Raw genomic sequence first — 144,179 nt, 5'->3', positions numbered from 1 at the left:
CCTACAAGTCCCAGTACAATCTGGCCTCAGCCTACTTCCCCAAACTCAAGTCCTGCCATTTCTCATTCACTTACTATGTTCCAACTCTTGTTTTAATTCCTTAAGTATGCCAAACCCTTTCTTAACTCGGGGCCTTTGCATATGCTGTTTCCTCTGCTAGAATGCTAGTTTCAGCATGGCTGGATTCTTCTCACCCTCAAGTTCTCATTTAACACCTCCCCAGAGAAACTTCCCGTGATCTCTCTATCTCACACACTTCTCCCATTCTCCTTCCAGAGGACAGAGCTTGTGATGGTTGGGGTGTATATCCAGAATGGCCCCAGTCTCTTCTGCTTGGCAAACAAAAGCAGCATAAGAAGATTTTTTCTTTATTTGTGTTAGCATCTCTGCACATATACAATTTATGGAGGTATTTGAATTAGTTAAATGCGGTAAAAAGGCAGTTGGAGGAATTAGAAAAAGAATATCAGAGATGGCAGATTCTGAAAAAAAAAAAAAAAAAAAAACCCACTCTTCTGGCTTCCAGGAGAGTAAGGAGGGCATATGGACCACCTTTATCACCTGTTTTAGATTCACTGGCCTCTTCTTTTAAAATGCAAATATTAAGCCCGTCAGTATGTGGGTCCCTGTAGTTATGCTGGAGTGGAGAGTACTGGGAACCTGGCAGGCAGAGAAGTGTGTGGGAGAGAAGCAGACTCCTTCTGCATATTTGGCCACTCTCCCTAGGACCCAGGTGGCAGATTCCTGGCAGAAACCATGTTCTGTATAAGTTGAAACACTCACCACCTTACATTAAGTGTGTATATCTCGATTTGTGTGACTTGAGCTTGGATTTCTTGGAATTCCACTTTATCATATTCCTTCGAGCATCCTCCTGCTGTGTTCAAATAGTTTCACACTGTAGATGGTTGCCTACATGCTGTTGAAACAGACGTTTGGGAGGAAGGGAAGTGGAGAGGAGAACAGGAATGGGTAGGGGGGCCCAAGGACACTGTCCACTGTCCAGTGAAAAACAACACCCATCCTTGAGGAAATGGTTACAAAATTGTCCTCCATGGGATGCCCAGTCTCACGCTGTCTTGAATGCCGTTAGGCAAGGCCCCAGTCTGCCCTCCCATGACACCAACAACTTGCTTATGAAGTAAATAGTTTTGGTTTCACAGAATGCTCCACTTCGAATATAATTTTTTGAAAGATTTTTTTTTTTTTAAGATTTCATTTATTTAGTTAACAGAGAGAGACACAGCAAGAAAGGGAACACAGGCAGGGGGAGTGGGAGAGGGAGAAGCAGGCTTCCCGCCAAGCAGGGAGCCAGATCATGACCTGAGCCAAGGCAGATGCTTAACCCACTGTCACCCAGGCGCCCCTTGAATAGAATTTTTGAGTGAAGTTCTTCATGTAGGGTTTTGGGCTCATCCCAGAGAAAAAATGTCTAGGATTATTCATATGAAAGTATTCCATGTTCCCAAAATGTTTGGGGAGAACACAAAAGTGTTAACTATTTGCTTCCAACAATTATATTATTATACTCATTTTTAAGAATAATTTAGGGTATAAAAGATATTAGACTTCATTACTGTTTGGGTTTTGGTTGGGCTATTTTCATTTAAAAAAACAGAGATTATCTGAAGTTCCCTCAACTAATTGAGGTATGGGTCAGGCAAGAGAGAGACTATGTGGAAAGCAGGTCTGCTCCGGTGTCACGTAGGTGAATTTGCTCCCTTCCTGGGTGTGTCTGGTATTAACTCTTGAGGCCTGTCTCACCACTGCTACATCTGGGCTTCCTCCTCCTGCCTCCAAATGGTGTGCAGGGGAAGAGTGGGGTGAGAGAAGGGCCCATCATCAGGGACAACAGCCTGGCTCTCTCTATGCTCAAGTCAGTAAGTTGACACTTGATTTTCCTCTCAGAACCTACCTGGCTATTCTCAGGGTATTTCTCTATCTCATAATTTCAAAGTTTTACCATCCACAGCAAGACTGCTTCATTCACTTAAAGTTTTTCATTTCAAATTCCTGAAAGAGACAGAAAGAGGGAGGGAAGAAAAAGAGAGAGAGAAAGACTGAGAGAGAGAATCTGAATGGCTCATTCACTCTTACAAGCCTAATCAGGCCATGGGTCTCTGGCCAGCCTATGAATTTACTGTCTTTTCAGCTGGGGCTGGGACAGGGGATGAAGCGGTACACGTACCTAAAGTCCGCCATTTCAAGAAGGTTCAGAGGAGTGGGGGTGGGGGCCAGAGGGAATGATCCCTCTTTCTTAGAAGCAACTGTGGTTATACTAGGCCATGTATTTGACATTCCTAATATACCTCATTAACAAAAGAAAAGCCTTAGCAATGCAAATAATAGGTACAAAACATACAAGGTAATCTTTCTTTTTTTACTTAATGTTAAAATATATGTATATAATGACAGTAGATGTGTTTAAAGAATACATTCTTAAAAAAAAAAAAAAAAGAGCTCTGGTTTGGAATGTTTATTTGACCCAGCTGTGGAGCATTATTCTACTGACTCAAGAAATTAATATATTCTTCAGAAGTATTAGTATTATAATAGTCTATTCCTGTAAGCAATAAAAAACAGAACCTAAGGGTTGAAATAAGGGTTTACTTTTGTACACCTGGACTTTGATGGAAAAGAAGGCTTTGATGATAAGAAGGCTTTGGAGAGGCTGTTGTATGTTCTAGTTACAGTATTCATAATAAATGTTAGGTATTTCCAATCTTTTCCTGCATTATTTAACATGAGTTTAACCCAATTTTTCCTTAGGCTCAATGGAAAACAGGTGTTAAGGGAGAAAGACGAAGATGTTTTTATCTTCTACAGCTATTTCTGCAGAGGTGGGAGAAGGAATTTTCCCACATTCTGAATAAGAAAAGATCACACATTTCCATCAGCCATAGTTAGCCAAAAACCTAGAAGCCATCCTTCATTCTTTCCATCCTTTACCCCCTCTTCCCAACCAACCCTTCATCCAGTCCTGGTGGTTCTCCTTCCAAAATATATCCTGAATCCGACTGCTTCTCACCATCCTCACAGCTACTTGTCCTGCCCCAGCCTGGACTGCTATAATAGACTCCGTATCAGGAATGCATTTAGCAGCAAACAGCAGAAAACTCAACTATGGTAGCTTTGACAATGAGGTGTATTTGTCTCTCATAAAATTAGTCCAAGGGTAGGCAACCCAGGTCTGGTACGAGAGCTTAACAATGCCACCGGGGACCCAAACTCCGCCTTTCTTTTCTATCATCTTTCATGTATTGGGTTTCATTCTCATGCTTGTTACCTCATGGTCTCCAGATGGCTACTACACTGCCAGGCATTGCATCTGTGTTCCAGACAGGAAGAAGGATATGGGTGGAGAATGATTTCCTTCAGAAGTTTTGTCTTTTTATTTAGGAAGGGAAATCCTTGCCAGAAAACTAGTCCTCACATTTCATCAGCCAGAACTGGATTCTGTACCTATTCTTAGACCAATGAATATCCGAAAGACTAAGTTGCTGAGGTAGCTATTGTAGACTTGTTAACACAGTATTTCTCCTAACCTCCTTCTACTGTGCCTTCCTATAGCTGAGACTGGAAAGCTAAAAACTACATTTCCCAGACTCCCTTGCAGCTAGGGAATGCAGGGAAGCAATAGCGACAGGTGCTGGCTGTCCATTTTACTGGTATCCCTTAGCAGAGGTAAGGTCATTCTGGAGTGATTAAATAGGGACTTCTTTGATTGCCCCTTCTTTCGGAAAATGATTTAAATCATTATTAACTCCACTTGGTGTTGGCTTTTCTCTTTTTGGCTAGTTCAGTAAAGAATATTACAATGTTAGATAACTCACAATAAAGCAATTTAAATCATATACTTTCTCACAGTTGATAAACTTAGCTTAGAACAAGATAAATTTCTTTGGTCTCAGAACCACAAATTCCTGGCTTCTCCAAAGATACTGACTGCTGCTGGTGGTGATCTTGATGATGGTGTGATGATCCAGACACTGGTAATTCTAACTCCTGGTGGGTCTCCCCCCCCCACCCCGCCCGCGCCGAATATAAACATGCTTTAAGGCAAATGAGTGCTTTTCTTCCTGAAAGTATAATTTTCATTCTATATATTTTGTGTGCTTCCCTGACTTCTGATCCTACCTTTTCTCTTTCTTCCCTTTTTTCTTAATTCCTTTACTTATATTTGTTATTCCAATCTGTTGCTTCTTTTTTCCACATGGCAAAAATCCTTTATGAAAATAGATAAGATTATAAGAATGCATCTGCTAAACAAGAAAAACTATTAAGTAAAGACATCTTAGGGGTGCCTGGGTGACTCAGTTGTTAAGTGTCTGCCTTCAGCTTAAGTCAGGATCCCAGGGTCCTGGGATAGGGCCCAGCATGGGGCTCCTGCTCAGCGGGAGGCCTGCTTCTCCCTCTGCCACTCCCCTGCTTGTGTTCCCTCTCTCTCTGTGTCTCTCTCTGCCAAATAGATAAAATCTTAAAAAAAAAAAAAGACATTTTATCTCCCACATTATAAAAACTGTCAATGCATTAGGTACCAAAAGTAAAAACTGGAGTTAAACATTTCATAACTATAAAATAACTTTAGAAAAAATATTTTAAATTGGTCCTAACATAAGCCTCTACTTTGTTCCCTGGAAAAATACAGACTTTCCTCCATATGCTTGCGGTAAACTTGAGACTAGGGTGAATGCAAAAGATGGATGCTCGTATTGGCCTTAAATCATCTCACTGTGGTGATAAGAATCACACACATCATAGAATTGAACTGGAAGTATTTGTCACTGGTACTTTAGGGAAGATAAATGCATATTAAAATGTTTTAAACACCGATAGGGGGTATAGCAAGGTGAGATACTTGTACCCAAATGCCAGCGATGTTATCGGAGATTATTTAAGATGGGACCACACCCCAGGAGGTGGAGGGAAGTGTGGACAGTGGGAAGAGTTTGCTCTGCAGCCCCCAGTCCACCTGCAGAGTCTTGCCCCAGACCAGAAGCTTCACAGGAGCCATTTTCCAAGCTGACAGATAATAGTCCTTCAGACCATCCGGGTACTTCCCTTGCTGCCAAGTCAGTTAAAACCATGAGTAGCCATCTAATTAGCAAATTCTCAAGTGTCTATAAATGTGTGCTTTATTATCAGCAGATTTTTGACCCCAAATAGTATTAACCTGCTTCATCATCCTCTTTGTTTACAGAGCACAATTCTCCTAAATGGTTTCTGTTTCCCATCCCCCACCCCATCTCTCACCCCCAAATCAAACCTGCTATCAAAAGCATTATTAGCATTGAGCTAATTCAAAAGAGGGAGCAGAAGGCAAGTTAAAGGAGTCCTGCAAGGTTTTGAGTAAAGAAGCATTATCGAATAAGTGCGTAACCCGTGGGAGCCCTCCCTCCTTAAGATCCTCCCTTGGCCCGGGGCGCCTGGGTGGCTCAGTGGGTTAAAGCCTCTGCCTTCGGCTCGGGTCATGGTCCCAGGGTCCTGGGATCGAGTCCTGCATCGAGCCCCGCATCGGGCCCTCTGCTCCGCGGGGAGCCTGTTTTCTCCTCTCTCTCTCTGCCTGCCTCTCTGCCTACTTGTGATCTCTGTCAAATAAATAATAAATAAAATCTTAAAAAAAAAAAAAAATCCTTCCTTGGCCCATCAGTGCATCCACAATCAAGGCTACAATCCTTAGAAGGGTATACAAGACTTTCCATGATAGGAGCCTTGCTTCCCTCACCAGCTTCATCTCTGGTCACTCCCTATCCTGTAGCCAGACAAGCTCCAGCCATACTGAATTACATGTTGCTTCCTGAATGTGCCACGTGGCCCCAGCACAGCCTGGAACACTAACCCACCGCCTTTGTTCATTCTCCCTGCCTGATGACTCTGGCTAACCTTCCAGGACTTACCTCAATCTTTACCTCAAGCAGGAACTTTCTTTCACTCCCATTTTCTCATGGCACCCAGTGCTTACCCCATTGTACCCCTTAAACTGTCCTGAAGTTGCCTGCATACTCTTCAGTCTCCAACTGCAAATTTTTTTAAAGATTTTATTTATTTATTTGACAGATAGAGATCACAAGTAGGCAGAGAGGCAGGCAGAGAAAGAGGAGGAAGCAGGTCCCTGCTGAACAGAGAACCCGGTGTGGGGATCAATCCCAGGACCCTGGGATCATGACCTGAGCTGAAGGTGGAGGCTTAACCCACTGAGCCACCCAGGCACCCCTCCAACTATAAATTTTTGAAGGCATGGACTCTGTTACATTTTTCATCACATCCCTAGAACCTGGAATAGTGCCTTCAACATAGGAGGGGCTAGATACATCTCTTGTTGAATTAATGAAAGTTATCCTTCTGAAGGAAACAATTCATTTGAATGAATAGTTTTACTGTGTTTGAAAAAAAAATCACTCTATCTTATGGACATAACTCATATTGTATCAATATTTATGTTTTTTACATTAAAAAACACAAAAAGTATCATCACCCTATTTGATAACCCTACTACTTTGTATTTTTATCCCATCTTAAATTTATGAAAACTTCATTGTAGCTTAAACAAGAAATATAAAATTCAAAATATTCATTTTAAGAATGGAAATACCCTCTAAATAGGGCTGGCAGTTAAATTACAACATGAAACAAATATTAACAAGAGTTCCCTGTAGAATAGGAACCTAGTCATTCTGCAAAGAGCTAGTGGCTCTTTTTCAGGCTGTGAGGAAAAAATATTCTTCATAAATGCTGCCTGATGGTCTTTACTCTGACCTGATGGTGATAATAACAGCAATTTACATTGTTAAGTGTGTATGAGGTGCCAGGCCCTTCAAGTGAATTCTCTCACTGAATTCTCACAGCAGTACTATCATAATATATATTTAAAAATGAAGAAATGGGTCTTAGGCAAGCTTGTCCAAACTGACTTGCCCAAATTTACACACTTAAAAACCAGTAGAGTGGAGACTGACGTCCAGACAAGGTGACCCCAGAGTTTAGGCTCTTTCCTGACTTCTGGAAAGTGAAATCTCACATTGAGGAATATAAGACGCTGTCTCTGAGTTTTGGTGAATTCCCACTTTATATTCTGTAATGCTACTAGTTACGGAGTAGAATCTAGTTTAAAACTGGTCCTTCTGGGTCTCCCTCCAATGGGTTTTATTAAAGTGTCAGAATTACATTTTGTGTTACCTTTCTATTGCTATATAACAAATTATCCCCAAACTGGGCAGCCTAAAACAACAAACATTTATTATCTCACAGTTTCTGAGAGTCAGAAATCTGTGGGCTGCTTAGCTGAAATCATGTGGTTTCATGAGGCTGTGGTCAAGCCGTTGGCCAGGAGTGCAGCCGTTTCAGTGGGATGAAAGGCCCCTCTTCCAAGCTTGCCTGTGTGGGTATTAGCTGGCTTCCACTCCTTGCGAGACATTGGACTGAGGGCCCCAGTCTTTCCCTGGCTGTTGACCAAGGCCTCCCTCAGTTCACTTCATGGGCCTCTCCATGATGCAGCTCACAACATGGAAGCTGGCTTTCCTCAGAACAAGGAATTTAAGAAAGAGCAAAAACAGGTAACCTAAAAGGAAAGCAACAGGCTCTCATAACCTAATCTTGGAAGTGACACACCGTCACTTAGTGTACTCTAGTCATTAGAAATGAGTCACAAAGTTCTGCCAAAATCAAGGGGCTACCCACAAGCATGTGGACGAGAAGATTACTCACCGGGTGCCATCCCGAGGCCATCCTCTACCCCTGATCTAATACGCTACAAAGATATGGGTATCCTGGTTTCAGTCTTGACTTCCAACTTTCCATGTGTTAAGGCTGGTTTTCTCTCTTTATTCAAATGAATTAGGTTATTAGATTCAAATGACAAATAATCAGCTCACAAAACAACGACCAACAACTTTCATTAGAAGACAAGGTCGGAAAGATGAAGTGAAATTTAAAATGTCCTTTTTTTTAAAAAAAGATGTTATTTATTTATTTGACAGAGATCACAAATAAGCAAAGAGGCAGGCAGAGAGAGAGGAGGAAGCAGGCTCCCTTGCTGAGCAGAGAGCCTAATGTGGGGCTCAATCGCAGGACCCTGGGATCATGACCTGAGCCGAAGGCAGAGGCTTTAACCCACTGAGCCACCCAGGTGCCCCCCCTTTTTAAAAATTGTTGGGTGTCTGGGTTGAGGCACCCCAACATTTGGTGGAACATCCTACTCTTTTTTTTTTTAAGATTTTATTTATTTATTTATTTGTTTATTTGTTTATTTGTTTGTTTGACAGAGAGAGATCACAAGTAGGCAGAGAGGCAGGCAGAGAGAGAGGGGGAAGCAGGCTCCCTGCCAAGCAGAGAGCCCAATGCGGAACTCAATCCCATGACCCTGAGATCATGACCTGAGCCGAAGGCAGAGGCTCAACCCACTGAGCCACCCAGGTACCCCAATTTAAAATATCCTTAAATAACAATAACATTAAACTGCTAATAAATTTCTTAGCAAATAACACGTTCTTGCCAAAATACAGTCAAGCACAGGTCCAAGCTATAATTGGTTCCAAATTTAAAAGGCTCCCAAATAAACAAAGAACACTTAAAAATACCGGGAAGTATCAATCCTGAAAACAATTGTGTGTCTTCAATATTTCCTTTTATCCTGACTAATTTCAGAAATCACTGTAGTATCATGCCAGAGACTCCTCAGGGATAAGCTAAGAAATACATACTTAAGATCAATTTGAGAAAAGGTGTGTCATTACCTTCTACAACACAATTCATCATTTTTAGAGTCTTTTAAATCAGTTGCTTTAAGAGAAATATACACTTTGCTTTAAAAGAAATATACATGTTAGACCTACTGATTGAAATTAAGTGGTGGTATTTCCAATTTTTAAATCAATTTGGCTCCTGAAACAAATAGTACATTATATGTTAATTAAATCAATTTGGAATATTACATATTTTCAAGCTTGGAAACTTAGTCTGCCTCTATATTGTTTTAAATTAATACCTAACAATGCATTATCAGACTAACTAATCATTTGTTATGCAAATTTGTTAATGACCATGCCAAAACCCTTAAAATTCTGATCTGAGATGGCATGAATCTTATTCATAAATGTGGTTGTGTGGTCTTACAAAGGACTGTAAGATGGTTGCCCTTGACTTATTATAAGGTGAAAATTATACATGCTTCTGAATTTTTTCCAATTAATCAGGTCTCTGATTCATCCAGTCTCTACAAATGCTAACTGACAGATAAGTATGACCCATGAACACTACAATCAAAGAACAGTTCTTTTCTTCTTCCTATTGCTGAAAATTTGTCATATGTTAGCATAATTTTTTTCCAACAGTGAAATTCTCAACCGCATTGTAAATGTTACATACAATTTACAACTCTAGAACAGCTACTTAAAACACAGTAAGCTGTGTTGATGGCTTTCCCCGCTTGATCAATGACCTCCAGAGGCCAAACTTGAACTAAGACTTTTCTAGGCTGCCACTTTTCTAATAATTTTCTTTTACAGTGATAATATGAATTTAGACCTAGACTACTCTATCAGAAAATATTATTTTCTTTTTGTCACTTAATCAGATATATTGTATAGAAGCTATGGAAGTTTCATAATCATATTTTGAAAAACAAAATGAATTATGTGCGGAACACTTTGTCTAGTAGCCAGTAAAATCTGATTAATTTATATCTTGTGACTTTCGAGTTTGTTGTTACTCTTCCTGTGACTACAAATATATTTTCACCTTCGATGTTCTATTTAAAGTGTTTAGGGCACCTGGGTGGTACAGTCAGTTAAGTCTCCAACTCTTGGTTTCTGCTCAGGTCATGATCTCACTGTCCTGGGATCCAAACCTGCGTCAGGCTCTGACCTCAGTGTGGAGTCTGCTTCTGGTTCTTTCTTTCTCCTCCACTCCCCCTCCCCATTCACGGGCTCTCTCCTCTCTCAAATAAATAAACAAAAATTCTTTTAAAAAAGTGTTTATAAATATATCTGAAATGTAAATTAGATCCCACAAGATAATATTTTCATACTTAAGATAATAAACTTTCTGAGCCTTTAGAAGTATTTTATTGAGGGACACCTGGGTGGTTCAGTGAGTTAAAGCCTCTGCCTTCAGCTCAGGTAATGATCTCAGGGTCCTGGAATCGAGCCCCGCATCAGGCTCTCTGCTCAGCAGGGAGCCGCTTCCCCCTCTCTCTCTGCCTGCCTCTCTGCCTACTTGTGATCTCTGTCTGTCAAATAAATAAATAAAATCTTAAAAAAAAAGAATTATTTTTTTGAGGAATATTTATTTATTTATTTATTTTTTAAATTTATTTGACAGAGAATACAAGTAGATAGAGAGGCAGGCAGAGAGAGGAAGGAAAGCAGGCTCCCTGCTAAGCAGAGAGCCCGATGCGGGGCTCGATCCCAGGACTCTGGGATCATGACCTGAGCCAAAAGCAGAGGCTTTAACCCACTGAGCCACCCAGCTGCCCCTTGAGGAATATTTATTAATCAGTATCATTATAGCAGCATCTGAAGGATTGCTTTCCGTCAATAGTCTGTACTTGCCAACATGGCCCTGACAGAAACTTATCTCAGTAAAGATACATTTCTCTACATTGTAGTTTTTTATTTTTGTATTTAAGTATAGTTGACACACGGTGTTACATTAGTTTCAGGCAAACAACATGAACAGCAGTTCAACAAGGTTATGCTCTGTTCACCAGAGGTGTGCGACCATCTGCCCCCATACTATTTCTACATTATAATTTGTACTCACATAGTTTTTCTCACAGTTTCACTTCTTTGGTTTTATATTTTCAAAAATGTGAGGGTACCAAAACATTTGAGGGTACATTATTATTCAATATAATATGCTGACAGTAAAATCAGGAATTTGAAAAAGGCTTCATTTCAGACACAAGTGGATTGCGAGTCTTTTCTAGTGTAAAACTAAAAGTTTCACCAGTTGTCTCCAATTTCTAACTCCAAGCTAATTTTTTATGTTAACTGAATTCTCAAGAGAGAATTGTCAATGTATATTTTTAATTTTCATTGTGAAGCTAACATACCCCTGGTACTCACTTGAAAATGGAGTGATATAAGTAAATAAACATTCAGTTTATTTCAAAGTGATATGAAAAATAAAATTACATGTATAGCTGGAAACATTAGGCAAATACATTTTCTAGAAAAGAATAAAAATTACTGTGTATTCAACTGAAAGTTATAGAATATATTTCTCCAATCAATCCATCAATCAATATGTACTTATTGAATATCTATTATGGACTGAAACCTGGGCTAGGCTGTTTGGTGATTATACGACTAACTATTATTAAATATAAATATATCTATTCCTGCATTTAGAGAGCTTATAGTTTAACTGAGGATACAAGATTTAAACAGTAGAGATCATTTTAGATGGAATTATATTTAAAAAGAATAACGGCACATTCTGAACACGAAAGAAGTTCAGAAAAGAAAGTCATCAATAGGTGGTGTTAGATTAAGTAAAAATAAGAGGAGTCAGTGAGCATTAAGGAAGACCATAAAGACATGAATAGAATTTCAACAAGAGATTAGAACAATGAGTGGTCTCAGCTGGAGGAAGAGAATGAACAACGCAGGCAGGAGCTCACCAGGTTTGTTTTATGGGTGGTAAGGAGTTGAACCTGATAGGAGCAAAGTTTCCCTTTGGAAGTGGTTGCAAGTCATTTGGCTAATCAGGGCAGGTTATCCAAACGAAGGAAGGAACCAACTGAAAAACAAATCAGGGGAATTCAGAGTAGATGCAGAAAGGAACGGGGACCTACTGCAGGTTCCTGAACAAAAGAGTCGTGATGAGACTACAAGTTGAGGAAACCTTTTTCGACCAATGACTTAAATCAAGATATTAGTAGTTAACAATGATTTTGAGCTTTTGCTTGGCAAAGATGATGTTTAAAATGACAAAGAAAGCAAGAACCTCCTAAGTTCCATTTGCTCAAGTTCAGTTATAATTGTCTTTATTCCACCACAAAGAATAAAGTTTAGAAAAAAGCACACAAGAAGAATGAGGACCAAAGCCCATGGGAAGGGAATAAGAAAGGAGCTACTTCCACAATTTAATAAAAAAACATATTGACAGTGTGCCTCCTACTTGCAAAATACTTGATGCGAAGCAAACACAAAATCCAATTCATGTGTCCAAAGAGTTGACAAGACAGAGGCCGTGTTAGAGAATGTACATCTGACATTTTTATCCATGTCACAACAGCGGTGCAGATGAAATCCCATGAGCATTCACAGAAGGGCAAAGTCATCTGTCAAGTGCGTGAATCTGAGTGGGCTTCATGAAAGAGGCCCCATTTTTTGTCAATCTCAAAATGAGTATATTGTCAGAAGAAAAGGGAAGGGAGCCTCAGAAAAGTAATGTTTACTCTGAGTGGTCTTGTGTCTGCTAAAAATCACCAGTTATTATGGGGAGAGTGGGGGAGAATGGATTCGGGAGCCTATAGCAGTATCTGGCTTACCGGGGTTGTGGAGACACAGCAGCGGGAAGATGGTATCTGGCTAGTATGCGGCATACATGTGTGTCCTGCTGCCCAGACTGGTTTGGAATCCTTCCTTAGCAAGGAATGTTCTGGCCAATGAAATAAAGGAGTTGCTCAAGCCGGGTAGTATGATGAGTGAGTTATGAGGTTAGCAAGATGGGGAGATAGGAGAAGAACAATATATCTAGCAGAGCGGGAAACCTGAAGAAGTCAGCAGAGTACTTGGTGAGCTCACACCAACCTTTTCCATTCTTGGCTTTGCCCTTTTGTTCACCAGCCCTCTTCCTAATTCAGCCCTGAATGCTAAAACCCTCATTTCCTCATTCCTCCACTGTCTTTCTCTCCTGCTCCCTAGAAGTTAAAATTCAGACTTCAGGGTTGGCCATACTTTGGGTCCACACTTTCTATTATTCAGCTACAGCGTTGACATACGTAATCTCCTTTACATGACAAGTAATGAACTCTACTAGCTAGAAAGCCTCAACGCAAAGAGGACAGACAACTCTTGTGATATAATTCAGACATTTCCCTCGATTCACATTATTCCTGCTCTAAAGACCTTCTGTGTCTCCAGATACCAGCTGATTCCTCACTGAAACTGACCATCGAACCATCTCACCTTATGTGTACTTACTTAACAAGACGCAAACTTTAATTAATTGGGCTGGAAATTTAGTTTGCCTACTCTCAAGCGATGGTTTATTGTTAAAAAAAAAAAAAGTAAATAAAGCACTTGACCTTCTAGAGTGGGCTACAAAGAGATCCCTAAGGGACAATTAGTTCTGCGACTGATTTTCTAAATACTTAGTAGTCCTCAAACATAGCACTAAACAGGCTTTTTTTTTTTTTTTTTTTTTTTTTTTTTTTTTTTGGTAAAAAAGAATGCCACTTTAGACACTGCTGTCAAGTTTTTGATAAACAAGTACAATATGCTCTTGGGAAGCTGGTGAATCTAATTCAAAACAAAATGAGATCTTGTGCCTTTTCCAAATGATGCCAGTGATTTTCCACTATACGTCATCCTGCTGCTCTTTGAGGTCTTCTTTGTCGCCTCCTCCTGGCCTCCTGCGACTTGAATGTTGGTGCATCCCAGGGCTCAGCTGTCATGTCTCTCTCTTTCCTGGGCTGATACTGAGCAGTCTCTCAGCTTTAAGAACCACCTCCACGCCGACAACTCTGTTTTCTGTCTCTGGCTCAGACTTCTCCCCTGGACGCCAGGCTTATATATCCCCTCACCTATAGATCCTCACATAGATGTCCAAAAGCCATGTCAGACAAAACAGAATTTCTGATTTTCCCCCTAAAGATAGACTCAATCCCACAGTCTCCCCCCCCTCCATAAATATTAACTCCATCCTTCCAAATTGCTAAGGTCAAAAACCTTGGTGTCATTCTTAACTTCTTAACTTCTCGATCTTTTTCCATGTACCGCCCACATCTAATCTGGGAGGAAAACCCTAGGGGTTCTACCTTCCTAATCTCTCCACACTTTGACCACTCTCACTACCTCTGTCACAGTGCAAGCTGCCATTATCTCTCACCTAAATTCTTGCAATAGTCTCCTAACTGGTTTCCCCGCTTCAATCTTCTTCTCCAACCCCCATACCTAGGTCTGCTTTGGCTATAGCTGCCCAGATAATCCTTTTTAAAATCTCCTCTGCTCACAACCCTCCGATGTCTTCCCCTCTCAGGCAGAATCAAGGTCAAAGTCTTCATAGCTGCCTTAGGTGCCCCACCTCTGCCCTAACAACATCGCTTCCTTGCCATCCCTCCAGGCACACTCTCTCCTCAAGATCTTTGCAATGGTTGGTCCTCTACCAGTGGTCTTTCTCCAGATAGCTTCATAGATACTTTCAGGTCTAGATTCTAAGTCATCTTGTCAGTGAGTCTCTAGTTGGCCTGCCCATTTAAAAGTGAACTTTGGGGGGACGCCTGGGTGGCTCAGTTGGTTAAGCAGCTGCCTTCGGCTCAGGTCATGATCCCAGCGTCCTGGGATCGAGTCCCACATCGGGCTCCTTGCTTGGCGGGGAGCCTGCTTCTCCCTCTGCCTCTGCCTGCCATTCTGTCTGCCTGTGCTTGCTCTCTCTCTCTAAAAAAAAAAGAAGAAAAAAGTGAACTTTGGGGCACCTGGGTGGCTCAGTGGGTTAAGCCTCTGTCTTCAGCTCGGGTCATGATCTCAGGGTCCTGGGATTGAGCCCCACATCAGGCTCTCTGCTCGGCGGGGATCCTGTTTCTCCCCCTCTCTCTGCCTGCCTCTCTGCTTACCTGTGATCTCTCTCTGTCAAAAAAACCCCAAAAAAACAAAAAACAAAAATAAACAAACAAAAAAACCACAACTTTAAAAGTGCAACTTCTACCTTCCCCCCAGCCCTCTATCTCTTGTCTCTTCTTTCTTTATCTTTCGTTCTTTTTTTTTTTTTTAGGATTTTATTTATTTATTTGACAGACAGAGATCACAAGTAGGCAGAGGCAGGCAGAGAGAGAGGGGGAAGCAGGCTTGCCGCTGAGCAGAGAGCCTGATGTGGGGCTTGATCCCAGGACCCTGGGATCATGACCTGAGCTGAAGGCAGAGGTTTTAACCCACTGAGCCACCCAGGCACCCCTCTTCTTTATTTTTCTTCATAGCACTTATTATCTTCTGATGCATATTTTACTCATTAGTTTATTTTCTATCTCCCCTTCACTAGAAAGCCAGTTCTATCGTGGCAGGGAATTTTGTTTCTTCATCTAAAGCCATGCCTATCCCATGGTAAGTGATCAATAGATATAAGTTGAATGAATAAATAAGTAAATAGAGAGTATTTATGACTAAGGCAAAAGCATAATTAACAAGTATGCTTTCATGAAGGATAGACCCCTTAAAAGAAGCCATCATACTTTTCCTTCTTTGTGACCATGACTATCTAACAGTGTCTGTCATATTGCAGGCATGCAATAGATACTTGTTGAATATTTGTTGGAGAGCACAGACTGAAGCTATATTGCCTGTGTTCAAATCCCAGTACCTTTATTTATCAGCTGTGTAACCTGGGAAAAGCACTTAACTTCTCTGTGCCTACTATCCTCATAAAATAGGAATAATACTCATAATAGTAATTATATATGGGGTTGTTGGGATGATTAAATGAGTAAATATATGTACAGCATAGTTAGATGACAATGATGATGATATTCCTGCAAAACTCACAATGAAATAAGAATATTCTGAATCAGCTAAAACCACCTGAGTTTTTTAAGTGTGGAAAGCAATATGAATATGATCATATAGGCAAGTTATAGCATGTCAGTCTCCAACTGAAAATCCAAGGATAACTACTACGACTTCCACGATAAAATCCAAACTTCTAATCTAGTGTTCAAGATCTTCTAAATTTAAGTTTAAATGTTAAACCCAACACTTAACTGAAAAGTTAACGAAACATTGTTTTTGTCAAATAACAAAGTAACGAATTTTCTAGAAATGGGTGATGATGATTTTTCTAGGGATCAATAATGCCTCCTCTTTTTACCATGTTTTGTGATTTTCAAAGAGCTTTTACATAGCTTGCTTGTTTATAATCATGACCACATTAAAAAGAAACAGGGCAGGAAAAAAAAGAGGGAAACACACTATAAGAGACTCTTAAGAATAGAGAACAAACCGAGGATTGATGGAGGGAGGAGGGTGGGGAATGGGCCAGACGGGGGATGGGAATTAAAGAGGGCACTTGTGATGAGCACTGGGTGTTGTATGTAAGCGATGAATCACTGAATTCTACTCCAGAAACCAATATTGCACTGTATACTAACTACTAAAATTGAAATTTAAAAAATAATAAAAGAAAAACAAAGAAACCAAGGCAAACATCCTTATTTTCATTTTACAAATAAAGAAAGTGAAATTCAAAGAGAAAAAGTGAATTGTTTGAGGTTTCATAGCTGGCAATTGGTGTATCCAGGACTAGAAAACTGATTCTTCCGATACTGAATTCAGGGATTTTTTTTTTTTTTTTACCACAATCTTCTATTGATAAACACTGAATTTAAAGAGTGGATTTTGTATTCCTTGTATATTCAGCACATATGTGGTATAAAATAGGTGTTTAATACATGTTTACTAATCACTTAAGGTAAAAGTATATATATATTTATTTTTTTGCTCTCACTACAGACTTGCCATAGAAAAGATAATTCACAGGGGTGCCTGGGTAGCACAGTTGGTTAAGCATCCAACTCTTGGCTTCAGCTCAGGTCCTTATCTCAGGGTCACAGGATTGAGCCCCACGTGGGGCTCTGCACTCAACATAGTCTGTTTGAGGTTCTCACTCCCTCTCACTCTCCCTCTGCACTTCCCACTCATGCTCGTCCCACTCATGCTCTCTCTCTCTCTAAAATAAATAAATAAACGGGCGCCTGGGAGGCTCAGTGGGTTAAGCCTCTGCCTTCAGCTCGGGTCATGATCTCAGGGTCCTGGGATCAAGCCCCGCATTGGGCTCTCTGCTCAGCAGGGAGCCTGCTTCTGCCTCTCTCTCTCTGCCTGCCTCTCTGCCTACTTGTGATCTCTGTCTGTCAAATAAATAAATAAAATTTTTAAAAATAAATTAATTAATTAAATAAATCTTTTAAAAAAAGATAATTCACATCTTCTAGCAGCAAACAAACAAGCCCCCAAATCTTGCTAACTTTCATACAAACTGAGTACTTTTCTAAGGCACAAAAACTATTGTAATGGGCCCATGATTTCTTTCAGTATTCATATTTACTATTCATTTCTCAGGATTTCTGCAAGATTAATGCCTGGGTTTCATGACTTAAGTCACTTTCTTTTGAACTAAAGAAGAAATCATCAGATCTTATAAGATCCTGTGTTCCCTTCTGTGTATGTGATTCGAGCTCCCTTTTTCCTGTATTTGAAGAGTCAGAGAGATTTAACTTCAAATTGTGTTACACAGGGTTTTAAAACCTTATGCTTTAACATTTCACTGCATACTCCTAACATTTTCTAGGAATAATTAAATATAGGAAATAGTATGATTTTTTTAAAGATTATTTATTTATTTATTTGACAGACAGAGACCACAATCAGGCAGAGAGGCAGGCAGAGAGAGAAGAAGGGAAGCAGGCTCCTCGCTGAGGAGAGAGCCCAATGCGGGGCTCGATCTCATGACCATGGGATCATGACCTGAGCCGAAGGCAGAGGCTTTAACCCACTGAGCCACCCAGGCACCCCTGATATTTATATTTAAGACTTGAAAGTAACCATGTTGGTTTTTTTTTTTTTTAAGATTTTATTTATTTATTTATTTGACAGAGAGACATAGCGACAGAGAGAACACAAGCAGGGGGAGTGGGAGAAGGAGAAAAAAGTTTTCCTGCCAAGCAGAGAGCCTGATGTGGGGCTTGATCCCAGGACCCTGGGATCATGACCCGAGCCGAAGGCAGACGCTTAACAACTAAGCCAACCAGGTACCCCTGAAAATAACCATGTTTCTAACTGAGCTGTGAACAACAGCTTTCTTGAACAACAAGAATTTAGCAAATACTATATAATAAACTTTTATCTTTTCTATTTCAACCACACTAATAGTAGTTTCTCTAAAGCCTGGAAACACCTAGAAAAAAACTCTTTTTTTCTTGCCTGATATGAACAGGCATCACAAACAAAAACTTTCAGGGAAAAAAGAGAGCAAAAGAAACCTAGCTTTTTGACCCTTTGGGTAATTTGAAGAAACAAGCATAGGGGCACCTGGGTGGCTCAGTCAGTCAGTCAGCCCCTGATTGGGTTTAGCTTAGGTCCTAATCTCAGGTTGTGATCTCAGGGTTGTGGGATTGAGCCCCGCATCAGGCTGGGCACTCAACACAGAGTCAGCTTAAGATTCTCTTTCCCTCTCCCTTTGCACCCACTTCCCTGCTCGTGCATGGTTTTATGCTCTCTCTGTCAAATAAACAAATACATCTTAAAAAAAAAAAAAAAAAAAGGAAAGAAACAAATATATAGTGTTTTGTGGGTCAGTTGTCTGCTGTAGCTGATCTCACCAAAGGAGTGGAGATGTTTTCTCCTATTGGCTACCACTTAGGTGACACTTCCGTGATTTTCATGGCTTGCCAAGGTAGCTGCCACAGTAAAATTAACCTGCAAGTTTTAAAACCTTAAAAACCAGGAAGCTCACTTCCCTCAGCCTCTTCTCTTCCACTTCCACTGTTGTGTTCCCCATCTCATCTGTCAGAAACGGATGATGAAAATGTAGTCTAACAAAGGGAGAGGCACTCAGCCGCCGAGTCTAGTGGACACCGCGTCTAGACGTTGGGCAGACAATACATTTACAGTGTTGTACAGGCTGCTCATGTAAACTGTTATCCCCTGGCACCTACCAACTAGGGCGGGAGTCCAAACTTGTGATGGGCAGCACGCCATGCCAACAGATGGGCAGGGGGATGACAGCCAAGGGACTCTGTATGTGCATCAAGTATAGGTGTTGAGAACAGGAATTCCAACTGAGAAGATCAAAATGACTGTCTGTCTCAAGCTTATGGTTAAGAGCTTGTCAGTTCATGCCTTGTTTAATATAAATGGACTGGAATTCAAGAGAATGGACAGATTTTGACAAAATCTCAGGTTTATTACCTTAAATAGAAATATAAAAATAACTTGGACATTTGCAGAAAATGGTTTGGTGGTATTTTGTGAGCAGAAAATGTTTCAACTTCTCCAGAAAATTTAATGATTATTAAAACTTCTCTTAAAGAGATGTGGTATTGGAGTATTTTACAGAATTAGCTCATTAGCTTCTCATCTGTTATTACAATCCTGTAGTGCATTTAGTTCTATTATTTCAATGTCATGTATAATTCTCAAGGAAATACATCATAACAAATCAATGAAATCAAATTTCCTAATTTAATCATTTGTTAAATCTCAAAAATGCCTGAGATTCACTCTACTTTGTTTTAAAGACCACTCAGAGGCTATTGGTGTTTTAAATTTTTCTTTTAAAAAAATGATTTCAAAGCTTCAAATCCGAAAATTACGTGATTTGAATCAGAAGTGGGAGGAGGGGAAATTCAGAATCCCTTAAGATCACTCATGTGAACAGAGAAGAAAACATGTGGCTTATATTACATAACTTCTCTGTGCTTTTCCCCCCTACCTAATAAAACTAGGGAATTGGACTAGACTATCTCAAAGGTCCTTTCCTGCCACAATTCCCTATTCCTAATGTAAACAAATGAAATGGCGCTTTTCTTGCAAAATACGAATCCAAATTCTGAGTAGAAGTCTCACGGCTGTCACAACTCCAAAAGAAGGTAGAGCACAAGGATTCCTGCTACACGATTCAAATTGCCCTGGATTCCTAAGTTTTTTGGAGGTAAGAAGTCTCGATTCCTCTGCCCTCTCTCCAAGGCCTTAGAGACAATTCTCCCCGATCATTCAAAACTCCTCCATAAAAATATTTTTTAATTTTTTGTTGAGGAATAATAACATAAACAGGAAAGAATACATACGATAATAGAATAGTTCATGAACTCTCATAAGCTGAACACACCAATGAAAACAGCAGCAGAAGAAGAAACAGAATATCCTCAGCACGTCCAGAAGGCACCACTGTTTCCAGTCACTCCCTCATCAACAGCAACCGCTACTGGGACAAATTTGAACTTTGTATAAATGGAATCATACAACGTTTGCTCTTTTGTGTTGACTTCTTTTACTCGATATAATGTTCATGATATTCACTCACATTGTTGCATGTAGTTTTAGGCTGTTCTTTCTCATTGCTATATAGTAACTCATTTATCTATACTACTGTCGACAGGCATTTGGCTAGTTTCTAGATTGAGGCTATGACAAATAGTATCCCAGTGAATATTTGAGTACACCTCTTTTTTGATAAATATGTAGGAATGCATTTCTTTGGGGCATATGCTGAGGAGAAGATTTGCTAGGTCATAGGGTATGTGTATGCTGCTCTAGGAGACATTGACAGTTTTCTCAAGTTTTCTCAATTTACGCACCCACCCATCCGTTTATGAGAATTCCTGTTGCTCCACATCCCTGCCAAAATTTAGAATTTGTCTTTTTTGTTTTTCCAGTTTTGCTTTTCTGGTGGATATTCCAAAGTGTACTTTTTTAACATTTGTTTTATTGAGGTGAAATTCACATAACATGAAATTAACATTTTAAAAGTAAATAATTCAGTAACAGGTAGTATGTTCACAATGTTGTGCGCCCACGTCTGTCTAGCTCTCGAACATTTTATGGCCCCAAAAGGAAACTGTACCCACTAAGTATTCCCTCCCTATTCCCTGAGTCTTCCCCACCTATCCACCGCAACCACCAGTCTGCATTCTCTTTCTATGGATTCACTTACTCAGGATATTTCATATAAATGGAATCATATGTTTTCAAGGTTCATTCACATTGTATCAGTACTTCAATCTTTTCATAGTTGAATAATTCACCGTACAAATATACTACAATTGTTTATTGCTGCATCCATTGATGAACATTTGGTTTGTTCCACCTTTTGGGTATGGTGAACGGTACTGCTATACATATGTGTGTACATGTATCTGGTTGAATCCCTCTTTTTGGCTCTTTTGGATATATGTATGTATATGTATGTGTGTGTGTGTGTGTGTGTGTGTGTGTGTATATATATATATATATATATATATATATATATATATATATCTCAATCTGAGGAGTGGAATTCCTGGGTCACATGGTAATTCTATTTAACTTATCAGGAAATTGCCAGAGTTTCCCAACAGCAGCCCAACCATTTTAGATTCCTACCTGCAGTGTATAAGGGCTCCAGTTTCTCCACATCCTCAGCAGAAAAAAAAAATGCTTAATATTTTCCAGATTTTATTTTTTACAGATTTCATTTATTTATGTATCAAAGAGAGAGAGAGAGAGAGAGAGAGAGCACAGAGAGGGGGAGTGGCAGGCAGAGGGAGAAGCAGCAGGCAAGGAGCCTGATGCAGGACTCCATTCTAGGACTCTAGGGTCAGGACCTGAGCCAAAGGTCAGGCAGATGCTTAACTGGCTGAGCCACCCAGGAGTCCCTATTTTCCAGATTTTAAAAAGAATTATGACTAGAGCCACAGCCATCCTAATGGGTATGAAGTGGTACCTTATTCTGGTTTTGATTTACATTTCCCTAATGACTAGGGACGTTGCGCATCTTCTCATGTGGTCCTTGGCCATTTACATATCTTCTTTGGAGATAAATCTGTTTAAGTCATTTGCCCATATTAATATTAATTGACTGTTTGTCTTTTTCCTGTTGAGTTGTGAGTGTTCTTAATATATTCTGGATACTAGACCCTTATCAGATATAATATTTGTGAATAGTTTCTCACGTTCTATAGGTAATCTTTTCACTTTCTTGATAATGTCCTCAAACATTAACACAAAATTTTTGGTTTTCATCCAGTCCAATTCATTTATTTTTGTTGTTGTTGCTGTGCTTTTCATGTCATATCTAAGAATCCATTGTTAAATCTAAGGCTATTAAGATATACTTTTATGTTTTCTAAGACCTGTGTGATTTTAGCTCTTATATGTAGATTATGGATCCATTTTAAATTAATTTTATATATAATGTGAAGTAGAGAACAACTTCATTTTTTGGTATCTGGTTATGCCAGCACTATCTGTTGAAGAGAATGTCCTTTCTCTCATTGAATGGTCTTTCTATCCTTGTTGAAAACCAACTGACCATAGATGTATGGATTTATTTCTGGAATCTCAATTCTATTACATTGGTCTATGTATCTGTTCTTCCACACTGTTTTGATTACTGTAGGTTTGTAGTTGAGTTATGAAACTGGGATGTCTGAGTCCTTCAACTTTGTTCTTTTTCAGTGTTTTCTGGCTGTTAATGGTCCCTTGTAATTCCATATGAATTTGAGAATTGATTTCTCCATTTCCACAAAAATTGTCATTAGGATGTTGACAGATTTCACTGAATCTGTAGATCACTGAGTAGCACTACCATCTTAACAGTATTAACATTTTCCTTCAATGAGCACAGGATGTCTTTCCATTTATTCAGATCTTCTTTAACATTTTAATGCAATATTTCCAGTGTATGATTCTTCCACCAACTTGATTAAATTTATTCCAGACACTTTATTTTTTAGGATGATCTTGAAAATGGAATTATTTTCTTAATCTCCTCATCAAATTGCTCGTTGCTGGTATATAGAAATGCAACTGTGTGTGTGTGTGTGTGAGAGAGAGAGAGAGAGAGAGAGAGAAAGAGGAAGAGAGAATATGTGTGTTATCTTGCACTTTGAAAATTTCCTGAAATTTATTTGCTCTAGCAGGTTGTTTTTTTTTTTTTTTTCTCTCTCTTTTTGGAAGAGTCTTGGAGATTTTTCACATGTAGGTGAATAGAGATAGTTTCACTTCTTCCTTTCCAATTTGGATGCCTATAATTTTTTTTTTCTTCTCCTCTCACTCTGGATGGAACTTTTAGCACATTATTGAATATAGTGGTTAAAATAGACATTCTCGTCTGTTAGCTCTTAGGGGGAAAGTTTTCAGTCTTTCAGCACTGAGTATGTTAGTAGTGGTTCTTCACAGATGCCCTTTACCATGTTGAAGACATTCCCTTTTATTCCTAGTTTTCTGAGTATTTCTTATCTTGAAGGTATTTTAGATTTTGTCAAATGACTTTTCCATATCAATTGAGATGATCATGTAGTTTTTACCTTCATGCTATTAATATGGCATGTGATATTGAATTTCTTATATTCAATCAGCCTTGTATTTCTGGGATATTTCCCACATTGTTATTGTATATAATTATTTTAACATATTGTTGGATTTGATTTCCTAGTATTTTGTTGAGGATTTTTGAACTTATATTTATAAGGAATATTGGCCTCTAGTTTTCTTTTTTTATGGTATCTCTGCCTGGCTTGAGTATCAGAACAATGCTGACCTAATTGTATGAGCTGGTGTTTCCTTTTCTTCCATTTGTCAGAAGAGTTTGAAAATAATTGTTATTAATTCTTCTTTAAATGTTTGGTTTTAATTTGCATTTCCCTATTGTTTAAAGAAGTTGAACATCTTTTCATAGGCTTATTGGTGATTTTACTTCATCTTTTGTAAAAGTTTGTTCAAATGTTTTGTCCATTTTCCTATTGATATTCTGTCCTTTTCTTGATTTGGAGAAGTTTTTATATATTTGGGTAAGTCTTTTGTCCATATATGTATTGTTATACTTTTTCCTTCTATAGTTTGCTTTTTCATTCTCTTAAGGATGAACTTTTTCTCCTTTTGATGAACAGGCTTCTTAATTTTAATATAGTGCTATTTATCATTTTTTTCTTTTGTGGAAAGCTTTATTTGTATTGTGCTTAAACCATCTTTGCCTACTCTGATGTCATAAATATTTCTCCTGTACTTTCTTCTAAAAGCTCTATAATTTTACCATTCCCAACTACTTGAGTCTACCTGAAACTTATTTTTGTGTAAGATGTGAGGTAAGGTTCAAGATTTTTTTCTTCCATATAGAAGAACCAGTCCTTTCTCTACTGGCTTGCAGTATCACTTTTATCTTAAATCAAGTAACTTGTATGTGTATGAATCTTTTCTCAGATTCTTTGTTATGTTCCAAATAATGGTTTATCCATGCACTAATACCACATTGGCCTAATTATTATAGCTTTATAATATACATCCTAGTATCTGGGAGTGAAAGTTCTCCAACCTTGTTTTCCAAGATTGCCTTGGGTATTCTTCACACTTTGCATTTCCATATTAATTTCAGAACCAGCTTCTCAGTTTCTATAAAGGAAAAGAAAAGAATCTTCCAAGAATTTGGGGATAAGATTAGAAGAAACACTGTAATTATTCAATGAATATTTGCTGTGTGCCAGATCTTGGCCACGCTCTCTAGGATGTGTGGTGGTGTGTAGGGATACAGTAGTCCATGAGACACTGTACTTGCATTCAAGGAGCAGCCTCACTAGTTTCCAAATTCCACACTGAGACTCTCCATAGAATTGATGCAGTATTTGTGTTGCTTTTTAATTGTGACAGTTTTATAATGGGTGAGATTAGACACACGCTGAGGCATTTTATGATCATTTGTAAATGTCTTCCTGATGAAATGAGGTGATTTCCAAAGCCTCATGAGGTTTCACTTAAGAAATAGGAGCTCAGAGCTTTCTGAGTTCTTTACAGATGATTTTATTTAATTCTCACAACACCATCACCCAACAATTAGGTAAACAGTATTATGCCCATTTTTACAGATAAGGAAACTGAGGCTTAAAGAGTAATTTACCCAAGATTTTATCACAAGTATATTATGGATCTAGGGTTGGAACCCAAGTCTTCCTAATTCCAGAGCATCAAAATAGAAATATCAAGAATAGAAATTATATAAAATGACTTATCCCTATAATTTAATTTCTTGCAACATGTCTGCATGTGCAATGTCATAACAGAAGAGTCATGATATGAATGTGGTCTTAAACACAGAGATAGACATATTTGAATTATTGGGGTTTCTGCAGCGCTCCATGGGTAGGTACAAAATATCTAGAGTCATAGGGAAGATGGAATTAGTTATCTGGCCAGGTTGGGGCTGAATGGAGTAAAAAATCAAGCAGTATTGAAGGATGGGACTTTGGTATTACATGGCGCAGTTAACTATGGTCACCCGGCATGAAGTGCTAATTCATATAAAGCATTGAAAGACCCAAGGCCCAGTCCCAAGAAACAGTATGAAAGGTATGAAAAATTTAAAGACTGGAGGGTAGTGTAGGTGCTTCTAAAGGTATTGAAGAACTTAAAGGAAAAAAAAAAATGGCACAACTCAAAATCCTAAGCAATTGGCATATATCAAGGTGTAAAACTAGGAACTTCCTATAATTATTCTTGGAGAATCTCTTATCTATTGTATCAAAGCTGATAGACCCCAAAATAAAAGCTGAGATTATTGAAAACCAAACATGAACTTAGATCTTGTGAGTTATCTAATTTCAGTATCAATGGAAGTAACAGCCTTATAGATTTCTCATGTTCAAGTTAAGGGACTGAATGAAAAAGTGTAGGACCCTGAGGATTGGAATATGGATATAAATGAGGATTAGAACAACTCAGAATATACTGACTCTCCAATTCCCATTGAGTATCCCTTGCCAACTAACGCTGCTAAGACTGTTCTTGCTTTGCCTCAAGATTCTATAAAGACCTGGCCTGATGAGAAATATTTCCTTCATATTTTACCTTCTAAACACCTCATTGTATCTGTCTATTTATCTATCTCTATAGTTATATATATATGTTTGTGTGGTTATATATGTAACTATCATTATATATACATATATAACTACATACACACATATACATATGTAACTGTATATAGTTATATATGTATATAGTGATATTAACATATATATCACTAGTAATATTAACATCTTGTTAATATGATGTACAAACCATTAATTATATAATTAACAGTTATAAAATAATAACTAATTTATTAATATGGTATTAACATAATATCCCTATATATTAACATATCACTATATATACATATATAACTGCTATATATACACAGAAAACTACTATATATACATATATAGATGCTAATGCTCTATATAGTTACATATATACACATATACATAAATAACTAATACACATATATTCATAACTACATAATATATGGAATTCATGTATTAGCATACAGAACACATATAATTATATATATTATATTATATACATCCTAGTATGTCTTGAAGGTGATAGGCTATAATAACCAAATCCAATAACAGAGATACCAACTATACATCAAAAGAGTTGTAAGATTATGCTAATTGATATTGTTAAACTTTGGAAAGAGATCCTGAGGATGTTCGACCAAAGGCAATGGGATGGAATTTTTGGTCAGACTGAATTTATTGGGTGCACTGCCTCAACCAGCTGGGAATGTTTCTAATGGTTTGCCCAATTGTTTGCCTGAAACCTGACTAAATAAAGTAAAGATACATGAAATTCCTTGAAATAATGTCAAGAAAGAAATCCAAATTAGTAGGGAAATAAAACTGTTGGAGTGGATTGGTCATGCAGAGGCTGTTCTCCCAACTTCTGTGTCCCTCGAGGGGCTCCAGAGGATAACCCTTGGTGAGAGTAGCGCCAATGTTGCAAAACAAATTAATAACCATTGTACTGGCTGTTCTGTGTAGCTGGGGGATATATTGATTGAAATGTGCTTTTGATTTAATTCCCCAATGGACTCATAAAGGCAGTACCAAGGCCCCAGTGTAGTACCACCTGGGAAGTTATACGGGGCAGCAGAATAGGAGCAATAAACAGAACGAGCCCTACAGGAACCTTTGTTAGCAGCTATTTGAGTTTTGGGTCCCTAGAACCAAAGTATACAGTCGGCCCATCAAATTAAAGGCCTCCTTGGGGATCTAAACAACCAAAAGTTTTATCTGGTCAACAGAGATTTGCTGTGAGTTTCGGTGATGGCGATTCAGTCCACTCGTTCGACTCCTGAGTCCGAGTCAGTTCAGTGACCCAGAGTGCCTGCACTGAAAGAGAGGAAGGGCTCCTTGGAGGAAGAACCAGTAACAATAGCGCATGTCCTTACTGTGTATCTTCCTCCTGGACTTGCAAGTCATTGATCAACATAAGCGTATACTGCAAAGATGTTTGGAAGATCATTGAAAACGTGCTCAGAACTAACTCTAATTCCTGAATGAAACTGTGGTTCATAGAACACGATGAGGTTCATAGAACATGATTGTATCTGTATGAACTCATCATACATAGAACATTGCTTCCTTCAGTCTTAGCTCAAATTACGGCCATCGCTGACCACCCTATGAAAAATGCAAACACCCTTCCATATAGAAGTCCTTAACCCTCCTCCTTAACTTGCCTTCTAGTGTACTTTATTGGTCAGTTAGTTAGTTTATCATCTGCTTCTTTTAGAACATAAGCTCCATTAGAGCAGGATTTTTTAAAAAGATTTTGTTTATTTACTTGACAGAGAGAGAGACACTGAGAGAGGGACCACAAGCAAGGGGAGTGGGAGAGGGAGAAGCAGGCTTCCCACAGAGCAGGGAGCCCAATGGCGGGGGGGGGGGGTCGATCCCAGGACCCTGGGATCATGACGGGAGCCAAAGGAATGCTTAATGACTGAGCCACCCAGGTGCCTCTGGGATGTAGCAAATGTTTTTAACCAACATCCAATTCTCCCACAGTTAGAATAGGTGGATTTGGGAACCAAGAGGAGGAAGTAAGAGTGGAATCTTTTACTATTACCCCTAATGATCCATCTTCAAAATGTTTGCTTACTATCCCAGTGACACTGGGCTCTGGCACAGAGGTCTTAATACCCAAGGAAAGAATGTTTCCATTAGAGGTAAACTGTAGATTCCCTTGAATTATAAGCTGAGAGTGTCACATGGCCAACTTAGGCTTCTCATGCCACTGGATAACAGTTCAAAAACAAAATATTACACTGTCTTATGGGGTGAATTCTTCTGACTACAAAGGCAAAATAAGGTTGCCATGAGGTAAAGCGTAAGGGAAGGGTATGCACTGATTCTTGAAGATATATCAGATCACCTCCTAATACTACTTGAACAGTAGTGAAAATGACAAAAACCCAAAGACCATTAAGAGGACCATTAAGAGCTGTGATCTTTCAGGACCATCGGTTTGAATTCCTTTGGGTTAAGAACTTAAACCAGCTGAAGACAAAGGGAATATGGAACATAGAGGAGGAAAACCATAACATCAACCCTTGCCTGGTGATTCATGATACGGACTAAGATTAGTTTCTTCTTTCTTAAGTCAGGTATGTGTCTACACATTTTTAACTAAATTCCATTTTCTCTCTAGGTCTCCATTATTTTATATAGACTGTAAATTAATCTAGTGATCAACTTTACAACTTAGTCCATGGATACAGACCATTGAGATGGGATGGTGATGAAACTAGAAAACGAATGCACATCTTCATGGGATTCTGACTTGGAGCTAAAAGCAGTGAAGAATGAGACTGGGTTGACCATTCTGGCAAAGAAGGTGAACACATTTTCCATAGTCCTGGGACTTGCTCACCATGTTAATTAGAATAATTTCTTTTCTTCTAATACTCTTCTCCTGTCTCTCCTCTTCCTTGCTTCCTTCTACTTTGGGAAGTTTTGAGTATGGGAAGAAGATGGTATGCTGTTATAAGGCAGTCAAAGGGGTAAAATGTAGAGTTAAGTAGAAGCTTGTCATTCTTTTTGCAACCAGTATCTGAATTCTTTTTCTGTATTTGTAGAACCCCTCATTTCATGAGGCAGAGCCTGCTACCAAGTAAGCTGAAAATGTGAAATATCATAGTTCTTTTTTTCATGTTCTTTACAACTACGTGAGAGCTATCAATCAGATTCATCTACCAATTCAGTGTCTTGGGAGTCAGCAACACAGAGACACAAGTGTCATGGTGACAGATGTCAACTGCAGCCACTTCCCGAAACGACAAGGGGAGTAGGTCTATAGAACATTCCTGGCCCAGCTCCTGACAGGTCCTGTGTCCAGCTGGTCTGCCTGCTATCAGCTATTCCATGAGCAGTGTTACCTTCCATGGAGCAGTGCTGTGGATGATTTGGGGTGCTGTTTCCTGGCTGGGTGGTCCCAAAGCAATGGTGTGCTAGAACCCATTGTACCAGCTTGTAAAATGTGACTGCTAAGTTGCCAGAATTTTGTGAGCCAGTCATCAACCATTAAATGTAATACTAAATATTAAATTATGTAAACCTATAACTAAATAAATTGTATACAAACCAAAAGTAAGTACTCAAAACTCATTACTAATTAATTATTTTTCTACCTTTTACTGTTATCTATGGACTTAAGGTCATTTACATCTATTGTATCTGTATGATACATCTCTTCCCAATTCCACGTTCAATGACATCGTATGAGGAGCTTGAAACCAGCCATGATGGGAATATTTACACCACGGAAATTGGCAAACACCACAAAGTGGGCTTGATTTATTGTTTTGTTGACTGTCTAGAGCTTAAGCTATGGAAAAATGTTAATGATAGAGATTAAATTTAAAAGTGTGTTATGTATATAATCATTACTTGTAAGTAGCACAGAAATTAAGAAACATTTTTTTCCCCCCAGAGGACTGGTTTCACTGCTCAGAAGCCTCACTCTCTGATCTTCCCTGAGATTTTGAGAGCAACTTATTGTCCTTTTCAAAAGTCTTTTACTGATCAGGTAACATATGATTCTAAGGACTAAGAAATGCAGTGGACGCACCGGCTATCTGCCAGGAGACGATATCTTTTCAGTAGTGTGTGTAACAAAAATCTCTACCATGAGCCCACAATGTTCCAGGGAAGACAAGATTCTGCCTTTCATTCTGAAGCTTAGCCTCAACTTGTACCATGAATATTCCAACTCTTTGAACAACAGTCCAATTTCTATTTAAAATTGTTCATCTTGGGGAGCCTGGGTGGCTCAGTTGTTAAGCGTCTGCCTTCGGCTCTGGTCGTGATCCCAGGGTCCTGGGATTGAGCCCCGCATGGGGCTCTCTGCTCAGCAGGAAGCCTGCTTCTCCCTCTCCCATTCCCCTTGCTTGTGTTCCCTCTCTCGCTGTGTATCTCTCTGTCAAATAAATAAATAACATCTTTAAAATAAAATAAAGTAAAATTGTTCATCTTTTTAGAGATGCCTGGCTGGTTCAGTTGGTGGAGTGTGAGACTCTTGATCTCAAGGTTATGAGTTCAAGCCCCACACTGAGTGTAGATATTACCTAAAAATAAAATCTTTAAAAATAAAATAAAATAAAATAAAATAGTTAATCTTTCTATGCATCTCCCATTTAACGGCAACATCCCTTTGGGCATATACCTATGGTCCCCAAGTGTAGATTTATATGCCGATGTGGGATTGTTTTGCATATTTTTGAGGAACTAAGCTACACACATTAAAAGTAACAAACATTTATTGAGTACCTACTGTCTGCAAAATACTGTGGCAGAAGGTATTAGAGAATAAATAGGGCTTTTAGACTTAAAGAAATTTAGCATTCAGTACTAGAGAGTACATATAAACAATGACTGTAATTCAAAATAGAATGCAATAGGAAACATGAAAGAGGTACAAATTGCTATGAAACCTATCAATTTCAGCAAAATAACAACTAAGCAATCACACTATCTATAACAAGCCACACTTGATAATGAGTGTCATCCAAATAAAAGTCTTATTTGTTGTTGTTGTTTTTCAAAATGAGAAGAAGATTGATAGGTGCCTAGGAGCCGGATAGACAGACTTGAGAAGATACCCAACAATTCGTTTCCTATATATTATCACTTAATCATTCTATCAGGGAAGCAGAACCAGTAAGGTGTAATGTAATGCATTATAGAGACTGGAACTTACACAATTGTGGGAGAAAACGTGATAGTAAAGATTATAAAGGGGGAAATAGGTAGAGGATCAGAGAAAGTCACTATCCTGGGAGCATGAACAGGTCTATAAAGGCTCTGTGGTGGGCTTACAGTCACCACGGACAGCAGAGCTATGACTAAGGACAGCTGGATGGGAAGTGATGGGAAGCAAGCACACCTACTTGTCGCAACACAGCATGTTGGCTTTATATTATCTCTCGTGCCATCTAATCTGCCCCAGAACTAAGAGCAACTGAAGGAGGAGATTGGCAGGAGCTGAGGGAGCTCCTGACTCAAGCCAACAGGATGAGCCGGGAGATCAGCAATAGCAGGCTTTGAGGGTGATGGCTGCCGCTTCACTTCCACATTCCAGATCTTGCACAGATTTCTCTTGTGGCCAACTTTAAATGTGAACCATACAAGTCAGGAAGTTTGGGGAATTCCAGCTTGGCTAAGTGGACACAGCATAAAGCCACCATACTATGTTACCTTAAGTAGTGACTAAAACCATCTTAGCCTCCATTTCTTCATTGGAAAAGGGAATAATAGCACTTACTTGGAGAGTTATTGTAGCTGTAGTTGTAGCCTATAATATTATTTATCCCATGAAACAAATTCCTTTATTTTTTTAAGAGAGAGAGAAGAAAGTTTGTGCATGTGCATGTGCATGCACGGGGTAGGGGTAGGGGCAGGAGGAGAGAGAAGGAATCTTAAGCAGTTTCTGTGCCCAGTACAGGCCTCCATCTCATGACCCTGAGATTGTGGACCTGAGTGGAAATCCAGAGTTGGACACTTAACCAACTGGGCCCCTCAGGTGTCCCAAAGCAAATTCCTGTAAAGCCTTTAAGGCCAATTTTATGGTATTTCTCTCTCTCTCTCTCTCTCTTTTTTTTTTTTTTACAAATTACCTTTTGATAAGATTTGCTATTTTTAAAAGAAATTACATTTAATTTTTTTGAAATATAGTTTAACATCGTGTTTAGTGTGTCCGTTCCCTTGGCTATAAATGATTTTTAGTATTACCGAAAGCAAAACTTATGTTCAGTTAACATTTATATTTACAGTCCAAAATTTGAAAACAGGCATATATTATTTGGCTAATATGAATTCTCTGTAATCAGCAACACCCTTGTCCTCAACCTATACTGTTTAGAATCTCTAGATTCCTCTAAAGGTTCTGTGATCTTCTATTTTTATTTTTATTTTTTTACTTTTAATTTTTTAAAAACTAATCTCTATACCTAATATGGGGCTCAAACTCACGACTTGATCTGATCAAGTGTAGGATGCTTTCCCAACTGAGCCAGCTGGGCACCTCATAATCCTCTATTTTTTTTTTAAGGGTTTTTTTTTTTTTAAGAAATTTTATTTATTTATTTGACAGACAGAGGTCACAAGTAGGCAGAGAGGCAGGCAGAGAGGGAGGGAGAAGCAGGCTCCCCGCTGAGCAGAGAGCCCAGTGTGGGGCTCAATCCCAGGACTCTGAGATCAGGGCCTGAGCTGAAGGCAGAGGTTTTAACCCACTGAGCCACCCAGGAGCCCCAAGTTTGTTTTTTTTTTTAAAGATTTTATTTACTCATTTGACAGAGAGAGATCACAAATAGGCAGAGAGGCAAGCAGAGAGGGAGGGAAAAGCAGGCTCCCTGTTGAGCAGAGAGCCCAGTGTGGGACTCAATCTCAGGACTCTGAGATCAGGGCCTGAGCTGAAGGCAGAGGCTTTAACCCACTGAGCCACCCAGGCGCCCCACATGACCCTCTATTTTTATACTCTTTCTACTTTGAGGCCCATGGGGCCAATGTCCACAATGAAATCAATGTTCTCAGATCTTAGGATTGCCAGACTTAGCAATAAAAATATAAGATCCCCAATAAAATTTGAATTTAACAGAAACAATGGATAACTTTTTAATATAAGTATGTTCAGTGCAATATTTGGGACAAACTTATACCCCCCAAATTGTTCATCAGAAATTTTAATGTAACTGAGCATCCTGTTTTTTTATGATAACCATTCTGACTCTTCATTCCTTCAAAGGCACGTAGTCCGACTAATTAAGGAATCTCTTCTACAATCATACCGTCTCATACTATTTTTGCCAACAATTTCCATAGCAGTTCATTATTTCACACTTAATATATCTCAAGATGAAACGTGACCTCTAAAACGGCTACCCTTTCCTTCAAGTCACCTCAGTCAGCATTACTGACATTCTTCACATCTCTTCAGACAGAATCTTGGGTTCATTTTTTAGTGCCCTTCTCCATCTTTACCTACTTCCAGACATTACTAAGTTCTTTCAATTCCTCCTTTAAAATGACATCCAAGTGCTCACTTTCCTCTTCATTTTCACTGCTACCACCTCTGCCTTTACTCGCATCTACTAGAGTCTCTTTAACTGCAGTCTTCTTTGATCCTGTTTGAATTCTACTCATCTTCCTAAAACACTATTGTTTCACTGTTCCACACTGCTCAAGAACTTATAACTGCTTGTTATTGTCTATTATACTAAGTAATATAAGTAGTATAAAGTCTTTTGTTCTTTGAAGGACAATGTTAAGAAAATGAAAAGACAAGTGACAGGTTTTTTCAAGAAAAAAAATAGATAATCCGAATACTATTACATCCAGTTTAAAAATAAATTCAAGGCTCAAGACCTTAAAGAAAACTGTAGTCTCAGATGGCTTCCCCAGTGAATTCTACTAAATATTTATGGAAAAAAAATACTAACTCTACACAAACTCTTACAGAAAATATAAAAGGAGAGAAGTCAGCATTACCCCACTACCAAGAAGAGACAAAGACATTAGAGAAAAAGAAAACTATAGATCAATATGTCTAATGAATATACACACAAAAACCTCAACAAAATATTAGCAAACTTATATCCAGCAATATGTAAAGCAGATAATACATCAAGACCAAGGGGGCTTTATCTCACAAATGCAAGTTTTTTCAGAATTTAAAAATCAATCAATATAATTCAACTTATCAACAGACTAGAGAAGAAAAACTGTATGATCATCTCAATAGATATAGAAAAAGTCTTTGAAAAAACTCAATAACGATTCATAATTTTTTAAAAGATTTTATTTATTTATTTGATAGAGAGAGATTGTGAGAGAGGGAACGCAAGCAGGGGGAGTAGGAGAGGGAGAAGCAGGCTCTTCACTGAGCAGGGAGCCAGATGAGGATCTTGATCCCAAGAACCTGGGCTCATGACCTGAACTGAAGGCAGAAGCTTAATGACTGAGCCACCAACTATTCATAATTTTTAAAAACCTCTTAGCATCCTAGGAATATAACGGATGTTCCTCATGTTCCTCAACCTAAGAAAACATATCTATGGAAAACCTATAATTAACCTCCTAGTTAATGGTGAAAGATCAAATGCTTTCCCTGAAGATGAGCAACAAGATAAGGATGCCCACTTTCACCACTTCCATTCAACATCATACTGGAGGTCCTAACAAGTGCAATAAGGCATGAAAATAAAGGCATACAGATTGGGAAGGAAAAATAAAAATTAACTCTATTTACAGAAGATAGGATATCTACACAGAAAAATTCCAAATATAATCTATAAAAGATCTCCTAGAACTAATTAGTGAGTTTAGCAGGTAATAGGATATAAGGCCAATAGGCAAAATCAGTTGTATTTTTACATACTCACAATGAACAATTAGAAAGTAGATTTTTAAAAAAGTATTGTTTAAAATAGCACCAAAAAGCATAAACTATTTAGATATAAGTCTAATAAAACATGTATAAACTCTTCAGCTTAACTATAAAACAGTGATGAAAGAAATCCAAGAAGACATCAATAAAAGTAGAGATGTGTCACATTGATGGACTGGAAAACTCAGTATCATCCTTTCTTTTGGAATTGGTCATAGATTCAATACAATTCCAGTCAAAATCCAGCAGGCTTTTGGTAGAAATCAATAAGCAGATTCTAAAATTTATGTGGAAAAAGCAAACAAAATGAATTGCCAAAATGAGTTTGAAAAAAAAGAACAAATTTGGAAGACTCATACTACCTGATTTTAAGACTTATTTTTATAAAGCTGCAGTGACCAAGACTGTGTTAGTATTGGGAAAAGTTTAGACAAATAGATCAATGTGTCATAGAAGGTCCAGAAATAGGCCCAAATATATATCAACTGAATTTTGACGAGATTAGAAAGACAATTCAATGGAGATGGTTTGTCAACAAATAGGGCAAAATAATTGAATATCTATGTGCAAAAAACCTACAACTTAAGTAATATGTCAGGCAATATATTAAAATTGGCACAAAATGGATCACAAACTTAAATGTAAAATCTAAAATTGCAAAACTATTGAAGAAAACATAGATGAAAACCTTTGTGAGTTTGGTTAAGGAATAAATTCTTAGACACAGCACCATAAGTACATAAGTATCCATAAAAGAAAAATTGGACTTAAGATTTAAAACTTCAGCTCTCTAAAAGACACTCGTGAACTCAAGATGTTCATGGAAATATTTGCAAAAACATATCGAATAAAGGACCTATATCCAGAATATATGAAGAACTCTCAAACTCAATAAGAAGAAAACAAAACACCCCTATATAAGATGGGCAAGCGATTTGAATTTACACTTCACTAATAAAGATATATACATGGCAAATAGGCACATGAAAGAAGCTCAACATCATTATTCATTAAGTAAATGCAAATTAAAACCACAATCACATACCACTACACACCTGTTAAAATGTCTAAAATAACTCATAACACTGGAGCGCCTGGCTGGCTTAGTCAGTAGAGCATATGACTCTTGATATGGAGGTTGTAAGTTTGAGCTCACATTGGGTATAGAGATTATTATAAAGCAATTAAATATTAAAAATATATTAAAAATAAAATAGTTCATAACACCACATGTAAAAAGGGTGAGAAGCAACTGAGACTTCCCTGCAGTGCTGGTGGGAATGCAGTAAGATACGGCTATGATGGAAGATGGTTTGACAGTTTCTTATAAAGTCGAACACCACGTATCATATAACCTGGCAGTTCCACACTTTGATAGTTATTCAAGAGAAATAAAAGCATATGTCTACACAAAATCAGCATGGAAATCTTTATAGAGGCTTTATTCATAATCTCCAAAAACCGGATACTAAATGTCCATCACCTGGTGAATGGGTAAATAAAATGTGATCTATTCATATAACTAAGTATTATTCTCAATGAGAAGGAATGAATTAATACATGCATCAACATAGGCGAATCTCAAAAACATTTTACTTGGTAGAAGCTAAACAAAAAACCTACAAACTGAATGATTCTATTTGTATGACATTCCAGAAAAGACAAAACTATAGTGAGACAAAGGAAATCAATGGTTGCCTGGGATCGTGGGCAAGTATAATGACTACAAAGGGGAAGAGGGAAAATTGTTGGGATTATGGCAGTCTTTAGATCTTCAGTGTGGTGCGGTTACATGACAGCATAAATTTGCCAAAACTCATTATATTGTTCAGTACTTTGGAACCGTAGAGTTTAAACCTCCACATTTCAAATCGTATGTCCTCTTTTTTTCTTATTGTTTTAAATGTGCTTCATCTTCTCAATACCTTATGAAGTATGCGGCATTTGTGGAAGGTGTTCCAAGCAGAGTCAAAGGACCACAAGTTATGGATCACTTTAGAGTATGAGACAAGTCCTTGAAACAAGACAAGAAATGTTCCAGAGGAAAATGTGAAGGAAGCCACATTGCTCCCGGAGACTTTCTAAAGAGCTGCTAACCATGGATATGATTCAAGAAAAATTAACGTATGAACTAGTGGGAAGAGAGGGAATGGCCCCCTAGGTCTTCTTAAGAGGGAGGTGTTTACAGGTAGGCTACCATAATGAATACTGCCCTGGATTCTGATATTTCTGGGGGGGGTCAAAAGATGATGGTAAGATAACTATTGTCATCGAGGTCTTCGAGGGTATCTTATAACTGCTGCTATTAAAAGAGCTCTTTCAGATTCACTTCCGAGTCCCTGAAAGCAAAGAAGTGCTAGACAGCCCAGAAGGTTTTTATTTAATTTTCTAAGCAGGGGCTTATGTGCTTGGGGTCCTCGAATGGTTACATCATGTGCACAACAGCTGTAAATTTGAATGAAAAAAAAAAAAAAACTATGCCAGTAAAAACAAGACAATTACAGAATTATATTATTTTGTTATAATTGCATGCATGAAACACATGCTAAGGCCAGGCTCTGGCTTTTCAAGAGCCAGATGAAAGAGATGCCATTATTACCTCCACCATGCATTTGAGAAAAATGAGACTTTGAGAAAATAAGTCCAAGGTCATAGACCGAGAAGCAGGTAGTATAAAGATTTGAGCTAAATTTTCTAAGACACCATGCTCCATACTACCTTTATTCATTCAACAAATATTCTTGACTATCTATCATGTGCCAGGTACTTGTCTAATAAAGAGCAAAAAAAAAAAAAAAAAAAAAAGTAAAGAAGTAACAACCATAAAGGTTAAAATCTTATGTTCTTCAGTATACTTTAAGAAGGCACTGTAACTTATCCATAGAACTTTACTTGTGATCCTATCTTATTTTATGATAGAAAGAAAATGTTAGACAAAGTTATGAAAATCTGTTAAAAAAATGGAATACATCTCCGGTTAAATACCCCCCAAAAGATTTTTTATATTCCTTTTCACAGAATCTTGTTATCCAAATCGAGTATGTTATTCAAAAAATTGATATTCCACTTGAAACTAGAGATAAACTCTAATCCTTAAATTTGCCATTTAAACTCTTGTATTTCCAAAATAATTATTCATATTATTATTCAGATATATTAAAGAAAAAGAGAGAACAACAACTATTTTCATTCAAAGAATGGTGCAATATTATTCCAATACACGATGTAGCATTATCTATTCTTCTATTATTATATTTAGCTGAAATGATCACTTAAAATTTTGCATAATATAAAACTATGCTGAAGATTCTGATAACATTTCAGTGTAAAGCATTTTTTATTATTATTTTTTAAGATCTTATTTATTTATTTGACAGACAGAGATCACAAGTAGGCAAAGAGGCAGACAGAGAGCGGGGTGGGGGGGTGGCAGGGAGCAGGCTCCCTGCTGAGCAGAGAGTCAGATGCGGGGCTCCATCCCAGGACCCTGAGATCATGACCTGAGCTGAAGTCAGAGGTTCAACCCATTGAGCCACCCAGACACCCTGTAAAGGGTTTTTTTAAAACCGTCTCAGGAATCATGTTAAATATACTCAACTCTAACAACATCTTTATACTATTCTTAAAATCTTAATAAAATAAAGGTAAGCTAAAAGAAAAATCTTAAGACAAATACAATTAAGAGTGTCTTTATGCAATTTGTGCCCATGGAAGGATAGCAAAGGCTGAGCTAAAGATTTAAGTCTGTTGCTTTATGACATATGCTCCCCCTACCACCCGCCATTACTCGACAGGATGTTTGCTTGCAAAATGACTACTTTCCTATAGTCGCTCTTGATTTTAATATAACAGACTATGATTATGACTCAACTTGAACATTAGTCATCATGGAATGTCATAGTTTCTACAAACAGACAAATATTGATCATAGCAACTTTTAGAAACAATAAAAGCAAAATAAGATTAAAATTAACTTAGAAGTATTACTTTTTAAATGCTTTTAGGTTTCTAAAAACATTAATCATTGATTAAAATATCTCACAAACATCTGAAATTTGGATTTGCATTTATGTCCACTTTGTTGCAAAAATAATTTAAGGCAAACTTCAAAACTACAATATATATGGAATATTATTTCTTTCTATTATAACTGGCAAATGTAAAATCAGTGTTTAAAGTATATGCTGTTGGCAGGATATTTTTGTAAAGAATACGTATTGTCTATAAAAATTTCTAAAACTGGGGTGCCTGGGTGGCTTAGTTTGTTAAGTGCCTGCCTTCCACTCCAGTCATGATCCGGGGGTCCTGGGATCAAGGCCCAGATCGAGTTAGGGTCAGGCTTTCTGCTCAGTGGGGAGTTTGCTTCTCCCTCTCCCTCCCTCTGATCATGCATTCTCTCTCTCACACACTCACTTTCTCTCTCAAATAAATAAAATCTTTAAAAACTTTTTAAAACAAAATATGTATCTCTAATTCATATCACTGTCTTATAAAATACTTCATTTTAGTTCACAAAAATTTTAATTAAATTACTATTTTAACAAAAACAAAAGTTACTTAAACATCTGTCAGCTACTCACCTATGTACTGTAGTGGATCTCATTTACAATTTTCCATCACCTACAAATTTTAAGAAAAGCATATGAAAATTTAGAGTTTTCACAGGCCTCATTTGCCCATGTATTTCCATCTACATTGTTATTCTTTACCAAATTTCTCCTCATTTCTTGGTCTGTAATTTACAGAGCACCGCAAGTCACATTAACATTGCCAATTATCTGATTAATTTTGATTTAGAATACTATTGCTCCAAATGATCCGGGCCTGTTTCCTTCAGCACTAAATAAAAAGAAAATTGAGTGATTACCCAGATCCCAGTAACCCAGGTCCAGGTTCCTAATTACCTGGACTAAATTGACTATATTAATACGATTCTCCCTTTCACTCTGTTGTTAGTCATTATTTTCTTGGTATTTAACGACACTAAAATGATTTTATAAGTCTTACTCTCCAATCCCTTTTCATAAAATACCGACAAAATGCTTACATAAAGGAATATGAGGGGCGCCTGGGTGGCTCAGTCGTTAAGCTTCTGCCTTCAGCTCAGGTCATGATCCCAGGGTCCTGGGGTCAGGCTCCGAATCGGTTTCCCTGCTTGGTGGGAAGGCTACTTCTCCCTCTCCTACTCCCCCTGTTTGTGTTCCCTCTCTCTCTGTCTCTCTCTCTGTCAAATAAATAAATAATATCTTTAAAAAAATAAAGAAAATACTTGAATGAGTTAGAACAACTATATGTTTTAACCTTAATAAAATAATCAAAAACTTAAGGAGAGGGGTGCCTGGGTGCCTGGGTGGCTCAGTGGGTTGGGGCCTCTGCCTTCGGCTCAGGTTGTGATCCCAGGGTCGTGAGATCGAGCCCCGCATTGGGCTCTCTGCTCAGCAGGGAGCCTGCTTCTCCTTCTTTCTCTGCCTGCCTCTCCCTCTCTCTCTGCCTGCCTCTCTGCCTACTTGTGATCTCTGTCTGTTGAATAAATAAATAAAAATCTTAAAAAAAAAAAGCTTAAGGAGAGAAAACTATCTGTAGGGGGAGAGATGGAAAAGTTTCATCTGTTTTACAGTTGCTGGTTTTCATAGTCGTCTATAAAGTTACTTTCTTTTTTAAAAATTTTTAAAGATTTTAAAAATTTATGTATTTGACAGAAAGAGACACAGGGAGAGAGGGAACACAAGCTAGGAGAGTGGGAGAGGGAGAAGCAAGCTTCCCGCTGAGCAGGGAGCAGGATGCAGGCAGGGCTGGATCCCAGGATCCCGGGATCACGACCTGAGTAGAAGGCAGAGGCCTAACGACCGAGCCACCGGGTGCCCCTATAAAGTTACTTTCTGAGCATTTACCACGGTGTAAAATTCAGTTATGCATAAACTATTTTCTGAATACTTCTATCTATGCAAATAATAAAAGTGAGAGAGTTGAACACTTTAAAATATTTCTAGACTGGGGGTGCCTGGGTGGCTCAGTCAGTTGAGTGTCTGCCTTCGGCTCAGGTCATGATCCCGGGGTCCTGGGATCAATCCCCACATCAGGCTCCCTGCTTGTCAGAAGCCTGTTTCTCCCTCTCCCTCTCTTACTGCTTGTGTTCCCTCTCTCGCTGTGTCTCCTTCTGTCAAATAAATAAAATCTTTTAAAAAAATTTCTAGACTGAATTTTGTGTAAAATGTTTTCAAGTCTATGTTTTACTTAGGCCAAGGAAGATAAAATACATACTCTCTTGGAAATAACATATTAAAAACAACTGTAATTAAAATGTTGAATTCTTAACCAGTATTGTTTAAAATATCATGTGTATTTCAAAATCTTAGAAGACTGTTGGGGCACATGGGTGGCTCAGTCAGTTGAGCATCCAATTCTTCAGCTCTGGTCTTGATCTCAGTATTGTGAGTTCAAGCCCCACGTTAAAAAAAAAAAAAAAAAGCCAACAACAAAAAACCCACTTTTACATAGGCCTTTCTTTGCCAGGTAAGCACTTTTAAAATATTAATTCTGACTTAAATTTTTAATTTAAATGAATTAAAAGCACATTGCGTATTTTTTTTTAGTGTTTGTAATGTATTTAATTTAGATTGTGTATTCGTATAAATATAACTTTGGTTCTGAAATGATCTGTTTCATAAGCGATGGTCTAGGGATGGTCATTTTTTTTAAAATTATGCCTTTTCACACAAAATAAATATGAATATTTGTACATTACTTAAATTTCAAAATTTAGTAGATAAAAAGCATGTTCTCAAAATACCAACTTTTAGGAAGTATTGGCTTTCAACAGTAATATTCCTTAGAGTAGGCCTATTTGTTCCTTTTTTTTTTTCGCCTGAATTCATAGACCTGGCTCAAACATCAGTTTCTGAGATATGAGACAATACTGTTAGAAATGATCCCAAAATCAGAATCAAAAAGAAAGGGAATCTGTTCTCTGTTGTTGTAATCTAAACAACAATAGGACATCTTGAAACTGATTAAGTTCTAGACATGACAGATGACCTTCCAGTCCCTTCTGAGCATTACTGTGAGGCTCAGTTGACTTCAGCATAGCTAAGACAATCTCACTGTAATGGACTGTGTCAGAGAAAGTAAACAGTAAATAAGCTTTCCATGATATTTCTCCTTATAAAGAGAAACATTATCTCCCCTCTCTTCTTTCCTTCCTTTCTTCCCTCCCTCCCTCTCTTCCTTCGTCTTTCTCTTTCCTTCCTTTTCCTTCTTTCTTTTTGGAAATATTCAATCTTTCTCTCTCTCTAAAAATATACTAACAATTTAAAGAACAGTCTATATACTCATGGAATAATTAGATACATTAATCAAAGTAAATTTATGTTTTTGTTTTTTTTTGTTGTGTTATGTTAGTCACCCCAGAGTACATCTTATTTCAATGTGTCCATCTTTCACTTTTATTCTCTTATAGCTAAGCCATAGGTCATTTTGGCTGAAACCAATCAATGGAATAGGAAACTGAAGTGGTGATCTTTATAATTTAAGTAGAGAAAAAAACTAGCCTGCTGTTGATCAGCAAACTATGCTTATTATCTGAGTTGTCTATTTGACAGAATTTATTGGATGATTGGCTAGCTCTTAATTTTCATAACACTTCACTGGTGAAATACATACAAATTGTGTGACTTAAGGAGCAAATTTGCTTTCCTTAATCTATACAAAAGATAAGCAAATTGTAATCTTTTAAATCATTTACTGAAATTAAAGGTGAACTGTTAGTTTTTGTCTATGCAGAGAATTCTAAGACACATAATTCAATCTGTTCTTTAAATGTAATATTGAGTCTGATTGCTCTCTTTGTTTCTTTCTGATTTACTTATCTTTAAATTAAAATTTGTCTTCATCCCTTGCTAAACTGCATTTATTTTTATTTTCTTTTAAAAAAATCAATTTCTCATATCTTCCTAGTTGAACACCACAATTTTAGTCAGTTCAACTCAGATATTTCCATGTGACATTAGTTGCTTTGTTTCAGAATAAGGGTTCAAACTTCCTGAAGGAACCCTAAAGAGAAGACATAGCTTATCTAGTAAGCATAAAATTTTTTCAAAATTATATTTTGGTTAGATACAAAGATTTGATATTAAAAATTATCATTTGATTCTTTTGTTCATTCCTTTAATGCTATAGAGTTATCTTATTCTGACTCAAGTGGTTAACAAAATCATGGCATAGCAATCTTGATAATTTCCAAATTTTACTTCAGAAATTCAAGAAAATTCTCCTTTTTTGACAATATCTTGACAGTAGAATTTCCCATTTGCTAAGTTTAACAAAATCATAGTTTCCTAACTTCAAAAAATGCTTTGAGATTTATCTATTTAAGAAACTTAATTTCTTACTAGTGTAACAATTTAACCTGTTAAAACTTACCTTAAAAATATTTAAATTTACTTATTCTTATATCACATTTTGAAGTTTTATATTTGATATTTCCCTGATACAACTATCTGAAAAATAAATATTTTTAAAGTGGCACTGATGAAAATATTGCTTAAATAGAAATTATACTATTTAGTCTAAATGTTTTGAATAAAAATTTTGGGGGAAAAGTCCAATACATTCATGGAAAACCATAAGCATGAACACTGTATGATTGATTTTCATTCCTGTGTTCCAGTTTCCACATATATAAGATAGGCTATATGACATAGGGGAGGAAAAAAGCTTATATTTGTATTAATTATTGTAGCAATGACAATTTATAAATTAGTAGGGATTGGATTAAATGCTTAATTTGAAAATAAAAGTTTTGTTGTCCCCTATGAATTCTCATTGTGGTTTCTTGATAACATATGTGACATAAGACTTAATCTGAAACCACTGAACTCTGTGATCATGAATGTACAAAAACTTGACCATTCAAATTCCAAGTCCTGATCTATGCCTTACCAAGTTAAGATATTTAATAAGAGAATGCATGCAGATTTACAAACTTCACTGAAATAATTTTGACCTATACAGAGATGTCATGTATAACTCAGTTAAATATTCCTGTCAACTCTCCATTTTTGGTCAGAATAGCTTTAAAATAAATTCTATTTTCATTAATATGTATTTCAAGGCTTTATGATCAGATCACTAACCCTCACAGAATGAATATTAGGGGGCAGAGAGAAGATGGATTCATGTGTACAGATAATTTTTAAGTGTTTTTAACTTTCTTTTCTCTAGGAAATGAGCAGATATTCCATGGCCAAATAAAATAGAACCTCACTAGAACACACAGTATGTATGCCAGTTAACACTTCTAGATGTCTCATGAGCACTGAGGCATACTGGCTTCCCTCCCCTCTCCCCATGGATATTCAATAAACTCTTCATTCTAAAGGCATACTTCCTTTCAACTTTCTTTGCACAAAAGTAACAGTCTTCACACAATCTTAAAAAAAAAAAAAAAGAGGAAGAATCCTGAAAAATACTTGATTTAAAAAAACTAACAAATATATCAATGAGGCCTTTGGGAAAAGTTGACCACATAGATCTTGTAAATGCCCCAGCACATTTTAATTGTACTCACAATGCAGAGGCCAATATTAAATTGGTTTCTTAAAAAAAAAAAAAAATTAACAGCTCAAAGGATACAATGTATTTTAAAACACTCCAAAACATTGTTTTAAATACTTCCTAATTATTTGAGTAATTTTTAGATTCTCAAAAAGAAAAACAAATTTATCAGCATTATCTATCTTAACATTTGCAATTTAGAAGGGAAAAAGTGTTATATAATGAAGATAAATTTGAGTATTTATTTTCAGCTGCACATAAGTGTTATTTTAAAAGGCTCTGTTATTTAAAGGGGCCAAATTTAGTTGTGCTGGCTTTGAGCCTGCAGAATTTTTTAGTCTAGTGAAAGCTCCAATGCTCTTTGCAGTAATCAAAGGAAATATTTTAAAGTTTTTTTTACACTTTCAGAATGTATTCATAGGTAGCTTTCTAACAATATAAAATGCATTGATTTTATTGCTGTAAACAGTAGAGTCTACATTTGTGAAATCATGCTTTTTAATGATCATATTCAATGTATTTCAATGACTTACTTGTCAAGAATATACATATTCTATCTACATTTAAACAAACAATCCTGTGCTTCTTTCAAAGAAGTTGAAATAATGGTACCTATGGTAGAAAAATTCAATTTTTCTAATATCAAAAAACATATAATTAAAATATTTGTGTGAGCTGTGAATGTATTCATCACTTGGGCCTAACATGTATTTAGGCAAAAGAGAACAAACACCCTGTAAGAGAAAGTTACTACGTCTGTGTAAGAGAGTAACATGACAGCTATTTTGAAAAACAATCCCTGTGAATTTCTTAATTTTTATGACCTCAAAGTTACAACCACTTATGGTATGTACTTTCCTCTTTTAAGATAACATTTTTAAATCTATGCTCAAGCATCAATGCTTCCTTTTTTGACACTACATTGAATAGGATTACAATTATCAACTCAAATATATTAGAATATTAACAATCAGTGTTATGCAAAGTCATAAAATATATGTGAAAGAAATATAATGATCTTGTGTGTTGTTAAAATTAACATTTACATAACTCTACCCTGTAAAATATCCCCTATGTAAATCAGGTATCTGGAAATTTTTCAATTGACATTTTACTACTGATGAGAAACAAGAAGGAGTTTGGAGAAAAGATGAACATGATTCATAGGTGTTTGTTTCATAAAGATTGTAGAGAGACTCTTAAATCCTTCACTGCTCCTATATGCTCATTGAAGTGAAGTTAGTTCACATGCATTTCAAAGCTTTCAAAGGAAAATTCAGTAGCTACTCAATCTGTTACTGATGCTAAATTATTCCATTTGTGTCCTGTTGTGAAACCAGGTGCTCTCTATATACTGCTGCAAGGTTAAATGTTGCCTGTGTTCATCAGATACAATTTTCCCCCCAAATAAGCACCTAAATTATTCCCACAGAAGTGTTTCACGATGAGTCTGTTTCAAACAATTGTACCTGAAGACTAAAACACCTTTCTTGTTCCTTATCCCTCCCCTCTACCCGAAAAGAACTTGCTTTTTAACTTTCCTTTTTAAATTCTTTTGATCAAAAATGCATAATTTACTTTGCTTCTCGTTTTTTCCCCCTAAAGAATTACTCTTGTTCTCCAACTTTGTAGTAACGTAAAGGGGAAGTTAAAAACTTTATACAATATTGGACTCTTTAAAGTTATGGATATCTGAGACAGTAATCGCTTCTAGTCAAGACCTTGCCGTTCCTAACTGTATTTAAGATAAATGCCTGATATAAACATGTGAAGATTCTTTAACTAAAACCATAGAGATGTAATGAGTACAGTAGCACAACATTTGTGTCAGTTTGCTTCTGGATGATATTTATTTGCAGCGGCATGTAAGGTTTTAATAATTCTGTCAAACATGTTTGTGGATAATTTATTAATCCCTCAGTTGTTTAGGTACAGTAAGAACACACGCGCACTACATGGATGCATATATGCGTACACACACATGTCCACGCAGGAAGGCATCAATTGCCATATCCCAGAAATGACAATGAAAAAAGAAAAATAAACAAGAATTATATACTTAGTTGCTTACAGTCTCACTCACAAAAGGGTAATGCTGGGAGGTTAGGCTGTTGAGTAAAACAAAACACAACACAACCAGTCGCCTCAAATGGGAACTTCCCGCAGGCTTTCTCGCCGAGGAAACAAGGAAGAGATAGTTTTCGGGATGCCTCGGGCCGGGATCCCGACACCTTCCTCCACCCCCCTCCGAGGGGGTCTTTCAAGGAACGCTCCAGCGGAGCCCCGCAGGAGCTGGTGACAGACCTAGGTGAGCAGCGCGTGGAAGAGAAAGCACCGAGCGCGTCCACAAAGCGCCCGGGGCCGCCCTTCTTGCCGAGGCGCCGCAGCTCTCGCGGCTGACGCAGAAGGAAGGGCTGGACGGAAGCCGCGGCGCGGGGGACTATCGGGGTGGCGGGCGACGGCCGGTGGGCGGCCGAGCGCGCCTGCCGAGGCGCGAGCCGGGAGGCAGGCGAGGAGGCCGCGGGCTGGGAGGCCCGCAGCCAGCGCCGCCGCCCCGAGCCGCGCGCGCGCGCGCGGCCGCATCAGCTGAGCGCGCGGCGCGTGTCACGTGGTGCGCGTGTCGAAGGTCACGGCGCGCTCACAATGGAGCTTTCGGAGTATGTGCAGAAAGGCTTCCAGATGCTGGCGGATCCTGGCTCCTTCGACTCCAACGCCTTCACGCTTCTCCTCCGGGCGGCTTTCCAGAGCCTGCTGGACGCCCAGGCGGACGAGGCCGTGTTAGGTAAGCCGCTCGGCACTGCGCTAGATCGGCCTGGGTGGAGGGGTGCTCGGAGAAGAGGAGCGAGACCGAGCGAGAGGGGGAAAACCCCGGGAAGAGGAAGTCTCCCGGCTTTGCCCTTCGCTCCGGACGGAGTGTGGGGATGTGAACCCGGAGCGGACCCTGACCATTGTTGTGTTCCCAGTTGGCACCTGCACATAGCTTGTTACACGTTTCTGGTCTGATTTCTCCTCCCAGTCTCTTTGTTCCTTTGTAAAGCCCGTGTTCAAGTCTTGTTTGTGGCCTAAACATCTAAGGTTTTCAGCCTGGTCTGAGGCAAAGGCTGGTTGACACTTGGACTTCATCAGGATACCTCCCTGCAATTCAAACGTTCAGTGCTAGGCTGGCAAAGGTTTTAAAGAGTCTGTTTTCAAAGTAATTACTAGGTCACAGAGTCTTGACATTCTGCAGCTTAGAGAACACCTCAAGTTCCTGTGATCACTCCAACACGCTAGTTAAATATGTTTTGCACAGGTTCCACGCCTAGAATCTTAAAATATGATGCAGAATGTTCTGTTCCGCACCAGTTACCAGGAGATGAGTCTCTTTGAAGTGGTCCGGTCAGTGACTGCGGAGTGCCGTGTCAGTATGGATTGAAGGCATATTTTAAGACAGATCGCTTTTAGATCATTTTCTTAAATATAAATATCCCAACAATTCAAATTTTGTTTTTTTCTGTAGTTTCATGATCTAAACATTTGTACAAAAAGTATGAAAGTGGAAGTTCTTTAAACGAAAATAGTAACCACCACCTGGGTTAATCTCAAAAAAAGGATAGCTGTCAAAATCTGAAAATATTTTGAAAATTTTATATTCTGAACTCGTGCCCCGCCCCTGATATATTACTGTTCTTGGAGCCAGTTATCCTAAAAGTAACCATTCTTTAGAGGGAAGGTTTATTCATTCTTACATTTACATCATGTAAAATATTTATCTTATTTTCCTCTGAATTTACTTCACCCAGCATTGTAATGATCACTGTGTAGTTATTTTTTTTTCCTTTGGGGCTACAGTTTAAAAAAAAAAAAAACAGAAATTAAGGTAAAATAAAAGAAGATAATTGAGACTGGTAACAGAATTATTGATGTGTGTTCTTTATTGTTTTCCATTGACCTTGTTCATCTCATTCACTTATATTTGCCAATCCTTATAGTTGAATTCTTTTTGTGTTCTTGTTAAAGGGGATTTTTGCCCAAATGAAAATACCCATTTTTAGAAACATGACTATAAAGAATTTATTATCACAGGCATCACTAGCAATTAATTTATTTTAGATCACCCAGACTTGAAACATATCGATCCTGTGGTTTTAAAACATTGTTACACAGCAGCTGCAACTTACATACTGGAGGCAGGAAAGCAAAGAGCTGACAAATCAACTCTAAGGTACAGGATTTATTTAAATATCCATTTGTTTTCAAATAGTACCTTTAAGATTTCAATTTCAGTTTTTAAAATGGACACTAAACTTTGGCTTTTTTTCCCTCCCCTTTAGCACTTATCTAGAAGACTGTAAATTTGATAGAGAGCGAATAGAACTGTTTTGCACGGAATATCAGGTTACTTACTTAAAGTTTTTTAAATTAACAATTACTATTTTTCTTCTCTTTGCAAAGATGTGTTTTCTTTTTTTCTTTCCCCCCTCCAGAATAATAAGAATTCCCTAGAAAGCCTACTGGGAAGGTAGGTACTGTATAAGGTGTCAAGCTGAGCCACTTTTCACTTGCAGGTATGAATGGAGAGTGCTGGTGTGAAACAAAACAGGACAAAAAGACAGGGATCTTGACCAAAAGAAAAGGGGCTAAAGGGCAAGTGAAACAATTGAAGTTAAGCTAATGTTTTTAAAGATAAAGTTTATTGAGATAATTTTTTAAATGCTCTTTACTCTTCAGAACTTGAGAATAAAGTTTAACAATGTTGTAAATTCAGAGTAAATTGAAATTGTGTATGTGTGTGGTGGGGGAGGTAGACACCATTCTTGGGAAAATAGAAGTTTTTATGTAGATACTATGTACAAAATTATCATTGTATTTTTTAGTATAGGCAGATCTCTCCCCCATATAACTGATGTTTCTTGGCGTTTGGAATATCAGATAAAGGTAAAGTTTAATAAACTGTTCTCTAGGGGGAATTTAGGAAACTTAAAAAAAAATAGAGTTAAAGACTGAAATTATGTATTGTGTTGTTTTAGACCAATCAACTTCATAAGATGTACAGACCTGCATATTTGGTGACCTTAAATGTAGAGGTATTTACATATAAGCCTTATCTAAAATTTAAATGTGAAATGAAATTTTAAGTGTCCTTGATTTACATAAACAGCCTTTTTTTTCTTTTCTTCCCTAGAACACAGATTCCCGATCTCACCCAGAGATTAGTTTTAGTTGCAACATGGAACAATTACAGGTACAGTATTAGGACCTGTGAATATGCCTGTTTATAGATGTTTAATTGAGAATTATGCTTATGGAAAGTTCAAAAGAAAAATTATCTAACCATCTGTCAGTAGATAATGAAGGTTGGTTAAGGATTTAATGGGAAAGGTCTTCAAAAGCAGTATTTAAAGTAGGCTTCACTTTTGAAATTAAGATGTTACTCATAAAGAATTGGTTTTATATTTGCTGTTCCCTCTGATTAAGATAAATTTCTGAATTGTAGTATTGAGTGTAAATTTCTTCTATTTGTGGTTAGTTTGCTTCAATAAGACAAAGCAAAATTGAGAACATGTCTTTGAAAATGTCTTCTTTGTTTTCGGAAATTGAATTAAACTTTCAAACAGGATTTTCAATAATTTTTAAATCACTTTTTATAAAGGAGGAAGTACATAAAATTCTAAAACTCTTTGTATTGCCAGTATAAGACTGGAAAAATTCAAAACTACATTGGCTAATGGACAATGATAACGAATTTATTTCTTACCGCTTAAAAAAATGAAGAGCATTACTTGAAATTTTGATGAATTTTGAATTTTTCAAAAGGCATCTCCTGTGGAATTGTTTTAATGTAATCATTAATCAAACTTTAAACTTTCAGAAAGTGTGAATACAGCATAGATTTTGGTAGGTAATTTGAGAAATTTAGTTTTGACATACCTTGCCTGTTACAAGGATTCGGTTGGAAATTATATTTCAAATCTGAGGGCAAGTATCCCACTTGAAGATGAGATATTTTAGAGGAAAATCTTTTGATCGATAGTGGTTTGTCAAAGGTTAAAAATCCTCGTGAATGTTAAACTCGTTGAGAAAGTGCCCCGACTTTTTTCTTGCACCTTTCTCAATCTTGGATACTTCTGTCTTGTGTTTTGTCCTAAAAACGTGGCATTATAAACTTCTTTTAGGATTTAGTGGGGAAACTTAAAGATGCTTCGAAAAGTCTGGAAAGAGCAACTCAGTTGTAACTTGGGGAAGTTAACGATTCGCCCGGGTCTAGAGGAAGACCAGGAACGCCTTGTCGTCGGCCGAACCACCGTCTGTGCGAGCTGGATGTCCTACTCTTAAGTAGATTTTTTTTTTTTCTTTCGGATTTATGTCGTTCATCAATTTTGACACTTTTTATACTTGTAAGAGTTGAGGAAAATTCTGCCTAAGTATTTCAGATACCTTTAGTATAAACTGTACATTGATCCCATTTTGGTCTTTTTCAAGTCTTACAAAAAGAAGTTGACAGTATTACACTCTGAATAAATAAGTTGTTCCCACAAAAAGAGTGGTGAGAGTTTGTTTGGATCTGAGTTTGTGTGTTAATTATTACTTTGAAGACATACATACGATTAGCGTTAACTTTAACGATCGCCTTTTCTCTGGATTAAACACAGTGGGAAAGGATGCGATCTCCGGGGTTTGTTGAAGACCCCAGCTTCGGGACTTGGGAAGCGGACTTGATTGCCCCGCGGCGGGAGCCGGCCGGTCCCGTTACCTGCGCCGGGGGCTCGCCCGCAGCCAGACCCTCGACTGCGGGACTCCCGAGGCCCGGCTCGGGAAGCCCCCGCGCGGAGCCCCTGCCCGGAGCGAGCCACTGCCCGCGCGCGCCCCGCCTCGGCCGCTGGCGGGCGGGGAAGGGGCCCGGCGCGGCCGCGGGAAGACAGGGGCGGGCGCTGTTGTTTCCGCGAGCCCAACTCCGGCGCAGGTTCCGCGCCGCGGCGCCGGAGTCTGGGCCGCAGCCCATTGGGCTGGCGGGGCCGAGCGGGGGCGGTGGCCCGGCGCTCTCCTCGGTTAGAGCCAGTGGACGTGTGCGCCGCGGGCGGAGGCGGGCGGCGGAAAGAAAGAAATAACGGGGGGTGGGGTGGGCTGAGCTGTGTGCGGGGCCGGAGCGATGCCCGCGCCGAGAGCAGGGTGGCGCGTGTGGCGCTGTGGAGAAATGTCTCCGCAGCCGCGCCAGCGCCGCCGCGCAGAGCGAGGGGGAGGGGGCCGGGTCGCGCTGCTAGAAGGGGAGGGGGCGGCCGCGGGCCCGACTACACCGACACTAATTCCCAGGCCGCCCTTAAGGAATGAGGGGAGCACGTGACCAGGTGGGGGGGCGGCGGGGGGAGGGGGCGGGCGGACTCTGAGCCATTTTGGAGCCGGTGTCAGTTTCCACTCTGCCTTCAGCGGTGCATTTTTTTTTCACCCTCCCCTCCCCCCTCCTCATCCTTCCTCCCCTCCCCCCGCCTCTCCGCACGCACACACACGGCGCCCCCCACTCGCCCTCCTTCCCCCACAGCAACTATGAAATAATAATCATAGTATTAAAGGCAGAGATTGGGGCGAGACAATGGGGATGTTGGCGAGGGAGCCCCGATCCGGATTAGAAACACCTCCCAGCCCCGCAGAATAATACTGATCGCGCCCCCTCCGCGCGCTCCCTCCCCCGAGTGCGGAGCGGGAGGAGGCGGCGGCGGCCGAGGAGGAGGAGGAGGAGGAGGAGGAGGAGGAGGAGGAGGAGGAGGAGGCCCAGAAGGAGGAGGCGTTGGAGGCCGAGGAGGAGGAGGAGGAGGAGGCCGCGGAGGAGGAGGAGGCCGAGGCGGAGGAGGAGGAGGAGGCCGGGCTCGGGAGGCAGCATGAGCCGAGCGCGGCGGCCGCAGCTCCTCTCGGCTGCGCTCGTTGCCCATTGACAGCGGCGTCTGCAGCTCGCTTCAAGATGGCCGCTTGGCTCACATTCATTTTCTGCTGAACGACTTTTAACTTTCATTGTCTTTTCCGCCCGCTTCGATCGCCTCTCGCCGGCTGCTTTTTCCGGGTACGTAGGAGGCGAGGCGCCTCCGGGACGGGACCGGGGGGCGGCGGGGGCCGCGCGGGGCTCGGGACGGCCGCGGGTGGATGGGGAGCGGCCCCCCCGCGCCTCTCCCGCGCCGGCCCGGAGGGCGCTGACAGCGTGGGCGCCGAGCCCCGCGCCGCCGCCCGCCGCCGCCCGCCGGTCCCGCGGCGCCGCCCGGCCCCGCGCGCCGCCCGCGCCCGCGAGCGCGCGCCCGCCGCCGCCCGCCGACTCCCGCGGCGCCGGGACCGACCCGCAGCCCGCGCCGCGCCGCCGCCGCCGCCGCCGCCGCCGCCAGCCGGGCTCGGCGCCGCTCCAGCCGCCGCCCGCTCCAGCCCCGGACGCGCCGCGCGCGGCCCCACGTTTTAGCCTTTCTCCCCCGAGCGCCCCTCTACACCCTCGCGACGCACATGGCCCCCGAGAAGAACACTTCTATTTCCAGTCTCTGCGGCTCTCCCCGCCACGGCGCCCTTTGTTGAGAGGTAGATTTTGATGAAACGGGGACGGGTTCCTGAAATCGGGAGCTGCTCGGGTCAAGTGGCTTCCCTCTTCTCCCGAAGAAAGGGCTTTTCAGAGGTTTAAACATCCAGAGAATGCCCTCATTTTATAGGGACGGGTTACGTGGGGGGCAGCGATCCTGCCAAGGTGGATGTTAAACTGGAAAGAGCTCAAACAAAAATGTTATTAACTTAAGTTGGAGGGACACTTGTGTGAAATTGGATGGCTGTAAGATGGCGGTTCCCAGTTGTTTCCAAGGTCTCCTGCATTTGTGTTTAAAATGGTAAAGTTTTCAAGGTGTTATTTGTTGGGAGTCTTAGATAACTTCTCTAAACATTACTTGGGACGTGCGCACTGGGAAGTGGGCATTTCAAATTTGGAGCTTTTTTTGGAGTGATGATGGTGACTGGACGTTAGTCTTGCAAGAGGTTTCCTCCCCCCCCCCATTCTTTTTTTCTGTTTTTTTCTCCTTGGTGACTGCAGTTTTTCTCTCAACCTCTACTATGGGATGCACTTAGAACCTTGACTTAAGTCCACTACGTTTTATAGGTTTTGCTAAAGGTCGTGTTGGTAAAGAGATGCTTTGGAAAAGGAGGACCAAAAAGTTGACTACATATGTTTACACAGTCTTTTGGGTTTGACAGCGATATAGCGTGATCTTTTTCCCAGAAATTTACAGTTAATGATTGGAAGTAAACAAGTAGAGAGACTTTGATCATTCTCAATTGCAATAAAAGGATTTAGTGGGCTTAGTGGTCACGGTCCAACATTTGAAAGAGAAGCATGTATTTAACCCCTTCTCTTAAAGTAGGCAAAATTCTGGGCATGTTTATCCAAATCCAAGTGTAGGTTGGTGGTACCTAGAATGTTGTGAGTAGTTCAAAGTATGTTTTATAGGAAGCCCAACCCTCAAGTTCTGAAAACACATTACAAGCTTTAATAAAGACTTGAAAGTTAAAGATGCGAACTGTTGACAGTATATACTAACTTATGTGACTATGTTAATATTTGAATATTATTTTAAGTAGACTGATCAGAATCCCTTAGAGATTGATTTTATGAGCAAATTTACAAACTTTTTAATATTTGAGTTCATTCCTGTACATTTGCCCCAGAGTGCAAAGGTGTTTGAAATAACCTACCTGTGCAAATTATATGCTTAGTAACAGTATCTTTAAAGCCATATAAAAGTCACTACGTAGGCATATGTATACACACATACGCTTTTGTAAAAAAAAAAAAAATGAGCATTTAATTGTACTTGATAAATTAATTAATACTCTACCACCAAGTTGTGAGCTGTGCTTTAAGTACCCAACTAAGCAAAATTTTCTTAGAGTCAAGTTAGTCCAAACTTTACCCATACTTCTGCTGGGCTGTGAACCCCAACCGGGGTTATGGAGTTCATTTGCATTTCTTAGATTGCAATAGTCAAGCTGATTGTTAACATAAGAACTTGCTTCTGTTTTGCTTCATTTTGACACTACTGGTGTTAGGCCTCTCAACTAAACTGACAGTCCCAACTGAGTATGTTACAGTGGCAAATTTTAACTATTGAGTATTTTTACTGTGGTATGTTTGGTGCATTTTTACTTGCCTGCCTGGCAGTTTTCTGTGTTGGAACGTGGAAGGCTTTCATTTCTAAGGTGCAATGGATTGTTTCTTAAATCTACCAAGCATGTCAAACGTCTTGGAAGTCATCCTTAGATTGCCAAGACTTTCAAGTGGTATAAAAAGATAACGAACTGATTTTTATGTAAGTAACAAAGTGGTATTTACTAGCATTATAGATGGTAATAGGACTGTGGCCAGATTCCTCAGAACTGAGGTAGAAGAGAGTTGTATGAATTAAGACAAGATGAATTTGAAAGGTTTTAGTCAGGTACCTGTGCCTTAAATGTTAAAAGCCAACCAGTAGATTACCCTCCACTGAGGTTTGACCTTTGTATTAGTACTTGTGTTCGGTGTTTTCTGTACAGTGGAGAAATAAAGGCAACTATTTTTATTGAAGTCCCTTCCTAAACTTCATGTTCGGTAGCATTAGTGTGAGATGCTTTCACAAGGAGATATAAGTATCACCTTGCTATCTTTCTAGGAAAGGACCTGTGGTTTCACAAGGAGAGTTAGTTTTCTTTTAAGAATTAAGGTTTGTCTTAGTCAACCACAATGGATGTAAATATTGCTACTGTTTAGGGACAGTGCTCCATCCACAACTTCTCTGCAGCACCACTTAGATTTATTTTAACAATATGTGAACAATAGTCTTGTTAAAAAAAAGTAATCAAAAGATAACTGAGGAATCACAGGTGAAGTTTTCTGGTTGAAGTTGCCAGTCGCCACTATGGTCACTCTCATAAAAGAGACTTTGATTGGTTTTTACCGTTTTTTTTAGTACTCTAAAGCCATTAGTTTCAGCCATTGAGGTATGTTGATTGGTATTTCCTTCTGCATTAAAATTCCCTAAGAATTAAAACCTCAGTTGCATCTCCCAAGTTTCTCAGGTTCCTAGATTTCTGTTGAAAGCGGTTTTAAGAATGTACTTCAAACAGGTCTAGAAGCTTGATCCTATTTTAGGTTCTGAAATGAATGAAGTGGGGGGTGAGAAATATATTTTTCCAGAGTACTACACGAAATAATTGACTTCCCTGATTGTCCGCTGGTGTATTGTTGCTGACAGTCTCCCACCGTGACTTTCCTATAATATATGCTATCTATTGGGGATATTATTCCATCGTGTGGGGATTTGTATGGAGGTTAGGTTGAGAAAATGACATTTGTTTTTCTCTCCTATCGTTGCTCTGGGTTGACAAGGTGTTGATTTAGCGTTGGGAATGGACTGATCACATGGTTCTTTACTGATTGTCACTCCCGTACCGATTAAAGTAGTTTGTCTTGACTCCAGCATAGTTCACATAAAACACGGCTTTGCCCCCTCCTTGTCTTTTTGTAAAACAGATTTCACTTTTTAGCCTTAGCAAAACTTTGTATCGCTCATCTAATCTGAAGGAGAACTTCATATTAGAGAAGAAAAGTTTAAAGAGTTTCAGTTCAATAAACATCTCTGCAATCTGAGCTCTGATGGTTTCGGGCTAAGTGCACAGTTGGCAATTCTCAAAAGGTCCCTTCGTGAAATTTTTGACCTAGTGATTGCTAACAGGAGAGACCGAGTCAAGATCTGAAAGAAGCTCTTCGCACCGAGTCGACTTGGAAAGAGGTCCCCAAGAGTGTCCGAAATGGCCGGGATTGCGGTTTGCATTTTCCTTTACCACTCGCACGCTCAGGGGGCCCCCCAGTCTGCCCGCCCGGTTGCCGCGGCCGGGATCCTGCTCCCCAGCGCCGCGGGCCTCGTGGGGCTGCCCCCCCCCCCCGCCCCGCCGCCCCCACCCCCCCCCCCCCCCGCGCCGGCCCCGCCCCCGCGCCGCGCCGGCCCCTCCCCCGCGCCCGCCGCCGCCTCCGCCCCGCCGACCCGCACGCCTGCCGAAGCTCCGGGCTCGGCCCGGCTTCGCGCGGAGTTGCAGCGGTGGCCGGATGCCAAGTGTAAGTGTAAGTTGCTATGGAAACCCCGACAGGGCCGAGTTCCGAATCCGGAGCGAGACGGAGCCCGGGGCGCCGCCGGATCCGCCCCTCGCATCCCGGCCCCCGGGCGTCCGCGCGCTCAGGCCCCAGCCCGAGGCCGGCTGGAGGTGCTTCTGCGGCCCCAGCACCCAGCTCCGGAAATGCCAGGGATGCAGATAGGGCAGAATTTGTTTTCCCTTTGTATCGCGTGAAAACGTGCCAGGTTCTGGTTTTTGGAACCGCCTAAAACAACAAGAACCCCTGGGAAGCCAGGGCAATCTCCCGGATTTTCGATTGAAGATCCATAAGGAAGTTTTACAATAAATTTGGAGACCTTAGACAAGCCCTGGCGGTTGGTAAATATCTGCGGGGATTGTGTGGCGTCTGCAGCAGCCTTGGGGCTGCTAGGCTAGAGGACAAATGGAAGAAAGAGACCCGAATACTCTCAGCTCCCAGCCCCCACCCCAGACCTTTTCTTCTCCGTCCTGGAATGAACTGAGGGACCACAAGTTACTTTACTTGAATCCTTTTTCGTCATTTCACTATAATTGATTGAGGTCTCATTAGTTAATTCCTTCTGTAGAAAACGTTGGGACAGTCCAGCTGTACAGTGTTATACGAGTTTTATGAACTTCTCAGCATTTCAGAGCCTTCGGTTACTAGAAATTGGGAGATAATCTCGTTTCTCTTTCTGTGGATTATGGCCAATATTTCTGTGTCTTACAGGGCATTTTATCAAGCAGAAATGCATCGAACAACCAGAATCAAGATCACGGAGCTAAATCCCCACCTCATGTGTGTGCTCTGTGGAGGGTACTTCATTGATGCCACGACCATAATAGAATGTCTACATTCCTGTAAGTGCAAAGTTCTAGACCTTTTTTTGTGTGTCATATATATTTCTTATTTCTTTTTGATGTTTGAAAACTGTTAACAATTCCCACAATCCTTGAGAATGTTGTTACAAAAGTGATGGAGTCATTTTCTACTCTTGGGTTTGGTGAATTTCTGTTAATGCATATTTTAAACGTGTAACTATGCAATGTATAAATATTCTCAGAATGTTAATTGAGTTAGTTTAGGTCATTGGAAATACCTTTTGACATTTAGCATTTTGCTATCCCTAGTTCTCCATTTTTGATACTAATTTCAATGCTTAACATCTAATTTCTAAACTTATAAAATTTTTGTTTTTCTACTTCTAGTCTGTAAAACATGTATTGTGCGTTACTTGGAGACCAGCAAATATTGTCCTATCTGTGATGTCCAAGTTCACAAAACCAGACCACTACTGAATATAAGGTAAGAAAAGTTTTAAAATTATTGTCTCTAATTGTTATTGGAATTGCATAATTTAGTGAAGGTTACCCTGTTTTATTTTGTCACACAAAATTTACCATTGAATCTCCACCTAATGTGCATGTTTTGTGAAGGTTGCTCTTCATTTCTTGCCATTTTAATGATGACTAATTTTAAGCAAAGTTCGGTATTATCGAGGTGGATTTTAAGTGTTTTTTTAAAACATTTTTTAAAACCTGAATTAGTTCTCCATTTCTGCATTGCTTTATTGAGTTTATGACAGGCAGGGATGAGTGTGTTTAAAGTGCTTCCATTTTCTTCTCTCTATTCTCTTTCATATTAGCTAATTTAGTAATTTGAAAGGCATGCTTCTCTTGATTCAGTGAAATGTGAAGAATTTCTTAATGAATGTAAAAGTATTTTTCCACTGATTTAAAAGGTTACTACTATATGAAGAATTTTTATTCTCATAATTGTTATCTTACTGATGAAGACTCTCACAATCACATAAAATACTATACTACAAAGAAAAAGAATCTATAATAATTTATGAGCATTTAAAATTTTTGAAATAAAAATTAATAAGTTAGTTTTCTAATTCTTTTTCAGGTCAGATAAAACTCTCCAAGATATTGTATACAAATTAGTTCCAGGGCTTTTCAAAAGTGAGTAGCGTGCTTACAAATGAATTTTTACAAAGTATTCATCAGATTTACCTGCTGTGACAAATGTTTAAGTCTTTTTTCCCCCCCTCTTTAGATGAAATGAAGAGAAGAAGGGATTTTTATGCAGCCCATCCTTCAGCAGATGGTAAACTCTTTAGAGAGGGAAAAGACATTTTATTTGGCGGGAGAATTTATTACTCAATAATATATAAAAATTGAATTTAACTTAAAAGTACCATTTCCATCTTCCTACATATGTAATATTTTAATTACATGTTTAATTTTAAAATGGAATTTCAAAATGTCTTTTATAGCTGCCAATGGCTCTAATGAAGATAGAGGAGAAGTTGCAGATGAAGATAAGAGAATTATAACTGATGATGAGATAATAAGCTTATCCATTGAATTCTTTGACCAGAACAGGTAAATTCTGTTGGAAATGTGTTTTATGCTAATCTGTTCATAGATGCATTGTTCCACTAATAAAATTGTGTTTTTTAGATTGGATCGGAAAGTAAACAAAGACAAGGAGAAAGCTAAGGAGGAGGTATGTCCCATGTTGCAAAAACATACAGAGGAAACACTGTTTGGATTCTAGATTTTATGAAGGTGTATGTTGCCCTTTAGGATATTCTTAGGCTAGATGATGCTGTCAAACAGGAGAAAAATGATTGTATTAGATGTTTAAGAATGATATATATCTGATAATAATTAGATAGAATTTGCTCTATATATGATTGTTATGCTTATAAAATAAATAATGTTTTGATGTATTTAAAGTTTTCTTATTATATTAGAAATCTCCTTATTTTGTATGTAAGTAGTAAACTCCAAGTTGAGAATTTAGTCAAGCTCAGTTTTGGTATTCATACTTTGTATCATATTGAGGCAACTTAAACTGAGATTTTTTTCTTACCCGAAAGTTAGAAATGTTTAAAAATAACTTTTCTAAATGTATTCTTAGGTGAATGATAAAAGATATTTACGTTGCCCGGCAGCAATGACTGTGATGCACCTAAGAAAGTTTCTCAGAAGTAAAATGGACATACCTAACACTTTCCAGGTATCTACTTTATAGTTTTTGTGCATTTAATGTAGATTTTTTTTAATTCAATGACTTTTTCCTTTTTGGATTCTGAACACCAAAAAAACAACAGATTTTTTATTTTAGATTTAGAACTTAACTGGAATTGTCTCTTACAATGTTTGGTATGAATTTTGTTTTATGCTATAAAAACAAATTCCTTAGTAATTTCAGGAAATATTTTTCCTCATTTGAATGTCAAGAGGGATTCTTTCTTTGTCCAGCTGTTTGAAGAGAATGTTTGTTAAAGCATTTTTGGATTGCATTTAGATGACAGAAAAAGTCTCTATTTATCTTTGTTTTTCATGGTACTTAATAATTGAAATATTATTTTCCAATAGATTGATGTCATGTATGAAGAAGAACCTTTAAAGGATTACTATACACTAATGGATATTGCCTACATTTATACCTGGAGAAGGGTAGGTAGCATAACTAATACTCCGAGGTTATTGTGGTAAAACTGTATTTAAAGAGGACTGATCTTTTTTTTTCCCCTTTTCACGTTGTAGAATGGTCCGCTTCCTTTGAAATACAGAGTTCGACCTACTTGTAAAAGAATGAAGATGAGTCACCAGAGAGATGGACTGACAAATGCTGGAGAACTGGAAAGTGACTCTGGGAGTGACAAGGCCAACAGCCCCGCAGGAGGTGCCCCCTCCACCTCTTCCTGTCTGCCTAGCCCCAGCACTCCCGTTCAGTCTCCTCATCCTCAGTTTCCTCACATCTCCAGCACTATGAATGGAACCAGCAGCAGCCCCAGCGGTAACCACCAATCTTCCTTTGCCAATAGACCTCGAAAATCGTCAGTAAATGGGTCGTCAGCAACTTCATCTGGTTGATACCCAAGACTCTTAAGGAAAAAAAATTTTAAATCCCTGATTTATATAGATATCTTCATGCCATTACAGCTTTAGAGATGCTAATACATGTGACTGTCGTCCAATTTGCTTTCTTTTGTAGTGACATTAAATTTGGCTATAAAAGATGGACTAGATGTGATATTCATATGGACGTTAATGGAAAAGATTGTTCCTCTAAAGAGAATTGGTTTCTGAGAAGGCAGGCAAGATGTTTTTCTGTGTGTTAGGCAAGATGTGAAATGGTTTTTGTAACCATTGTTCCGATTTGAAAAATTCTGCAGTGGATATAAACATTGGGCCATAGTTTGTTAATCTCAACTAACGCCTACATTACATTCTCCTTGATTGTTCTTGTTATTATGCTGTTTTGTGAACCTGTAGAAAACAAGTGCTTTTTATCTTGAAATTCAACAAACGGAAAGAATATGCATAGAATAATGCATTCTATGTAGCCATGTCACTGTGAATAACGACTTCTTGCATATTTAGCCATTTTGATTCCTGTTTGATTTTTACTTCTCTGTTGTTACACAAAACCGATCAAAGGAAAGTAAACTTCAGTTTTACAATCTGTATGCCTAAAAGCGGGTACTACCGTTTATTTTACTGACTTGTTTAAATGATTCGCTTTTGTAAGAATCAGATGGCATTATGCTTGTTGTACAATGCCATATTGGTATATGACATAACAGGAAACAGTATTGTATGATATATTTATAAATACTATAAAGAAAATATTGTGTTTCATGCATTCAGAAATGGTTGTTAAATTCTCCCAACTGGTTCGACCTTTGCAGATGCCCTATGTTTAAGCCTTATCAGCATAGAACATTTTTAATGTGGATTTCTAATTCTAAATTCTATTCCATTGGAAGCAACTGGCAAATCATAATACTGATTTTCTCTAGTAATACATGTTTACTTTTAAAATTGTTGCAGTAAAGAAAAATTTTTAACTAAAGACTTTGGAAACAGTGTCTTCATTTCCTGTTGCCTTTGATGGAATGAATGTGTTTTTAAAATGTGTATTGATCACTGTAATTCTAAAACAGATTTTTAAGTAAACCAGCAAATTTCTGGAAGAAGGCATTTTATCTAAAATTATTTTAACATGTGGTTTAGCAGTTACTTCAAATTTAAGGAGTTGCTTTAACAGTTATAAACAATGACATATGCCCTCTCTCTAATATCTTGAAATAGAAGCAATTTATTCTTAGCTTCTCCAGGTATTAATTTTTAAATAGAGTGAACATGTTCAATTTAAAATATGAATAACCACAGCCATTTTCAGTTTGTGTTTTGCTTTGGTCGAACTTGGTATATGTTCATCACCCATCAGTTATTTGTGAGGGTGTTTATTCTATATGAATATCGTTTCATGTTTGTATGGGAAAATTGTAGCTAAACATTTCATTGTCCCCAGTCTGCAAAAGAAGCACAATTCTATTGCTTTGTCTTGCTTATAGTCATTAAATCATTACTTTTACATATATTGCTGTTATTTCTGCTTTCTTTAAAGATACAGTAAATGAAGTTTTATGAAACCACAAAATACATATATTTTTATTTTGACCTAAATTTGTACAGTACCATTGTAAGTGTTGTTTCTAATTATAGATGTAAAATTAAATTTCATTTGTAATTGGGAAAATCCAATAAAAAGGATATTCATTTAGAAAATAGCTAAGACTTTAATAAAAATTTGATACAAAAAGCACAATGTGCAGAAGTTTTGGAAACCCTACTGTGGATTACAACAGGTAAAACTAAAGAGAATCCATTGCTGTCTTAAATAGTGATGTTGCTAAGAAGTCCATGCTTTGTTGTATAATTGCTTGATAGCCCAATTGAAAGATGTATCTGTTTATTTACTCTACAATCTTTGAAGTAAAAGTTACCCATGTTTGCCAATTTTGGTGAATTTAACTCATTTTTGTAGGTTTCTAAAGTTTTTCATGATGTTATCTAAGAAAGAAAAGTTAGTTAATGGAAGTTTCAAATGATAGTTTTACTTTGGATGATCATGTATATAAAGAATGAAAAAATATTTTTCAAAGACTAAAAACTTCAAATGCTAGTGGACCTGTCACTTGACTTACACAAAACCAAGTTGTGAGATCAACATGGAACTAAAAGACTTAATATCTCAACCTTTTAATGATGGACTTATTTTTGAAATTGCTTATTAAAAATCAGATCTTACATTTATGACTCACTTAACACTGTTTTACCATACTTGAAAACATAAATTTACTTTGTTCGAAAGGACTTTTTTTCCCTACTCCATTTGAACATTTCTTAAGTGTTAAAGGATATTTCATCTAAAATGTCTTTGTCTTTTAATAAAACACAAGAAAGATTATAATGTTTTACATTCTCCCATAACCAGCTTTCACAGTTTTGACAATTAAGATCTAAAACTTTTGCTAAGCTACCACTTTAAAAAGTTTCAATCTTGTAATAACCCATATCAAAGCTGTTAACTTTTGTAACTCTTAGCAGTAAAAGGTACATGAAAAGTAGGCTTTAAGTTTGGCTTTTGCTTCTGAAAAGTATTCTAGGATTCTATATCACAAAGTTAGTGCCAACAAAATATTCCACAGAAAATGCCTAAATTGATTTCACAGATTTTAGCTTAAATGCAAAAAAGGGGCTGGTTACTGTTGTGTAAATAGCGATCTATCTTGCTTTACACATGCATACCTCTTTACAAGTACTTTTTGCTTTTAAAATTGCCGGCCGCTAATTGCACTGAGTGGGAAAAAAAGAAGCTGCCCTCCAGTTGACTTAACCTACCAACCATATTGCTTCGTTTCCATTTTCATCCATGCAGATGTTAGGATTTCTGGAGGTACAATGCAACTTGCAGAGTAAACTCGCAGGGGCATTCCTACATCCTTTCCTCTTATTCTTTCCCCAATATTTGGAGTTTCAGTAGACACATGGTATAGGCCTATCAAGGTCAAGTTTTATTGTGAAATCTCAATAGGAACCCATGTGAAATGCTACTTTACACCGGCCAAGAAGAAATGAAGATGTTCGGTTTTTTAAAAAAATAGCTTATGGTCATCTTTTGAGGGGATGGGATCTTAATTTTACAAAAAATCCACTTGGGACCCAGTCTTAGAATCTTGGGGTGATGGAACTGGGTTTTGGTTGTTTTTTTTTTTTCCATTTCTTTTATATTTTAAAGGTTTGGTAAATACATCTTTTTTATTTTCCCTCATTGCCTGTGGAATGATAGTTGGGAATTCTGATTTAGTCTAGTGCTTCTATGAAATGGAGGCTACATCATATTCTGCAATACGGTGGTTGTTTCCCTCACGCGGTCTTCCTTGCATTCTATCCAAAGCTAAGGTCTTGAGGAAATTACATTTAAGAAGATCCTATTTAACAACAGTATATATTCTAAAGACATCTGATATGCAAAGAGCACAGAAGGCAGCTCCTGCATAAGGCTTTTGGGTTAGATAGCGTCATTTCACTTGAGGATGTTTCTTCAAGTATAAAATGAATAGCACAACAGGTGGTTATTTCTAAGATCGCTCTAAAAAAAATCCTGACTCATCCCAAATAAAACCTTGTATTAAATTGGGACCACAAAATTCAGATAGGTCTTTACAAGAAAGAAAGTATCACATGTTAGAATCTCCTAGTAAGTCAGATTTGGGAAATAACCCCGCGAATACCTTGAGCCTGTGGATCTGCTTGCAAATCTCAAGATCGCCCAGTTTTGATTATGAAAGTCTCCGAAAATGTTTACGCAGTAGAGTGTTTCCTGTTTCCGCAGTTAATTTTTTAACGTTTTTTTCTTCTTTTGGTTCTTGAAACGGATTTCCTTTATTTGCACCAGTTTCTTTTTCTTAGTGTGCAATTTCTAGAGTTCTCACATGAAGACTTCACTGTCAACCTTGTCTTCATCAAGTCGACGACATCAAGTCATTTATCACTGCAAAAGCTGTTCTAGGATCCTTGTGAGTTTTCTAAAGAAGTTCAACTGCATGTGGAAAACTCATCCCGAAATTTCATTTAACCCTCCAAATAAACAGTAAGCACTCAGTAAAACTTCCAATGAGTTAAATTACTACTATTCTTCTGGACTCCTAAAATATACCTTCCAGAGACTTATCAGAAAGAGCTTTCAAAAATAGCAGGTGTCGTTCCCTCAGAGTCACCTACATTTCAGTAAAAATATTACTTCTTGCTCTGATTTTTGGGCCATCCTAAAATCCAACTTCACAGAGAACATGCTTTCAAGTTCGGTGCCGATTTGGTGCTCACAATTCTGCCCCCTAAGTCGCTAGAGCTCAAACTGAGAGAAGAGACTCTGGAAGGCTGCGGACCAGGATGTTCGGGAAGCGCGAGGAATATTGAGATGGAGCGAATGGGAACGTTACCGAGATGGATAAAGACGTTACTGGAGATTGAGAAATCTGTCCTGAAACTACAGTGTTTGGTCTAAATGCCCCCAAAAGTGGAAGTCACCCAAACAAAGCCGAAGACAGGAGAGCACTGCGCGGCTTGGAAGAAAAAGCGGGGAGCGAGGATGACTGGGGTGGGATGGGCAGCGGCTTAAAGAAAAAAAGAAAAGAAAGAAAAGTCTTCTTATATTCTGGTGCACCGCGGAAAGGGCACAGGACGACCGCCCGGAGAAAATGAGCTCCCTTTCCCGGCCGCGCTGTCTTCTCGGTCAGGGAGCCTGTACCAAAAGGGCACGTTAAGGAGGAAACCGCCATTCTCCCAGTCCTTATTTTTCAACTAGCCGCTCTCGGAGGAGTGTAAAAAGCTACAGCCCAGACCTCGGTTGCCGCGGCGCCGCGGGGGCTCCGCCAGGCCCTATGAGCGAGCCGAGGCCGCGGGGCGCCGGGAGGCCATTTTGCGCGTGCGCCGCTCGCCTCGCGCCGCTCTGGGTTCCGCGGATTCGGATCCCGCCAAATTTGAAAGCAAGATTCTCAGGCCCCACCAGCTTGGGAAGCGGCGAAAAGAAGTCATTTCTCCAAAGTCGGAACCTGTGGCAAGGGGCGGCGACAGTGGGGTGCGCGAGGCCTCACAAGGTGGCCACCTTCCTGCCGAAGCCTTGCCCACTGGGCGAGACATCGGCAGGTCTGCCGGGCCGCGGGGTTCGGCGACCGCCCCCGGGCCTCGAGCTCAGCGCGGGTAGGACCGGACCCGCGTCCGGGGAGGCCGGGCGGTCGCCCGCGAAGTTCGCAGACGCGCGTCCTTGCTTTGCCCCTCCTCCTCCTCCCGCTTCAAACCCTATGCCCTTTCTCCTTCAGCAACGAGGTGTCCTTGCAGTTTGAGATTTTACTGGATAGACTGCAAACTACATTAATAACAAAACGTAAAGCTGCCATCTTGAAGGTTCCTGAAGGCCGCGCTTCGAAGGCGGTGACGGGGAAGGCCGATGGTTCCAGTCCCCTGGGTCTTAGCCGGGTGACAGTGTCCAGTATGGGGTGGCTTCGCGGCAAGAACCTCAAGATCTGGGCAAAGGACCACACCTTGAAGACCCAAAGGCGACGCCTAAATAGGTCTCGGGGCCAGGCAAACCTGGGAGGTTTGGCGCCCTCGCGCCTTCGGCGGGGACAGCGGTTGGCGGTCCGCGGCTGGGACGTCGCCTCTGAAAGACGCCGGGACGCAGCCGGTTTCCGACAGAGACTGCGCCGGCCGGACCCCCAGGGTATAAAGGCTTCTCTGACCCGGGCCTCCCACTGGCTACCCGAAAACCGGGAGAGAAAGGAACAACCTGCGAAGGGTAGTCGGGGTAACTGCAGAGAAGTGAAAGCGGCCTAAAATGGGCGACGCCGAGCGAGTCCTCTTTATCAGCGCAGCAGACTGCAGGAGCCGCCATTTGGTGGCGGATTTTGGTATTTCAGTAGCACGTTGTGCTAAACGTCACAACTGGCTTGTAAACGTGGCAGGATCATTTTTAAACCGCGCTTTTTAAAAATTCAAAATTTCCCCTAACCTTCCCCCTCGGGGGCATTGGACGCCCCTCCCCCCTTCCCGGTGGGCCGCTCCGCTCGCCCCTCGACCCGGGGCCGGGGGTGTTTCCTCGGGGCGACGGCGGCCTCCACCCGTGCCCAAAGGCTGGAGTGAAGCGTGACGGAGCCCAGCGCACACCTAAAGGGGTGTTTTCCTCCCCGTTTGTTCAGAGACGGGGGCGATTGCGAGCCCGCGGCTTTCCTCTCCCCGGTGCGGAGAATCTCCTTTTCCCGCGGTCGTGACGGGCGTTGTCTTCTCGCGGGCGGGCATCGGGGCCCTGGTCTCCCGCCTCACACCTCTCGGGCGTGAGGAGCCCGGGCCCAGACGGAAGGAAGCCACCCGACGAGAGGCGGCTCCTCTGGGAATGCCGGGTTAGGATCCCTCGCTCGAGCTTCCAGCTCTCCCCGGAGCCCCTCGGGGGCCGGGAAAGCTAGACAAATCCGTAGAGTGCCAGGAGGCCTGGGATCCCTCCCAGGGTTGCCGGGTCTTCGAGGGTTTCCTTTAAAAGCCCCCGAAGCGTGAGGCGCCTCCCGGGAGGAGAACAAAGGGCCAAGGGGTGAACGCGAGGCGAGTCCGCGCGCGCGGCAGCCCTTTGCTCCGCCGGGCTCGGGGTCGGGGGCGCTAGCAGGGCTGACTCCGGCCTGGAAAGCAGCCGGTGGCCGCTCGGCAGAGTCCGCGCGCCCCCAACCCTCCCCGGCGGACTGAAGAAACCAGTCTTCGAGCCTGGGCTGCCATGTTGCATTCACAGAGGGCGCCAGTAATTTGACGCTTCCGAGGCAGCGACACCCCTCAACCGATGAGCCCTTCTGCCCTCCGTGCCTCACAGCTGCGGTCAAAGCCCGAAGGGACCGCAGGGCGCGGGCGGGACCGAGAGCCTTCTGGGCTGCGGAGCCGGCGTGGCGGCGGCGCCGCAGCGGCTTCCCCTTAGCCACCTTCCTTCCAGGGGCTGCAGGGCTGCGCGCTAGGCAGAGGCTCGGTTGCCAGTAGCAACCACACGACGGCGATCCGCAGGCAGGGCCGCTGCCGCAGCCGCTGGTACCGCTGCATCCTCGTACACCTCGGGGTCGAGCTTTCGAAACTCTGGGGGTTGCCCTCGTTGACATCTCTCGCCCCCGCTCGGGGTCCTCATCCTCCAGTGCCCTCAGCTCGGAGCAAAAGCCAGCTCCCTTGTCTGGGCCCTGCCCCCACCGCAGACAATAGGGGCGGCTTGGAGAGCATGCTGCAGCGCGCGCCTCGCTGCACAGGCACCTGAGCCCCCGAGATAGGGGCGCTTTGCTTAGTCCCAGCCCCAGGTGCCCTGGTCTCCCAACTTGAGCTGAAATGCTTCGTCAATGGCCAGTCTAGTAGAAAGCTTTTCTTGACGTCAGAAATAAGGATGGTGGTAAAGAAAGAAGTCAAGGCAAGACGCCCACTCCTTTTCTAGTAACATGGACACAAAGAAGAGCTTACGGTTCTATCTGCTCTTGGTAACAGTGGATTTACTCTGGGTTAGAACCACCGGAAAACGCTACAATCTTCGGTCTATTTTGTCTACCACGAGTATTTAGCGTTTGTTCCAACATCACGTCCAATTACTTGTTATGCAAAAGTGGATGGAGCATTTCCCTCTGTTCATTTCATTTGATGAACCACATCAGCTCTTGGCAGTGTAGACAGAGTGTTGTGATGTATTTTAAAAAAAAGATTGACCTTAACCCTCAGGAATCTTTCTGCCTTTCCTAATATCTGTGGTTCTAGGACACTGATTTAATTTTTTTTTTTTTAGCAGAAACTTTAGTGTTTTAAACAGGTTTTTATTGAAAAAAAAAAATCTTCAAAGTATCCATCCAGGTATCCAGCACAGTATTTTATTTAGCTAGTAGGATAACTTGGGAAATATGTGCATTGCCACATTTCTTCACTCTTGATAATTGTCCCTTCTTTGAATAGTCATTAAGTTAGCTGAGTGTTCTTCAAGGATTAAAATTTCATGTAAATCACAGATATGCTGAAATTTCTAAGTTTAAAGCGCCTAGAGGACAAGCACCTATCTTATAAATCTTTGTGTGCCCCAGAGTCCTTTTAACACAACTCAACAAATATTTAAATTTCTAGAGGATTCCAGAAGTTCGACAACCCTTATTTAAAAAAAAAAAATTACTAATAACTACTATAAAGCTTGGATACTTTTAATGAACTCGGTAAAAAGCTTAACATTTTTCCAAGCTAGTGCCATTAATCATATATTCTCATTCATGCATATTTTTACCTAATTTATTTCAAATGTGGTAGGTTGTACTAAAATTATCTGACAAATGTTTCCAGAGTTCTAAGGAAAATAATAAATTATATATAAGAACTAGTAACTTTGGTATTTTCCCACTAAAGTGTCTGAGAATTGGTTAAATAACCATATGCAAGATGAGATTTTAAAGTGGCTTTCATAGTTTCATATGGCACAAGCATGACATTAACTTTCTTCATAATCCAACAGGAATACTTAAAGGGCTAGTATGGGATGTTGCAAATCTATCAAGGCAATCAGTGCATCTTGAAATATCCTTTTTAATTTAAATCAGCTTTAATACATACTGAAAATAGTTAATATGTCTTAATCATATCTGATGGTAAACTTAAATCAACACACATCTTCAAATGACTCTTAGGTATGATTTTTAAAAGGGGTTCACTTTCGAGCTCCACAAAATGTCAAGTTCTTAAATAAGAGATGGTAAACTTAAATCAACACACGTCTTCAAATGACTCTTAGATATGATGTTTTAAAAGGGGTTCACTTTCAAGCTCCACAAAATGTCAAGTTCTTAAATAAGACAGATACTTCAAAGAAGAAAGTTAGCACAACTTGGTTCCTGGAGGCAACATAATGACCTGTAGCTTGCCCAAACACCCCACCACCACCTTAAAAATAGGAAAGCAAGGCTTTAGTGAAAAGTTCCCTTCTACGGTCTTTCAGGAAAGAAAAGCTCCAACAACTTGCTCTGTACCAAGTTAAAGAGATTATCTCCCTTTTTCATTACAACTGTGTCTTTCAGTGAATTGAAGGATAAGATCAAAGTGCATTCATATTCATGTGAATTATCGCTATTGACTTGAATAATGATGGATTTCATTGTTTTATTTAAACTGAAACCAGGAATGCTGCTTTTGAGTCTATACCCCTAAGGCTGTAGAATTTCTTCTGTGAGGACTCAAAAACCAAGCAATTAGGTTTGACAACCACGTCATTTCCATAATGTACTTCCGTACAGAGGACTATTTATTGGAATCGGTTACATTTCTATAGAATCTTACCACGCAGTTTTTGACTCCTTCCCAACCTTCTGGGTGTGGGGGAGAAACCCTAAGTTTAGTAAACATACTACCAAAATACTTAAGTGTAAATCATTCTGGGAAGATAAAGTGATGTTTAGAAAGCATTTAGTTCATGAGTCAGAAAATTAACATTATCAGTAATTAACTCAGGACCGTGTTTTTGCATTGAACATGATTCATTACAGTTTGTTTTCTAATGTAACTGAAGAACTTGGTCAGAGTAAGCTTGGGAAAATGTGTTTACCAGCTGCTTCTTTCTAAATATGCCTCGTGACATTTTTTTCCTCTGGAGAAAAAGGTTATGAGATGCAAAGGACCCCACTCACTTTTACCAAATGCTCATTCTACTCATTCACCTATTAAAATTCTTATCACTTTGGAGAACACCCCTAAGGAAATTAATTACAATAAAGTAAGTTTACAACAGAATAATATAAGCATTCTTTAAAATAGACTTTAAAAACGTATTTCATGAACTTTAATATACCCAATTCATATAGGTTCTCTAAACTGAAAGAGAGACTCTAGTGCAATACAAGTCTACTACATTACCATGGTCTGCAGTGGGTTCTGGGAATATCCTTTCCCACAAAGATAACTGATACCAGTTTCTTGGTATCACTCTAAGTTCTTGCCTTACATTTAAAGCATCATGCATAAGCATCACTTTTTAAAATCAATGTTTTTTAATCTAACTGTGCTATAAGAAGTCTCTATCTTCACTGTCCCCATTTGATGTCCATAGTATTGCAAGACACTCTTTAAGCCAAAAGTTTGCTAGTAAGTTTGTTTCTATTTGGGATTTGGCCATAAACATTCTGGCATTATTTGTATACTTCTAAATTTATTTGTAAACTTCCAAGAACTTTACTCTTGATTTATAAAATGATAAGCAATCACATATTCTTTCATCAGAGGCTCTATTCACTCCTAGAATAAAAAGCATTTCTTTATAATTCATTTTCTGTCTTGCTAATGGGAAAGGTACTGGTATTTTCTTCATATAGGTAGTCATTAATCTTCCATGTTACCCATATGAAACCTTTATTCTTCACTTAAAAATAAATATGGGGTAACGTTTGAGTAAGAGGCAAATTAAAATAACCCAGCCTTAGCAATATTCAGGTTTTTCTCTGGAATATCAAGAAATAAGATGACAGGAGTTGTATTTTATAGCTTACTCCGGCTAACGAGAATGCAAATTTTAGTGCAATTATCTCCTCTTAAAGAATGAGATGCTGTGCCACCGCGTCTTACAACCTAGTCTATGTTTTAGCGGAGCTCACTCTCGGCTCTGATAATCTCTGTGGGGGAAACCGACAGGCAGAGTGGATAAACAGCCTATGCCATTTTTGTAAAAGCAGAAACCTTGAACTTTTTCTCTCATTACTTTTGCAGTATTTTTGAGGGGTCAGAGCATACAGTTAGTTATTCTTCAGAGTAATCAATGAGCAAGAAGTTTTGGCTTCGGACTTGATATAACAAAATGACGTCAAAATTTTTAAAAAAATGAGGCTCGCACATGCGCAGTGAGGTATGGCTATTTTTCCCCACCAAATAAGCTTTTGGCTCTTCCAACCGCCTCTGGGATTTGGCCTGCACCACCGGCTCTTGGAGGAGCTGGCTGAAGTAAGGTGGTGCAGGGTTCCCACACCCCACTCGTGGCAAAAAGAGTCCGAACGTTCTCGCTCCCCCCACCAACGGGGGCGGGGGGAACTCCTTTAGAACTCCCGGTAGGAGAAAGTCAGGGAGAAGCAGGGCCGACCGGAGCGGCCACGGCGAGTTTTTCCGGCTGCGCCAGCGCTGCGGGGCCTCGGCTCCGGGGTTCGGGTCTCCGCCCGCTCCCGGCAGGCCCCCGAGAGTTGGCCACACCATTCCTGGGCCCACGGGTCAGCCTCGCCGCGGGGAGGTTCGGCTGGGACCTCTCCGTGAGAGCCTGTGTGGCGGTGCGGTTCTTGCTGGAAGCCTGGCCCGGGGAAGCAAGACGAAAGGATAGAGGCCTTCTTTTTCCTGCAACCTGCCCCCCCCCCCCCCCCCCCCCCGCAGACGCCGGTTCTGCTGGACCCGCGACCCCTTCCCTCAAGATACCCCGGGCCGCGGCCCGCGGAGCTGTGAGGACGCACACAGAGCGGGACTCCCCCCACCCCGCCCCCACGTCGCTCGCACCCCTGGGCTTCGCAGCCGCGGAGCGCGCAGCGGGCCCCGGGAGGCCCCGCGGTAGGGAAGCAGCCGCGCGGAGCCTGCGCCGGGCTTCCGCACTCGCGCCCTCGGGCGGGACGCCCCCGCCTCTTCCTCCTGCCTGCACCCCGGAGCCTGATTTCCCGCGTCCCCTTTTCTGCCTATCTCAGCGATTGACGGCGGGGCCCTCGAGGGCTTCTGAGCCAAAATACGGCCTGACCCCAGCCCCAATCTGTTCCCGGCACCCCCTCCCTCGTTAGAAACCGAGCAGAGGGGCTCTTTGGAGTTAGAGAAATTGGGACTAAAGGAAAAGCCGAGAACGTCCCGGAGTACTGCATTCTTCTTTTCCCCTGGGACCCCAACACCCCATCAGCGCTGAATACAGTTGCCTGCTGGGACCAGCGCCGTCGAGCCGGGAACCCGGCGTCCACCCGCCTGTGTCCAGTTATGCGGTGCCAGCCAAAAACCTTCAGCTCCTGGCTGGCGGAGCAGCCGCGCAGCCTTGGCTGGACCCGCACCTGCGGGGTGCGTGGGCCGAATCCTCCCAGGTCCTGGACCGCATGCAGGCGGGGTGGGCTCCTGGGGTCGTTTCCTACGTGACACTTTCCATTTTTGTCTCCTGTAGCCCGTGCTAATAAAAAGGTGGGAAAGAACTGTATCTACCTTCCCTGAGACAAGTGCAACAACACCAAGACTTTAGAGATGGGCGGGGGGCGCATGTTGAGATGGAGTGGCTGATAGATACCTATGCCAGGGCGCTTAGAGTTTTCTATCTGGTGATTCGGGGTTTGGGTACAATTTTTAAGGAAAACTCACTTCCTTAAAAAAATATTCACATCACGCACACACACAGGCGCACACACCAAGCAGCAATAATTTGTTCTTTTTTAATGCATGTCCCAGTGCCCATTTCAGAATTCTACATTAAAAGCATCAATTTTTATTATCACTTACTTTGTGCTATAGGGTGCCTTTGGAAGCGAAATTATTTGTGTATGGAATCCCCCTAATCATGGTTTACTTTGAGAGTGGAAAAGATGAGTTCAATCTTTGCATCCATTGAATTACTGGAAAAGAAAGACATGTACAGGTGTATCCTTAAAACTTTGGGCCAGTTCCATTACTGTCATCTTAACATCTTATCGACCTTAACACTAAACTGTAAGCACTTTAAAGTTTAAAATGCAAAGAAATTATTTTAAAGGACTTGAAAAACGAAGAATAGGACTTAAGACACATACAACCCAAGCATAGAAATGTTAATCTTCCCCTCCTGGATAGGACTGTTGGAGTCTTTTCTGCAGCTGACAGACCTGATAGCACAAATGAATGGTCTGCTGAGAACTAAATGCAAAATCCTGATGTTTCTCCCCAAAAGAGTGCCAAAGCAACATTTAAGAGTCATATGTTTGCTTTCATCATTATAGATAATGTTTTGAGTCCACTAATTTGGTTATGGGGTATGTAGTGTTTTTACTTTTAATTCAAGTATGCAAAGATGGAGTTGTTACAATAATTTTAGATTTGTTTTTTGCAAAGTGATTATTGTATTCTATAACTTAAATAATAATTACATGCAACTGCCAAATGAATGCCTATTTAAATGCTAATACTATATTTTAATTCTTTGGGGGAGGAGGAAAGGAGATTTCATATCTAGATAAAACCCAGCTAATTTTTCTCAAAAACAAGAATGCTTTTGTTATTCAAGTGATGTAGATATTCTCATTTTCTTCACATTGGTTACCCTATGTCCCTTGTCTTTGCTTCCAACGCACTTACATGGTTTAGAGCAATTATAACTCTTAAAACACGGGCAGGCGGTGGTATACACTTGTTGAATGAATTAGTACTTTGTTTACATGTCTTTCTCCCACTGGATTTCATGTGCTAGAAGACAGGCACATTCTGTTATTAGCCAAGTGTCTGGCATACTTTGATACTTAATATGTGTTTGGCTTGATAGAAGAATATATATAGACTTGATTCACCTCAACAATTTTTAAAATGTGTATGTTTATATCTAACAGCACATGCAAAGCCTTAACTTTTAATATTCAGCTAGAAGCTGAAGAAAAAAATACATGTATGGTAAAATTAGCAAAATTTCTTTTAGGCATATGTAAAATATATTCCCATGATAATGAGATTTTTCTGAATTCCCAAACCTGATTTCTAGAGAAGTAGAACAGGATATTTAAACTGGCTTTTTAAATGTTGCCTTTTTAAAGTCTAATTTTCATAAGTAAAAAAATTAAATGCAAAAGTGATTTTAAAGTTACACATGGCTAGCTTTCTACAAAAGGAGCCAAAGTCTTCCAAACAAATCTTTTATAGAAACACTTTTGCAATTTGTTCAGATAATGTGTTTCATCCTCAATCAAATGTATATTTTAATAGGTCAAGTACATTGTATATCTGTATTTAAAGTTAGCTGGTACTTTAAGAATAGTAATCTAAAATAGCACTTTAAAAAGAACCCTGAAATATCCCTTTGAACAGTTTTCTTTCTCACTACTTGTTACAGTTGTATATGTGATCATGGGGCATTCAATTAACTTTGTAAAACAGAATGGTATTTTACTTTGAAGTTAGTAAGTTGAAAAAGTGGGTCAGAAAATATAGATTGGCTTTCTTGTCAGTAAAAGTAATCTGCCATTTTTTGTATTTGAGTTGCTGATAAAGATAATTCATTATATGTATTATAATCATTCTGTTGCATTTTTCTATTTAATTTTAAAGACTTTTCCCCCAAAAAAGCTAGAATAAAGAGCAAAGATCTAGCTTCTTTAATGTGTCCAATTTCAGATATAAAGTAGGAATCCTATATTATGCTTTATAAGGAATACAATTTAACCCACAGACATTGTTAATGATAGATATTCAGAATCTATTGTTAAAAAGTTTATATACCATTTGAACTTAGGTTTTTAAACTTTGCAGCATTCCATAAGTAGACCTGTATAAGTAATATGTTTATAGGTTTAGATATCCTTTCCACTATCAAGCTCCTATCTCAACACTTTTAAAGTAGAAAATCATAGTAAAGCAATTACTAAGAATGACAGCTTGGGTAACTTAGGAGTATGAATTGTTCAAGGACTGAAACCAAATATGGAACCTCTTAGTTTTAAGGGGATTTTTAAAAAATTATTCAACAAGGAACTGAAAACAAAATTACAATGAAGGTTTTATTTGCCACTTTAATTATTTGCTCAATCTGTTTCCCCCCACATCTCTAAATGGGAACATACAATAACTTTAATTTTAAAAGACCTGTTTCCTTAGAGAAATGTGGAGATCATTGTATGAAACTTCTGACTTTGGAGTTAGGGAAAGGAATTGTGAGTATTACTGGCTTCTGAACTGCAGAGCAGAAGACATGCACCTGTTCTGAGGGGTAGCAGGGACCTGACTGAACACACTTACTCCCCTATTTTATTGCTGGTCCATTCCCCAACTATCTGGGGCTCCACCAAATATCAGGATTTCATCAGAGAGCTCAAGTCAGAGTGAGAGCTTAAAGATTATTATATAGGACTCACCCCAAATATGAGAACCAGCTAAGTTTGCATACTCCCTTCTACTGAAGAAGAGATATCAAGAGGTTTCTTTCCTGTCTTGGCACTACTCAGCGGCAGCTGTGGCTATCTATTCCCTTGACACCTGGTGGAATTGCAGGTTCTGATGGAGAAACACTTAAAGTTGACACCTGTCATTGAAACATTTGTATAGTTTTCAGGCAAGCTAGAAACCGGTGATAGACGAAGTACTTAATTTCTGTTAAAAGACTCTGGGTAAAAATTTAAACTTACAAGGAAGTCTGGTTAAGATAATGTGAATCAAAACTTTCCAGGTAAAGATTCTCTTTCCCTTTCTTTTGGAAATGTCATTTAGCAACAAAATGAAGCTTAAGGTTAAATGACAAGGACAAATGTTTAAAAATCACAGAAGTGAGGAAACAAGCAAAGTTGGTGGTTAGGTAGAACAAAGTCAGGGAAGACAGGACATTTACCATATTGTTCCCCGTCTACTTTTCTCATTGAATCTCTAGGAGTGCTTATTAAATCCTTTTAAAGCAATATGCCTACGTTAGGAGTATAGTTGTCTTCACCCTCCAGGAGTCCTGAAACCAGAATTGTCCGGTCCATGACCGCTGGATTAAAGGGGAAACCCATTCGGCGTTGATGACATTGACAGCGCATACTCTCAGATCACACCATGTGCTATGGGAGATGTCCTTCGACCGTCTAAGCCAAGACGACTCCACTGACGTCGTTTGCTAGCCTCGTCGCGCTTTAACGGGTCTCTTCGGGGATGAGGAGGAGCTCCCCCTCGCCGGGACCTAGTCCACGGCGCCGCCCGGAGACTTCGCGGGTGCGGGCTCGGTTTGCAAAGGGCCCTAGGCTCCCGGCGGACGCCCCGTATGCCCGGCGGGACCGACGGTGCCCGATACTCGCGGCGGCCCAGCGACCGTGGCGCGCCCAGGGAGCCCCTGCGGGCGGAGGTCCCCCGGGGCTGGCCGCCTTCGCCCGACGCCGGGTGCCGCAGCCGTGACGTCACGCCCGGGACTGGCCGTTGCCGCGAGACGGTCGCGTTCCGGTTCCGGTCGGTTGCCCGGGAGACGCGGGTACACAGAGAGAAACGGCTCCCGTCGGAGACCGAGTGGTCGCCGCGGTCGCCCCCTCGGCGTTCTCGCAGGCCGAGCGGACGGGCCGCTTCAGCGCCGAGCTGGTCGCGGGCCGAGAGCTGCCGGCGCCATGAGTCAGAGGCAGGTGTTGCAAGGTGAGGCCCGGGGCGGGCGGCGCCCCGACGGGCGGGCGGCGGGAGCCGCGGGGGCACCGGGCCGCCTGCTCCTCCGTGTGTCTCGTCCGCAGTGTTCGAGCAGTACCAGAAAGCCCGGACGCAGTTCGTGCAGATGGTGGCGGAGCTGGCAACCAGACCCCAAAACATCGAGACGCTGCAGAACGCGGGTGAGTCCGCACGGATTCCGCGTCGCTCAGGGCCCCTCGCGCCGCTTGGCCCGTCGCTCCGCACCCCCCGGCCCTTCCCTGCCTCGTCTTGCACCTCGGGCTCCTAGCCACCCCGGGTGCTCAGCCGTCTCGCCCCTTACCTCCTTCCCCACAGCCCGGCCTTACCCCGGCTCGCTGTCGCTCCGCTTCCCAGCCGACTGAGCTTCTGGAGAGGGGCAGGGTGGCGTCAGCAGGACGGCGTCCCTAAATTCTTCCAATCTACCGCGGAGACAGCGGAAGCAATCATCCTTTTTGGCGGGTCTTTTTGGGTGTGAGGCCAAGAGGGTGAAGCTTCCAGATTGGTGTGAGAGGGGCCCGACATCCCTATTTCCATCTTTACCGCAACCAGGCAAGTGTCAAGTTGAAAGTTAAGGCCAGAAGAATTGCCTGGAAGTGATTTTACGTCAATGGGAATCTACCTTAATCAGACCCATTTTATCCGGGTGCCCTGGCTTGTCACCCTGCCTTTGATCACCTTCGACTTCCTCACACCAAAGGAATTCCAAAGCGGTTGACACATTATTTCTCGCCTTGCATTAGTGAAAGGGCAAAGATTTGCTTGAATAATTTCTAAGACATTCAAAGTAGGTAAAGTGCTAGCCTTTAGAAGTTCTTATGGTGCTGTCATTCCCCCTTCTCAGTCCGAAATCATGCATACTCTAGAAAGAGGAAGAGAGAGTGTGTGATTTGCTTCTTATCAATTAACATAAACAGATGGAGAAGATAATGGGGGATTAAGGACGATTCCACCGCCATCTGAACTCAAAATAAGGCAGCATTTCATCACTACTGTGTCATAAGAAATGTTCAATTTATAGTTTGTAATCTTTAAAACTCATTTAAATTAACACGAAATTAAAAGAAATTTAAGGACAGTGACAGGGCAAGAATGTTTAGAAATAATGTTTACTCTGGTTTCTTTGAGGAGAATTACTACTGCACCTAAATGATAATTTTTTGTGTTGCTGAGAGGGATTTTGGTGTTTATTCTTAGTTTCTCTTGGAGGGAAGTATATTTATAAAAAGTGTATTTGATAATCGTGTTTTAAAACTTATTTTGAGATAATTATAGATTTACATGAGTTGTAAGAAATAATACAGAGGTTCCTCTGTACCTCAAAACTGTGGCATGATATCACAACCAGGATATTGACACTGATAAAAATCCATTTTATTCAGGTTTCCCCAGTTCTGCTTGTACTTACCTGTGTGTGTGTGTGTGTTTAGTTCTATACAGTTTTATCCTGTGTGTATCTACCATTACTATAGTTAAGATACACAACACTTTCATTACTGCAAGGATCACTTTTATTGTCCTTTTATAACCATACCTACCTTCCTCTTGTCCCTAACCCTGGACAATCACTAATTTATTCTCCTTTTGGAAATTACAAGTTGATCATCTTTTGTTCTGCAGTTGTTTCATGTGGATTAATTACCTTTCTTCTGCATGTCTTTATGTGCATGGATATATACTCCCCAAACTACCCAGAACAGTGCTGGAAACAGTGTTTCATATGTATAAGTTTATTAGAGCAAACATAAATTTATTAGAGCATATTACATTTTTAAAAAAGATTTTATTTATTTATTTGACAGACAGAGATCACAAGTAGGCAGAGAGGCAGGCAGAGAGAGAGAGGAGGAGGCAGGCTCACCGTGGAGCAGAGAGCCCGATGTGGGGCTCGATCCCAGGACCCTGGGATCATGAGCTGAGCTGAAGGCAGAGGCTTTAACCCACTGAGCCACCCAGGCGCCCCCATATTACATTTTTTAAATTCACTTAATTTTTAGTTCTTCCCCCCACTCAGTCCTACTTGTCAACGGCTTTTGTGAATGGACACTTATTATTTACAAATATTTAATTTCTGAACTATAGGTAAACAGCTAAACTAAAACTTTTTTAAAGATCTTATTTATTTATTTAACAGAGAGAGAAGGAGAGCGAGAGAGTGTGCACAAGCAGGGGGAACAGCAGGCAGAGCAGGCAGAGGGAGAAGCAGGCTCTCTGCCGAGCCCAATGCCTGACTCGATCCCAGGACCCTAGGATCATGACCTGAGCTGAAGGCAACCTCTTAACTGACTGAGCCACCCAGTCATCCCTAAAACATTTTTTTTAAAGGGGAAAATGAGGGGCACCTTGGTGGCTCAGTTGCTCAGTGCTTTTGTCTCAGGTCATGATCCTGGGATCAAGCCCTGCATTGGGCTCCCTGTTCAGTGGGGAGTCTGCCTCTCCTTCTCCTTCTGCCCCCTCCCCTACTTGTTCTCTTTCTCTCTCAAATAAATAAAATCTTAAAAAAAAGGGGGGGGGAGAAATGATTGACATTTAAAAATATTTGATACTGTAGTATGGGGGTGTAAGTAACACTTAAGATACAGGATATCATGTTTTAGTATAATGGTGACAGGTTATCTCTTCCTGTAAGTGTACAATGTAGAATGTATTGTGGAATTTTATCAATCCACACCAAAGTGATCACCAAAGTATAAGGGACCTACATGTAACATCTTAAATAGCCACCTATTTCCACTTATGGTCTGGTTTATGAAGGAATTGAATACAAAAGGAATATAACAATGTTTTGAAGTTGTCTGTACTTGACCAATGTTGATGGAATGCTAAGATTTTTCTTTTCTTGAGGAACTTATTTCAACATATTTCATGTTATCTAGATTTGATTTAAGCACTCCTTTAATAATTTTAAATAGATATAGCTAATGAATATCCCAGTGTATTCTTTTGATTAGAATAGTCCCTCAGCTTTGTTATGAAAACTTAATAGCCTATAAACTATTGAAATGGTTTGTTCCTAAAAAAAAAACAACAACATGGATTTAAAAATACTTTTGAATGAGCCATAATATGTATGCATCACATATGTTATGATCAAGCTTTTTTTTTTCAGTCAGGTGACTTCATTTTGATAACATAAAATACCAATGCATTTTATTTCTGACTTTGACATACTCTCTGCATACCTGGGAAGGTTTTGTTTTGTTTTCTCATTTATCTCCCCTAATAAACTGCTTATTAAATATGTATTATGGATCCAAGATCGGGGGAAAACATTTTCTATATAGGCATCATGATAAATCAGTAATTCACTTGTTAAGTTTTTTAAGTCATTCACTGTGAAAGGAACCTCAAAGGTGAAAATTATCAATGGAGTTTTATTTCATTTTAAATCTTTGATCTTGTCCATTATATTTTTGATGTGCTAATAAGAATATTTGCTTTATTACATATGCCCAAAGTAATTACTAAAGCAAACAAAGCGTTGCATGATATCGTCATCAGAGTATTTGGACAAAAAGAAGTTTGATTTCTAGCCAGAATTGTTACTAGAAAGAACAGTGTGCAATGTGTCTATAACCTAGAGTTATTTGTTTCTTACTGAGGTTTTACTCCTTCTAAATCAAATATGTACAGGAATTAAAAAGTTTAGTGTTTGTTATAAAATCTCTTGATGCACCCTCCAGCCCTGTACTCTTAAACCATTACATCTTGCAGCTATTTAAAAATAAATTTTGATATGTTCCCTCTTTCAATAATCAGTAATACATATAACACATTGTAAATAGTAGAGATAATACATTATTACTTCTAGCATTGTAGAATTTCAGCAAATGGAGGTGATTGTTTAGTTATAAAATGTAAGTAATATGTTTTGTGGCATGTTGGACAATCAGGCTCTCCTAGGTTGTTTAGAAAATCTTTTATAAGCTAATATAAAAAGTCCAAGAAATTTGTTTTTAAACTGTTTAGCTATATAAAATGAACTTTCTGAAGCAGCTGTTTGTGTAAAAAAAAATTGGGGTAAAATTTAAATTAACACTTTGTGATATTTAACATAAAACCTATAGCAGAACAAAAAACATGGCTAAGCGCTAGAATAGTAGGGATAGAGAAAACTGCATAACCCTTTAAATATGCATCTCTATGAAGCTAATTTGCAAATTTGGGCTATTTAATGAGTTTACAATTCAAGAAAATAATATACACTGACATAAAATTATCTTAAGTTACATGTGTCTGGGGCAGGGTGAAAGTGTTCAGATTAATGATTTAGCACCTCAGTTTGCTGAGAAGGAAAAGTCTGTGGGAAGCATTTATAATATATTTAAAAACATAGCCCGATAGATACAAATACCATGATTCTCTCACAAAACCCCACTGTTCCAAGGGATATTGAAACTGAAAAGATAATTAGTAGAGCAACTTCAAAAAAACTTAACCAATTATGCTATTTAAATTTCATGAATATAAAAGGAATCTTGGACTTGTGAATGCATGATAATTAAAGTACTGATCTTTTTTTAAAAGATAGGGATAGTGGGTTTTATATTTTGTTTGTTTGTTTTACATATGCTTCAGTGGAAAATATTTGGGGGAACTATAAAAATTCTGAACTTGTATGCACCTAATAATATGTCCTAAAAACAAGATCATTCAGAATATTATTCTGTGTTCCCAATTGTTGTTCCTACATGGACATTTATAATATAGCCAGGGCTAGGATGTTCTTGTTTCCTTAGGGAAAAACATAATGATTAAAAAAGAAAAATCTAAGCTATGGATGACCCTATAAGAGTGGGACTTAGAAATGGTAAGTTTGTGTGGGTTATATTTTAATGTGACAATTTAATGTTTTTGAAAAGTTATTTAAATTTACTTCCTAACTCCTCTTCACATTTCAATGTTTTTTCATGGCTTTTGCTCCTCTGACTAGAACCTTTTTTTGTACTTCTTTGTCTAATTAATTTCTACTCATTCTTTATGGCTCTGTTTAGATGTTGATTCCTCAGGGAAACCTTCCTTGAGCCCTCTCAGTAAGTTAAGTCTCTTGATTTATGCTTCCCTTGCTCCTAATATTTCTCTTTCATGATACTCATTACAGTTGTCATGATTTAGTTTCTGTTTACTCCACAAAATGTAAATCCCATGCCTAGCATAATGCTTAGTATAGAGCAGATATTCAACACATTTAAATAGAATGAAAGAAGGAGTAATTATTTTTTAAGATTTAATTTTTTTTAAGTAATCTCTATCCCCAACCTGGGGCTCGAACTAACAGCCCCGAGATCAAGAGTCACATGCTTTACCAACTGAGCCAGCCAGGTGCCCCAGAAATAATTACTTTTCTAAGTGTTTTCACATCTCTTAAAAAATTAGATTCTTCTAACAGCTCAGATAGGTAGAATAGGTATCTTCTTTTTTTCTTTTTTCTTTTTTTTAAAGATTTTATTTATTTATTTGACAGACAGAGATCACAAGTAGGCAGAGAAGCAGGCAGAGAGAGAAGAGGAAGCAGGCTCCCTGCTGAGCAGAGAACCTGATGCAGGGCTCCGTTCGAGGACCCTGGGATCATGACCTGAGCCGAAGGCAGAGGCTTTAACCCACTGAGCCACCCAGCTGCCCGAATAGGTATCTTCTTAAGACCCAGAAAGGTTGGATAGTTGCCCTCATCACAGAGTTAGTCCTGGCCAGACTGGGACTAGAAGGTGTTTAATTGCTGTCTGATATTGCACTCTTTCTGTGTCACCTTGTAGGTATTAGTAAGCTATTTCTAGATGGTTCTAGGAGTTCTTAATGAATTGTAATGTTAACTTAATAAAACAAGTCATCTGTTTAGGCTTTTGGGTACCAAAGGCTATGTCATAATTGTGTGTAATTGGCTTTTGAGGTCTCCTTGAAGACCATTATGGGAGCTTGAGTGGAGGCCAGACGCAGAGAACTAACTTTAATTGATAAGTATCTGGCGGTTTGAGGGAGTGGGAGTTGTATTTAGGGCGTACAGTGGACTCAGAACTCTAGAGGACCTTCAGCTTCCTTTGACTTCTGAGGAGGAAAGCCTTATCAAGCCAGGAACTCTTTCAATGGATCCCGGGAAAAGTGTGTAATCCACTGGAAGTCTCAAACCCAGATAATATTTCAGAGAGTTGTTGGACTGAGTTCCTGCTGAGATCAGGGAGAGTGCAGGGGAGACTTCGTCAGAGCCCGGGGTAGTTAACTGCCCTGTGACTGCTTTTTTTTTTTTTTTTTTTTTTGAGAACATGGCGGGTAAAGCCCAATGAAGAGAGAGGACCTGGATATTTGTTGGTTGATTTTATATAATATGTCCCTTTGTTTTTTACTTAATCATGCTTTGTGTGAAGGACTTTTATTCCATGTTCATTGAGATCTGAACTTTGGGATTTCTATTGAGTAGATGTACTGGCCCTAGCAGGAAGTCCAGCACCACCCTTGAGAAAAAATTTGGTCTTGCCTTGTAGTGGGTGGGATGGCCCTTCTGAATATGTCAGACTTCCCTAATTTTCAAAGTGACATACTGGTTTTGCCATATACTCCATGCTTTTTGTCATAAGGGTGGCTCAGTTTTAAAGTTATTTTTTATTCAAGTTTTGTTATAAGTCTGGGTAAAAAGAAGTGATATTTGTGGTGTATGTATGTGTGCATCTGTCTTCAAAGAAAATTATTTTTATCCGCTTTTCTGTATATTCTATTCCCGTGTCATTAGAATCATTAGTAAGTTATATATATAGACTGGCTTACATTAGTTTTCTATAGAATTGTCTTTGTAGAATTAATATAATAATATGCCCTTTTTTGAAGGCTTATTAAAAAATACATAAATTTCCCTGTAGCTTCTTTAAATCTATCATCGATGTCCATTTTGATGTTAAATGTTTTTTTATATAAAGATACACTCTTTTAGTCAACCAATTTTTATTATTATGTGTCAGGCTAGGCCTACATATGAAATTTTAGGAAAAAATTTGTCCCTACTTTATTTCACAAAGTGGTTCCCTTTTTACTTTTGCTTCCAAGAAACTCAGTGATATGTTTAGAGTTCAGAATTGCAGCAGCTATTCTTAACCTGTATTTTTGATAAAACTATCAGTTCCCATCTCTCTACTATATAGCTCTTTTTTTTTTTTTAAGATTTTATTTATTTATTTGACAGAGAGAAAGAGAGGGAGCACAAGCAAGGAGAGTGGGAGAGGGAGAAGCAGATGCCTCCATGAGCAGGGAGCCTGATGAGGGTCTCAACCCCAGGACCTTGGGATCATGACCTGAACTTAAAGCAGACCCTCGACAGACTGAGCCGCACAGGAGCTCCTACTACATGGTTATATCTTTGTATATATATCTTTTAGAGAAAACGATCTCAAAAATTTTTAGAGTAAGTAGAGTATGAATAAAATATTTTATGTGAAGAAAGAATTTGATTACCTTCCAAAAGTGACTACTTTAAATACTAACCATGAAAACTCTTGGAGCAGATAATCCTTTTATAATTGCCATATTTATTCTCTACTTACCCCATTCATGAACATTCCAATTTTCTGCAGGCAAGTGGGTATTATAGGTATAAATCATCAAAGAGAAGTCACATTGACAAAAGAAGACAGGACTAATTCAATATTTGTAGTTCTCTAGAAAACTTCCAATTAAGATACAATTATATCTATTTGGGGTACTATGAGGTAAAGGGTCAGTTTAAATGACTCATATACCAAAAAAAGAAATATGAACATATATTAACCATTGTTATTTTGTTATTTTTTTATTTTTAAAAAGTTTCTAAAAAATCACCTTATTGAGATATAATTCACATACCTACAATTCACACATTTAAGTGCAAAATTCAGTGGTTTTTGGTACATTGTTAACTTTTTTAATACTTTTTTTTAAATTTAAGTAACTCTACACCCACCATGGAACTTGAACTCATGACCCTGAGATCAAGAGCCACAGGCTGTTTTCACTGAGCCAGCCAGGCACCCCAATACATTGTTAATTTCTTAAAATTGTGATAAAATTTAACAACATTTGCCATTTTAGCCGTTTTTAAGTGTGTAATTCAGTGGTATTAATTACATTCCTAATGTTATGCAGCCAGCACCACTAATTCCAGAACTTTTAAAAAGTCACCCCAAACAGAAACTCATTTTGTTTTTAACTAAAATTTTCCTAAAAAGAGAAAATTGCACATCAAATTTCACAATTTGTTCATTTATCATTCAACATTTATTGAGGGTCCAAGGGCCAGATGGATACTTAGATGCTGATTGTGCAAAAATAGAAGGCATAGACTTCTTAAGCTTCCTTAAGGAGCTTATTTGCTGAAGGAGCGATATATAAATACTGTTTGATAAGTGTCTATTGCATGGAGCACACATGAAGGTGCCTAACTCAAGCTTTGGAGGGGTACTTTCATGGGAGACTTCCTGAAGGACGTTATTATCTGGCTGAATTTTGTAGGAGTTAGCTAGATGAAGAAAACTGTATTCAGGTGGAGGGAACATTATGTGCAAAGGCACAGAGGCAAGAGGAAAGGTGATGCTTGATAGAAATGGTGAATGTTTAGATAAGGCAGGAGGCTCTTGGGATAATAGGGCTACAGAGGGGCCAGGCAATGGCTGGAGAGGAAAACAGGCTTACTTCTGAAGGACCTCATCCGAAGTTTGGATTTATCCTGGAATTGATAGAAAGCCATTGAAAAGCTCTCATCAGAGAAATGAAGGGATCCATTTTGTGTTTCTGAGAGGTGATTTTCACAGCAGTGTGGAGAACTGATCGGAGGAATTAAAACAGGATTGGGAAGACCCTGTGCCCATATTTGTTATAGCAGTCATGCTGCTTAACAGATCTGTAGGATTTGTGACTTAGTAGAATAGGTGGGGCAGGTGAGGTGAGAGGGGAGTTCAGGGGGCCTCACAGTCTTCTGGTTGCCATTCATTAATGGAAAAGAGGTACAAAAAGCAGAGGAAAATAGTGACTTCATTCTCTAATAGTGTTGAAGTTGAAGTGTCTGGGATATCTATGTGCCAGCGACTAAAGTGAGCAATTTGTCTATGTAGGGCTCTGGAGCTCATGAGAGTGATCTTGGCTTGGAAAGAAAGGTTTGGACATGTGGAATTTACATGTTCCTTTGAAAACTATATTAAAGGTCCATCTTATATTTCTTCATGTTATTATAAACATGTAAGTTCCAATCATTTTACCTGAAATATCATGTGACTTGAACATGCCATAATGTTTGTGATCTGCATACTTAGTTGAAATCTCACATATAGACAGTGGTGGCTATGACCTAGCCAAGAGTCAGACAATTGCACTGGAAGAATGAATAAAATTTTGGTTTAATGCAGTAATCATGGAAGAGAACTACAGTAATGTTAATGGTAGAATTAAGTGAATTCAACAGATTATACCCTTTATTATGCATTTGAAACATGGCACATATAGGCTAGTTTTTATTGGCAAATGGGCTGTGATTGATATTGGGGAGGAGAAACAGGAGGACATAGATGCTAGAGTTATAAAATATTATCTACCTCGTAGGATTGTAATGAGGATTGATTGGTTAATATTTTAAATTTCTTAGGGAAGTCCCTGGCACATGATAAATGCCATGTAGGTGTATGTTAGATCAGTTAAGAAATACTTACTGTGGGAAGTACTTGGGTGTCTCGGTCAGTTAAGGATCTGCTTTCGGCTTAGGTCATGATCCCAGAATCCTGGGATCAAGCCCCGCATCAGGCTCCCTCCCACTTTACATTTCAGGCTGGTGTGAATTTATCATGGCTTCTTCAGCAGTCTGCAATAATCATGCATCATTTGTCCAAGCCAGAAACTTGGAAGTATCACGTATTCCTCCCTCTTCTTTACAATAATCAGTTTGTCTTGTAAATATGTAGACCTTTCACTTTTTTCTTTCCCTTTGCCATTAGTATTCTCCAGCCTATCCTCACATCTGGCCTACATTCGTACAATAGCTTCCTAAGTGGTCTTCCTGCTTCCCAGGTTGTCTCTTTTCACCCTTTCTTCCCAGTGTAATCAGTGATCCTTCTTTACAAAGTACAAATACACTGACGTTAATGTTCAGATTAAATTCAAAATCCTTAAGATAGTTTACTGGGCTCTTCAGTACTTTTGTCTCTGTTAATCTCCTAGCATTTCCTGACTCTGCTCCCCTCTTGTACTATGGTCATACTGCATTCTCAGTTTTGTCAGTGTATCAAACTCTCTTGATTCTGAGCTTCATTTATACAGTTCCTTCCCGTTGGAAAACTCTCCAGTCCTTCTCTTCTACATTCCCTCCAGGCATTTGAGCAGACGATCTGTGATCTGCCTGAGAACCTTCAGATCTCCACTTAGATGTCCCTTTCACCTCGGGTGCCTTCCTTGTGTCTGTCAAGGCCTGGGTTGGATGCTCCATTATATATTTGCAAAGCACCTGCTACTTTCCTTTAGTTGCATGTATCATAATGTGTTACATTTGTTCATTTCTCTTGACCGCTTTATAAGTTCCTTGAGGTCAAGGATAATTGGGTTTTCAGTACCTTGTATTTTTTTTTAAGATTTTATTTATTTATTTGACAGACAGAGATCACAAGCAGGCAGAAAGGCAGATAGAGAGAGAGGGGGAAGCAGGTTCCCTCCTGAGCAGAGAGCCTGATGAGGGGCTCGATCCCAGCACCCTGGGATCACGACCCTAGCCGAATGCAGAGGCTCCAATCCACTGAGCCACCCAGCTGCCCCTGTACCTTGTATATTCTTAACAGCTATTTCTTGAATGATGAATAATTATTCAGTCCATAGTAATTCTAAAATACATGGTAGAAAGGGGGAAAGGGGAAGTTATAGAGTATTTATTAGAGGACAATGAAAAGTTCTGGAATTGATAGTCATGAATGTTTACACAATTATACTTAATGCATACCTAATTGTACACTTAAAAATGGTTAAGATGATCAATTTTGTTATGTATATTTTGCCACAATAAAACAAATAAAAATTTTAAAGATTAAAAAACAAGGTGAAGAGGTATCCACAGTAAGCAGAAATCTTTACTAAGACTTATGTGGATCCAAAGGCCCAGTTTGCAGGTACCTGTTTTTAAAGAAACAAAGTTGGGATGTTAACTATCTTTATAAAGCACAGCAGATTGAGGTAATATGTATATAAACTATAGACATGTAATATGAGAATGGGAGTTTTTTGCTCTTGGAAATGTTTGATATTTCCTTCCTGATTTATGTTAGTAATTGGTGTGCACAATCAAAGTAATCAGGCCTATGTTGTGTTAAAAGAAATTAAAGAGTTGTGATCATTTTGAGGCTTTTTTACAATCTCTTCCACTAGATTATTAGTTTCTTGAGGGAAGGAACTGCCTTTGCTCAGGTGTGTAATGCTATTGCTTGCCAGTTGATAAACAATGATCTATTTTTCAAATGAATGTCTGGGGGCAGGATCAGCAAGGTTGTTTTGTTGGATTGAAATGTAGATATTACAAGCAATGTGTCCAATATTGGCACTGGACCAAGAAAAGTAGAAAAGAAACTCAGAGCTATAAAGTTGGAGGGGAGAGAGATTTATCTCGAAGTTTCAGAAACACTTTCACACCATTTGATCAGTTTTTACAGAAGAAACAATTGTTTTATAGATATGAGAGTATGATATGTGAATTATTATTTTTAATATTTATACCTGGTGGCTTCTTCAATAGAGACCTCACTGAGGTTACTAGCTGTCACTAGAGACCTCGCTTATCAGATATTGTAGTAGCCACTATTCGATGTGCTGTAATTCATGGGCTCTAAATTTTCATGCATTCATTCACCAAGGATCAATCACCATGGATTCCTAATGGGCCAGCAGGTAAGGAAAAATTTCTTTTTATGTTATATATGCTTCTTCTCTGCCTTCTCCCTTCCATGCTCCCTCAGTATTACCTTCCTTCCTTCCTTCATTCCTCTTGTATCATTATCTCTTATTTTTAGGATAGACTTGTAATTAGAATAACAAGGTCTCCAATGCTTAATCTGTGTAAGAGATAAAAACATGTCCTTGAGGATTGATACTTATAAAGCACTAAGAGGCAATTCAAGGGCTAGACATTTGGGCAATATTTTCTCTAATAAAGATGACCTATTCAAACAAAGATATATATTTTTAAAGATTTACTTATTTTATTTTATTTATTATTTATTTCTTTTTAAAGATTTTAGTTATTAATTTGTGTGAGAGAGAGAGCACAAGCAGGGGGAGTGACAGAGGGAGAGGGAGAAGCAGGCTCCCCGCTGAGCAAGGAGCCTGAAATGGAACTTGATCCCAGGACCCTGAGACCATGACCTGAGCTGAAGGCAGATGCTTAACAGACTAAGCCACCCAGGTGTCCCTATTTGTTTATTTGAGAGAGAGAGAGAGAGAGAGAGAGAGCTTAAGCAGGGGAAGGGTCAGAGAGAGAGTGGGGAAGAAGCAGACTCCCTATTGAGCACAGAGCCTGACAGGGGACTGGATCTCATAACCCTGAGATAACACATGAGCCAAAATCAAGAGTTAGAGGCTTAACTGACTGAGCCACCCAGGTTCTTCCAAACAAAGATATTTTATTTTATTTTATTTTTTAAGATTTTATGTATTTATTTGACAGAGAAAGATCACAAGTAAGCAGAGAGGCAGGTAGAGAGAGAGAGAGAGAGGAGGAAGCAGGCTCCCCACCGAGCAGAGAACCCGATGTGGGGCTCTATCCCAGGACCCCGAGATCATGACCTGAGCCGAAGGCAGAGACTTTAACCCACTGAGCCACCCAGGCGCCCCCCAAACAAAGATATTTTAAACTGAAACTTTAGCTTTTACTTTTTTTGAATTTTTGAAAAGTCTTAATATGCTACTGTCTAAACTAAGGAATGTAGGAAAAGAATGGTAGAGCAGAGGCATCTGCATAGAGGCCTAACTTTGATATTAAATACAGGGATAGAAGGAAAGGAATTGTGTGTCATTTTATTGATCTTATTTTTCCCAACCAGATGTAGTGGAAAAATGGAGAAGAAAATATGTAAAGCAAAATATTGTTTTGAATATATGGACAGGTGAAATATCTGTAAGGTGGTAAAATATTTTACTGCTAAAACTGCAAGTTGAAATTTTCCAAACTTGGGAGACTTATGGTATATTAGCTAAATACTGTAACTAATAACAAACACTTATAATTAAAGTAAACATTACGGGCCCAGATAGATGAATTCATTCTTCAACTTCTTAGCATAGAAGTTCAAAGTTTTTGAGATTTAATCCAAAATGTCCAGGATGTATAACCCAGTATAGATTGATTTTCCAATTATATTTCAAAAGACAATAAGCCACTGCCTTCATACACACACACACACACACACACACACACACACACACACACACACATCAAATGAGGGGGAAAAAAGGAAATACCAGAATCATCAGGAAAAAATAACATGAACCATATTGTAATTGTTTTAAAACTATTTGAAGCATACTTATTATACTTTATATTTTTTGGCCTTGTTAATGTATTTATTATGAAATTCAAATATATGTTAACAAATTTAGCTCTTATTTTTTAGATTGACTTATTTTCACTTAAAATCATTCACATTTTTTATAAAAATTAAGTTATATTCAGCAACAACCAAAATCAACCCAATTTAAAAATGAGCAGAGGAGTGTGGTGCATAAACAATGAATTCTGGAACACTGAAAAGAAATAAAAAAATAAATCAAAATTTAAATAAAATGAGCAGAGGACTTGAAAAGACATTTCCACAAAGAACATGTACAAATGACCAATATAAGCACATAAAAAGACATTCATTGACATGAGTGCTAGGGAAATGAAAATCAAAACCAAGATGAGATACCACTTCATACCTCTTAGGGTGGCCATTATTCAAAAACAAAAGACAAAAAATAATGAGTGTTGGTAAGGATGTGGAGAAATTTGAACCTTGGTACTTTGTTGCTAAGAATGTAAAATGGTGTAGCTTCTGTGGAAAACAGTCCAGTTTCTAGATAGTGGTGATGATTATACTAAGTTGTACATTAAAAAATGTTGTTTTTGTTATGTGTACCACAATTTAGAAAAACTAAAAAAAGAAATCAAGTAATAAAGCAACTACAAAGAAGAAATCAACAAATTGTTTTAAATCCAAGTTTCTAGAAAGAGCCCATGTTAACCTTTGGTAGTCATTCTAATACCTATTCTGTATTTTAAACTTTTTGTTGTGAGGTAATTCAGAAATTATCACTATAAAAAGCATAGTTAGTAATATTAGCAACACTTATGAGTATAGACTTGTTGATTTGCTGAACATGAGCTATGACCTAGCCATGAGTAGAAGTGCCGTGTGCCTGCAAAGTTAACCAGCCTGAGTAGGATTCAGACTTGCAACCGTGGTCTTATGTAAGATGATCTGATCAAGCCACCCTAGCCATAAGAATGATCACTAAATGAAATTGGAAACTGTGAAAAGCCATGGGTCACGTCATTACATGTATCTATGATAAGCCTCATTATTCTCTGCTTATGTTATTGGTAGTACTGTTTATCTTAATTTGTTCTGATCCTAAGTGTTATTATAAATGTTTTCCTTTTATTCTATTTCAAATGTTTCTGCATATAACATTATAAAAGCATATTGATAATATTTGCTTTTCTAGATCACTGTGGTATGTTTTTAAAGAAAAGATGTAATAACATCTAGTTGAATAGCCGCCTGCAAATCAAGTGAAGTTTAGAAAGTCAAGGGATGTTTTGTTCCAGTTTGAACTCTGTCATTACCTTTCTTGTAACCTCAGACTAAAACAGCATCATTAAAGCCCAAATAGCAGTTGACTATTTTGGGTATTTTATAGTAAGACAAAGGTACTGTAAAGAGTTGGAATAGCTAGATGACTAAAATGTAATTTTTTTTATCTCTCTTTCCCCACCTCCTCAACTTTCAGTATGTATTATTTATTTAGCAATTATTAATGAAGAATATCTGAATTTCTAACCATGCTCCATTTTTTATTAGTTCTGTGATGATTTCTTAACCTTTCTCAACCTCCATTTCCTCATCTGTAAAATATACATCATAATAGGGCTAACTTCATAGGTTTTTTATGACAGTTCAGTGAATTAATATGGAAAATAAGTCCTTAAAACAAGATATATGTATAATAAGTGCTGGATAAATATAAGCTAACTTTTACTATTGTTGCTATGAGGATGATAGACCTACTTTGTATTCAACCCTAGAGTGAATATTATACGAGCTAGTAATACAGAATACTAATCTCAAAGAATTTTTTTTTAAGATTTTATTTATTTATTTGACAGAGAGAGACATGGCGAGAGAGGGAACACAAGCAGTGGGAGTGGGAGAGGGAGAGGCAGGCTTCCCACTGAGCAGGGAGCTCGATGTAGGGCTTAGTCTCAGGCCCCTGGGATCATGACCTGAGCGAAGGCAGATGCTTAATGACTGAGACACCCAGGTGCCCCAAAGAATTTGTTTCTTTAGAATAATATCAGAAATCTAAATTTGTATCCCTTCATGAATGTGAGAACTTAACCTGTTGAGATCACAGAAAAGATCCAACAGTTGGAATCAGAGGGGGAAAAAAATGAACAAAATAAATGGAAGACTCTGTAGAGATGAAAGGACCCAAACTGAGCCCTGAAAGATAGGGTTCGCAAAGGTTGGGGGAAACCTATACCCAATTTCCTTCTACCCCTTTCCCTATGCTAGGTATGCATTAAACTACATGTTCTACAGTCTTTCTCTGCATTCCTCATGACTGCCCTATCAGGTCACATAGTGACTATTTGCCAAATCAGGGATTTAAACTAACCTAACTCCAAAGCATTTCTTGTCATGCAATGTTCTTGCTTTGATAATCACAGGTTGTATTATTCTTTGTCTTGGCCAGTTAAATGATTCTGAATATACCCCTAGTTTTTAATGGATAATTTTTTTTTGTCTTTTCTGATTTTTCCCTACAATTTTCTTATCTGCATATATGCTGAATTGTATATTTGCTTCTTCATTTAAATTTTGCTGACTTCTGTTCTTTCATAACTACACTCAGGTGTAATGTCTTTGCTGCGGCCTCTTCTTCTGGATGTGGTCCCAACAATTCAACAGACTGCTGCATTGGCTCTTGGGAGACTGGCTAATTATAACGATGACCTAGCAGAAGCAGTGGTGAAGGGTGACATTCTTCCACAGCTTGTTTATTCATTGGCAGAACAGAATGTAAGATTTTTGAAAAAATTAATTATATATTTTTTTGTTTTAGATTTTAAAAAATCTGCTAGTTTGGATACAGTTGCAAGCATATAAGCATTAGAATTTCAGGATGTTAATACAACCTTTAAGTCTTTGAACTGCACATAATAATACCTTTAGGATATTTTATCTTGGAAGTGATGGGCAGCTTTTTTCTATTACCATTAATATAAGAAAACAGATTACACAATTTTTAGTGGGATTATGTATAAAGCAGTATTTCTGTTTATGAGAGTCTTAAACCTGTAGGATCAGTCTTTGAGAGCTGTATGGAGCCTTAGGCAAATAAAAAGTTGTTTTCAGCAATCCATATATGCAGGCGAAATCTGGTTAGTGGAAACTGTAAGAGACAGTTTGGAAGCAAGGAGGGAGGGAGGGAAGCATACAAAAGGAAGGAGAATACATGTAATAGAAGGTTTGATAAAGCATTTTATAACAAGTATGTAAGCATGCCCGTCCTTTTAAGGGTCATCTAAGAGTGCCCCAATTTTTCCCCTTCCTGTCCGTTTCTACTCTATATTTCTGTACAGCACCACCTAGCAATAGTTAAGGACGTTCCTATAGATAGGGTCTGTTTATTCCATTCTGTTAGTTTATCATAACCTAAGGATATATATTTCTTGACATATTTTTAAGATTAAATTCCTACTTGTGTAACCAAATGACGAACGATCCAACTTAAAAATGGGCAGAAGACTTGAAGAGACATCTATACACATACAAAGAAGATACACACATGGCCAATGAAGATGAAAAGATGTTCAATAGCATAAGTCATTAGGAAATGCAAACCAGAACCACAGGAAGATATTACTTTACCTACTAGAATGGCCATGATAAAAAAAAAGAAAGGAAAAAAATAATGAGTGTTCGTGAAGATTTGGAGAAATTGGAGCCCTCATACACTGCTGATAGGAGTGTAAAATGGCGCAGCTGCTGTAGAAAACAGTCTGGCAGTCAAGTGAAATATAACTACCACATGACCCAGCAATGCGACTCCTACTTAGATTTCCCAAAAAAATTGAAAACAGGTGTTTAAACAAAACTTGTACACAAATGTTTATAGCAGCATTATTCACTATAACAAAAGAATGACTGGATAAACAAAATGTTGGACATCCATATCTTGGAATATTATCAGTCATAAAAAGGAATGAAGTGCTGACACATGCTACAACATGGATTAAACCTTGAAAACGTTACACTAAGAGAAAGAAGCCAGATACAAAGGCTGCATGTTGTATGAGTCCACTTATAGGAAATATATAGAACATGCAGATCCATAGAGACAGAAGCGGATTAGTGATTGCCAGGGGCTGGGGGGAGAGGGGAAAGAAGGGTGACTCCTTAACATGTGTGAGGTTTCTTGTTGGGCTAATGAGAATATTCTGGAACTGGATGGTGATGTTTGCACAACACCATGAATGTGCTAAATGCCATTGAGTTGTACACTTTAAAATGGTTAAAGTAGTAAATATTACATGTATTTTACCAGAATTTTTTTAAAAATCCCAAATGTTAAAAATTTTGTCCTATTTTTATACATTGGAGAGTCCTTTACTGACTGTCTTATCTCTCTGAGGAGTCTCAGAAATTTTATTTTTCTTGCAGGTGTTCCTTCTGTCGTCAAATACTGTTAGACTTTGTTCTTCCTGGACTCTTAGCTCCTTCTTTCCAGGGCAGGGTCTGTGTTTTGGTATCCCACCAAGAAGGTGCTCAATAGATCTAAATGTGAATGAGTGTCCATTAGTTGTAAAGAGACAAAAAAGTGCTAGGGCAGAAGTGAGGAGAAAGTGAGAATTTGAGTCCGTATTCCCAGGCTTCTGTTTCCTTCATCTACTAGTCCTTTAACTCATTTCTCACAGGATTAAATCTCTTCTTTATGAGGTACAAAGTCCCTGGCATGTCTTTTTTTTTTTTAAAGGCCATTCTTCTGGCAAGGAATGGGAGAGAAGAGAGGAATTTGGAGAAGTGGAAAGTAGGAGAAAGGGGAAATGAGATCAGACGGTGTGAATTATAGGCACTGTAGTTAGCAGTGACTATCGAGGGCCAGTAAATTGTGAATTTGAAAATTCTGCCATATAAACAGTCACCTTAGCTTAAGGTGATGACAGGAAATGTATCACCAGTATTTTTCCATGATTGTAAGAAAATAATGCAAAGCTACTTTAAAACTCTCAGTTTTATAGTAAGTTAGTAGATATTTGGTTACCAACATAAAATTAACCTTTATAACAAATATTTTAATATCTGTATATGTTAACATTTATGAAACTAAAGAAATAAATCAAAATATCATTATTGACATACAGTATTTCTTATATCATTAACATATACCAATTTTTGAGATATAATACGTTAAAATATACTTGATGTATTTTTTCTCACTCCTATAATCTTTGTTGTATCTTAATCTTTTAGCCAGAGTAAATAACATACTTTCAAAACAGATGCCATAGTCACCCAGTCACTCTTAGTAGTCACTGTAAAGAAACAGAAGCTTCGAATCTATAATAGGGGGTTATCTGGGTTCTACTAATGAGGGACAGAGACTGTTACTGTGTCATTAGACTAATCTTGAAATAATAGTGAGTGTTATAGTCAAATACTTCCTAATACATTTAATTTTTTTTAGTTATATGAAGAAAAACATGTTAATCTTGTGTTTCAGTTTTATTATTTCTCAATCTGATAAAATTTCGTATAAAAATTTTATAAGTGTGAAACATTACTTAACATTCACCTAACAGTAAGTCATTTGTATTTATTGTTTTAAAAAAGCATTTCTGAGAGGGGATAAATAACACGTCTCCTTGTTTGGTTAGTTTATTCACCAGGAAAGGTTTTAAAAGGTATCACGGGTGTTTCGCCTTCATGTTTATCCAACAATTGGTAGTGCATTTTGAAACATGGTTGTTATTTCAGGATAACGTGGGACACCAAAAGATTAGTTGAGGTCATGAAAGGCCTACATGCTTAGAGACTGAGGGCAAGTAAAGGAAATGAATTTGTCAGTGGAAAGTTTTGTTGCACATGCTAACAATCTAAGAGTTCCCATGGGTCAAACAAATACTTTTCAGTGTGATACAGATACAGAAAATTTCATTATTTTATGAATTGGTAGGAAATACAATGTTTATAATTCCTTTCATACAATTTCCAAATGAATGTTTCAGAATAGAACATTTGAAATGTCATTTAAGACTTATATTATTTCAGTTTAGTTACTGAACAAAAGCAGTAGGGAAACATCAAAAAATGATTTTGCAGGGTGTTTTTCATCCTTTGGATTTAAAACCTGTTGAGCTTTATTTATATTAATGTCATTTTTATGTTGGTCTTGGTATATTTTAACTTTTGGTTTTATAACTGCCTAACTCACTTTGAGTTTTATCTATTTTATCATTGTAGCGTTTTTACAAGAAAGCAGCTGCCTTTGTGTTACGAGCAGTTGGTAAACATTCTCCTCAACTAGCTCAGGCCATAGTTGATTGTGGAGCACTGGATACGCTGGTGATATGCTTGGAAGATTTTGACCCTGGAGTCAAGGAGGCTGCAGCTTGGGCACTTGGATATATTGCAAGACATAATGCAGGTAATGGAGCATATCTGAAAACAGGATTATTAAAATTTAGATTTATTAGGTAAATCTGGTTTTCCTTAGTGAACTATGGATGCAGTTTTAATGATGTTTCCTTACATTATGTGAGATAAGTTTTGAATGATGGCCAAGTTATTTGGATCACAAATTCACAAAAACCTATACATTTCAGTCTTGGAAGAAGATATATGCAAATGACATATCTGATTAAGGGTTAATATCCAAAAATCTGTAAAGAACTTATCAAACTTAACACCCCAAAAAACAAATTATCCAGTTAAGAAGTGGGCAGAAGACATGAATAGACATTTTTCCGAAGAAGACATCCAGATGGCTAACAGACACATGAAAGGATGCTCACCATCATTCATCATCAGGAAAATACCAATCAAAACCACGATGAGATACCACCTCACACCTGTCAGAACGCTAAAATTAACAACATAGGAAACAACAGATGTTGATGAGAATGTGGAGAAAGGGGAACCCTCTTTCTCCAACAGTGTTGGTAGGAATGCACACTAGTTCAGTCACTCTGGAAAACAGTATGGAGTTTCCTAAAGAAGTTAAAAATAGAACTACCCTATGATCTATTTACCCATGGGATACACTAAGTATTTACCCATGGGATACAAAAATACTGATTTGAAGGGGCACACGTACCTTGGTGTTTATAGCAGCATGATTAACAATAGTCAAATTATGGAAAGAACCCAAATAACCATCAACTGGTGAATGGATAAAGAAGATTTGGTATATTGCTGGAGGGAGATGGGTGAACAAAGGGGGGTAATTGGGTAGTGGGCATTAAGGAGGGCACTTAATGTAATGAGCACTAGGGGTTATATACAAGTGATGAACCACTAAATTCTACCCCTGAAACTAATAATACACTATATGTTAACTAACTTGAATTTAAATAAAATCTATAAATAAATAAAATTAATACAAATCTACTAATATATATATATATACATGTATATCTTATGTGTACATATATAATGGAATGTTACTTGGCCATCAAAAGAAATGAAGAATGAAATTTTGCCATTTGCTCTTAAGAAAAAGGGGGGTGGTGCCTGGGTGGCTCAGTGGGTTAAGCCTTTGCCGTCAGCTCAGGTCATGATCCCAGGTCCCTGGGATCAAGCCCTGCATCGGGCTCTCTGCTCAGCAGGGAGCCTGCTTCCTCCTCTTTCTCTGCCTGCCTCTCTGCCTACTTGTGATCTCTGTCTGTCAAATAAATAAATAAAATCTTAAAAAAAAAAAGAAATTTTGCCATTTGCAGTGATGTGGATGGAGCTAGAGAGTATTATGGTAAGCAAAATAAGTCAGTCAGAGAAAGACAAATACCATATGATTTCACTCATATGTGGAATTTAAGAAACAAAACATAAACATAGGGGAAGGGAAGAAAAAGAGAGAAGGAAGCAAACCATAAGCGTCTCTAAACTATAGAGAACAACTGAGGGTTGCTGGAGGGGAGGTGGGTGGGTGATGGGCTAAATGGACGGTAGGTATTAAGGAGGGCACTTGTGATGAGCACTGGGTGTTACATGTAAGTGATGAATCACTAAATTCTACTCCTGAAACCAATATTACACTATATGTTAACTAAAAATTCAAATAAAAATTTGAAAAGAAAAAAAAAAACACTACACATTTCGGTCCTTATCCTAGTTATTAGAAAAGAAATTTGAAGATAGAAAGAGACAGGTAGTGGGGAGTAAGGAGACTGAGATATTGATGAATTCTCAAAGATGTTGGTAAATCGGTTTTCATGATAGGGGTGTTCTAAACCAGGCAGGAGACTTAGCACATGAATGAATAATGAATAATGAATAATAATGAAGAGATATGGACATGATAACCTTATAGAATATATTTGTATTGATCCCATATTGGGCAAAAGGGAGGAGAAAGAGGAGTACTTCCTCTTATAAACTGACAGCTCAATGAAGTCATCAAGAAGGACATGGACCTCTTATGTGAAGTTCATGCCGACACACCTGATTGGTAAAGAATATAGAGGGAACAAAATTGCCCCCACCACTTTACAGAAGTTGCTAAACAATATGAACAAATAATACAACAAGAAAATACAATTTTAAAACATATGTAAAAATGATCAACTTCGCTAGTAATCAACTGCATATTAAAACATCAGTGAAGATGTCTTTCCCCACTTATTATTTTTTAATAAAAATATCTTTATTTTTATTAAAAGTGAAAAAAGAGTAAAGCTGAAATATAGCCAAATGATTAAGAGCACTGTGGCATTAGACAGAATCTGAGTTTGAGTCCAACTTCTACCACTTAGTTTCTGTATAACCTTGGACCTGGCTTTTAAACTTCCTGAACATTAGCTTCCTCATCTGCAAAAGATGGTACCTAAAAGTGGGTGTTTCAGAAATCTGTTGTGAGCTCAATGAGATAATATATGCAGAGCACTTAGACCAGTACTTGGTATATGGTAAATATTCAATAAATATAAAATATTAGTATTAATACTGAAGGTTAGAGAAGACGTGATGTTTATGGCCATTGGTGGAGGCACTACAATTGTTTAAACTTGTGGAAAGCAGTTTGGCATAACTAATCTAAGTCATGAAAGAGTTCGTGGTTACTCTAAAAAGCCTACTTTGGGAATTCATTCTAAGGGAAGAATCCCACAGAATGAGAAACTTATATTCATGCAAATGTTATTATAGTATTATTTGTAATATCAAAAACCCTCAAATATTTGGCAGGACTTTAGTGGTTAAATTATGGTGGTTTTTACTTAATGGAATTTCACTTGGCAAATTAAAAATATAATTATGAATCCTACATGGTAATATGGAAACATGATTGTAATGTAAAAAAAGAGATAAAATTATATATTGCAAGATAATAATGTAAAATTTGTGTGAACATCAATTACAAAGAAATACATGTTTGTGTTATTAGGGTGATAGAATTAAGGATATATTTTCTTTGCTTTCCAGATTTTTCAGTGTACGTGTGTATATGTAAAACAATAGCTACCACTCATGGAGTGCTTACTGTGTGCCTGGCTCTGTGCAGTACGCTTCTGATATATTATCTCATTTTGATTATAACTACCCATAGAGTATGAAAGAAAATGGTACAAAAATAAATGGAGAAAGAAAACTATTGTCATGCTTAGAATGATTCTGAATTAGTATATTAAAATGATTTCCTTAATATCTGGATTTTGGTTTTTCAAATAGGATCACCTTAGGACTATTGTTTAATATACGTTGATAGAGGAAACTAAGGCAGTTTTTCCTTTTTGAGATTCATTTATTTGTTAAAGAGAGAGAGGATGGGGGAGGAAGGGGCAGAGAGAGAGAGAATCTCAAACAGACTCCCCACTGAGCGTGGAGCCAACAGGGGGCTTGCTTCCATGACCCCAAGATTATGACCTGAGCCCAAATCAAGAGTTGGTTGCTTAACCAACTGATCCACCCAGACGTCTCTAAGGCAGTGTTTTAAATCAGAAGCTGGTATCACAGGAAGCTGGTTATCATATTTAGTTTTGGGTTTTTGTTGTTGTTGTTGTTGTTACTTTTGGTCAGAGGACTTTATTGCAAACAGATTATAACATGAGTATTTCAAAAGGTGCTGCAAAGGAGCTTTGAGGGACTTCCATACAGATATACTCTCAGGCAGGTGTCTATAGATAACCTTTCTATATCTCCCTTTTGTTGAGTCTGAGGCTAAATGATTATAGTTCATAAATAGGATCCGTGTTAAGGATTTCATTCCAATTTCTTGCTATAATCTGGCTCTCACATGGAATTCCCACTGTAATTTCAATATTTCACAGTAGTTAGGGATCTGGGACCCAGAAGCTCCCAGAAGAGATTACTGCATAGATTTCTCTGAAGGAAAGGGAATTGATGCCCAGTAGGCAATAAAAGAAATCATCGTTCACATCCTGAATCAGTGAGCATAGAAGGTTTACCTCTAAATAACCTGATTTCTCTTTCAATGATTTCCTAAAGATACCATATGTTAGATTAATGGGAGGACATTCATTCAGTGTTTTGTTCTTAGTATTAGAAGAATGTTTTATTAGGCAGTTCAAGAAATAGAACCCTTAAATGGAAATGCAAAAGAAATAAAGTATACCTTTAAGGGCAATAGAAGGAAAAGGTTTTGGGTCTAGGAAACAAAAATAAAGTAAGTGTGCAATTAGAAGAGAAAAATCAATAGGCACCATCTGTCTTGTTTTTATTTGAACAATTCAATTTCTGAAAGTTACTTCTATGTGTAGATTTTAAAACATTTTATATAATCAAAGGGAACTAGGGATTAACAACCCAAAATGGTGTGAGGTTTCTTTTCTTTTTAAACTCCGTATAAATCGTGTCATTAAATTTCTATGGTTGAATCACCAGTCACTGAATATTCTTGATGTAGGTACCTCTTACTTTAAAGGTAAATAAGCTATTTCTTTATATTTCCTCTGGCTTTTTTAATAAAAGCTGAGGTGACTTCTCCTACTGGTTCTTCTTCCTTCTTGCTGGGTTCTCCCACTCCGCAGCATTATTCTGTTAACATATTTACCTCACCAATGTCACCCTCTCTCATTGTTTCTGAGGATTATCCTTGCTTTTGGAGATACAAGGGATGAGGCACAGAGCCTGTGTGGACCGGAAGTGTGAGGGGCGAGGAAGAAGGAACCATGGGTCTCTGCAGGTGCAGCGTTTCCATGTGGAGGAGCCCAGAGAGGCACTTGGCCCTCTCTAGGCCCTGCTCCCCACTGGCAGCCTTTCTCTTGGTTCCACACTGTGTGGAGTACAGCAGCCTCTCCAATGACCTTGTAGCGGGGGTGTGGCTGCAGTGAGAGTAGGACTTGTGACTAAGGTGAGAGCAGTAGCCTGGCTGGAGGGATGAGAAAGGAGGAGCCGTACCAGGGTTTTGTAGGAATAATTTTCCACATTAGGGCTCAAAAATAAGCTTTAAGTGTTTCTTGTGGGAGCTTTGGCTGGATATGCCGTCTCTTAGAAACTTTTGCTGTCTCAGAGTAAACTTTGTTCTCAAGCCTGGCAAAGAGGAATACAGTACATTTGGTTAGGTGTTCTAAAACATTTTAATCATTAATATAATTGTCATATTATATAGATGAGGGAACTGAAGTAGAGAGGGGAAAGATTTATTCTGGCTAGGCAACAATTTATAGTGTAACTGCTTGGCAATTACTCAAAATCTTTCAGAGATTCTTCCTTTTTATAGTGTGAGAAAGTAAAGTGTATGAGAGCCCATCATTCTTCATTTTAAGCTCCTTGTTGTATCTGAAAGTCTTGCCAGATACCTCTGTTTTTAATCCCTGATGGCTGGTTTCCACATGTGTGACTATCCTTTCTCCTATAGACTTGATTGATGTCCACAGGACTAAATCAAATGAGCGATTTCCATCCCAGCTCAATGGCAGTCAGGAGATGAGAGTGCCAAGATGAGCAGTGCTGACAGGAATTGGCTGGTTTGGACACTACAGAAACATTTAGTAGATTATATTCTGTTTGCTAAACAGATAATATAAAGAAAGAATCCAGATTGAGCTGGCCAGCCTGGTTCTTTTATGTCTTATATAGAATGATGACATGATAAAAAGAAAAGAGCATTTTAAAATTCAGAATTTTTGTGAATATTCTTCTCATGTCACCCATCTATAAATACCAATAGGCTAAATCATGTGGAACAGGCTTAAGAAGCAGTAACTAACTTTTGAAAAATCCACATATTCATGACAAATATCTGAGATAACAAGGGACCTTGTGTTGTGGGAATGAAGGGGTGAAGGGGACTACAGCCTGGTAATGAAAAATTATTTTAAAAGCCCTGCAGACAACTGTCTTTACTGATGCCTGTAGATAATAATGTTGATTTTTTGCTGACTTTTTGTTTTTACACCTTCTTTTATCTTGGAGGGGTTGAGGAACACATAAGCATAGAGGCAAATGAGATATATGGGATTGTATGTATTACATGTTATACCTCTTTTGATCCTAACATTGATTTCCACAAATAAATCTTCTACTTATTTAAATGTTGGTAAAAAAAGGTGAAGTGAAATAAATGTTTCATCTGTTTTCTTTCGGCATGGAGACCAAGTGTGTTAAACAAAGTAACACTTTAATTATAACTACTCCGTAGTTACCTCATTTGTTAGTCATTTTTAGGGTGTTTGTGCGCTAGTAGAAGAAAAAATATGTTGTCAGTTCTTCTGTATTTTTATTTATTGTGATTTTTAAAGTTATAAATTCTTGGTTGATAAAATCTTCTGAGGTTATTTTTGTGCATGTTCTTTTAGAATTCAGAATATAGAACAATACCATGTAATCTTGTAATCTCAAATTCCCAAATCACCGAGACTATTAACTTTATGTATGAGGCCAGCGAATAATTTCTTTTCGCCATCATCATCATCATCATCATCAAAAAGTATCTGAGACACTTATGTGTGTGTTACCGTGTCTTCAAAGTAAAATAATTTGACTAATATCTTATCTCTAGGATTTTACAGTCTAAGAGAAAAATTGGTAGGTGCATAAACATCATCTGCACAGCTGGGCACATTAGACAGAAATACTATGCTGTCTTAAGAGTACATATATAGTATACTGGGTGATTCTAAGTTGAACCAAGTGAAAAATGAATTACGAGTGATGCTTTTTGTACCATCACAGGAAGGGAAATCTTTATATTATTCTTAAGAACCTAGTTACCTCCAGGTAACTGCTGGACAGACTTTGGGCATAGAAATAAAAAGAAATGACATTGATAGTGCAGTTATAGGAGAAAGGAAAGCCCTCTACCCACTAAAATACTTTGTCTACCTGATGCCACCTAATATTCTTTTAGCCTGAGGCTTTGTTTTCTGTCTGGTGCAAGTATCTGCACAAGAAATGTCACGAAATGGTGTGCTGAGTAGATCCAGAGAAGGGTATTTTTATCCCACTAGTTCAGAAATAAATCAAGTTTGAACAGTGGATCATAACACATTTTGGGGATTTGAATTTGGTTTATTTTCCAATCACTAGTGTATAAAACCTTCTAAAACACCTTTTAGATGTGTGGGGGGGACTCTTTATTTACATTTGAATTTCTAGAAGTGCATTAGTCTTAGCGTAGTTGACTGAAATTCAAAAGTACTGCAATTAAGCATTTCACAAACATCCATGGACAAGAGAATTTCCTTCTTAAAAGCTTCGGACTTTGTTAGCATAAGAATCTTTGAGGGTGCCTTGGTGGTGCAGTCCGTTGAGACTTCCCCTCAGGTTATGAGGGGTGGTGAGGTCGAGCCCCAAGTCAGGCTCTGCGCTCAGCAGGGAGTCTGCTTGAGACTCTCTCTCTGCCCCTCCCTGCCACCTAAAAAAAAAAAAAGGATTGTACTTTGAAGTAAGCCATGTTCATCATCTTATTATCTTATCATAAATCTTAAAATCCATTGTCAACAGGGAAAATAGTTATTGCTTAATTACCATGTTATCTGGCTGATTTTGCAGTTAACTTTTGGCCTACTTTGCTCTCATCTGTGACTGTAGATGAATGAACCCACTTGCTCTAAAAATGTAGTGTAAGTTAATTGCATCAAAGTGTTTTGCTCAAGAAAGGACCTCTGACCTTGAAAAGGTATTAACTGAAGTTATTTAACTACTTGTGCAATAATTCTATTACTAGCCATTTCTCTGTATCTCCTTTGATTTTAAGCTACAACTTTACCAATATGGTCATGCGCTAGTCACATGTTACTGTCACATACTTGAATGGGGATGAGGGGATCTGAGGAACTAAGTTGTTATCTACTTCTAATATAAATTTAAAAATTGATAAACTAGTGCAATTACTGGAGATTTTTTAGGTGTGATCAAAGCAACCTGAGTGTGAATCTACTTTCTCAGCTGTAGACTTTTTGAAATCTAAATACGGATTGAGTATTTCCAGTGAAGATTTAGCAGCCAAACTGAGATGTACCATAAGTGCAAAACACACACTAGATTTCCAAGAATTGATATGAAAAAAAGAATGTGAAATATCTCATTAAATTTTTTGAATATTGATTGCATGTTGAAATTATAATCTCTTGGATATACTGTTTTAAATAGTGTATTTATTAAAATTTATTTCTCCTATTTTTGCTTTTTAATTGTAGCTATTAGAATTAGCATGCCAGTGCTTTGTGTTTATTTGTTAAAAGGCGATGTAGTGGTAATGCTGTGATCTTAAAAAGTCATTCATAATATTCATGTTTATTAATCAGTGTAACTAAACTGTAGTATGCAGTAAGTTAAGGAATTTGGAACTAAAAATACCATTTGGGGAGAAGTAAGTGGTGATTCAACTTTGAGCAATCTCTTACTCTGTGTAAGGACTAACATGCACTTTCTCTGTAAAGTGACCAGACTGCCAGACTCGCACATGATGAGGCATGATGGTAGAGACATCTACTTATAAAATAACCAATTCTGTAGTCCGTATTAGGTTGGTGTACATTAGGTTGACCTACATGCAATCACCTATATTCAGTTGGTTTTGATTTAATAAAAATAGCAGTTTCGTGTGGTTTAACCTAAAAATAGCAAGAACTTAGAAAGTGTCAACACGCTCCCCCTTAGTAATTGTAGCTCTGAGCCACTATCATAAGTAGATACACACATGCATGTGTGTTTGTGTAACCAGTGGAGTTCTAGCTTACCCAGTGGTAGTCAGCCTCCAAGATGCCCCACAGAGTTCCTTGTGTCCTCATATTCACAGCCTTGTATGGGCCCCTCCAACATCATGCCAGGATTGGTCTATGTGGCCTCTAGAATATGGCAGCAGTGATGGCAGATTACTTCTGAGGATAGGTGACCAGATAAATAGATTGAGGTATCTGTCCCAGGGCTGTTCTCCCTTTGCTGTCTCTCATTACTTGTTCTGGGGAAAGCCAGCTGCTATGACATGAGGATAGTTAGACAACCTAGGGAAAGGTCCACGTGGTGAGGAGCTGAGGTTCCAACAACCAGTAAGAAACTGGAGCTCCCCAAGTTTGAAGCTGCTGAGTTGGGTCATTTGTTACACAGCAGTAGATGACTGATACATAATCTTAATGCACAAAGAGGTTCACTACACTGTACTTCATAATGGCCCAAACCATAATCAAACAAAACAATTAAATGTTCTAAAGCAGGGGAATGGTTCAGTAAATTATGGCATATATTTACTCAGTGGGATATTATGCAATTATTAAAATGTTGAGCTGAATTCATCCTCAGGAGTAAATGTGGGCAGTGGAAACCTGTGGGAAGCTTCTAGGAACCACTCAGAGGGAACCTTGACCAGGGGTCACTTTTATAAAAGAACCTGGCAAACTTTCTAATCATCTGGTGTTTCATTTGTCTCCCTTTTCTGTTTCCTCTCGTGGTGTGTTCCTGAAGAGAGTTCAGCAGAGCCCCAGCCGCCCTTGACTGTCCAGCCTTCTCCTGCTGCCCTTGCCTGAGCAGCTCGAAGGCAGGGACTTAAAACTGGGCTGGAGCAAAGAAAGTGTGCCAGGGATGTCGCAATCATAAAAGGCACCCTTTCTGCTTCAGTTTACTCTTTTTGAAGCAGCACGCAAAACTGTAGGCAGAGTGAAGCTGCAGCTGTGGCTGCAGTATTATATGCTCATCTAGCAACTGGAAAACAAAATGAAAACATTTCTAGGTACAAAAAGTAAATTTTGTAAAAGATCTGATTCCCAGTAGTTAATCATCAGTCTCTTCGTGGATGGAGCACCACGAACCCTCTTCATAGCTTTTGCTTCCTTCTATTCAGCTTAGTCTTAGCTGTGAAGTCATTATAAGTTGAAAACAAAAAAATTGCCAAAATTTGGGTGTTTTAAAAATTGCTCTAGATCTTATGTTACCTATTAGCTTCCAAGGCCATCCCCAAGTCTCTGATTTCCCACATTTCTCTTTCTCTTGTCTCCACTACTTCTCCTTAACCATATTTTGAAGCTGCTTTTTATGTTTGAGCCCTGTAAGTGCGCCGTCCATCCCAGCTGATTGTAATTTCTTACTAGGGCACCATTAACTCCAGATCAATGGCTTACTTGACTCATTTGACTTTTTAAAGGAGTCAGAATTATTTAACCTTCAAAGCATACATATGGATGTTAACCCTTCATCGCTCAAACTCTCAACCCACGTGTACAAGTTAGACCGATGGCTCTGAGGACTGGAGGGATGTAGTGTGGAGATAACGAGAGCAGGAAAAATGACATCTGTGGAGTGGGGGAAATAAATAAAAATAATATAGTGGACTTTTTCATTATACTATGCAAATTCTCTTCCCACCCTTTTCTCACCCTGCAACTGGAGAGGTCTGTCTCTCAGCTCAGAATTATAGAAGACTTGTTGGGGCGCCTGGGTGGCTCAGTGGGTTAAGCCTCTGCCTTTGGCTCAGGTCATGATCTCAGGGTCCTGAGATCGAGCCCCGCATCAGGCTCTCTGCTTGGCGGGGAGCCTGCTTCTCCCTCTCTCTCTGCCTGCCTCTCTGCCTACTTGTGATCTCTCTCTCTCTCTCTGTCAAATAAATAAAATCTTTAAAAAAACAATTATAGAGGACTTGTTACCTACAGAGGGATGTTGCCTCTCTCAGATGTGTTGGTGAAGAATAAAGCCAGTCTCTATGATGGCCTCCCAACTTCCAATGATGCCCACCTCCTCCTAGTCACATCCTTATGTAGCCTCCTCCTACATTTTCTCAGTGAAATATAGCAGAAGGGATGGTATGTGATTTCTGAGGTTAGATTATGAAAGGCTGCAGGCTTTGTCTTGGGTTCTGTCTTTTGGATGCCTGTCCCTCACTCTGGGGGAGGCCTCATCATAAGGAACCTATGGGAGGGCTCCAGAAATGGGGAGATCTGATGAAGGCTTCTTCCAACATTCCTGTCAGTGTGCTTAGAAGCAGATCCTCTAGACCCAATGGAGCCCTGGATAACTGCAGCCCTAATGGACATCCCATCCCAACTGCAGCCCAGTGCAAGGCCCCAGCCTGAACCACCCAGCTGAGCTGCTCCCGGATTCCTGACCTACAGAAACCCAACATAGTAAATGTTTCCTGTTTGAAGCAGCTAAGTTGGTGTAATTTGTTACACAGCAGTAGATAACTAAGCAGTAGGTTTGCTGGGTTAGACTAAAAACAGGACGGATTTCTTCCACTTTGAAAGTGACATTCCCAAACTCATACTGGAGTACGGTCAGTATATAACCAACTTTAGCAATTGCAACACCATATTTGGCTTTTACTATAATTTTACCAAATCATGAAAAGTTTGAGTGGAGTAACTTTTATAACATAAGATTAACATCTTTAGTGTGTAGCCAAGTTTTAAAGGTATCTTTTACCAGCTTTATTCAAAAAGGTTTTGAAGTGATAATGATATATTTTACAACCAGATGCAAAAACCTCCTATCTTTAAATGGATAAACAGAGAAATGATGATTTGTGATGTTCTTTTAGTTTTTAGTATAACTTGTCGTAGGGCTTGGAGACTGATTAAAAATGGTGTTTGAAAAAATAATTTATTTTATTATTATTATTTTTTTACATTTGTGTTGGTTTTTTTTTTTCCCTTAAGATTTTATTTATTTATTTGACAGAGAAGGATCACAAGCAGGCAGAGAGGCAGGCAGAGAGAGGAGGAAGCAGGCTCCCTGCTGAGCAGAGAGCCCGATGCGGGACTCAATCCCAGGACCCCGAGATCATGACCCGGGCCGAAGGCAGAGGCTTTAACCCACTGAACCACCCAGGCGCCCCCTGAAAAAATAATTTAAAAAGCAATAAAGTTAAAAGAAATTAGAGTTCCTGAGGTGTTCGATTTGCCTACTGATTTCTGTGTTAAATTCATAGTATTTTTTTCCTTTTTTCTTTTTGAAGATCCTCTTCATTTTGAATCCTTTTTATGAATTCTCCGAATAGATCACTTAACTTTGCTTAAAGTCTTCGCTCCTACATCTCCATTATGAGCAGAAAAATTAGCTAAATATCATAACATATATTTAGATTAATTCTTTTTTTGCAGGCCAACTTTTTGCAGGTTTTCATCAGTTTCTTGAAATTTGCTGCTGAAATTTTTATATTTTATTTTACTTTTGTTTATTTATTTTTAGATTTTATTTATTTATTTGACAGAGAGATCACAACTAGGCAGAGAGGCAGACAGAGAGAGAGGGGGAAGCAGGCTCCCTGCTGAGCAGAGAGCCTGATGTGGGGCTCGATCCCATTTCCCTGAGATCATGACCTGAGCCGAAGGCAGAGGCTTAACCCACTGAGCCAACCAGGCACCCCTATATTTTATTTTAATTTATTTTATTTACAGTGGTTCTTTTATGACTCCAAAACATGACTTCAAGAATCAAAGGTAGATTCCACATCCAGAGCCTCCCACAGGTCATTTTAGAAGGCATAAATTTTAAGCCCAGGGTTGTGAAGTGCTGGTTGGAAGCTGTAGCTGGCCCATGGATGGATGTGGGATGTGTTTTATTTGGCCTGCACTATATTGTCTCACGGAGTGTTCTTAAAAAAAAAAAAAAAAAAAAGTTGCCGACACTTAAAAAACCAGGTGATTTCACATTAAAAAGCAGATTTCTGGCTTCTCAAAACATGATAAGATCTGACAGCAGCCGGCCTATGTTCCTACATAGCAACACCAGGCTCAAGCTAAGTCGTTGCTGCTGCTTGTAGCTGGTGCATGTACTTTTCCAGTTTTCTACTGCCCTTCTCCTCATTGTTTTTCTTACACTCTCTGACTTCACTTATTTGAATTACTTGCCTGGGCTGTGTGGAGATTGGAGTTTACCATTCCAGCTTGAAACAAACAACCCGCCACAGCAATTAAGAAGAGGGGTGGAAGCCTCTGTGAGCACTATAAAAGCAAAATCCCTGTTCCCTGACTTCCCTGTTTTACCTGTTACAGCCATGCCTATTATACGCTGGTGGGCATTTCTGTCCTCTTCTAGTCAACATAAAGTCATTTCTAGTATTCCATTCAACCAGCTCCAGATAGTACTAATTTTATGAGTGGTGTTGTTTTTAGAAGTCCTCCCTTTATGCCGTGTCTTTTTGTTTTAAAATTAAAGTGTCTGGAGCATTTTTAATTTTTCTGTATTAAAGGTTTTGATCCATTGACGTTGTAATCCTTCACACCTCTTAGTGAGAGAGTACTACAAGTTCAGCCTTTATTTTGTTAGGAATACAAAAAACAAAAACACAAACCCAGGTCCCAAGGACAGCACGGAATAAAATTCTTAAGAAAAGGCAACTGTGTGAGAAGCAATGAGTTCTCACCCAAATTTTTGATATTAAGAATATTCAAAGAATTTTATGCACATAAGCCTTTACAAATGCTGGTAGAAAGGATCATGGAAAAACAGAGAGAGGCAGAGAGAGAAGTGATAGGTGACCACTCTTGTCACAGTCCCATGGAGGACGCTGTTTTCCTTCCTTCACTCAACAGTGAGCTGTTCATGAGGCCCAACTGAAACAGCTGACCAGCAAGTCTGAGAACTGTATATTTAGTTGTCTACATGTCTGCCGTAGGTGACCTTCATTATTATTTATGAAAAAGAAAGTGCTATTGGATAGTTGTAGTCCCTCTGACAATTTGCAGTCTAAAAAATGATTACAAATGAATAATGCTTCACATTTTTGAAATATAATATTTTAACTTAAATGTAATAAGGGCATATATTAAGGCAAGAGGGCAAGTGTGAAAAAGTAAATGGGTAATATTTCTATTATAGATTAATAATTTTCGAAAGATTTTTAATTCTCAGAATGCTTAAAGGAGACATACAGTCCCATCATTTTTTTAAAAAGATTTTATTTATTTATTTGACAGACAGAGATCACAAGCAGGCAGAGAGGCAGGCAGAGAGAGAGGGGGAAGCAGGCTCCCCGCCTGAGCAGGGAGCCTGATGCAGGGCTCCATCCCATGACCCTGGGATCATGACCTGAGCAGAAGGCAGAGGCCTTAACCCACTGAGCCACCCAGGCGCCCCCACCCCCATCATTTTTAAAATAAGAAAATTCCCTCCATCTTGAAAAATATGCTAAAATGTTTATATTTATTTTTCCTTTATAATAGTAATACTAGTATAGTTAGCACAGCAGTAGCTGTATGTATGGACAAAAGACATGCTCACATTTCTTTTTTAAAAATTTATAATCACATCAAAGAAAATTTGCCAAATTGAGAAGGAAAGTACATCAGCAATAGTACCATCAATCCACTATAAATTCTTAGCATGTTGGTATATAACCCTCTTTTTCTGCATTTTTCTTTGTATAACTACTAATCTTATTATCCAGCAGTAATGATTATGTCAAATGTTATTGCATAAGAGAAGATTTGTTTTCTAAAAATTAATTTTTGAAGATTAAAATTTAAAATGAAGCTATTTTCAGGCACTAAGATAAATTTCTTGACTCACTGCTTTTCTTTGGTCAAAACCTGTAATGAGCATCTCAATCTGTATCAGTCTTTGATTTCATAAGTATCATAATTAATTGAACAACCAAAACTCATTTTCAAATTGGAGTTAGAAATGAACTCCATGAGATTTCTGTTACGGGAAGTAATTTTTAAATGTACCAGAATTTGTATGTGCTTTGGTTACCGTTACATTTTCCCAAATAGAGAAGTGTAGGACACAGGAAAGGGGAGAAGCAGGTAATATGGGAAACACTGCCCTGCGTATGCTTTTCCCTGCCCACTTCACAGACTTGACTCCTCGCTTTTCCTTGGTGTACCTTCACCCCAAGCCAGCTCTGCTACAACAAAACAATTTTACTCTATTCTGCTTCCCCAAGATCTAGCCAGGTTTCTAGGACATAGTAAGCACTTTTGAACACCCAATGACCAAAGGAAGAGAGGAAAATATGTAAATATACCGAACACGAGAGAAGACAGGATTATACCAGGATGTTTTGGCTGTAAGTTATAGAATATCAGATACAAATGGCTTAAAAATAAGGTCATTTTTTTATTTTACATGACACATAAGCTCAGAGTCAGGGCAGTTCCAAGGTTGGTTTATGCAGCTGAATAGTGTCATGGAGGACCCAGATGTTTTTTATTTTTGTGCTTAGCCATCCTCAGAATATTGGTAATTTCTTCTGTTATCATTGCAAGATGGATGTAGGAGTTCCAGTTGTCATTCATACACTTGACCATGTCAGCAAAGAGTCGGAGTTTTTTCTGTATCTATGGGCGACAAAGAAAAAACCCTATCAACAGATGCTTCTAGTTAACTTCTACTCATGCCTTGGCTGACAAAGGCTACTGGGTAGATACCAACAGTGACTGGCACAGAAATGCCAGAGGAAGCAACCGTAGGGAAGGGGAGAAAGATATGCCATAGGAAAAAGAGGAGCGATGGAGGCAGGCGGAAATAGTCTGTAGTATGTGTAATGTAGTATGGTGTGCATTCTGTACACCTACTGTATCTTTACCTGTACGTACACTGCTTTATACCATGGATGTGTATGAAGGTAATAGAATACCATCATTTATAAAGAACAGTGTGTTTCTTTTTTTTTTTTTTTTAAGATTTTATTTATTTATTTGACACACAGAGAGAGATCACAAGTAGGCAAAGAGGCAGGCAGAGAGAGGGGGAAGCATGCTCCCTGCTGAGCAGAGAGCCCAATGGGGGGCTTGATCCCAGGATCCTGAGATCAAGACCTGAGCTGAAGGCAGAGGCTTAACCCACTGAGCCACCCAAGCACCCCGAGCAGTGTGTTTCTGATCCTAGTTTTTATAGGACCATATAAATCTGGAGATGTGATGTATATGAAATCTTAAGTACAGAATTGGTAAGCCCAACCCATGTTCTTGGAAGCTTCATTACCTTCACAGTAAGTCTTTCTCCAGCCATCCCTAGCCTTCTCCTCATTTACTATCACTTCTCTGGAGAGAATAGAAAACAGCTGAGGCTGGGATTCGGTAACAAGTCAGAAGAACAGAGTTTGCTTTCTTACTAACATTATAGGGTTCAGGAAAAGGGAGATACAGTACTCTAACAGTTATTCAAGGAAAGGATAAAATGCATGGGAATTACAAAGATAATAGATTTTTTTTTTAAAAGAACCTAAGTTTTTATTAATAGTAATTTTATTTTTTAAAAATATTTTATTTGACAGAGGGCACAAGCAAGGGGAGCGACAGAGGGAGAAGTAGATTCCCTGTTGAGAAGGGAGCCTGATATGGGGCTCAATCCCAGGACTCTGGGATCATGACTTGAGCCACCCAGGCCCTCCTATTAATAGTACTTTTAGGGGTGCCTAGGTGGCTCAGTGGGTTAAAGCCTTTGCCTTCAGTTCAGGTCATGATCTCAGGGTCCTGAGATCGAGCCCCGCATCCAGCCCCGCATGTGATATCTGCTCAGCAGGGAGCCTGCTTCCTCCTCTCTCTCTGCCAGCTTCTCTGCCTAATTGTGATCCCTGTCAAATAAATAAATAAAATCTCTAAAAAAAGTAGTACTTTTAAGCAGTTGTAGTTTACTGTACTGTACTCTTACCTCTTAGAAAATATAAATGAAAATAAGCAAACATATATAGATGAACTAATCTTTATACTCTCTCAAAATAAACACAGCTCATCAGAGATCTCACTCAGCTTACAATAGGATTATATTCCGGTAAATCTATTGTAAACTGACAATATCTCAAGTTGAAAATGCATTTGCTACTGTACTACCTACTGACAGCGTAGCTTAGCCTAGCCTACCTGAAGCGTGCTCAAAACACTTCCATTAGCCTGAGGCTGGGCAAAGTCATCTAACATAGAGCCCAGTTTATAGTAAAGTGCTGAATATGTCATGTAATTTATTGAATACTGCACTGAAAGTGAGAAACAGAATGGCTGTGTGGGTGCAGCATGGTTGTAAGTGTATTGGTTGTTTAGCCTCGTGATCATGTGGCTGGCGGAGCTGAGGCTGGGGCCGCTGCCCAGCATCCCCAGAGAATATTGTGCGGCGTATGTATCACTAGCCTGGGAAAAGATCCAAGTTTCTGCTGAATGTACATTGCTTTTGCACCATCATAAAGTTGAAAAATATTAAGCCAAACCATCCTATGTCTGGACTGTCTGTGTATATGTTCTAGGTCCCCTTAAATATGTACACATAAAGTCGATATTACCATACAACACATGTATAATTTGGACTGAGCTGAATTAAGTTACTATTATATTATCTTACTAATTAACATAAAATATGAAAATTATATCTATAAATTACATAAAATATCGCACTTTATGCTTTCTTTCCATTTCCCTTGGGTGGGAGTGGTAGGAGAGATACAGTAATCACCTGTTTCACCTGCTGTCTTATTGATCTTAAAGCAATTGCAGCAGAATCTCAGAGAAGCTTCTGAGGAATCTGTTATATTGAGAGGTTGATATTCCAGTCTGCTGCTGTTGTCTATTTTTTTTTTAAACCATCGTCCTTTTATCTGCCTCTTGTTCTTCAGATACATATTAACTTCCCAATGTATTTCATATTTCACATTAGATTTTTTAAATTGAAATACAGTTGCTAATCATTGTAGTGTTAATTTGTAGAAGTGTGTCACCTGCACCAGAGTTGAATGAGTCTAGCGCCTAATAACCTTTCATTGATACATGTTTAATAGAAGGATGAGTGAGCCATTCACATGATATTAGAACTTCTAGGATAATTATAATAATTAAAGGAAAACAAATATCGGACACTATAACCTGTATTTTCTAACATTATTCCCTTTTGGAAAATGTGATATCACCAATCTTTTGAAAAATTGAACACTTTTTTTTTTTAAATTAAAGACTTTAAGTGATATGCTAAATAGATAGCTTGGCTATGAAGACATAAATTGCCAAGGCACTACAAATCTGGGAAAATGAGAACATAATTTGAAAGGAAGAGATTCTAGAAATGGTCATATGTGATAGTAAGAGAGGCCATGAATACAACGAGGGGAGAATGTGTAACTAGGTATGGTGTTTTATGCTTCTCAAAAGACATTTTTTATGTATATATTTTATGGGTCTGCCTGCTTGTTTCCAATTCTCTGTAATTTAAAATGTGTTATTTTTATAGCTGTTTGTCTTGGACATGCAAGCAAATAAACATGTATATTCAAAAGATTTTATTTCTGACATGAAATGGTTAAGATAAATTTATTCCTTTATCTTTACATTTTTACATACAAAATATGTTGTTCAGTTGTATGTACAGTGAAAATTCACCTTTTAATCCTGAGTAAGTTAAAAAAATCTTTTAAAAGTACTATAAGATGAAAAGAATTTAAAAATTGACATTATTGGCACAAGATTCATGTTAATGTTTACTCATGTAAATAGCACAAAATACTGCCTAATTAGTGTGGTTGGTAAATTTTTGGTACTTTAATTTTCTCTGTTATTGTAAACCATGCATAAAATGCTTGCCTATTGAGAAGTGCAGAATTGTCAGAGCTTAAACAGCTGACATCTGCTTACTCTCTTAAAAAAAAAAAAAAAAAGAATAACAAGCCATTTCAGCCTAATCTACCTCAAATGTGTTCATGTAAATGGAGGTCCGTCTATTGACCTGTATTCTTTTCAGCTCAGGATTGGTCCACATGGTTTATGAAACCAGGAAGGCTGATTTGAAATGCAGATGTCGAGACAGTGAAGTACACCCTCCCCTTTTTTCTTTGCTGTATCTGTCAGGGTGAAAAATGGCTTGCACAAGGGTCAGTCACCCATACTCACTTAATTACTTTTCTTGGACCCACAGAACTGTCACAAGCTGTGGTGGATGCGGGAGCTGTTCCTCTTTTAGTACTCTGTATCCAGGAGCCAGAAATTGCTTTGAAAAGGATTGCTGCTTCAGCCCTCAGTGATATTTCAAAGCATTCTCCGGAGTTAGCGCAGACGGTAGTGGATGCAGGAGCTATTGCTCACTTAGCCCAGATGATCCTGAACCCTGATTCTAAATTAAAGGTATTTAAAAATAAAGTTAAAAAACAAACAAATCAAGGTTCTGATTACCTCAGAAAATAGAAATGTGTGTAGATTAATATTATGCATTTAAAAATAATTAGAAAATTTATCACTGAAAGCAGATATGGGTATGTTATGTATTTGATCTTTTAATATGTGAGCCTTATGCTGTAAAAATCAGACAGTGGATCTATCTGGTTAAAATATGTACAACGCTGAAAACTAGGAGTAGCATTGGTATTAATATTAATCATGAAAATAAGGAATTACGTAATGACTGAATCTCAGGGTTGGAAGGGACCTAAAGGTCTTCTAGCCCGCCACTGTTATATTTAAGATTCCATAAAAACTGCCATATTTATCTTAGCCTTTTTTTAATAGCTCCCTAAAATTTTTTGATATTCAGCTAATAGGTAATTATACTTTCCATTCTACTAGTTACATTCTATAAGATTCTAAAATTGTTAATGTTAACTAAATAATGGTAAGATCTTAGAAATGTTATCAGCATGATGCCAAAAATAAGATGCTACTTCTGCTTGATCCTTTTTGTACTACGTGTATCATTAAGTAAGTATTAATTAAGAAATACTATCATCCAAAGGTCATATCCTTTGATGATCTGCATAGATAAGAGATTTAAAGAGACTGCAGAAGAATGAAGTCATTTAATTTGGGAATTAGGGAATTTAAGAAACTAAGTGTCTCAGTATAAGATTAGGAATTGACAGTCTCAAGACTCCTAAAGTTCTGTCAGAAAAGTAACTGTTTTTTCCCTTCTTATAAAGGGATTTGAGTGTGTATAAAGCTGTTTGAGTCAGAACTCTGCAGCGAGCTCTATATCATGTATTTTTATTTTGGTTTTTGCTTAACAGCGTCAGGTCCTTTCAGCTCTTAGTCAGATTGCAAAGCATTCTGTGGATCTGGCAGAAATGGTTGTGGAAGCGGAGATTTTCCCAGTTGTACTTACCTGCCTGAAGGACAAAGACGAATATGTGAAGAAAAATGCTTCTACTTTAATTAGAGAGATTGCAAAACATACACCTGAGGTAAGTAAAAAAAATTTTAAAAATTAAGTTTTTAAAATACAGTAATATTTAGCTAGTTTCAGTTTTTAAGCAAAACATCAACTTGTTTGCAGGGCTCAAGTGCTGTGCCACAGAATCTGGTTAGCTCAGGGCTTCTCATCCTCAGCACTGTGGACATTTTGGACTAGGTGACTGTTTGTCATGGGGGGGCTGTCCTCTACAGGACAGGGTGGATGGTCAGCAGCATCCCTGGCCTCTGCCCACTGGACGCCAGTAGCACCCCTAACCCCATCCTGATAAACATGTCTCCATATATAGGCCAGATGTTTCTCAGGGGACAAAAAGGCCCCTAGTTGTGAACCACTGGGTTATATCAATAGAATTTCAGCCTAAAATCTCAGTTTCTAATAATTTCCTGCTTTCCATTCCTAGACAATGGGTGGCATGGACTTTTGTCATCCTTGTCATTCTGGGTCAGCTGGGAGTAGTGAAAGACAGCATGCCTCCAGGTCTGAAGAGACCACCAGGCCCACAGCCTAGTATAACCCCTCTGCTAAGTGCTTGAGCTCTCAGATGCTGAAGGAGAAGAGATGAAGCAAATCTGGGTAGATTCTGAAGTCACATCTTTTTCTGTGTATATTTTGACTAATCAATTTCATTTCACGAAACTCATTCTTGATGTCACCTAACGTCTTCATTTGGTTGAGATTTTTCAAGATTGAAGTGCAATCAGCTAGTAGTCATTGCTAGCAAAGGGGAGATAATTAGGCTAGAATGGTTCAAGTCTGACACTGTCTTTTAGCACTCAGTGATTAATGTGCTTCATACTCACACATTGTGATTGGGGGCTTCAGTGTTAACTGGTGATGAACTCACCCTAGACTTGATGTCTAGGTGAGGAATTTTGACATCTATTGCAATAAGGATAAAAGTCGTGCTATTGATGCATGAAAAACTGAATCCCAGAGTGGTTCCTCGCAGTGAGTATGTCTGCACATTTGAAGTAGCAGGATTATTCTACTTATCTATTCCTTAATGAATACAACAGTCTCACTAAATGATATTTCAGATTTCACCAGATGGTTTTTTAGGTCCTAAATTTAAAAAAAAAATGGGCAAGGTTAAAGTCAGATTTAAAGGTAATCTCATGCTTCATCGTCACGATGCTCTGATTCTCCTCTCCTCCTAGCTTTCGCAGTTGATTGTTAACGCCGGGGGAGTGGCTGCCGTGATTGATTGTATTGGGTCCTGCAAAGGAAACATAAGACTGCCTGGCATCATGATGCTTGGTTATGTAGCAGCTCATTCTGAGAACCTGGCAATGGCAGTGATCATTTCCAAGGTCTGTGCTTGTTTCGTTTCCTCTGATTATTGCAGTGAGATGTACTAAGACAGAACCACACATGAATGCCCTTCCACAGAGTGTAAAATTGAACTGACCAGAGTGAAAGAATTATCTCAAGAAATTTTCAGCTTTTTTTTTCAAGGCTTGTTAGTAAGTTTCCCAAAGCAATGCTTGAAGTAAGGTTTACTTTGCAGAAGTTTAAAGTTTTAACCAGTGTTTAATATTGACAAACTATCAACACTTCTGAGGTTTAATATTATCTGTACTTAAATATTACGTATCTATCTCAAAGGATTGACTACATATTTATAGACATATAAAGCACACTTTGATTCAAAACAACTGTTATAGAGGCACCTGGGTGGCACAGTTGGTTGAGCGTCTGACTCTTGGTTTCAGCTCAGGTCATGATCTTGGGGTCCTGGGATTGAGCCCCACTTCAGGCTCTATGCTCAGTGGGTAGTCAGTCTGCTTGGTGATGTCTCCCTCGCCCTCTGCCCCTCCTCCGCCCCTGCTTGTGCATGCATTCTCTCTAAAATAAATAAATAGATCTTTAACAAAATATAAAACTGTTATAAATGACATGCCTGATACTCATTTTCATTGTTCTCTGAGGTCTATACATTATCCCCTTTCCTGTCATTTGGGTAAGACATGACAAGGCTAGCACATCCTTTCTTTATCTACCTTCTCTACCTCAGCTTTCAAGAACTGATTTCTTTTCTTAGGTGGAGGAAACTCAGAGCACACATCAGATAGTAATGTTTTTGTTTCCTTGCTCTAGGGATTTGGCCTTATCTCAACTCGGTATTAACCCATCATGGAGTGTAGCCTTGGCACATAGTAGGTGCTCAATAAATATTTGTTGAATGAATAAATATTGATTTCCCAAAGAATGCTTCAAAGGCTGTATGCTTACAGTGTCTCCGGCAACCCTCTAGGGTGTGGGTTTCTTATCAGCATAGAAAACCTGCTGTGTGTTAAACAGAAGTGCGAGGTTTTTTGTTTTTTTCTTTTTTTATCCCTTGCTAATCCTCAGAATAAGGAGGAACCTCAGATCTTTATTTTCTACCAATTCCTTGATAATTCTTTGCTTCACTCCCTTTTTATCCTGTGCTTTTCCTTTTGTTCTTCTATTACCAAAGACTATGATAGTGACTAGAGCAGTAGTGCTTTCTGAAGGGTCTCCATGGGGATATTATTGGGATTTTTGATTTGCAGTTCTTTTGTGCATAGAAAGCTTACACATAGGAAGAAGGATGAAAGAAGCAATTACTTTTGCTTCCTGTATTTCTTCCCTCAACTAACCAGGAGGTGCTCCCCTCCTTTGGTCTAGGGTTGCCGCTGGCCTCTCCCACCTAGTTTGCCTTTCAGTTAGTGAAGATTGGGGTGGTGGCAGCAGCAGTTTGAGGCACACCTCCAGGGCTGCATGATTCTTTCCTTGTCCTGTGCAGCACTGTAAGGACCAGTAACCACAACTTCCATTTACACAACACTTTATAATTCTCAAAGCACATTCATGTTCCTTATCTCATTTGATAGTCATAACAATGGAGACCCATAGGTCAGAATTTGGGGGGTGGGGATAAACGTGTCTTGTCTTCCTCTTGCCTCCATTCTTGATATATCCCGGAAGTATGGGGTTTCTGGAAAGTTGCCTCATTCTGGAAACAGATCTGACCTTTTTTGTTTTGTCAGACACACATTTTCAGTTGTAAGAAAGAAGCTGATGAAGAGATATGGCCAGTTTCTTTAGGCAGTTAGTCTTACTGATAACTGAATTTTAAGGTGGACAAAGAGAAAATATACATAATCATTTGGTTTTTGCTATGGTAGCCTGACCTTTTGATATTGGCTTTTGTGATACTAAATTTAAGGTGATAATTATTATAATCTCAAATTCGTTAGAAAATTATGCCTATATAGAATCTGGAATAATAATTTGATTTGGTTATTTGAGTCTTCCTTGGGAATATAAAATGTGGTGTATTTGAGACCCTTTAGTTAATTCTGTTTTGATTATTGAGATAAAATTGAAGCCTGTGCAACGTATAAGTACATGATATCTGTGTAACAAAAGTAATCATTGCTATTTTGATATTTTAATCATGTTAAAATGGGCAAAACTATTATTTAAAAGTTGGCCAAAATAAATGAAAATTATTTACTATTTCAGAAAAGGTTTTAGTGAATCTATGTCATCTAAAAGTTACTTAAATCGGGTTCTTGCTCATTCAATTTGATTTTGGATAGTAGTTACTTTGTTCTCAGATCTATTATACTTGGTAAAGGGCATTTTTAAAAAAGGATTCTAAATTAACTTTTTAAACAAAGGACAATAAAAGGTTTAAAATCCTAAAACACTTTTATTTTGTCACAGTGGAATCTGGTTTTGCCTGTAATATACTAGTCTGGGGCATCTGTTATTTGGTTAAATGCCTCTCTATTTGGGGAGTAAATGCTAGCAGAGATAGTTTAGTTGGATTGTTACAGATAATTAAGGTAAATTAGTTCTAGTCATTTTATTGACTTGAAAAATGACAGCCCCTGTGATGTGCTCATTTATTGAACCATTTAGGAAAAAAGGGATCAAGGACAAAATGATTTCTTCTAATGTTTGAGAGACATGGAAGACTCTTTAATCCTGCTCTAGATTCATAACACTTGCTCTTTTGATCAACGCTGCAGGGTGTGCCCCAGTTGTCAGTCTGCTTGTCAGAAGAACCAGAAGATCATATTAAGGCTGCTGCGGCTTGGGCCTTAGGACAGATTGGGAGACACAGTCCAGAGCACGCCCGGGCTGTTGCAGTCACAAACACCTTGCCGGTTCTGCTTTCATTGTACATGTCAACAGAAAGTTCTGAGGATCTTCAAGTAAAAGTAAGTGGTTAATTTTTAACAGTTGTACGAAGATTTGTTAGATTTGACTCATTCTTAAAAATACGTAATTTAAATGTTTTCATTATCATTATGGGTAATATTGATTTTATTAGTCAAGAAATACAAATATATCAGAAGAACTGAGGTAGCTTTTCTTTGAAAATGGGTTACCCTTATCTCTAACAGTGACATATTTTAAAGAAAGTTCTCTGTAGGTGCAAAGTGGTTTATAAAATGAATGTCTGGTTTTTGCATTCTATATTCATGTTGACTTTCCTTATGGAATAGGAATTGAATAGCAGGATTTTGGAGGTGAATTAGAATTTTAGTCCAGTTAACATTTAAAAACTGCGCCCAGAGGAATTTAAGGTTGAAAGGCATAATGGTCAGAGGGTATTCCTGAAGCTATGATCTACCTCTCCTAAGTCTGCTTAATCATTTAATTATATGTTTTATGTTTGTTCCTTAAAAGAAAAATGTCCATAAATTCACTAAGTTAAACATTTTTAAATCATGTGCTTTTTTAAGAAGGAAGGTTTCTTAAAAAAAAATATTAATGGCTATGAAAATGATTCACAAAACATAAATTTAATTAGGATGGGTTTTTTAATAATTTTAGAATTTCAAAGAAAGAAAAAAATGTTTCCCAGCATAACTCCCTTAAGAAAGCATGTACCTTTTTTTGAAAGTAGTTTTTAGAATTGACTTAGACTGAGGAAAGAGGACAGAAAAGATAATAATAATTCAAAAATAAAATTAACAAGAGTAAGTTAAATGACATTTAAATTTAGTTAAAACAATAAATTAGCAAATAAGAAAGCACATTTGCTGAAGCAATTTTACATGGTATAGTAAGGCAGGAAGTTTATTTGAACTATATAGCTGAGGAACTCTGAAAGTTTTATAGTGAGTCATTTATTGGATTTATAAATTTTATATAGAAATGAATTTATGTTTATTTGGTTATGTTTACAGGTTATTTTTCTATAGCTTCATTGAGGGAATTTCTAACATTAGCATTTTTCAATTTTTTTTTTTTAAAGATTTTATTTATTTATTTGAGAGAGAGACAGTGAGAGAGAGCATGAGCGAGGAGAAGGTCAGAGGGAGAAGCAGACTCCCCATGGAGCTGGAAGCCCGATGTGGGACTTGATCCCGGGACCCCGGGATCATGACCTGAGCCGAAGGCAGTCTTCCAACCAACTGAGCCACCCAGGCGTCCCTAGCATTTTTTCAATTTTTGTAAGACTTTCTAGATCAATGACTTAATAGATTTGAGGCATCCCTTACATTTCTCCACAGTATTCAGTGTATTCCTTCGCAAAGTTTGGTAGAGAATAAGTTGACAATATGTTAAGGCCTTTCCCTGTTTAACAATTCTGTGATTCTTTGGCTTTCTGGTGAGAAACCACAATTACATTTCCAGTTTTGATTTGTCCAAGTACAACTGATTTACATACATATAATTTTAACTTATTTATGTAGTTCACTTTTCGCCTCATATTTCTTTAACCCATTTATCATGCTTGCCTTTTCATCCTCCCACTTCCCTCTTCATTCCTGCCCCCCCCCCCACCTCCTCCTCCTTTTCGTTCCTCCTCCCTCCTTTCTCTGGTGGTCCAATGACTGTGGTCTCCTCTGCAGGGTCCCTGCAGGTATAAGCTGTGCACAAAATAGAATAGTAATCATGTTCAACTTCTAGATTATCAGGAATTAAATTATTAATAGTCTCTATCACTTTTAGATTCCTCTGTGTAGCAACTTTTATTTTCCTTAAAGTTTTGAAAAAAAGGAATATATCAGCTACAGCATGAATAATTAATAGTGGAATCAATAGTAATTACAGTTTGAGAAACTCTTGCAAATGGTGTCTTAGGTAGCACAAAATGCTTTTTATATACTACTAAGTTTATGTAACTTGGTTTTTAATGAATTATTATGCTGTTTTTTCATATAAATATCACTAGAGTAAAATAAGTTTGAAAACTTCACCTTTTGAAGTAAGATCATTTTTATTGTGTTTAAGTTTAACAAAAGTAGTTTTGCTAAAACATTCAGGTTTACTAATAGAAGTTAAGGTTCCTTCTGCCTATTTTTGATAAAATATTTACTTCCAGGAAATATAATGGGTAGTAAATTAAAAAGTGGGATCTTTATTAATCATTATCCTGTCAGCAATCCTTCCAAGGCTTTAAGTCCATCCAAATATTTTCTTATTGTAGGGACTTGATTATTATTTTTGCTTCCCCAAGGTTTCTTGGATTCTAAGTTTGTTGTTTTAAAGGCTTTAGAGTGAAAGTCCAAGTCTGTTTGATTTGACATTATCTCAGTAGGGAAAAATGTATCCAAGAGCTTTAGGAACTGTCTAATGGTATTTCTCATTTGTCACTCTATGGCAGCTTTCAAATTAAAGGCCATGTTGAAGTTCATTTTGTCCCAAAGGCATGTCAGCTTCTGTAAGCATTCTCTAATTGGTTCTGATCCAGAGAACCAATGAGCAGTCCCTTGGAATTGCTTGCATGTTTTCACATAGCTTTATATCTGCCTGCACCTTATTGAAAATGGGGGGAAAATCCATCTTTTATCTAATAAGCTCACCTACATATATTTGAAAATATTCACACAATTGCATTTTCATTTATTTTGACTTAGAGGCATCATATTGAAATGGTCCATCTTAGTTTGGCATTTGAGTAAGTTCATTCTATTACCTTAGTTATGAAAGTATTTCTAAGATTATCTGATTTAATAATTGTGTTCTTGTCATCATGGTTGCTTCCCTTCATTTTTTAACAGCTTTATTGAAATGTAGTTCATATGCCATACTGTTCACCCACTTAAAGTGTATAATTCAATGGTTTTAGTATATTCACAGATGCAACCCTTGCCACAATCTAATTTTAGAACCTTTTCATTCCCCACCCTGAGCAGTCACTCCATACCCTCCCTGCTTAGCCCCAGGCAGCCATTAATTTACGTTCTGTCTTTGGGGATTTGCCTCTTCTGAACATTTCATTTAAACGGAATCCTACATTATAAGTGGTCTTTTGCTGCTGGCTTCTTTTCACTTAGTGTAAGTTTCAAGGTTCGCCCATGTTGTAGCATATTTCAGTATTTTGTTCCTTTTTATTGCCAAATAATATTCCATTATATCACTATACTACATTTTGTTTACCCATAGACCAGTTGATGGACATTTGGACTGTTTCTACTCTTTTGATTATGATAAATAATGCTGCTATGAACATATTTGTACAGGTTTTTGTGGATGTATGTGGATGTACATTTTCATTTCTCTTGGGTACAAGCCTAGGAGTAGGATGGCTAGGTCAAACAGTAACTCTTTTTAATATTTTGAGCAACCACCAAACTGTTTTCCAATGTGACTGCACCATTTATATTCCCACTAGCAATGTATGAGGGTTCCAATTTTTCCACATTCTTGTTTGAGACTCGTTATTGCCTTTTTATAAAAAATTGTAGCCAGGCTAGTGGTGTGAATTGGCATTTCACTGTGGTTTTGATTTGCATTTCCTTGATGGTTAATGATGTTGAAAAATCTTTTCATGTGCTTATTGGCCATTTGTATATCTCCTTTGGAGAAATGTCTAATCAGACCCTTTGTCCATTTTTAATTTGGGCTATTCTGTTTTTATTATTGAGTTGTAAGTGTTCTTTATGTATTTTGAATACAAATCCTCATCAGATATATGATTTATGACCATTTTCTTCCATTCAATGGGTTATTATCACTTTATTGATCATATTATATATAGCAAAAATCTTTAAAATTGTAAAAGTTGCAATTTATTTATTTTTTCTTTTGTTGTTTGTACTTTTGGAGCTTTATCTAAAAAGACTTTGCCTAACCCAAAGTCGTGAAATTTATTCTCATGTTCACCCTTCCTTTTATCTTTAATTTTACGTTTTTTTTGGGGGGGGGACAGAGAAAGGAAGAGAAGGATCATCTTTTTTTTTTTTTTTTTAAGATTTTATTTATTTATTTGACAGAGAAAGAGAGAATACAAGCAGGGGGAAGCGGCAGAGGGAGAGGCAGGCTTCCTGCTGAGCAGGGAGCCCTTTGGGGGACTCAATCCCTGGATGCTGGGATCACAACCTGAGCCGAAGGCAGATGCTTAACGACTGAGCCACCCAGGTGCCCTGAGAGAGATAATCTTAAGCAGGCTCCATGCCCAGCACAGAGCCCCATTCAGACCTTGATCTTACCACCCTGAGATCATGACTTGAGCCAAAATCAATAGATTCTTAACCAACTGAGCCACCCTGGTGCTGCACCTCCCTTTCCTTTTAATAAGTGTAACTCTTTGGGCCAGAATGCTTTCAGAACAAAATTAACTTTTGAATAAGAAACATTCATTTTAGGCAGTTTTCATTAAAGATCATCCATTAAGGCAAGCAAGAGTGGATAAGTTTTGTAATTTCTTTCATTTTCTGTAAAAAACAGTTGAAATCATATCAAATATTTGCATCATATTGACACTTTTAGTTTGTTAATTTCTATTCTTATGTGTGTCAAGAGATTAAAAAATAGTGTTGCTAGTTACTTAACATGATTTTTACAATCGCTTTTATCAATGTGGAAAGAGTCACTTTTCAGAAATGACAGAAAATGAATGAATGTAGAACTTACATGCTATGATACTTTATAGGAAAACCAGGCTAAACCCAAGTTGCCCTGAATAGACAGCTCGTAACTCCTTCTCTGACATCATCATCTATTTATACATATCTAAGGATAAAGACTAACTACTAAATGCTGTGACAATTAGAAAAATTCATAATTTGTTATTATTTCAAAGTAATATATTACTTGATTTACTGAAATAGGAGAATAAAAGGGTGTGTTTACCCCATATAAATTCTCTATGAAGTTGTAAGAACTGTTTTATTTTGCTCAGTGCCATAAATAACCAAGCATAAGGCACATTTTCTAAAGGCTAATAAATTTTAAACCCAACATATGACATGATCTTATGTATAGAAAATCCTAAGGAATACAGACACACATGTATAAAATTACCAGAATTACTAAGAGTTCAGGATTACCAGATATATGATCAATATATAAAAATCTGTCATACTTTCATATGCTGGTAATGAACAATTCAAACATGTGTGGTGCCTGGCTGGTTTAGTCAGTAGAACGTGCAACTTTTAGTCTCAGGGTCATAAATTCCAGCTCTATGTTGGGTGTAAAGATTATAAATAAGTAAACTGTAAAAAAACACATATGAAATTAAGACAATAGTTTCATTCACAATAACAGCAACAAATACTTAGGAATAAATTTAATAAGAGAAATATAGGCTTATACACTGAAAACTATAAAACATTGCTAAAAAAAGTTAAAGAAGGTCTGAATAATGGAAGGACACTGCATGTTCATGGACTGGAAGATTCAATATTGTTAAGATGGCAATACTTCCCAAATTGATCTATATATTCAATACAATCTCTGTCATAATCCCAACTGGCTTCCCTCCCCACAAACTGGAGAAGCTGATCCCAAAATTCATATGGAAATGGCAAGGACCCAGACTAGTGAAAACAATCTTGTAAAGGAACTTATACTGCCCAATTTTAAAACTTACTACAAAGCTATAGCTATCAAGATAGTGTGAAACTTGCTTACATAAAGACATATATATATATATCAATGTAACTGAATTTTAAAAGTCTGAAATAGACCCTTTTCTGATTTTTCACAAAGATTCCAAGGCAACTTAATGTGAAAAGGATAGTGTTTTCAGCAAATGGAATTGGGACAATTAGTACATTCTCAAACAAAAATATTAATTTGGACCCTTATACCATATACCAAAAGTAGCTAAAAATGGATCATAGATCTAAATATAAGGGTTAAGTCAACAAAACTCTTAGGAGAAAATGGACAAGTCCTTGAAACCTTGGATTAGGCATTAATTTCTTAGAGATGAACCTAAAGCTCAAGTGATAAATGAAAACATTCATAAGTTGGGTTTCATCAAAATTAAAAGCTGATATGCTTTAAAAGACTTCATTAAGAAAACCAAAAGACATGCCACAGACTTGAATTATTTGCAAACAATATATTCAAGAAAGGTTTATATTCAAAAATATATAAAGAGCTCCTATAACTCAATAATATGAAGACAAATAACCCAATTAAACAATGGGCAAACCATTTGAATAAACATTTCATCAACAAATGATCCATCAGTATAAGAAAAAATATTCAACGTCATTAGTCACTAGAGAGATGCAAATCAAAACCTGCATCATGCCCACAAGAATGGCTACAGTTAATAAGACAGATAATAACAAGTGTTGATAATCATATGGAGAATTTTGAACCTTCTTACGTTACTGGTCGAAATGTAAAATGTTGCAGTTCCGTTGAAAAACAGTTTGGCAATTTCTCAAAATAGTAAACATAAATTTACCATCATCACCCAACAACTTCACTCCTAGGTATCTTCCCAAGAGAAATGAAAATATTTGCTCTACACAGAGACTTGTATATGAATCTCCATAGCAGAATTATTCAAAATCACCCTAAGTGGAAACAACCCAAATGTTTATCAACTGGTAATGGATAAACAAAATGTGATAATATCTGTATAATGGAATACTATTTGACAGTGAAAGGAATGAGGCACTGATACATGCTATAACATGGATGAACCCTCAAAACATAAAACTTAGTGAAAGAAGTCAGACTCAAAAGTTCACTTACTGTATGAGTCCATCTACATGAATTGTCCATGTATAGAGACAGAAAGTAGGTTGGCAATTACCCAGGGCTGGTGGGGGTGTGACTACAGATCGAATGATGTTCCTTGTTGGAATGATGAAGATGTGCTAAAATTAGGTTGTGGTGATGGTTGCACAACTTTGTAAGTTTACTAAAAAGCCATTGAATTGTGTACTTAAAATGAATGAATTTATGGTATGTAAATTATATCTCAATAAGGTTGTTTAAAAATCTTAAGCCCATCGGCCGCCTGGGTGGCTCAGTGGGTTAAGCCTCTGCCTTCAGCTCAGGTCTTGAACCCAGGGTCCTGGGATCCAGCCCCCCATCAGGCTCTCTGCTCAGCAGGGAGCCTGCTTCCCCCTCTCTCTCTGCCTGCCTCTCTGCTTACTTGTGATCTCTGTCTGTCAAATAAATAAATAAAATCTTTAAAAAAAAAAAATCTTAAGCCCAGAAATTGACCGTAAATAAAATCTTAACTAATATACTAATATTTCTTTCATGTTGGGAAATATAGCTGATTATTAATCATGAAATACATTCCTATCTGGAAGTCAATGTAGTCATAAATCAAGTATATTTCTTTTTTTTTTTTAAAGATTTTATTTATTTGACAGACAGATCACAAGTAGACAGAGAGGCAAGCAGAGAGAGAGGGAAGCAGGCTCCCTGCTGAGCAGAGAGCCCAATGTGGGACTCGATCCCAGGACCCTGAGATTATGACCTGAGCCAAAGGCAGAGGCTTAACCCACTGAGTCACCCAGGTGCCCCATAAATCAAGTATATTTCTTGACAAAGGATAGTGAAACTCAGTGAATTTGTAGGATCATTAGACTCTTTTCTGGAGTTGTTAATTAATAACTTGACAGTACATCACCATGGCACAGTGGATGTGATCTGTGTGATACAATTAGTAGACCTTATCACCAATAGCAGTTAAGTTAAATTTGCTGACCTGCTAAGGTCACCATGACCCGAAGATGACTCACAAAGATATAACTAGGTATGCTGGGGATTGGTAGTTTAATTTCAATGTGGATTATACTACTTGTGTAAGAAAGTTGGGCTGCATTTCTTACATTCCTTATTTTATTTCATTTAGTTTGTGAAACAATATTTGAGGGCAAATGTGCCAAGAGATAAGCCCGAGTCTCTGGGAAACCATGAAATTAAAGAGCCTTTCCTGATAGCACAAATGTGATGAAAGTTTTTCCTGAATCCATTTGCCAATTGTAAATTCATGATGTGAAAATCAAAATGCTCCTTAGAAACAAAACACCAAAATGCTCTTTGACATTTCAAAAGCACTGCTAAATATTCAACATACAAGCAAAACCACATACAAGCAGGTGTGGAATTCCAGTGGAAAACAGCTATAGACAACCCATCTGTGAAGCCTTCCAAAGTGAAGAGGACAGGCTTGAAGACCAGGACGCTGAGGCACAGTGAGCTATGGCCCGAGAGCTGGTTGCAGTCACAGCAGGATCCTTCTTCTGTCACACCCGGAGGCACTGTGAAATACAGAGTTCTGGGGAGAGTGGGGAGGTGCCTGTGGTGTTGCTTGCGGGTGACACACTTCCTGTTGCTTTACCTGTGAATGGGGCAGTTTCTCCCATGAGCTACAGGAGCATATCTGCAAATGTTCACCAAATAATGAACATAGTAGGATCTTCCTGACTATATACCTGTAAGCCATGAAACCTTTTGGAGAATACACAATGTTTGATAATGATTTTCTACAACAAAATAGTTTCTATTTGTTGATTGGAAGGAGTAGGACATGTTGGTTATCTCACAGTTTATATAATTTATACTAATAAAATATATATTAATTTTCAGTCTATAGCTTTATGCTTTTTAATTTTACTTTACTCATGGGTGATTTTAAGATATCAGTAATACACTGTATATTCTAAAATTTCACATGAAGACAACTGGCAGGGTATTCTATGATAAAACCAATGCCAGATAGAAGTTTTTCTGACAACTGTTTTAAACAATGAAACAACTGCAGGTTAGACCTGGAAATTCATTTCATTTTCACATTCTAGGAATATGAGGCATGGATTTTGGTCAAGCTTTGATTGCTACTTTTGTCTATATTTTGCTTTGTATTTCAACAGAGTAAAAAAGCCATAAAGAATATCCTACAAAAATGCACCTATTTACCAGCCCTTGAGCCATTTCTGTATGACGCCCCTCCCAATATCCTGAAGCACGTGGTTGGACAGTTCAGTAAGGTAAGAAATGCTCTTTTTTCTAGAAATGGGGAGAGAAAATTTAAATGACGTGTTAACTTTTTTCTGTTGGGTCAATGTCTTCTGAAAGATGGGCACAGGCATTTACTTCTTAACTCTCACTGACTGTAGTGACAGGAAGGGTAACAGAGGTTAATAAAATTAACATGAGTTAATAAAATTCACATATAAATGATTCACACTTCCTTCTTCCTCACATTTTCATTACAGCCTCCGTACTGTCTTTTTCAGTGTTCTTGGGTAGTAGATAGTATGTGAACCTATAAACACCTCATAATGCAGATAATTTATATTCATAAGTAATTTAGTAATTATCCTGGTGTCTGTTAATCTCACTTACCTGGGCACAGTGCAAAGATCTTATAAAGAAAAATAAAAAAGGTCACTGAACCATTTATAACAGAGTCCGTGCACTTTACTGGAGATGCTTTCAGTCATTTGGAGTTTACTGACTTATTTTATGAACAGTTTTTAACAAATATAGCCATCAAATTTCTTAGATCATTGCAGAGTAAAAGTAGTAAGGTAGAAAGGTCAAGCTGCTGGATGTGGGCTTAGCCAGCAGGATCGACTGTTGATAGCAAATGCTGAGAAAAAACAACTGTATCCCCACAGCCATTGATGGCTAGGGTGGCAACCCTAAGCTATAAAGAACTGGTTACATTGTGATCAGGAGATTTGATTTAAGAAAATGGGGTCTTTGGAAGTAGTATCCCATAATAGTTATGAGCTCAGGCTCTGGAATTAGGGTGCCTGGATTTCCCATTTACCAACTGTAATACCTTTTTTTTTTTTTTTTTAAGAGATTTTATTTATTTGACAGAGATCACAAGTAGGCAGAGAGGCAGGCAGAGAGAGAGGAGGAAGCAGGCTCCCTGTTATGCAGAGAGCCCGATAAGGGGCTCTATCCCAGGACCCTGGGATCATGACCCGAGCCAAAGGCAGAGGCTTTAACCTCTGAGCCACCCAGGCGCCTCCTTTTTTTTTTTTTTTTTTTTAAAGATTTTATTTATTTGTCAGAGAGAAAGAGAGAGAGAGCAAGCTCAAGGAGGGGGAGAAGCAGGCAGAGGGAGAAGCAGGCTCCCTACTGAGCAAGGAGCCCAATGCAGGACTCAATCCTAAGACCCCAGAATCATGACCTAAGCCGAAGGCAGATGATTAATATACTGAGCCACCCAGGCATCCCTACCAGCTGTAGTATCTTTAGCAAAGTCTTGATGTCTGTAAACCTTAGTATGACTACCAATAAAATGGGGGTAATAAGAATTCCTATTTTATAAGGTCACTGTAAAGATTAAATGGGATATTATTTGTAAAGGGTTTAGCTTAATCCCAGGCACGTATTAAGCATTCAAACCCCCTCTCCCCACTGAAAAACCTAAAATGTTATTTTTAAGAAATAAAATATAGACGTAGTTAAGGTTAATTTCTTAAAAATTAATAAAAATGAGTGGTGGGCAAATTCATGTGAATAGTTAGGTATAATGCTATATAAAGGAGGTGTTACTATTTGTATACTATATTTCTATAAACAATGAGCAAAAATTATATATTGTTACAACTTGTAAACTAGGCCCTGCAGTTAATAGGTCCAGTTTCAGGTACTCATCTGAAAGATAATACTATCTGCTAATAGCCTTCAGTTCTCTGTCTTCTATGATCTTCAGCAGCTTGGCTGACCCCCAAGCACCATAGTCACCTGATAGCAGAAGGTTTTACATGGCTGAGGCTGCCTTGGGATATAGTTCTGGATATAGACAGACTTAGGCTCTGTCTTCCTCTTCTAAGAAAATAATCAAACCTTTTTTCCCTCTTTGGGTACTAGGTAAGAAATCGAGCAGCCAATTTGGTCAACTAAAAGGGAGGGGGAGGGAATTGATGAGTGGTTCATTTACAAGTCATCAGCTTTTGAAAATAAGTAGCTGACCTTATTTCTGAAAGCTTTATTTTATGGTCTGATCTTTTATACTATTGAGTGAGGCATTCTAGTTTATTGAACTCACTGTGAAAATACTAACCTGAACTGAGTTCAAAATAAATCACTAGAGTAAACCAGTGGGATTTGTGGATGTTAGACAGCCGAGATAAAATACAGTACCACAGATGATATACTCTTATAAATGTGCCTTTGTTTTGCTTCAGGCAGAATTTTGTGTTTTCTTAATTTAAGGATACCAGAGCACTAGAAGGAGATGAGAAAGCAAGGCAATAGGTAAAAAGACATTGTGTGGCTGGGGTCAGATAGGAGGTAATGAAAACTCTCCAGGCCAAACAAAGTATTTAGAAAATATGTATCTGTAGGCTTATTTCACTTTTTAGAAATATATTCTAGTATCTTTTTTTTTTTTTTTAAGAACAAGAAAGCAAGTGTGTGTGTGAGCTCAGGGAGGTGGGGAAGTGCAGAGGGAGAGAGAGAAACTTTTTTTTTTTTTTTAATAATTTTATTTATTTATTTAATAAACATATATTTTTATATATGTTTATTATATATATATATATATATATATATATATAGGGGTACAGGTCTGTGAATCGCCAGGTTTACACACTTCACAGCACTCACCATAGCACATACCCTCCCCAATGTCTATAACCCCACCCCTCTTCTCCCAACCCCACTTTCCCCAGCAACCCTCAGTTTGTTTTGTGAGATTAAGAGTCACTTATGGTTTGTCTCCCTCCCAATCCCAACTTGTTTCATTTATTCTTCTCCTACCCCCTTAAATCCCCCATGTTGCATTTCCACTTCCTCATATCAGGGAGATCATATGATAGTCCTTCTCCGATTGACTTATTTCGCTAAGCATGATACCCTCTAGTTCCATCCACGTCGTCACAAATGGCAAGATTTCATTTCTTTTGATGGCTGCATAGTATTCCATTGTGTATATATACCACATCTTCTTTATCCATTCATCTGTTGATGGACATCTAGGTTCTTTCCATAGTTTGGCTATTGTAGACATTGCTGCTATAAACATTCGGGTGCACGTGCCCCTTCGGATCACTACGTTTGTATCTTTAGGGTAAATACCCAGTAGTGCAATTGCTGGGTCATAGGGTAGTTCTATTTTCAACATTTTGAGGAACCTCCATGCTGTTTTCCAGAGTGGTTGCACCAGCTTTCATTCCCACCAACAGTGTAGGAGGGTTCCCCTTTCGGGAGAGAGAGAATCTTAACCAGGCTCCATGCTGAGAACATGGAGCCCCATGCAGGGCTCTGTCTCACAACCCTGAGATCATGACCTGAGCTGAAATCAAGAGTCAGACACTTAACTGAGCCACCCAGGCGCCCCACTAGTGTCATCTTTTATTGTCCAGTTGATGTGTATTATCATTCTATTAGCAAGATCCTTTTGCAATTTTAAGTATTTGCTAAATGCCTACATGTACCCAATACTCTGTTAAACATTGGGGGATAGACCAAAAAAAAAAAAAAAGAAGATCTTCTTCGAAGAACTTCATAATCTAGCTGAAAGACCAGACAAAGCAATTAGAAAGCACTTCTAATTGTGCTAGATTTCATGAAAAACTTTTTTTTTAATTTAAAAAGGAATAAATCAATGCAATCTGAAGTATTCAGAGAGGCCTTCAACGGAGGAACTGCAAGGAAATAAAGCTGGTCTTTGAAGAAAGAGAAAGAATGGAGGGGGAAAGAAAGGGTGTTTCTGTCAGAGAGCATAGTAGCAATGACCAAAGAAGGGAGCAGGGATTCCCATAATGCAAAACCACCCCCTCTCCAGGACCTTTCTCATCCGATCAGTGATTGCTGTCTTGCATAATTTATTTCTTCATCTCCACTGGCTGTTTCCCCTCAACACAAGAACATCCACTGCCAAATCTAGTGACTTTTTAAAGTTCTCATTGGTTGCTTCTTAAAATCTCTTGGGGAGCGCCTGGGTGGCTTAGATGGTTAATCATCTGCCTTCAGCTCAGGTCATGATCTCAGGGTCCTGGGATCAAGTCCCACATTGGGCTGCCTGCTCAGCAGGAAGCCTGCTTCCCCCTCTCTCTCTGCTCCTCCCCCTGCTTGTGCTCTCCTGCTCTGTCAAATAAATAAATAAAATATTTAAAAAAAAATCTTCTCTTGGATATTTGGATTCCTTACTTTTCTGATTTTTCTTGCCTTTTTAACATCTCCTCAATTTCCTTTCCCTGCTTAGTATGTTCTTTCATTTGTTAAACATTTATTGAGCATCTGTTAGGCACCAGGCACTAGAGAAATGAATGAATAAATGAATGAATGAATATATAATTTCTGTCTCCAATGACATTTATGTGTGACAGACAAAGAAGCTGATAGTTAAAATATTATGCAGCAGGTGCACTGACAGTGGTTCAACAGAATGCTGTAAGAGAAGAAAAGTTATCTACCTCATCCAGGGATATGAGGGTAGGTAGGAATGTCCCAGAGAAAGTTTCTTACAGGAGAGGATGCCTGAGCTGAATCTTAAAAAGATGAGTAAGAGCCAAACAAATGTGGGGAGAAGGCATGGAGGGGAAAGGCCTTCTGGGAAGAGGAAACAGCATAGGCAAAGGCAAGAAATGGCCCAACATGCACCTGCTGAGCTTACTGAAATGAAATTTAGGATAGAGATTGGTAGGGAAGGAAGCTGGAGAGGTACTTAGGACCTGAGTCACAAAAGGCCCTCTGTGCCTGCTGAAGAATCTTGCTTTTAATATTGTGGGTAGAGGAGAAACCCTGAATGGGTGTAAGCAAAGGAGGGACACTGCTTTGCTTTTACATATATGAGTGGATCCCCATTACCTTTGCTCATGTTCAAAGCCTTTATTCCATCTCCACAACATAAAAAGCTAATACTTTTTTTTTTTTTAAAGATTTTATTTATTTATTTGTCAAAGAGAGAGAGGGAGAGAGAGCAAGCACAGGCAGATAGAATGGCAGGCAGAGGCAGAGGAAGAAGCAGGCTCCCTGATGAGCAAGGAGCCTGATGTGGCACTCGATCCCAGGACGCTGGGATCATGACCTGAGCCAAAGGCAGCTGCTTAACCAACTGAGCCACCCAGGCGTCCCAGCTAATACATTTCTAAAGAGACTACAGTTTACTTCTAATCATCAGCAAATTTAGGCTCATTTTGTTATAGATATATTGTACATAAATTCTCCTTTACATTTCCTCAGGTAGATTATTTGTTTTCACCAACAATAATCTCACTTAGAAAAGAAAAGCTGACATTTTTGTGTGCTTGACTTTTCAAGGTACTGCCACATGACAGCAAAGCTCGACGACTTTTTGTAACAAGTGGTGGACTTAAAAAGGTTCAAGAGATAAAAGCAGAGCCTGGATCTCTCCTTCAAGAATACATCAACAGTATTAACAACTGTTACCCAGAGGAAATAGTAAGGTGGGGAAAATGGACTTTGAGTAGTTCAAAATTATAATGTAGTTTTTCTGTCTTCAAATCTAGATTTTATATCCACTGTGTCAAAATGTGGTCTTGAAATACTCTATAAGACCAATGTATACATTTACTTCTCCTGTGATCTCTTTTCCCCCACAAATTTAATAATGTTCAGATGGACACACACCTCTCCAAATCAAACTGGAATGTCGTTTGAGACATATCTATACTCATCTAATACACACTTTACCAAAGAGTGCCTGAATACAGAGTGCAAGTTAAATTAGCAATCTTTAATGTGACCATGATTTAGAAAGGGCCTGTAGATTCTGATTTTCATAGTTACGTGCGTATTATTTTTCAGCCTTATGCTCACATTTATATAAACAGGAGTATTGCAAATAGGAAAGAGATGTTGAGTGGCAAAAAGAAAGTTACTATCTATATTTGAAAAAAATAACGTTTGTGATATGCAGGTGCCTCATAATAAAGTAATAGGAAGTTCTTTTCAAAATGTAGTTTTTTTTTAATAACGTTGATTTGCAGAGCATTAAACCTAAGCCTCAGTCCTTGTAAGTCTAAAGAAAAACTATACCACTAAAGCCAAAATAAATAAAAGCAAATTTACCAAGAAAAGATAGAATGATTTAAACAACTGAATCTTGAAAAATGCCAGTAAAACATTCAGAATTAAAGGCCATATTTATCCATATTTGTCTAATAGGTTATTTTATCACTTCCAGTTCCTTTCAATTCAGATGCTAAATTTTATTAGAAATACTTACCTGTATTTGGACTATATAAAGTTTACAGTTGAAAAGGTATATTTACAAGTTGTTCCAAAGACACCTGAAAGTTTCACCTAGGGGCACCTGTGTGGCTCAGTGGGTTAAGTGCCTGACTCTTGATTTTTGGCTCAGGTCACAATCTCAGGGTCGTCAGATTGAGTCCCACGTGGGCTGGGTGTGGGCCTGCTTAAAGTTCTCTTTCTCTCTCTTCCTCTGCCCCTCCCCCCACTCACACAAGCACACGTGCATGTGCGCTCTCTCTTTTAAAAAGTTTCACCGAAAATAACTGAATTGAATATGTTTTTTACATTTTTATTACAATTAAATAAAAAATTCAGTTCTTTAGTCACACTAGACATATTTCTAATGCTCAATAATCACATGTAGCTAGTGGCTACCACGTGAAAAGCACAATTTTTTAAGTTTTGATTTTTCTAAATCTACTTCTTACCATTTATATAAAAATACCTATCTCATATCTGACACATTTATCAGGCCTTGTCGGGTGAGGCCTGTTTTAAAATTTGTGACTAACTCAGAGAAACAGTTGTGACTTCCTCAATGTAAGAGTACTTCAAAGAGACCCACTGTTGAAGGACAGTTTTTTCAAGGGTAGGATGCCCTTAGAGGAGAAACTTTTTTAGGGTAAGTTTTATGTATGTGTGCATGTGTCTTTTTAACTATGCCTGCCTATAAATACACTATTGAGAAAATACTGTTCTGTTTTGTTCACCTCCACTTGACAAATTGTAGGAAAAATTAATGTAATATAAATTGTGAGTTTTTAAGTCAAAATCTGAGAATAAGTAAAGATTATTAACAAGGACAAAGCAAATCATTAGATTTTATCTGGAAAGAACACCTTAGGAAGTTTAATTGTTTTGAATATTTTGGAAAATTTTAAATTATACTTAGATTTTTTTCTGTTTATTATATTCTAGAATGCCTGCCAAATTTTATTTGACATACTTTTATATGCATATAAACTCTTTCCATAAATATGAAGCATTTCATAGTGCATTAATCAATATGTTTAATACTTTTATACTATCTATTTTATAAAATGTTCAATTTATAAATATACATTTTAGTACTACAGATGCCCCAAATCAATGAAAATGACTAATTTCCTAAGTTTGTATGATGGGATATTTGTAACCATTTATTAAATAGTTCTTTAATGTGAATTATACTCCCAGAAATTTTTGTTTTTATTGATGACCTGATCTGATTGAGATATATAGTGAGAATAACCTGTAAGGCGTTCAGAATGCAGTCATTGATTAGTAATGTCTAATTTATTTAAAAAACCTATAAGCTATGATCACTAAAGCAACATCAGTCATATGACATAATAAAAACAGTCTCTGTAATAAAATACTGTCACTGGATCCAAGTATCTTGCTTTGAAAAGACCTCTTCTGTGCCACTGCATTAATAGCCCTTCAGTGTTTTGCTCTTTATCTAGCACAGTCTTGTGTGTTGGTGTTCTCTTCCTTGAGAATCTCTAACTCTATGCAGAGAGCATTACTGGAGCATAACTATTCCGAGTGTATTTGAGGTTTCACTGATAGAATTAATTTAGATAAATACTGTGTATTGACTCTTTTGTGCCTACCGTGTTGAATCTTTTCACAGGTATCTAACAGAAAAATGTTCTCTTTCAGGTATTATTCCCCTGGATATTCAGATACACTTCTGCAGAGAGTGGACAGCTATCAGCCACTTACTAACTAAGCGAAGTTCTGTCTTTATTCTCTGATTCACAGCGGAGTATTTATGAATGGAAGTTGTTAAAGCTCTTTCTAAATATTTGAACTCAGTACATTCTAGATTTATTCAGTGTGAAAAACCTTTGGATAATATTTTCTAAATTTATGTAATACTTTAAGAAATTAGTGGCCTGAATAGATGAGAAACTACTGGTCATTTGCTTAGGATTTGCTCTCAGGGTAAATTTTTAGAAGACACTAAAGGGTGTTAAGGCATTTGTTATTGTTCTATTAAACCCCTCTCTTCAGCCCCCAAACACTCACACCTCCAACTACATATAGATGAAACTTTCAGTTATTTTGGCCAATTCCTCCTAGACATAGACAAGGAAAACTGGCCTTACAAATTCCTCAGCAGGACATAGAAGGGAAATAGCCAAAAGAGGAAACTAATGACAGAAGTCCAGGGCACCTGAAGAGATTCTGATGCTCTTTACATCAATGCATTATCCAAACACAGGAATCTATGGATAACCTGCCCGGTTCTCCTAGTAACTTAGGAAGCTCTCCTTGTCATGCCAAATTTTCTAAGCTCTTTTCTCACTTTCCTGAAACTGTTCCTGATCTTTCATGGGGCTGGAGAGAGAGGAAGTCAATGTTAAGCATTATTCCACTACAGAGATGCTTCCCATTTCATTGAAAGGTTTCTGAGTCTAGCCCTGCTCTTGAATAAACAAGGAAGCAGGCAAATGAAATGGGTCCTCAGTATTCCTTGTCTTTGCTTTACTTCCCCAAGTTTCAAAAGGCACATTTTCAGGGATTTAAGAAATAATTTAAAAAGAATACCGCCAGACTTAGACTTTGCATGCATTTTCACTTAGAGAGCTGAAAGGGGGTGAGAGGGAGTTTCCGTAAAATTTTAAATAAAAACAACATTCGAATCTTCTTTGCATTTTTTTCTTGTGGTGTACTTCTGACCTTGGGGATTACGTGGTTAGTTGATGTGTCTGTGTGTATGTGTGTGTGTCTTTTGATTTACAAGGACATTCCTTACAGTGATCTTCCCTGGAGCCCTAGAGAGGAGGTGACTGATAACCAGAGAGCCCCTAGGCCACAGTGCTCCCACCCCGGCCTGCTTTCAGGTTTCCCTCTTGGATTCTTTCCCCCCTACCCCCCAAAAGAACCTACCCATCTATTTTTGGTGTTTTCTGGATTCATCTCTGTCATCGTTTCCTAACAGTGCCTAACGTCGTTGCATCTTTTTAAATTAAACTTCATCATACCCAAGATTGTCCCATTTCTTTTTGCCTTATATCAGCCTAGGATTACTTGCAATTTGACTTTTTAATACCTTCTGGACCCTACTTTATTTCTTTGCAGTAATTTCTTGGATGTATTGCATAAGAAAATAACTTTTATTTTCAGTTGTGTAGCTTTCCATTCTCTTCACGCCAGCCCAGCTTCTCTTCCAAATCTTTTAACAATATGAGAAAATAAAGATAGTTTTCATGTTTCTTCCTTAGTACAGTTTTTCTTCTATGGCCATGTTGGTGATGACAAAAACTAGTCTATCTGGAATGAAACCTGCTCAGCTGTTTGGGGAATGTTGACTTTCCTATTACGATTTCTTGCCATTGTATGTTGATGTAGTTGAAATTTTTCACTTCATACATCATTTCATACCTATCAGATAGTATTAAACTGACAAATAAAATGTTTAATAGTGTTTAGATGAGTGCTATAATTTTATCATGAAATTTGGAAAATATATGCTATGAAATGTTTCTTAATTTAAAATACTTAAAGCAAAATGAAGCTTGCTTTATTTTTAGAAAAGTCTACTACGAGACTTTTTAAAAAAAATTTAAAAAAATTTTTCTACTGTGCTAGAACAAAATAGTATCTCTCATTGATGGTGTTCTCTTTTGGTATTTTCACTCCTGGTTTGAATTTTGACGATTCTCATTCTCCAGGCAGACCAACCCTGTCTCACTTTCCTCTCTTCCCCTGCAGTTGATATAAAATTCAACTATCATTAGGCTATCTCATTTAGCTTATAATAACAGCACCTTATTTTTAGGACTTCAGATCAGGAATAGGATGTTTGAATCTTATTATTGGTTGAAACTTATTATTCATACAGTTCACTTGTTATGAAAACAGGTGCATATCAGTGGTGTTGAAAATCTAGGTTCTAGTCTATTACATAGTAAGAGGTGATAATACTTGTTCAGCTTACTCATAAGATGCTTATGAATTAACTTCCAATGATACAGGTAACAGTTTTGTAAACTGTACCATTCTGTGCAAATTGATCCATGATCTCAGGGGAATCCCGACAGTCAATAACAGATCACACATTTCGGCCGGCAGTTGGGCACACCAGGCCACATCCTTTTAGGTAAGTGGAGTTGATACCAGATGATTATGATAAAGAAAAGCTACATTGTCTGCCCTCATGGAGTTTTCTAATATAAACACATTTGCCCAGACCCAGGGAGTAAAATAGGCATGAGACACTGAACACAGAACAGGCATATTTCATGTAAAAGCAAATGACATTTTCATATTTACAGGAGGTTGTCCTGTTTTTCTTTTCAAGTTTTTGTTGTTGTTGTTTTTTTGGGGTAGTTTTTTTTGCATTTTTTAATTGTGTTTTGTTAGTCACTATACAATACATCATTAGTTTTTGATGTAGTGTTCTAAGACTCACTGTTCAAGTTTCTAATTCTAGTTGCTTTTGACCTGTTTTTCTAATCTTTTACTCTCAAACTACCCCCTTAAAGGATAAAAGATTTGCTCATTTCTAATCTTTATTTGAGGTCCTGCTCATAAACCCTGACCTTAAACTCCTGGGTGAGGCCATCCCCATTCCAAGTTGTCAAGTTCAGAACTGACCTTGAAAGAATGATTTGTCTGTTTTCAAATTGCCAACTCTTTGATTAAGTTAGTTGCTAGTGAATGTTGAGGCTGGTGTATACTGTAGCTTATTTTGCCACAAATTCACTGTCTAGAGAATATTGACTTGTGGCTATTCTGTTTCAGGGATTAAAAGGATTAAATGGCAGTCATAACTGTAACTATTATATTTACTAGTCCATTAAGGGACTTTGAACTTCTAAAATATGATTTGTTTATACAATTATTTTTCTAGTATTATGAATACTTAGGGTTTTTTTCTTTTTTAAGATTTATTTGAGAGAGAGAGAGAGAGAGCAAGAGTGGGAAGGGAGAGGCAGAGGGAGAGGGAGAAACAATTTTTTAAGCAGTCTCCACACCGAGCACAGAGCCCTACACAGGGCTCAATCTCACCATGCCCCAGATAACGACCTGAGCCAAAATGAAGAGTCTGATGCTTAATCAACTGCACCACCCAGGTGAGGTGCCCCACTTATGTTTTGTTTTTAAGAGGACTTCATAGGGCATAAAATTAGGTAGTATTCAGTGATACTGCTTTAAAGAATGGTATGTTTCATTGTAGTTGAGTAATCTTTTTAAAAACTTAGGCAATATAGGAAAGGATAAAGAAAAAAGCAAAAACATCACTCCAAATCTCATAACCCAGAAAATAATTGTCATTAACAAGCTGACATTATCCTAGATACCTCCCTGAGCCTTTGTATAGCTAAAAAATTTTTTTAAGAAAGAGTATTCATGCTATCCATGCTATTTTAAAATAAAAAGCAAAAGATATAATACCTTGTTTCACAGAAGATGGAGCTTTTTCACTTTTTTTATTCAGTGGGTCTAATAGGGGAAATGTCTCCTCGGTGGTAAATTAAGGGTCAATGTAAAATATTTATAAATGGGCTCCTTCTATTAGTGATTGACTAGTATTTGTTATAGAGATTTTTATCTTTTATATTTTTAACAGACATTTTATCTCATAATTTCATAAGTGATTCTATGAAACAGACCATGAAGTTTAAAGTCTTTTCTCTTCATACCTGAAGCTATGACTTTGGAGAGGGGGAGAGAGATAATCTTAAACAGAGCCCAGCATGAGGCTTGATCTCATGACCCTAAGATCATGACCTCAGCTGAAATCAAGAGTTGGACGTTTAACTGACTGAGCCACTCAGGCCCCCCTAAATGCTACAGAGATTTTAAATTGAGTGCTATTTATGGCTTATCAGTTTTACAACACTGGATCGAGAATATTACGCTGAAAATATATCATTTTGCAAGGTGGGTTGTGTATATATTCATATATTAAAGCTTATAATTTTTCCCATGTATACAGAATTGGTGGTAATGTGCTCTTGCTAAAATTTATATTAAAGTATAAAGTGTACACATTACTGATGGTATTTACTCAAAGTATTTTTGTGTATAAAGAAGTCCAATCCTTTGAGAATTACTGTAAACTATATTGACTTCTCTGCTTTTTGAATTTTTGTAGTACGTATAATTTAAATCACACAAATGTAATTAAAATCCCAAAGAGAATGTCATCATTCTCCCATTATTTTCTCTTCATGAACTCAAGTATGACCTTTTTCTTGGCTGAAGTGTGCCCTGTGCTCTTCTGTCCCCAGAGGTACCCCGCACCGTGCTGAGCCTGCGGTAGCACCGGTGGGCAGCTGGGCTGAGCCTCAGGGCTGTGCAGCTCTCTGTTGGCCATGTCTCTTCAAGTCCCTACATCTTACTTTTCTGACATTTATTTATTTAATTTATTTGACAGAGAGAGAGCATAAACAGGGGAAGCAACAGACAGAGGGAGAGGAGCAGGAGAAGCAGGCTCTCTGCTAGCAGGAAGCCCAACATGGGACTTGAAGACCCCAGGATTGTGACCTGAGCCAAAGGCAGATGCTTAACTGACTGAGCCACTTAGGTGCCTTTGACAGACCATCATTTAGTGCAGAAGAGCATAAGCTCTAGAGTTAGAGACTCATTTTAGAATCTCAAAACTGCTCTACCCTGACTCAGCGGCCTTCAGCAAGTTACCAGTAGTACCCATAGGATCCTGAGGATTAAACAGGGTGAATGGGCACAGGGCTTGGCATGTAGTTAGAAGTGACAGCACTAACTATATGGTATCTTTGTGTAATTAGAAAAAGATGCACTGTCCTCAAGATACTTTACTTTCATCTAGCAGAAATTGTTGTAATATTCTGATTTTTGGACTAAGACACTTTACTGCCATCTGCTGGAAAATTCTCTTAGTAAATATGCAAATCCATGATTTCTATGATGTGAACCACATCCCCTTAGATGTACAGGTGCCCTTGTGCAGTACACAACCTACACAACTGTGCACATAAGTGCTCAGTAGGTCATATTTGCTACTCTTCTTTTCACTTTTGTAAATGGGGTTTGGAAGAGAATTCCAGATAAACAATGCTATTGTACGAAGCAATTCATTTAAAAGAAATAAAAAAGTCAAAGTTAATCTCTATGGATAGTTCCTCTCTATTTTATTACAAAACCTGGAAACATTTGAGCTTACTACTTCTCTTGCTTCCTACTTCCCACACAGAAAACTATGTTCTACAGTAAAATCTGCAATTTAAGTTAGCAGAGCTACTAATTAAGCCATTATTCTGGTATGTATAAAAACCAAAAGACCAAATAGGGGTTGTATATATGCAAAGTCAAATATGTTCTGGGATAATCTATATTGCATTTTAACCTTGATTTTAAGAATTGGTTCCAGAATATGACATCGTTACTGTAAGATGGTAGATCTCTCGAAAGCAGCTCTGCTGGGGCTCTGTTCACCTTTCTTCATCCCAGAACCTGGGCTGGGATATATGACAAGTGAGACTCTCTTCTAGCCAAATAGCCTTCATTAAAGGGATCATTGTAGGGCATCTTCGTACACAAAAGGCAAAAACTTGGCTCATTTTCATACCTAGCAGTACAGTCATGAAGATTGACTTCAGTTGGGTAAGGAAAAGTTTATTGATAATGGGAACACGCTCCCAAGATAGAGGGTTTATCTCCTTGGCAAGGACCTAAGTGCTGGGATGGCTCTTGGAAACTTGGAGGAAGCGACTTCCCATAGTAAGTGAAGTGGAAATGGTGTAACTGCCATTGACAACAGGAAGAAGATATCAGATGACTAGGGGGATAGGTGTGCTGCTGCGTATACCCTAGATAGGGCTGCAACCCTCACCCCCACCCCCAGCAGACTCTGTTCTAAGAGAAGCCCAGAGAACACACCATTTACCAAGGTGGTAAGAAATGCACTCTTAAGCGGGGTAACAACCATTAAGCATCTCAGTAGTAATGCTCTTCCTATGCCAGGGTTGACTGGTGCAGACGTTATAAAATTGAGCTCCTTAATAGGGATGATGGGGTCCCAAAGGAACAGAGGCCAGGGGAATACTTCACTATCAGAAGCAAGGTATGTGCGATTATTGCAATGAGCTGCAAAACTGGAGTGGCAACCAGGGATCCAATCCTCAGACAGCCATGAAGACAGTTAAAGGAACTCAGTGTTTCTAAAGGTAGTAAGGTATCCAGTTATAGAATAAAAGTAAATGAAAAATGGATGGTCAGTAGGCTAAGGGCAGCTTAGTCACCATCACTTGCCCAGTTTCCAGACCTGAGTCAATTCTCAGATCTGGAACCAAATGACTGAAGGACAGGCTGGTCATGATGAGGAGGGAGACTGGAAGGACTCACTAAGTGTACTCAGTGGCTTTTTCCCACACATTCACAACCTTTTACTGGGTGACAGGACATTGCAGCAGGGCTAGGCCCCAGG

General features: G+C 38.5%; 3 protein-coding genes across 8 annotated transcripts; all 3 read left to right on the top strand.

Moving 5' to 3' along the window:
* Nucleotides 1-46,743: 46,743 nt before the first annotated feature.
* On the top strand, nt 46,744-50,488 carry LOC111155499 (COMM domain containing 3). 2 transcript variants are annotated; one of them, XM_022515663.1, is made up of 8 exons: nt 46,744-46,938; nt 48,249-48,360; nt 48,470-48,533; nt 48,623-48,657; nt 49,013-49,073; nt 49,166-49,222; nt 49,321-49,380; nt 49,503-50,488. In XM_022515663.1, exons 1-8 carry the CDS (start codon nt 46,800-46,802, stop codon nt 49,536-49,538), a joined length of 564 nt encoding a protein of 187 aa, XP_022371371.1. In that variant the 5' UTR covers nt 46,744-46,799; the 3' UTR covers nt 49,539-50,488. The 2 variants fall into 2 exon arrangements, with proteins under 2 accessions (XP_022371371.1, XP_022371370.1); XM_022515662.1 differs by having other exon boundaries at nt 46,752-46,938; nt 50,312-50,488.
* Nucleotides 50,489-51,959: 1,471 nt separating this feature from the next.
* Nucleotides 51,960-62,078, top strand: LOC111155498 (BMI1 proto-oncogene, polycomb ring finger). 4 transcript variants are annotated; one of them, XM_022515657.1, is made up of 10 exons: nt 51,960-52,188; nt 56,983-57,113; nt 57,462-57,558; nt 58,165-58,220; nt 58,315-58,365; nt 58,535-58,643; nt 58,722-58,767; nt 59,185-59,283; nt 59,646-59,726; nt 59,817-62,078. In XM_022515657.1, exons 2-10 carry the CDS (start codon nt 57,002-57,004, stop codon nt 60,144-60,146), a joined length of 981 nt encoding a protein of 326 aa, XP_022371365.1. In that variant the 5' UTR covers nt 51,960-52,188; nt 56,983-57,001; the 3' UTR covers nt 60,147-62,078. The 4 variants fall into 4 exon arrangements, with proteins under 4 accessions (XP_022371365.1, XP_022371366.1, XP_022371368.1 ...); XM_022515658.1 differs by lacking the exon at nt 51,960-52,188 and adding an exon at nt 52,565-52,685 and having other exon boundaries at nt 59,817-61,657; XM_022515659.1 differs by lacking the exon at nt 51,960-52,188 and adding an exon at nt 56,219-56,608 and having other exon boundaries at nt 59,817-61,657.
* A 14,321-nt stretch (nt 62,079-76,399) lies between these two features.
* On the top strand, nt 76,400-137,616 carry LOC111155585 (sperm associated antigen 6). Of its 2 annotated transcripts, XM_022515833.1 has the most exons (11): nt 76,400-76,424; nt 76,517-76,612; nt 92,544-92,710; nt 96,155-96,338; nt 115,136-115,341; nt 116,217-116,390; nt 117,559-117,711; nt 120,403-120,594; nt 129,469-129,585; nt 134,825-134,970; nt 137,423-137,616. In XM_022515833.1, the coding sequence occupies exons 1-11, from the start codon at nt 76,400-76,402 to the stop codon at nt 137,490-137,492; spliced, it is 1,530 nt and encodes a 509-aa protein (XP_022371541.1). In that variant the 3' UTR covers nt 137,493-137,616. The 2 variants fall into 2 exon arrangements, with proteins under 2 accessions (XP_022371541.1, XP_022371542.1); XM_022515834.1 differs by lacking the exons at nt 76,400-76,424; nt 76,517-76,612 and adding an exon at nt 88,268-88,319.
* Nucleotides 137,617-144,179: the final 6,563 nt, after the last annotated feature.

This window comes from Enhydra lutris, unplaced genomic scaffold (assembly GCF_002288905.1).
Source record: "Enhydra lutris kenyoni isolate GAN:26980312 unplaced genomic scaffold, ASM228890v2 scaffoldscaffold42, whole genome shotgun sequence".
NCBI classification, from domain to species: domain Eukaryota; kingdom Metazoa; phylum Chordata; class Mammalia; order Carnivora; family Mustelidae; genus Enhydra; species Enhydra lutris.
The sequence above is the reverse complement of the archived record's forward strand: the minus strand, read 5'-3'. Positions and strand labels throughout refer to the sequence as shown.

Excerpts from the sequence above, each read along its gene's own strand:
- LOC111155499 (XM_022515662.1), top strand. The coding sequence starts at position 46,800 with ATGGAGCTTTCGGAGTATGTGCAGAAAGGCTTCCAGATGCTGGCGGAT. Across the intron at positions 48,361-48,469 it reads GCTGACAAATCAACTCTAAG|CACTTATCTAGAAGACTGTA; the intron begins GTACAGGATTTA and ends CCTCCCCTTTAG. Across the intron at positions 49,074-49,165 it reads GTTTGGAATATCAGATAAAG|ACCAATCAACTTCATAAGAT; the intron begins GTAAAGTTTAAT and ends GTGTTGTTTTAG.
- LOC111155498 (XM_022515657.1), top strand. The coding sequence starts at position 57,002 with ATGCATCGAACAACCAGAATCAAGATCACGGAGCTAAATCCCCACCTC. Across the intron at positions 58,221-58,314 it reads AGTTCCAGGGCTTTTCAAAA|ATGAAATGAAGAGAAGAAGG; the intron begins GTGAGTAGCGTG and ends CCCCCTCTTTAG. Across the intron at positions 58,366-58,534 it reads AGCCCATCCTTCAGCAGATG|CTGCCAATGGCTCTAATGAA; the intron begins GTAAACTCTTTA and ends TGTCTTTTATAG.
- LOC111155585 (XM_022515833.1), top strand. The coding sequence starts at position 76,400 with ATGAGTCAGAGGCAGGTGTTGCAAG. Across the intron at positions 92,711-96,154 it reads ATTCATTGGCAGAACAGAAT|CGTTTTTACAAGAAAGCAGC; the intron begins GTAAGATTTTTG and ends TTATCATTGTAG. Across the intron at positions 96,339-115,135 it reads TATTGCAAGACATAATGCAG|AACTGTCACAAGCTGTGGTG; the intron begins GTAATGGAGCAT and ends TTGGACCCACAG.